At 33.6% G+C, this 144,179-nt stretch overlaps 10 protein-coding genes across 11 annotated transcripts; 3 read left to right on the top strand and 7 right to left on the bottom strand.

Annotated features, from left to right (window-relative positions):
- The first annotated feature begins 50,537 nt into the window (after positions 1–50,537).
- Positions 50,538–55,653, top strand: LOC129944777 (uncharacterized). Its single transcript, XM_056054441.1, has 3 exons — positions 50,538–50,884; positions 50,946–51,471; positions 55,609–55,653. Exons 1-3 carry the CDS (start codon positions 50,538–50,540, stop codon positions 55,651–55,653), a joined length of 918 nt encoding a protein of 305 aa, XP_055910416.1.
- Positions 55,654–63,180: 7,527 nt separating this feature from the next.
- Positions 63,181–68,625, bottom strand: LOC129944776 (uncharacterized; the record flags this gene model as incomplete). The annotated part of the gene is made up of 4 exons (XM_056054440.1): positions 67,299–68,625; positions 64,348–65,222; positions 63,735–64,285; positions 63,181–63,679 (listed from the first exon to the last, which is right to left on the bottom strand). Coding segments are annotated over exons 1-4 (3,252 nt in total), but the record flags the coding sequence as incomplete, so codon positions are not given.
- Positions 68,626–74,667: 6,042 nt separating this feature from the next.
- Positions 74,668–76,754, bottom strand: LOC129944775 (uncharacterized). Its single transcript, XM_056054438.1, has 3 exons — positions 76,417–76,754; positions 75,832–76,348; positions 74,668–75,672 (listed from the first exon to the last, which is right to left on the bottom strand). The coding sequence occupies exons 1-3, from the start codon at positions 76,752–76,754 to the stop codon at positions 74,668–74,670; spliced, it is 1,860 nt and encodes a 619-aa protein (XP_055910413.1).
- A 2,166-nt stretch (positions 76,755–78,920) lies between these two features.
- LOC129944774 (uncharacterized) lies at positions 78,921–80,889 on the top strand. Its single transcript, XM_056054437.1, has 2 exons — positions 78,921–79,760; positions 79,819–80,889. The coding sequence occupies exons 1-2, from the start codon at positions 78,921–78,923 to the stop codon at positions 80,866–80,868; spliced, it is 1,890 nt and encodes a 629-aa protein (XP_055910412.1). The 3' UTR covers positions 80,869–80,889.
- A 5,052-nt stretch (positions 80,890–85,941) lies between these two features.
- LOC129944773 (uncharacterized) lies at positions 85,942–87,569 on the bottom strand. The gene is made up of 2 exons (XM_056054436.1): positions 87,339–87,569; positions 85,942–86,952 (listed from the first exon to the last, which is right to left on the bottom strand). Exons 1-2 carry the CDS (start codon positions 87,567–87,569, stop codon positions 85,942–85,944), a joined length of 1,242 nt encoding a protein of 413 aa, XP_055910411.1.
- A 4,942-nt stretch (positions 87,570–92,511) lies between these two features.
- Positions 92,512–94,314, bottom strand: LOC129944771 (uncharacterized). The gene is made up of 3 exons (XM_056054435.1): positions 94,193–94,314; positions 93,588–94,113; positions 92,512–93,516 (listed from the first exon to the last, which is right to left on the bottom strand). Exons 1-3 carry the CDS (start codon positions 94,312–94,314, stop codon positions 92,512–92,514), a joined length of 1,653 nt encoding a protein of 550 aa, XP_055910410.1.
- Positions 94,315–96,871: 2,557 nt separating this feature from the next.
- On the bottom strand, positions 96,872–98,865 carry LOC129944770 (uncharacterized). The gene is made up of 3 exons (XM_056054434.1): positions 98,536–98,865; positions 97,909–98,434; positions 96,872–97,846 (listed from the first exon to the last, which is right to left on the bottom strand). Exons 1-3 carry the CDS (start codon positions 98,853–98,855, stop codon positions 96,872–96,874), a joined length of 1,821 nt encoding a protein of 606 aa, XP_055910409.1. The 5' UTR covers positions 98,856–98,865.
- Positions 98,866–102,620: 3,755 nt separating this feature from the next.
- Positions 102,621–104,726, bottom strand: LOC129947194 (uncharacterized). Its single transcript, XM_056057646.1, has 3 exons — positions 104,395–104,726; positions 103,711–104,236; positions 102,621–103,642 (listed from the first exon to the last, which is right to left on the bottom strand). Exons 1-3 carry the CDS (start codon positions 104,724–104,726, stop codon positions 102,632–102,634), a joined length of 1,869 nt encoding a protein of 622 aa, XP_055913621.1. The 3' UTR covers positions 102,621–102,631.
- A 17,514-nt stretch (positions 104,727–122,240) lies between these two features.
- On the bottom strand, positions 122,241–125,510 carry LOC129947469 (uncharacterized). The gene is made up of 5 exons (XM_056058032.1): positions 125,163–125,510; positions 124,265–124,894; positions 123,365–123,549; positions 123,053–123,218; positions 122,241–122,773 (listed from the first exon to the last, which is right to left on the bottom strand). Exons 1-5 carry the CDS (start codon positions 125,491–125,493, stop codon positions 122,298–122,300), a joined length of 1,788 nt encoding a protein of 595 aa, XP_055914007.1. The 5' UTR covers positions 125,494–125,510; the 3' UTR covers positions 122,241–122,297.
- Positions 125,511–138,772: 13,262 nt separating this feature from the next.
- Positions 138,773–140,517, top strand: LOC129945486 (transcription factor 15). Of its 2 annotated transcripts, none has more exons than XM_056055270.1 (3): positions 138,773–140,003; positions 140,078–140,220; positions 140,303–140,517. In XM_056055270.1, exons 1-3 carry the CDS (start codon positions 139,849–139,851, stop codon positions 140,428–140,430), a joined length of 426 nt encoding a protein of 141 aa, XP_055911245.1. In that variant the 5' UTR covers positions 138,773–139,848; the 3' UTR covers positions 140,431–140,517. The 2 variants fall into 2 exon arrangements, with proteins under 2 accessions (XP_055911245.1, XP_055911246.1); XM_056055271.1 differs by having other exon boundaries at positions 138,783–140,003; positions 140,090–140,220.
- The last annotated feature ends 3,662 nt before the right edge of the window (positions 140,518–144,179 follow it).

The following is a 144,179-nucleotide window of genomic DNA, read 5'->3' as shown; positions in this document are numbered from 1 at the left end:
ACGGAGAGAATGGTTCTTGTCGCGGTAATTTTTACCGTGACAAAATCACCCTTTATAAAGATGAAATCTGAGTACACACGAAAGTCAGATCGCAGTATACTTTTTAAATCTTTTAGAAAACATACTTAATGCCAAGATATTAAAAATGTCATATCACACAAAAATAGCTATATTGCTCAATAACTTGTTTAGAACAAACAAAGAGTCCCCAAAGTCCAAAATCAATGTCGTACTACCCAAATCAATTTTAAAAGATCATAACGCCCAAATTTCCACATGACATATGGCACAAAATTTAGGCCTTCTGAAAAAAATGTGTCTTATTTTGGGCACTACAACATTTTGAGTTTCAAATTTGAAAGGCCAAATGCAAAAATTAAAATAAAAAAATCATATCGCCCAAAACTTGGAACGTCAAAAAAGCCTAAGAAACATGTTTAGATTTTTTCCCATTTTAGGAATCACCATTATGACGTAGAAACAAAATATGAAAAAACAACTCCGCACCTACTCCAAATCCTATAATGAGCCCCCCCCATACATTCCGTACTATTTATACACGTCTTAGCCAAGCATCTAAAATCTCTTAAACGTTCTGACACATCTAAATTTTGGTGTTTCGATATTGAAATTTTGTTTGGTTGATATAAAATTTTGAGCTTTGTGAAAATTACTCAGTGATGTTTTCTACGACGTTTCTCTTCTTGGTCTTCATGCCATTGTAGGACATAAAAAACGATAGAAATCATAATTGTAGTAATGCCCAAAATAAATGTAACAAAGCCTTTCCTTTATGACATAAAATCCAAATTCAAAAAATAAGAACTAACAATTTGGGCGTTCTTTTATTTATCTTTGGGTTTTTTCGGCGATATTTCTTGTCTTTTTGGATCTTGTGAACTTTAGAATATGGTTGTTATGGTTTCGGTCGAAAAACCTACCTCGTTTCGAACCATATGAATACAATAATTCGTAGGACTGACAGGGAAGGCTACTATACTTTTTCAACTCCGGTAGCAACTTATAAGATTATTGCTGAGGGTACCTATTTTTCCTTAGTGCCTTTTTAACTAAATTTGTAATTCGATATACTTTATCTTTCATGGAATTTTTGTTCCTGAGTCCAAAATGATGGCTCGGAAAATTATCTTTTTTCTTCTCTTAGAACTACCTGCCTGCAATTTTTCGATAACTTTTTCCATAACTGGTATCAGTGATATTTGTCTAATGGCTGCTTTTCATTATTAGTGGTAAGACTTTTCACGAATCATAACTTTTTTTTTTAGTTCGCTGTTAAGAAAGTGAAAAATTTTGTGTGTTCCGAATTGATATTTTTAAGTTTTGATGTCTGGATTTCAATGCAGTTTTCGGTGTTCAATATTCGAATGTGATGATTATTCTAATTCAATGTTCCAATTTCGATATTCTAAATTTTTAAGTGGCAAGTATGAAATATTCAGTATCGAATATAAAGTGTGAAATTTAAGTGTGAAGTATAAAGTGCCAAGTAAAATCATTCTAACAATAGTAAATTATTTTTAAATGTTCAACAACTGTTTAAACCATTTTTTAGAATTGCCTTCTTTATGTCTGCAAAATCTTTAGTGAAAAATTATATTTTTTAATAAACTATTTGAGTTAGTTTTTCTTTCTTTCTATTTTGGTGAAACATAAAAAATATCGATTAAATTTTCCTTACATTTCATTTATTGAAGAAGGTTTTCACTGTACATGTCCTTGCCATCAGACACATCCGTGTATGAGTGTCAACAGTATCCTTGCTAGCTGTCAATAAAAACCGTCTGCGAAATAGTTCATTCGAAATTCATGGACATTTAACACCAGATGTCTGTTGGCAGTTTTTATTTTATTTTATTTTTTACCTTTTAAGTTGAATACTCAATCCATATGAGTGTAGGACAACGTGAGCGTGAAAAAAAATCCTCCCAACTGTATAATACGTAGGTATATCAGAAAATAAAGAGAAGGTTTTATATAAGGCATATTTAATTTATATGCATTGGTAGATAGACACAGATACAGAACCTTAATCAATTAAGAATCAAAAATTCAAATCCCATTTCATCATCGATTATAATTTAATAGAGTGGTGATTTTGATAAGTGGGGCATTTCAAAATTAAATGGATCTTGCCTGCTTCTAATGTTAATTAGGCAATGACTGGTTGCGAAGTCTGTAAGTGGCATCAAGTATTAACTAAGGATTAATAGAAATCACAACATAATTATACCACATCTTCTTCGACATGAGATTAATTAAAATGTGGAGGAGTTCGAATGTTTTAATGAAGCTTTTAAAAACCATCACCGTTATCAATTATTCGATTTTTAAATGCCTGTTTTAGAACCTATACATTTAATAAACGTCAGCGTCAGGCTTTAGAATTTGTACGCATCTCTAATCTTTTTTCCTGAATTCATTAATATTAACTTCAAAAATAAAAAGAACTTAAAACATTGAAAACTCATTTCACGAACGATTATATCCTTAAAAATTTCAAAATAAAAAAACGTGCATATAGAAAAAAAGGAACAGGAAGAAAAAGTCATTACCGATGAAGAAATACCGGATCGAAGTTTCGTTTCTCCAAAACACAAGATAACCCAGAGTCCAGGAAGGAAAGATTGTGAGTTCAAGTTTGGTTATACTGATGGAGTTATACTATGTTGTTGTGTTGGTTTTGGCTCTAGAACTTGACTTTGGTGCGATGGTATAGGGAGCAGCGAGTGCTTTGAGTCTGTTTCCGAAAATGATTTATTTACCATGTTTATATCCATGGAAAAGCCAGTGAAAGAGAGGCGAAATCATAAATCTCCTTTGTCAGAAATATTACTTTCGTTCCTTCTTCGTTCAGTCGTTCGTTTTCTAGTGTACCATAGAAGTTCTTCTTTTGAACAGTTCTTCTATAGCAGTTTTCGTATTCATCAATTTTCAAAAATTACTACACATAAACATACAAAACACGATAAAGAAAACAAAAGGAAAAGCTTTAGTATCCTTGTACGTATACCATTCCACAATAAACAACAACAACAACTATAAACTCTTCTGGAGTTGAAACCGAAAACGGATCATTAAAAACGCATTACAATAGAAAATTCTCTCAACAAGTTATGTGGGGTGTTGGGAATAGGGTTGGCCTTTCGGTACTGGGAAATACGTAACAAGGATGACTTGTAAATACATTGAACAAAGTACCTACTTGATTGCCACCCTGGTTGCTTTTAAGCCAATAAATGGAAGTCGTAGTACAAAGTTTATTTTTCTAATCATTCGACTTATATCAGAAATTATTTTTTCTTTTTGTATTATTTGCATATCACAGTTGCTGTCAGGGTTACGCACATTATTAAGGAGTCTTAAAATGCAACTATTCAGCCTTGGGTTAGCCACACACGGCACACACAAAATACATATGTCAAGAGGTATCAAGATCCAAGATCCCAAAGGCATTCCACAAAATAATGGTAGCATGATGAAAAATGCATGTGATAAACACCGAAAGTACATATTGAGAAAATGCCTAAAATTTGTGCAGAAATTAATGAAAACATAATACGTTGCATAATTTACCCACAATTATGAGGTATTTCAGCAAAATGCTAAAATAGAAGGATTTCCAATAAAGAGATTCATTTTTATATTGAGATTTTATTTTTGAAGATATATCGAAACATCCAATAAAGAGTTTTATTCTGATATTAAAAAAAGAGGCTGGGTTTTGACTTGCCCATTTATACCGACGGCGAATATCAAGTGGTGTTAGACCAAGCAGTTTACATCTGGTTTCATAAGGAGGCATTTCAATGTTCCAATTTAGTCGGTGAACTACCATTTGCGAAAACTTTTTCTGAATCCTTTCAATTCTTAAACAGTGTGTTTTATAAAAAGGATTCCAAATTACTGAGCAATATTCTAGGAAAGATCTCACATAAGCATAAAATAATGACCGAAAGGTAAATGGATCTTTAAATTCTTTTGAGTTGCGAACCACAAACCCTAGCATAGTATTTGCCTTAGCAACAACAAATCAATATGGGAGTTGAAGTTTAGTTTGTAATCAAATATTACACCTAGGTCTTTCTTTTCTTTAAGCTTAGTACCTAAGTTTTGTTTTATTTATTTCGTATTCAAAATAAATTGGACTAAGACTACGAAAGAAAGATAAAGATTGGCATTTAAAAACATTCAAGAAAAGCTGGTTAGCAGTGCACCATACAGATAAGCTCTCAAGGTCACTTTGAAATAAAAGACAATTGTCTAAGGATTTGATGCAGCGGAAAATTTTGATATCATCCGCAAACATTAGGCAGAGAGAATTGTTGATAACCGTTGGTATATCATTGATTAATATCAGGAATAGGAGGGGTCCCAAGTGACTTATTTGAGGAACACCAGAAGTTACATGAATCACTTCAGAAAGTAAATCATTAACGCGGACAAATTGTGTTCTACCTATGAGATAGGACGCAAACCATTTTCAACTATTAGAATGGAATCCGATAGATTCCATCTTTTTTAATAGTATAAAATGGTTGACCCTATCGAAAGCCTTCGAAAAGTCCGTAAAGACTACATCAGTTTGAAAACCATTTTCGAGATTTCTAGTAATTTGGTTACAAAAAATAGATAGGTTTGCTGTAGTGGATCTTCCGGCTATAAATCCATGCTGAGATAGCGCAATCGTTTCTTTGAGGATAAAGGTTAGTTCATCATACAATTTTGCAAATCGTAGACATTTTACTTATGGGACGCTAATTAGAAACATCCTGTTTAGAGCCAGATTTATGGATAGGAATAATATAGGAAATTTTCAATCGTCAAGAAAAAGGCCCCTTTTGAGAGAAACATTGAACAGTAGAGTTAATGGCCCTGAAAGAGCAATAGCACAGTTTTTCAATACAATTGGTCCATCAGGTCCCGGTTGACTATCATCATTGAGATCCCTTAGAGCTGACTCAACATCTTTGCGGCTTAAGTTTAAGCTGCCTATATTGATGGAATTATCACTTATAACTGATGAATAATTTTGAGGAACATATTGAGGGGAGTAAACCGATTGAAAAAAATTTGCAAAGAGGTTGCATATGGTGTCTCCCGGAAATTACGCCAGATTTTTTTTTGGAAAAAACGCCAGAAAATGTTTTCTGCTTCAAATTGGAAAAAGAAGCAGAATTTTTTGTGAACATTGGAAATTATGCCAGACAGAAATGGAAAAAACCAGAAACCAAAATGGAAATTAGGCCAGAAAACCAATTGATATATTATTCTGGCCTAATTTTCTTATATCAATTTGGAAAAAAAGCCAGAAAATGTTTTTCATTTTAAAATTCGCTACTTGGTCAATGTTGTAGACATTTTATCACAACAGGAAAAAATAGCCCCTGACATGCACCCTCGGGGGGGAGCAGCCGCGGGCGCGGGCCCGGCGCGCGTGGCCATGGCGTTGCGTACACGGCGCAAAAAATTACTAAAGTTTTCAATAATTTTTTTTATTTGTAACAATTTATTTAAAAAAATAGAAAAGAACAAAATATTTTTACTAAATGTTAACTTGCAAAGTATCTGCTACGATTTCCCGGCAACATGGACATTTGTAATTTTCGTTTTTAATTTGTAAAAACACCAGAAAATTTTTAGGAAAAAATGCCTGAAATTCCGAAATTTTGCCAGAAAAAGTCAGAATTTTGTATGAAGAATTTTCTGGCATTTTTTCCAAAAAAAATTCTGGCGTAATTTCCGGGAGCCCATATGGTATTTATGTTAGTTGATGTAGTCCCTAAATACTGCATGCAATTTGGCATCCCGTTAGAGCATTTTTCTTATTTATGTACGACCAAAAATGTTTACTATTTTGTTTCAAGCAAGATTCAGTACGACACAGATAATCCTTGTACAAAAATGTATGTAAAAAATCAATTTTTTTTTTTGAAGACGTAGATAGTTACTCCGGAGTGCAATATCATTGACGGAATTTCGATATAATTTATACGATTTATTTGTTTGGTTATTTAAGTTTAATACACGTTTATTCCACCAATGCGGCTTTGAATTATTAAAGACAACGACTTTAGGTACAAACAAGTTTATTGCTTCTTTAATTGTCCCCAGCAATAAATTATATGCATCCACGAGCTCATAATAATGAACGATATAGTTCCAAGAAATCGAATTTAAATGATTTAGCTGTTATTTGAAGTGTTTCGGTATTTCAAAAAATGTTGTCGATTTGATTATTCAAAATAAAAACCTAATTTGAAAGCAATATTTATATTTAATATTTTTAATATTTTCTCGAGATATTCTAGTAGAAATTCATTTTTAACAATTTTTTAAAAAAAAGTGTAAGTTCAACTTTTTTAAGCATTTGCCAAATGTCAACAACATTTGAGGTGGCAAATATCATCTTACAGTTTTTTTTTTATTTATAAACAATTGGGTTTGCCTCAAAGTTTAAAATAATTCGGTTGCATATCTTTTTTTTTTCTAAAGTTTATTTAATTTATTTTTCCACTGTTTCTTAAGATAGTGCCAACAAAAATTATCTACTAACCTACGTACAAAAAGACAGACATATTTAAAATAACTCTTGATCTAAAATCTAAGGTATATGAAACTTCAAGAAATATTAATATAAATATTAAAAATATTAATTCGACAAATTAGATAGATTGCAACAACTTAATATTGAAAGTCAAAACATCCTAAGGACTTCAAGAAAAAAATATTTTTCAAGATATATCGAAACACTCAAGTCAATTGGTTGACCATTTTTAGAGCTATTAGTCCGGCCGAATATAAAAATGGTTTTGAGATAAGTGCATTAAGAGTTTTGAGTATTAGGAAAACATAAATAATGTTGCAAAACGTTCGAGTACATAAATATTTTTAGTGGCTATAATTTTTTTTGACATCCCGTGTGTCAATTTGTCTTACTTAAAAGTTTTTAGGTCTTCCTGTTAGGTTAGAAAAGTTGTCAGTTTATTTTTTTTTTCAAAATTTTAAAATTATCAACAATAATTTTCATATAAAGAAATGTTTAGTTTGAAAATATAGTTTTGTTAAATAAATACTTAGTCGAAAACTAATTGTTACCAATTTTAGTAGCATTTCTACGAATTTTTACCAAATATCTCGTAGATTTTATTTTTTTATGAAAAACAAACTATTGGATTTTTATTTCAAAAAACGACTGAATATCGTAAACAATATTTTCTGTGATATAGAAAAATCAAAAAAAATGTTTTTAATTTTTGAAAAGCTATTTGCATCGAAAGTAAATGTTTAGCAAGATTTAATATTGTTTTTTTTGAGGTTTTTATTTTTTGTGAAAAAAACTGTCAATTCTATTTTTCTCAATCGTAGCGTGATGGTTAGTGCGTTAGACTGTCATTGATTTACACCACACTCTTCAAACTGAATAATACATATTATCTAATGCAGACCGCTGTGGTTCATCTTCTCCCGAAAAAGGGAAAAGACAACTCTAACCCGTCATATCTTCGGTCGATAAATCTTCTTCCGAGCATTAGCAAAGTTTTCGAAAAAATCATCAATAGGCCTCTGACTAAGTGGGCTGCGGACAACAACATAATTCCTGATTAACAGTTCGGGTTCAAGGCGGGTCATTCTGCGTCTAAACTGGTTTCTAATATCCAATGGCATAAATGAAAACAACAATGCACAGGTGCTGTTCTGGTTGATTTGGAAAAGGCCTTTGACACCGTATGGTTAGAGGGTCCTTACCTAAAACTGAACTGGCTTGGCATAATCAAGCCATTGTTGTATATACTTTATGATATGCTTAACGGTAGAAAGTTTGTTGTCAAAAGTGGCAATGTAACTTCTACCACAACATTCCTAATCAAAAATGGTCTTCAACAGGGAGCGGTGAATTCGCCGATTCTCTTCAGCATTTACACCAGCAATCTGATAGGTAGTCTTACAAAGGCAATTGCGTACGCCGACGATATAATTACGTACGGATCGGCCCGAAAGGTTGAAGTTATTAGAGTTATCTTGCAGCGTGATTTCGACAAGATTCAGCAATATTGCGACGACTGGAAACTGAATATAAATGTCCAGAAGTCGGAGACAATTCTGTCCCGGACTCTGTTGACTAGGGTCACGAGGGTTACGAGCAAGAATTGACGCAAGATAGTCATCGCTGATCTTCACGGGCAGCCATAAGCGAGCAAAAGTGTAGGGAAGTACCTCGGTATCTGGTAAGATCAGTATATTTATATTTCGACAAACATATAAATGCTACTCTGACCAGGGCCAGAAGAGCGTTCGCTCTGACGAAACGGCTGTTTTTTAGCAGTCTATTTGACCCCAAAGTGAAGGTAATTTGCTACATGGCCCTTATACGGCCGAAGATCGTTTATGGTTTTCCTGTGTGGTTCAACGTTGCCCCTTCCCAGATGGAGAAATTTCGGGTGTTCGAGCAGCAGTGTTTACGACGCTGTACCGGCTTATATCGAACAGCCGCATATTCTTTCGTGCAGTACTATTCCAACGAGTTCCAACGAGGTAATATACAACGATGCTCGAATCAACAAAATTGACAATTTCGTGATAAAACTCGTTCGAGGTCACATTGCAAGAGCTATGTCTTCGACCAACAATTTAATTTTCGGGGCGTTCTATCCGAACGACGAGTACTTTGAAAGTGCACTCTTGAGCGGCCTTATTCCACCAGAGGCATTGCTCTTTTTAGATAAATGCGGTCTGATACAGAATATGTGGGCAGTTCTGCTTATCTACCACTTCAGACGAAGAACCGTGGATAGGCGGCTCCTGTACAATCGGGACGCCATGGCACAAGGCGGAGCAGAGCTCCTTCGGTTTAGTAGGGCTATGTCCAAACGGGACCGAACTGATAGGGTGAAGCAGGAGAACCAGTTTTGGTGGCTTCAATTGGCTCTTGACAGTGGGTAGTCGGGATGGGGTTTAAGCCTTGGCCTGCTTACATACTTGTTTTATAGTTTAAGGGTTTATTTTTAAGTAGAATCGACATGGTGGCACAAAAAACATACAAACAAAAAAAATTAAAAGAAACATTTAATAGAAGAAAAAATAAATAAATAAAAAAAAAAAAAAACAAAAAAAGACAACAAAATATGAAAAACCAAAAAATTTAAAAAGTTTTATTTGCTGCTGTGGTTGTTTTAGTTTTAAGTAGTTTATAGGTAGAATAGGTAGTTTAAGTTTTTTATTAAGGACCTTATTTTAAGTAGTTTTTAAGTAAAATAAAAAAGGATATTAATATTAGTTTTTTTTTCAAATTTTCTAATAAACACATAAAATAAATAAAATTTAAATTGAAGTAAAATAGATCTTACTACCGAAAGCATTAGTATTAAGTGTTATAGTTTGACTTAGAGTGTCCATATGGGACCAGTAAGTTATGGTTATACTAAGGCTAATTTTATGAATTTTTGTCTAGCTTTAAGACAGGTTTTATTAACTTTTGTTAAATTTTGTTTATGTTTTAAGTTTTTTTTTTTTTTTTTAAACTGTCAATCCGATTTTTCTCAAAATTTTACCAAATGTTGACAACAAAATGTTTGTATGAAAGTAGTTTATGATGAAAGTAGTTTAGAGCTAATATCTCAAAGTTTTGAAAAGCTATTTGAGTCGAAAATAAATTTTTACCAACTTTTATTAATTATCTTGTTTTGGTTTTTATTTGTTGTAAACCGTTAATCCGATTTATCTCAAAAAATGTTCGAATGTTAAAAACAATATTTCTTATAAGTTAAAATAAGTTAGAAGCTATAATCTCAAATTTTCGAAAAGATATTTGTGTCGAAAATTTATGCCAACTTTTGTTAATTTTTTTCTGTTTAGGTTTTAATTTTGTATAAAAAAACAGTCAATTTGGTTTTTTTTCAAAATGTTACCAAACTGTTTTGGAGATGAAATCATTTCATATTCGTAAAATTTTCAAAATGGCAAATTTTTTTCTTCAGTTTTTCTGATTTATACAAAAACCGTTAATCGGATTTTTTCCAAGAATATGCTGGTTTGATATCACATTTAATTCAAGTCTCTAGCGACATTGATTCATGAGATATTTAGGGTTAACCAAAATGTTAACCTTTTTTAAACTGAGCCCTTTCTTGAATCTTGGGAGCCCTTTCTGCATTATTATCTGTTAGGTTAGGTTAGATTAAAGTGGCTGTTGGTTGAGAAGTCCAACACACTTAGACCAAAGCATTGTCCGTTGTGATACCACATGGATCAGTTGATCAGCTTAACTCGTCGAACTAATTGGAGCTCCGAATAAAGCGTAGGAGTCAAAGAATGTCAGAATTTTTTAGATCGCTGGTATCGTTGAAGTTGTAGTCTCCAAGGTGGATTCTACGTCTATGTGATAAGGCAGGGCATGTGCACAGAAGATGAAAGATTGTTTCATCCTCCTCCTCGTCCATGCAACTCCTATAAAAATCATTTGCAGGGGCTCCAAGTCGAATAGCATGCCTTCCTATTAAGCCTTCCTGTTTTGAGCGCCTGGCGCTAAGATTAGGCCAAATTAGTTTTGTCGCTAAACAGGTGGTGGTGTTATTCCACCTGAAGTTTGTTTTTTCTATGGTATCTTGCTTTAGCCTGAGTTTACATGTAGCTAGGAGGATACCTATGCTAGTATTGTGAGTCAGCAGAGGTAAAGTTGTTCCGCTTTTTGCAAGTTCGTCAGCTTTGCAATTTCCTGGAATATCTCTATGGCCCGGCACCCAGAAGAGGTGAATGTTGAACTGTGTAGCCATCTTCGTAAGAGATGATCGACAATTTAGGGCTGTTAGTGAGTTAGTGGAGACAGAGTCTAGGGTCTTTCACGCAGCTTGGCTATCCTAGAAGATGCGTACATCATTAGTTGATATAACGTTTTCTCTAAGCCAGGATAGGACTTCTTTTATAGCCAGGATTTCAGCTGGGAACACGCTAGAATGATCGTTTAGACGAAAGGGGAGAATTAAGTTTAGTTTATCTGATTATACGCCTCCACCAACCTCATCCTCCGTTTTTGATCCGTCTGTATAAAAGTTTATAGGATGATCGTTCAAAAATGATGTATTCTCCCAAGAAGACCTAGGAGGTATAGTCACTTTGAAGCTATAGTTATTAAAATGAGGATGGGGTATGGTGTAGTTAATATTACTATTTATTGTTCTGAACGAGTTCAAAATAGTGGTGTGGCCAATTCCATAATTGATCTTCAGAGAGGAGGCTTGAAGCGGTATTAGATGGAACAGAACATCAAATCAGGCGGAAGGGGTAGAGTCCGCATAAGCAAGCACTCTGTATATGCCTCTCTTTCTAGAGTAATTAGTAATTCATTTATTACTCAGTTTCAGAGGAGAGGGGATAGGACACCATCTTGTGGCGTAAATCTACTGACACCCTTTTGTGCAGTAAAATCGCCCAGTTTTGAATTGATAATCCAGCTAAGGGTATGGACTACGAAAAAAACTTCAAGAACGTACTGACGTACGAACGTACGTACACACGCACGCACATACTTCTTTCTAAAAATCTTTTATTTCAACTCTATTGACCTGGAAACGTCGAGAAATGTCAAAATTTTAAATTCGACAAATCGGACCCATTACAATAACTTCTTATGAGAAGTTACGAATACATATATATGGAAATATTTTGTTTATGAAATGCCTTATTTAAAAAACTCAACGAGGAGTAGGTTAACATGGTTTTTTGTCGATACGATGTATTTATTTTTTTCAGGATTCAACTCATTACTTAATTTTCCCAACAGCCGAAATTTTACGCTTATTTCAGTTTTGCCCATAGAGAAGGTCCTTCATAAGATAACCCATAAGCACTTTAGTTTTAAAAACTGTGACTGAAAAATGTTCATTATATTTATAACATAATCTTAATAATTTGAATTTGTTGTTAACCGTGTACCGTTCCAGTTTTAAGAATGAGATAATTTTAACTTGTCAAATGTAAAATGATAACAGTTTCAAAAGTCACACCTGTGCAAATAGCGAGCTATTCAAGATGAAACTTAAAAAAAAACCCTTTAATTTTAAAAAATTCCTTTAAGTCGGGTGTTCTGTGCAAGCAATGTATTTATCGCTGCCTTAGTTTTCTTAAAGCTACCATCAGACGCACTATCTGCATAATTCTAAAGATTTCCCTTTTAGCATGCAAATCAGTCGCACTTTTAATGTCTTTAAACTTAGATTATACCAATATTGTAAATGTTGATACCAACCAAGTTGCATCTCTAAGAAAATTTTAAATTAATTCCACTATCGCATCGCATAACATCGCAGCGTGCAACTTTCACTGAAGTTTCACTGTAGAAAAGACCGAACGTGTATTGCCCTAATAAGATAATTTTATATCTTTTATGATTATAATTAAACTTGCTTTAAAAGAAGAACACACGTCCTTTGTATACCTTTCCTATATGGAAATTGTAAAGGCATAAATATAAATTTTCAAAACCTTACCTATGTATTTTCATATTTTTATTTAACAGGATAATCACCTGAAAGACGAGCTATAAAGCAAGAAGTTCGTTGCATTAATTAAGTTTAAAATGTGATGCATATTATATGCTCGTGCTAAAGTGTTTTCCATGAGACTTATACAGGTCCTCGTAAATAACATATTCCTTGTATGCGGCACTGTCGGAAAAGGTACAAAATACTCGCGTCTGCCTTAAGTTATCTATTCTGCGAAAAGCTATGTAATAAATTTCAATTTTGTCGTTCCTGGCAAGTGTTGCATGCCATCCAAGGAAGTCAAGAAAGTGACAGTGATGTACACCTTTTTAGTATTTTCTGCCATATTTGTCGTTTTATTGTGAAAAGAAAAAATGGAAGGGATTTTTTTATAGTGTTACATATTTTGATGATAAATTTATTTATAGTTGAACTTTTGGTTTTGAATTAAACGAGTCAACAGTTTAACAACAAGAATTACAAATGCTTAAATAATCAAAGAATTTTTTAAATTTTTCTCGTACGTATATATTATACGAGCTATTATTATTATTAACTTCCCAAAGTAAACAAATTCAACACCTTAAATATATTATTTAAGGTGTTGAATTTGTTTACTTTGGGAAGTTAATAATTATAGAATATCAAAGATTTTAGAAGGTCTACGAAAATTTTCAAGTCTATGTCGTCAGCCAGTTCAAAAGTATCTTTTCACTGCAGCCCTAATCAAATCTTTTGAAATAATGCAATACCAAAAAGAGTTTTCATCTGTTATCTTTTAATATTTGACAATTAAAAACTATACAAACAAATAAAATTGAAAATTGAAAGCTATAAAAAGTTAGCAGTTTTTCAAGAAAAGTTTTGGAACCGTTTTGTAACCGTTATTTTTTTATAGAAGAGGCGTAACCACCGTAATCTTGCAAATTAACGCCTTTACGTTTTGTTTGCGGTCACGTGTAAGAAAGTTGTATGCCCATGATCAACAATCGACCTTAAAGGTGGAATTCGAGAAATTATCACGTTATTTATAATTATAAAAAGAGGCTAGACCCACACTTAAGTTTGTAGGTTTTCGTGTTGGGTTAAAAAAGTTGTCAGTTGAATTAAACTTAAAAATTTCAAAATTCCCATCAATATTTTTCATATAATTAAGAAATATTTTAGTTTGAAAATCTAATTTTGTTTAATAGATTTTTGAGAGATATCAATAACCGAACATCAATTTTTAACAAATGTGTGTACTATTTTTTGTAGATTTTATTTTTGAAAAAACGGATTCTTGAATTTTTATAAAAAAACTACTGAATATCGAAAACAATATTTTATGTGAAATAAAAAAGTGAGTTTAAAGACAAAATTTTTAATTTTTGAAAAGCTATTTTCTTTTAAGTTTTTATTTTTTGTGTAAGAAAACTGTCAATTCCATTTTTCTCAAAATTGTATTGAATGTTGACAACAATATTTTTTAAATGACAATAGTAGTTTAACGACAATATCTCAGAAATTTCAAAAGATATTTGAGTCGAAAATCAATTTTTAAAAACTTTTATTAATTTTTTTGTTTATGTTTTTATTTTGTGTAAGAAAAACTGTCAATTTGATTTTTCTCCAAATTTTTCCAAATGTTGAACACAATATTTCATATAAGTGAAAATTCGTTGGAAGCCATAATCTCAAATTTTTGAAAAGATGTTTGAGTCGAAAATCAATTTTTACCAACTTTGAGTAATTTTTTTAGGTCTTTGGTTTTTTGTACAAAAAACTGTCAATCCGATTTTTCTCAAAATTCTACTGAATGTTAACAATAATATTTTTTAAAAGATAAAAGTATTTTAAAGCCATTATCTCAAAGTTTTGAAAAGATATTTGAGTCCAAAATAAATTATTCATTCTTTGTTTTGGTTTTTATTTTTTGTAAAAATAAACTGTCAATTCGATTTTTCTCAAAATTTTTCCGAATGCTGAAAACAATATTTCTTTTAAGTTAAAATAAGTTTAAGGCCATAATCTCAAGTTTTTGATAAGATATTTGAGTCAAAATTCAAGTTTTACCAACTTTTGTTAAATCTTTTCTAAAGTTTTATTTTTTCTAAAAAGAACTGTCAATTCTATTTTTCTTAAAAAAAACTGTCAATTCGATTTTTCTTAAAACTTTACCAGATGTTCAACACGTTTTTTTACGTTGCACAAAATTGTTTCTGAGATGAAATAATTTTTTTTGTAAAATTTTCGAGGTGTCAAATTTTTTTTAAATTTATTTATTTATAAAAAAAAACCGTCAATTGGTTTTTTTTCCAAAAATATACTGGTTTGGTATCACGATGCAATATAGAATTACAATTTAATTCAAGTCGACGTATACGAACCTAACTCAGATAAGCTAATACCTGTTCTGCTCATTTCGTTATTCAAGTTGATAAGTTGCGGCCCGTTAGCACCGCCCAGCTGCAAGAGACATTTTGTATATATTTAGCCATAGACTTCTGGCAACACTGAAAGTCTTAAGTGCCACCCTCCTGTTGTTTGCGGTTTAAAAGAATCTTTGTTGATTTAGTCCATTAACTTGATCAACAGGCTTATAGATCATATCAACTCGATTGAAGCATTAATCCATTTTTGGCCAATTAGTCTGCTTTAGCCGCATCAGAGATTGCGAGTACTTCTTTTTGATAGATAGATAGACCGGTGATTTTTGTATTATAGCCTAAAAGCTGGTGACTTAAAAGTCCAGTCATTTGCAAACTTTATTAAGGCATAGCAAAATAAAAATCTTGAGGTGTTAACAAATCAAACCTAGTCCACCCATTTTATTCAAAAGTTTAAGGTCAGGGAATACATTTCTTTTTAACTGAACATAGGAAGTTATTGTAATGGGTCCGATTTGTCAAATTGAAAATTTTGACATTTCTCGACGTTTCAAGGTCCCTAGAGTCGAAATAAAAGATTTTTAGAAAGATGTTTGTGCGTGCGTGTGTACGTACGTTTGTACGTCCGTACGTTCGCGACGTTTTTTTCCAGAAGAGATATCGATTTAAAAAAAATTTTGTTATACAGATAATAAGGCAGAAAGATGCAGAAAGGGCTCTCAAGAAAATTGCGTGGGTGGGTTTTTTACCATAGCAGTTTGAAAAAAAGGTGAACATTTTGGTTAACCCTAAATATCTTACGAACTAAAAACGCTAGAGACTTGAATTAAATTTTATATAATAAATTGTAACGTGATACCAAACACGTATATTTTTTGAAAAAAATCAATATAACGGTTTTTTTTATAAATCAATAAAACTGAAAAAAAAAATTGTCACCTCCAAAATTTTACGACTGAAATATGATTTCATCTCTAAAACAATTTTGTACAACGAAGAATAATGTTTTTGACATCTAATAAAATTTTTAAAAAAAATTCTGAATGAAAATAAAAATCTAAAAAAAACATCCCTCAAAGTTGGTAAAAATTGACTATCGATTCAAATATCTTTTCAAAAACTTGAAATTTAGGCTTCAAGCTTATTTTATCTTATAAGAAATATTGTTTTCAATATTTTAAATAATGTTGAGAAAAATCGAATTAACAGTTTTTGTACAAAAAATTAAAAACCTAAAAACAAATTAACAAAAGTTCGTCAAAAATGATTTTCGGCTCAAATATCTTTTAAAATCTTTGAGATAATAGGTTCTAGCTTATTTTTTCTTATAAGAAATATTGTTTGAAGCACAAGGACAAATTTTGAGAAAAATCGAATTGACAGTTTTTGTACAAAAAATAAAAACCAAAAAAAAATTGTATAAAAGTTTGTTAAAAGTTGATTTTCGACTCAAATATCTCTTCAAAAATTTTAAATATTGGCTTCAAACTAATTTTATCTTATAAGAAATATTGTTTTCAACATTTGGTAACATATTTAAAAAAATCGAATTGAAAGTTTTTTTACAAAAATAAAACTCTAAAAAAAAACAATACTAAAACTTTTCTTTCGGCTCAAATAGCTTTTCAAAAATTAAAAATATTAGTTTCAAACTTATTTTATTTCACAGAAAATATTGTTTTCAATTTTCAGTAATTTTTATATAAAAATCCAACAGTCCGTTTTTTCATAAAAAATAAAATCTACAAAAAATAGTGCGCAAATTTATTAAAAATTTATACGAGTACATATAGACAAACTTTTAAGCAAGACAAATCGACAGACGGGATGGGAAGTTATCAGTGTGGGTCGCATCCCAGCCTCTTTTTCTTTTTGGATTAAGACACGTGAAAGGTTCATAAAACAATGGCGGTAGTCTAAATGTATTGAAAATGACTTGACTTTTATCATTTTCTTCACATATTTTAACGGTTCTATTACCACTTCACTACTTTGGTATAGTCCAAAACGTCCGTACGTTTGAATTTTGCTTTAAGCTTACTAAGATCGATCCACTTTAAAAGTAAGAAATGTCTGAACTAAGGTTTGCAAATGACTAGACTTTTGTTTCGTCACCTTTCAGTCAATTACAAAAATTTCTACTTTAAATCCAACGCAATTTCCATATTTATATTTTCATATTAAAAGGCTTAGTTTAAATTTTAAAACATGACCAAAATATATGCAGTACTTAATCCATCCTTGTACTTCAATATGTATATCTACATTTCTTTCTTCTTGTCTCTTTTAATTTTACATTTTTATACAGCTAATGATTACTTGCATCAACCAGGCGTAAATAAATATTTTAGTAATGCCTTCAGATGCAAGGTAAACTTTAACCTATATTTTTATTTCAAATAACAACTAAAAATATAATTGTTCTCTATTCTTAGGTACCTATAGAACTTCCTTGTGATGATGATGATGATATTCATTTCATTACAGGACAATAAATCGGCCGTCCTCCATATCTTAAATTGAGATAACAAAACATTTAGAACATGACAATTGACAAGATGACATAGAAATTCAACACAACATATAACTAAAAATGTAAAGAAGAAATTTCAATGAATGAAACCATAGTCCTTGGTCGGTTGTTCGTCGTTGTCATCCGAACATTGAATGCAATTTAATGTCCAACGAACAGTCAACCAAAAGGACAATTGTCCTTTCGGTCATGTGAAAAAAAAGTTTATAGTTTAACAGAGTTTCTGTCAATGGTCTTTTATACTGAATTTCTGATTCCGATACAACTACACAAATATACATTCCTTCCTATAAAGATATACACATTTCTTCAGTGCAGTCTATCTCTACTCTACAAAGTCAATAAAAGGTACATGCAATCAAACTAAAACTGACCTGATTTTCTTTTATAATTTCAGCTACATGATAGTAATTATCGAAGGATTTTAGAAAGAAGAAATTTTAGAAAAAAGCCACAACTGGTTTAAAGGAGAATCCTTATAATCAAATTTTGAGTAAAATCGAGACAAGCACTTTTTTAGAAAGTTAGACATCAGACGAGTTGTACCTGGTAACTAGGAGTTCAAGGGGTTCTAAAAAAAACCTTTTCAATAAAGACATAGTGGGAGCATTAGGAAAGGGAGAGAGCTATAAAAATAGGTGTCATTGCATAGAACTTCTTAATTCCTAAAAATTGCAATGAGTGGAAAAGACAGAGTGTGTTAGATCATAAAGCATTCGCGTAGCACTGCTAGAAAAACAATCTCTGTACTTGACAATATGACTGAAGATGGGCTTGAGGAGCATTCCTGGGGGCACTAGTATTTCATTTGGAATGTTTGAGGGGAGGAACGTTGATAAGGTAAGCAAAAAAACTGCACGGCGGTTTTCAAGCGACTTAAATTAATCAACCGTAGAATATTCCACGTTTAAAACTGTCCAAGAGGCAACACTAAGTTTGACAGACTACCAATTCAGTGATCTTGCAGCATTTTTGGCTTCATCACGAATGTAATCATTCCACAAAAGTGGTTGATAGTTTTCATATATACCGAAATTTGCATTTTCCGAATTTGAAATTCTCATGGGTAAAGTCAAGAATAGGTAGTAAAAGACTCTTTAACAACACTAGACAGCATTGAGTTTTGGGAGCATTCAATTCTACTCTATGTTTTATTACAGATTTAACAATCCAGACAGGTTCAGAATTTAATGAACATAGCATACATTTTCCTTGAATATCCACAATCGAAGAATAAAAAACTGACGATAAAGTCGTCACCAAAGCAGGTAATGGCTGAAACACAAATACGCTTCAGCTTTGGCTTCGCCTGACGTTTACGAGTTCAGCCATAGGAATTCAATGAAAGCTATCACAGTGGAGCTTCGACCTCACGTTTCATTTGACAATCGTAAGGAAAAGAACGTAATGTAACGTAATGTGACTCCAAACGGAAGCTCTAGTTCAATTATCTGAACATTTGCTTTGTCTGACAGCTCATCAGCTGTAAAAAAATGTCAAGAAACAAAATATTTGCTCCTTGGAGGGATGAAATAATAGAAATGTTATTCAAAGCAACCTCGAAGCAGGCCTAACGTAACGCAGACGAAGCCGAAGCTGAAGCGCGTATGTGTTTCAGCCATAAGTGGATTGTAACTTTCAGAAAGGAATCAGTAATGCAAAAGAGAAAGAGTGTGGGAGCCATGACAGAACCCTGAGGCATACTTGTATTTATTTTGAATGTTAAAACTTGAAATTATCTAAAACGAATTGTACTTGAGCAGCCCAAAAGCTAATTTGTAATCCTACAAAGAAATGTTTCCTCATACTCCATCTCTAACACCGACTTTTCAAAATAGGCCAGTGATCTTAAAAAGTCTAGAAGTATTAATCACTTAATTCTATGCATTTCAAGGCCAATATTGCTCGTTTTGTTTATATTAATTTAAACTTTACTATTTTGTACAAATACAAATTCCCCGTGAAATAGCTATAACTCCAGCCTATGAACTTGGTGGTAGCATACACAAGTTGTTGTTGTTTTCATTCTAAATTTTCAATCACAAATTTAAGTTATTGTGTCAGAACTTGCTATCTTTTTATAATGATAATAAATAATTGTTTAGGTATAAACCATTCAATTTAAAATGTTGTACATTTTTTTAGAATTTCTAATTTTGAGGTATTTTATTTAAATCCTGAAGCAACGAAAACTGATATATTTTTCTTATAATTTACACGCACTCAATGGGTTATTGCTATACTGAGGACCTTAGTCGAACTAAGAATTTTCGAATAATCGACGACTTTTTAAATGGTCGCCAAAGACCTGAAAAGTGATGTCTCAAAACATTATTTTCAACTTCCCATATTAAGTTATTGTAATAGGTGGGATTCGTTGACTTAAAAATGTTGTCATTTCTCGACGTTTCAAGGTCCCTAGAGTCGAAATAAAAGATTTTTAGAAACATTTCTGTGTGTACTTGTCTCCGTACGTTCGTACGTTCACGACGTTTTTTTTTTGTCGTCCATAGATCAAGAACCAGAGGAGATATCGACTTCAAATAAATTTTGTTATAAAGATGCAGAAAGGGCTCCAAAAAACAATTGCGTGGGTGTTTTTTATCCAAAGCAGTTTAAAAAATTTGAAAATGTTAGTTAAACCTAAATATATCACGAACCAATGACGCTTGGGACTTGAATTAAATTTGATATTATACATGATACCAAACAAGTATATTTATCGAAAAAAGATCCAATTAACGGTTTTCTATAATTAAAAAAAAAACAACGAAAAATAACGCTTCTGGTAAAATTTTGTACACAAAATAAAAATCTAAGAAAAAACATTACTCAAAATTAGTAAAATGTTCAGATGGTAGACATGTGCATTCAAGAGGACACAAGCGTCCACAGGTTTTTCTCAAAACCCACCACTGTCTATCAAATCCTACTCTCACCTCCCCGTGGTGAACATCGGGTGTCTAGTACATCAACTGGAGATTGGGTTCCAACCACAGTGGAAAGTTGTTGGGGCAGCAAACGAGAGAGGGGGGAGAGGTGTTTCCACTAAGGCACCTCTCTTTGTCCAGACGGCAGCGGAGGGATTCCCGAGATGGAATCAAAGGTGGCGTCTACAGTTCCAGTAAGGTTGAACTACTTAATGAATACCTTATAGGGCTTCTTCGACTTAGGATCGGCCCTCCAGGTTGGGGGTTGTGCCGTCGGGGTGACTTCCTGGCCACGTGAAAGCCTAATAGTTGCGAAGCACCAACAAGACTCGGATACGGACGGATTTACTGTTGACAACCTACGCAAACGAATAAAGGACAACGAACTTCGGAAAAGCAAGTTAGGTCCCTTAACAGACTTCGTGCTGCCGAAGAATTATAAAGCAGACATCACTGCCACCCAGGAAATACAATGGGATGGGCCTGGAAAAAAGTTCATAAAAACAGCGATATTTACAATGGTGACTGCTACCACGAAAACCAAACGCGCTTATTTGGATGCTGCTTCGTCATTGGAGCCAGACTTAGTCAAGAAGTTTTGAGCTATAGGTGCATTAATGAGCGCCTCATGACCATACGCATCAAGGCTAAATTCGGCAACATTAGCCTGATATGCGCGCACGCCCGCCCCCACAGAAGAGAAAGACGACAACACCAAAGATATGTTCTTCGAGCTCTTAGACAAAACAAATGAGCAGTGTCCTAGCTACGATATTAAAATAGTCCTGCGGCGATTTTAATGCCAAGCTAGGAAGGGAAGACATCTTTGGTGGAATAATCAGGAAGAACATCCTGCACGACAACACTTCCACAACGGATTCAGGACCATAGATTTTGCTGCGGGGCGAAACGTCATGGTAGCAAGTACGCGTTTTCCACACCTCAACATCCACAAAGGAACTTGGACTTCTCCAGATCAATCTACCGTCAACCAAATTGACCATATTGCGATCGACGCCAGACACGCTTTCAGCATCCTAGATGTACGAACTTTCCGAGGAGCTAACATCGACTCGAACCACTACCTCATTGTAGCCTCTGATGTGCTGGGTTTCAAATAGCCACCAACAAGGAACATCTGGTTTAATGAGGAATGTCGGCAGGCAAATGCAGCCCAACAACAGGCACACACAGCGGCGCTGGATAAAAGAACGAGAGCTGCTCATGAGCTCTATAAGCAGAAGAGGAGAGAGGAACAAAAACTTCTCAGAAGGAAAAAGAGAGGGCATGAGAAGCGTGCGGTAAAAGATATTGAGAGGTTTAAAACCAGGAATGAAGTTCGAAAGCTTTATGAACAGGTGGAACGAAATTCACAGGTTCATAAACATAGAACTGAAGGCTCCAAAAACGAAAGTGGAAACATCATAGTGGAACCGCAGTCAATGCTGAGGATATGGAAGGACCACTTCTGCAGACTGTATAACGGTGACGACGAACTGAATTCCGTTGTAAGGCAGGATGATCCATTCAACATAGACGACTAAAACCAACAATCCCGTCCTCCCGACTTAGACGAAGTAAAGGTTGCCATATCTAATCTGAAGTCTAATAAAGCCGCTGGAGCGGATGGCTTGAATGCCGAGCTCTTTAGAGCCGCTGGAAATAAGTTGGTTAGGAGCATGCACCAACTTATCTGTAAGATATGGTTGGAAGAAAGCATGCCCGATGAATGGAACCTCAGTATTGTTTGCCCGATCCTGAAAAAAGGAGACCCTCTTAACTGCACCAACTATAGAGGAATCAGTCTGCTCAACATCGCCTACAAAATCTTCTCTGCCGTAATATGTGACCGTCTAAATCCCATCGTCAACAACCTGATAGGTCCTTATCAGTGTGGTTTTAGACAAGAAAAGTCCACAGTTGACATTACAGCAGATCCTGGAAAAAAACCAAGAACACCAAATCGACACCAACCATCTTTTCATCGATTTCAAGGCCGCATATGACAGCATCTACAGGGACGAGCTGTAAAGAGCCATGTCTAGTTTTGGCATCCCTGCCAAACTCGTCCATTTATGCAAGATGACCTAACCATGGAGAATTCACGCTGCTCCATGAAGGTTGCAAACAACTTAACAGAACCTTTCCATGTCAAAGGTGATGCGCTGCCATGTGATTGTTTTAACATCGTGCTTGAAAGAATAGTGCAGAGCTCGCACGTCAACACTAGAGGCACTATCTTTCAAAAGTCTATCCGATTACTGGCATTGCTGATGACATTGACATAATCGGAAGAACTCAGCGTGATGTCAATGGGGCTTTTGTGAGTATTGAGGCAGAGGCGGCAAAAATGGGTTTAACGGTTAATGAGGGCAAAACTAAGTACATCCTGTCGTCAAGAAAGGACATACAACACCGACGTCTTGGTCAAAACGTCACCATCGACAGACGTAACTTTGAAGTAGCCAAGGACTTCGTCTATCTAGGCTCCACTGTAAATGCAGAAAAAAACACCAGCGCTGAGATCAAACGCAGAATAACTCTTGCTAATCGCTGTTTCTTTGGACTAAGAAAGCAATTGAGTGGTAAAGTCCTCTCTCGAGGGACCAAAGTGTTTCTACATAAGAACCTTATCATCCCCGTCCTGCTATAGGGTGCAGAAGCATGGACTTTGACAAAAACGGATGAAAGCACCTTGGGTCGGTTCGAAAAACTTTGTTATATTGGCTTTAAACTACTTTATTATTAAACCCAAAAAAAGGCAATACTAACACCTGGTTAACATTTCTTTCGACTCGAATAGCTTTTCAAAAATTAAAAATACTATTTTCAAATTTTTTATTTCACAGAAAATATTGTTTTCGATATTCAGTACTTTTTTATAAAAATCTCACAGTCCATTTTTTCATAAAAATTAAAATTTACAAGAAATAGTACGCTTATTTAGTAAAAATTGATGTTCAGTTCTTGATACGTATCTCTCAAATTAATTTCATTCATCTAATTTGTAAAAATTTAGAAATGCTACTAAAATTGGTAAAAATTAGTTTTCGACTAAAAATCTAGATTTTCAAACTAAACTTTTTCTTCATTTGAAAAATATTGTTAGTAATTTTAAAATTGTTAAGAATAATTTAACTGACAACTTTTTAAACCACATAAACCTACAAACTTTTAAGGAAGACAATCCAAAGGCGGAATGGTCAGTGTGGGTCACATCCTAGCCTCGTTTTATTTATAATATTACGACCGGGAAAAACCCTTAAGTACTTGGTTTCCAAATTTCTATTTTAAATATTATTCATTATTTTTCTACTATTCAAAACTCTAAATGCATTTACCTATCTCAATACTGCATTTTTTCAGTTTCAGGGACTTTCCGACTGTCTTCAACAGATTGACTTGAAATTTTGAATAGACTTTGGAAAATGCATTAGTTTTGAAAAGACGTAATATCATTTGTGAATTTCATAGTTCATTTAATATTAACAAATATCCCACCGTCAACTTTTAAAAAAGGAGTAATCACAGATATTCGTAATGAAATCTGGCTTTTGCAATCTGAATTTATTTTGGCAGTCATTTCTAAGAAAAGAATCCATACAAAATTGTGTTTTTTTTGTCTATAGGGTGGTCTATAGCCTTAATATGAAAGTTTTAACAGAAGACACCAGTTCACATTGGTCTTAAAGTTTTGAATATCAAAATGAGATAAATAATGCAGTTGGGAAAGGCATTCTACATTCTTGACATTCGATTAAAAATTGGTATAATTTTCTAGGATGAACGTCATTTTCAAAACTGTCCTTTTAAAATAATGAACTGCACTTTAAATTAGTTGATCCATACCATAAACAATTTATACAAATTACACCTGCATTTCCAACGTACCTACATACACAGGAAGATTATACCTATAGGATACCTTACTCCATACATTTCTATCTCTTTTTCCAAAAGCCCAACATACATATTTGCTGGTACTCGAAAAGTACATGAACTGCAACATCTCGAATATATGCAACACCTAATGAATTGAACACAAGTGCACGTCACTATTATAGCAATAAATTATTTTTGACTTACCCTGTTCAACATTAAGTGACTCTCAAGTTGCAATATTTTACCATAACCAACTGACATTTACATCGATAAGACCTCTCATTCATCAGCTTGCCTGAGTGGCTTCCCCCCAATAGCATATATGCATGCATCATATAATCAAACCAAAGCTTGCTTCCCATTCCCATGATTATATGTAGGTATAGGTACCCTATAAAGCCAAATGGATAGGTATGCAACTATGCCTTAAAATTGCATAGACCTTTTTCAGGATTCTAGCTTCTTCCTGATGCACTATACCTAGGTATTGGGACAGGGACACATATGCGGAACACAAGACAGCATATAGTTTTTTTGAATTCCAAGCATAAAATTCTGTACATAGAAGCCTCTTAAAAAACAAGAAAAGGGAAAGAAGATGCATTTGTTAAAGCAAAGCCGTATTTCTTTGTAATGGATTATGAATAATGATGAGACTTTCGAAACGAGTAGTAGTTCTTGGCTGTGCCAAATTTTTTCCTTTTTATTTTTTCAACTTGAATTTCACTTCATTCCATTGGCACCCCATGAACCAAGGAGCAACTCTACGACGACGATGCCGATGCCGACAACGACGATGATGGTCCTGAAAAAAAAAAGAAAACCTCTTAAAAAACGATTGAGAATTCAATTGGACGACTATATACGTAGGCGACAACGATGATGACAACAACAACATCCAGAATCCAGTATCCAGCATTGAGCATCCAACAACGAACTATAGACTATACACAAACACAAACACAAACACAAACGAGGAGCGAGACCCAGAGAGAGAACGCGCAATGAATTGAAAAACCATTGAAACCTAATGACACGAAAGAGAATAATGACAAGGATAACATCCATATCCTCTGCTACACCGCCTTCACAATCAAGCTTGCTGCTATGATAAAATGCCGAGCTTGTTCAGCAATCACTCCTGCATGGCTGCACTCGATGATGATGTTGTCTCCCTTGTTCGAACTTCGAAGACCCAATGCTCTATGCCATGCGACTACAAGGATACTTTTCCCAAGTCCTACCAACTACGGCCCACCATTTTCTTTTAAGGCAAGGCGGTCGATGTAGTTTGTCAAAAAAAAATTCCTTAGTGATTATTAATAACGCATAGTCGATACCTCTACAAAAACACATAGTTTTTAAGGACCTATAAGCTCTTTATAATTCCTTCGATTGGTTTGTCAACAATGCGGAAAGGAACACCGTCAGCGGTAATTTTCAAGACCCTTCAGTTTCTTTAATTTTTTTTTTTTGAGATTGACTCATATTAAAATTCATTTAGAGACTTCTGATTTTAATTTTTGTTTAATATAAAATCCTGCAAAGCTAATTAAAGATGCATAAGCTTTCGTATAATTCTGTGTGAGTGTTTGTGTGTATTCCTTTGTATATAGTGGTGAGGTGATAGAGAAAATGAACGTATTTTCATTTTTCTTCTTCCGTTTTGGTTTAATATCTTTTTAGGTTTTTTTGTTGTTGTCAGCAACATTTATGAAATGTCTAGACATTCTCAACTATGAATTAAGGTATGATCCTTGCGAAGAAGTCAAAAGCGGGTTAAAATTTCAGTTATTTTTCTTAAATACCTCGTAGAAAAAATTTGGGAATTTTACCATGACAAGACATTAGAATTTTAATTGAAAAGTTAAAATGACAGCTAATCTGACATTTATAAACGTCAAACTGTTTCTCTTTTGTGCATCGAATGCACCTTCAAACAATTAAGCTGTCTATTAGATGATCTGTTTCTTGAGTCATTCATATTAAAAAATATACTAATTGATCTGTTCAAACGACTCGTTTTGAAGACACATTTTGAAGTCTATATAAAATTCTGAGAGTTCAAAATGCATCCACTTAAATGAGAGCTGAACACAACAAAATCTGAACCACGGCCCAGAACTCGGAATCTCCCAACTTTAACTGTATCAAATCGATAGATCGGATTTGTTTCTTTTTTTTTAACTGCTAAAGTTTTTGGAAAATTTTTGAAAAATACAATAAATGTCTGTTTATTTTTTTTGAGAACTTTTAAAAAACTGTTTTTTTTTTTTATAGAGTTCCTTTTTGATATTCAAGTACCGTAGTCAAAAAACAGGTTTTTAATAACTCGATTGTTTTTCAAATGATAATAAGTCGTAACTGGGCATTATAATCAGAAGACTTCTTGTTGTAACTTTTAAAAAAATAAATTGAACTACCTATACATACATAAGAATTGTATTTCAAAAACATCACGGCCTTAGAGAAAAATTCGAAGAACAATCCTAGGCGCCAAAAAATTAGGGTTCATGATGATTTCTTCTTTCTTTCAGAGTTCAGCTCCTGTAATTTTGTACACATAATCAGCAAGCGATTTTTTAGGATTACAAACAAATAACTGCTCAAGACGACTTTGGTTTTTGCAATTCAATCTTTTTTGCAAAATGGCGGACTTTTAAGATGGAAACTGAAAAAGGAGAATGCATTTTCCTAGATAAATTCCAAATTTCAAGTAAATCTGTTGCATGAGTTATGAGACTAACTTTAGAAATGCAGTATTAAAATAATCGCTTTTGAAATTTTAGGTATACTATAACTGCGAATGATTTTAAAGTACCTTTAATACTTCAATTTGAAAACCAAGTACTAAAAGGTGTTATCCTATCATAATATTTTGGGACAACATTTTTTAAGGGTGCAGGGGGACTTTGTACAATTTTAAAACAAAAACACTTTTTTTCGAAAATTCTAGGGTGACTTAACCCCTTAATTAATATATATAAAGGGCTTTTCAATTTGAGCGGGTAGATTTTGGCACCAAGGGGCCATTTTGCTTTGGCGACATCTGTCAAATCTTTTGTTTATTATTCTGTTGTGAATGGCAAATCATCATGTCAAGTAAAACGATTGAACAGCACGTTCAAATGGTAAACATTTATTATCAAAATGAGTGTTCCTTAACGCAAACTTTGAGCGCTTTGTGCCCATTTTACGGTAGACGTGGTGGCCCTTCACAATCTTTAACGTTAATTGGTTCAAATTTGAGACGCCCGGTTCAGTAAACAATCAGAAAAAACCCATACTTTCAAGGAACGTAAGATCGACCGAGAACATCGTTGCGGCCCGTGAAAGTGTATAGCAGAACCTGATGCAGTCCATCTCTCAAAGTGCACTCAGCCTTTCGCAGACTTCAACTTAGCGAATTTTGACTAAGACCTACGCCCGCCTGCACGACACTACCTCCGACAACGGATTCAGGCTGGTCGATTTCGCTGCGGGGCGAGACGTTCTGGTAGCTAGTACGCAGTTCACGCATCTTAATATCCACAAGGAGACATGGAAATCTCCTGACCAATCAACCGTCAACCAGATTGACCACATTGCGATCGACGCACGACACTTCTCCAGTATCCAGGATATCCAAACATTCAGAGAGGCCAACATTGACTCGGACCACTACCTCGTTGTAGCCAAGGTACGGCTTCGGATATCCCGATCCAAGCCAAAACAAGGAAGTACTGTGAGAAGATTCGACGTTAGACGGCTACAATCGCAAGAGACTGCCAAGTCCTTTTCCGATCGAGTTCCTAATAACCTCTTTAGGAGTTTTATGCTGCCTGCATTAGCATTGAAAACCAGTGGCAACATTGCCTTGCAGCGAAACAAGAGGCTTACAAAACTGCGCTGCACAAAAGGACTAAAGCTGCTCGCGAGCTCTACGAGCAGAAGAGGAGAGAGGAACACCGGCTTCTTAGATGGAAAAAAGAGAGCATGAGAAGCGCGCGATCGAGAAGATAGAGGGATGTTACAACAGGAATGAGGTTCGTAAATTTTACCAAAAGGTAAAAAAAACCTTAAAAGAGTACCAGCCACGAACCGAAGCCTGTAAAGACGATCAGGGGAACATCGTAGTAGAACCGCAATCGATGCTGAGAATATGGAAAGATCACTTCTCTAAATTATATAACGGCTATGACGAACCGAATTCCGCTGCAAGGGAGATAGAACCACTCACTGCCGACAAAATCGAAGAAGATGGGTTTAGTGGTCAATGAGAGCAAGACCAAGTATATACTGTCATCAAAAAAGGACACTGAACGACGACGTCTTGGACAAAACGTCACCATGAACAGCTATAACTTTGAGGTAGTTAAGGACTTTGTCTACCTAGGCACCGGTTCTCATTTAGTGCGCTAAGGCCTGGACCCTGTGAAAGAAAGATGAGAGCGTCTTACGATACTTCGAGAGAAAAATTCTTCGGGTGATTTTTGGTCCCGTACGCATAGATGGAGAATGAAGGAGAAAATATAATGACGAACTGTACGGGCTGTACAGCAACACTGACCTAGTTAGCAGAATTAAAGTCCAACGGCTTAGATGGCTAGGTCATGTAGAGCGGATGGACATCAACGCTTCAGCCCGGAAGGTCTTCGAATCCAATCCCGAGGGACGGTGCAGTAGAGGAAGACCGCGACTCAGGTTGCGCACCCAGGTGGCAGCGGACCTCAACCAACTTGGCGTGCGAAACTGGAGACAGCTAGCTAGGGACCGAGCTGGCTGGAGACGCATGCAAAATTTCTTCTTTTCACTTAATCGTAGTTTTTATTTAATTTAAGTTAAGCTTAACATTTTAGGGACCCAGTAATAATAAATGTTTGTGCCAAAAGGTTTAAGTAAAATTGTAGATCAAAATAAGTTTAAACAAAACTCTCGTAAAACGGGTTTGAAATTTCACTAAACAGAGATTTTAGGCTAAATATTTATCTTTATAAAAAGGGGCTTGACAACTTTGAACTGAATTTGTGAACTTACCCTTTCACTAATCATAAAACTGTCACTGTCAATTTATTCAGTAAAATTAATACATTAATCATGGTAAAATATATGAACCGACAAAGTCTGCTAAAACATTTCACCAAAATTAAGAGTCGGCGACCGCATCTTTAGCGTGTTAAATCAAAATTTCGGTCTTAATGTATCCGTGTCAGTCGGACAGCGGTTTTGTCGAAATGTTTAAAACATCGCTACAGTTTAGGTGTCTGTAGTCAATAATCCAAATTAGTCAATTAGACGGAGGTTTAAGAAAATTTGACATAGCTCAAACAGCATTACGATGTATTTTGAGTTATCATTTTGGCTATCGCCTATCAAAGAACAAGCTGACTTAAGAATTGAAGCAGATAGGACGCCTGCTTATTGGAGATCTCGTTATTTACCTGGGCATAAACACAAGTTCAAAGTCATTTTCATGATAGAAATGTGGTAAATACAAATCTAATTTTCTCTTAAACGATTATGAGCTTAATTTCTACCGAAATGGCATTTAGACAAATGTTCGAAAGCCTTTCTATTTACCCAAGTGGGCAAATATCTACATTTTAAATGTAAAATTAAGATCTACAAAAAAAAAACCTTAAACTTTTTTTCGGCTACATATATTTTGAAAATTCTGTCTGGTGACTTGACTGGAAAGAGTAGCAAAAACAAGGAGTAAATTTCCATTAATCCGCCTTGAGAATGAATTGCAATAAGTCTTCCTTAGTAGGAATTAAGACGACCTACGATTTTTTCAGACATAGAAGAGGCATTTTTGCATTATTTTTATAGGTACAATTATGAAAGGTCGATTATCTGCGAAACGGAAAGGTGTAGATAAAGACGAGTTGCAAACAAAGTTCTGTTTTATAAAATACTAAGTTGAAATAAAAATGCTATTTTTAACTAACAAAGAAACAAATTTGGAGAAATTTCCCATAATACCACTCATATTATAGCTAGATAAGTATACCCTATACCATCAACTTAAATGGAGAGAAAGGAAGAAGAAACCCTGTAAGCTAAATGAGCTGCGAAAGCTGTACCCTCGCCTTGATGATAGTATAGCGAGGTCTTTTCCCAAAGTATAGAAGCTAAACGAGCTCGGTCCGACCATCCAGTCAGCCAAACCAACCGAAATGCATTTCCTTTTCTTTTTATTTCTTCTCTTTTCTTTCCTTTCCACATCTCCCGCATGTAGCAAAGCTATAATAATTTACATTTTTCGCTTCGTGTCATGTCGTAACATTTTCATGATGTCCTTAATTACGAAAAGGACACTTTTTGCTTTCTTTCATTTTGTAAAAGAGTATATTCAAAAATGGTAAAAGCGCGCGACATTTCCGTTTTACAAACCTCCCACACTGCATTGCACACAGTGCTTAGCACTTCTTGGCTCTTTTAAGTTGCAAAAATATATAGTAAATGTGCAATGTGCAAAAAAGTGTCCATATAGCGCAAAAAAGATGCTCAAACCTATGCTTTATACTCGTGCATAGGGACATAGTTATATAGGTCTTACATCAGAAGACCATTGCAATGCAGGCAGGACCTTGCCTGGAATTGGGTAGGGTTTTCGTTTTTGTGTAGCAAAGAGTCTATACCGTTAAGTGGTGTATTATAGGAGGGATAATGTTGTTATGGAGAGAAGAAGAAGAATAGAGCTATAGCACTAGGAACTAATCATTAAACACTGTAATGGGATTTCGGGATCTCTACTCGTACTATGAGAGTCCTTTACTAATGTCGGGGTGCAGCATGGAATTTATTGCTGAAAGATGGTCATTAGATGATGGTATGGCAGTGGCAGTGGCATTGGCATTATTTAGTCGAGGAGTTAACTGAGGGAAATGTTTAGCAGAAAATTATTTCTAAAAGGGTAAATCAAGTGGTTTGTGGTGAATTATTTAGATACGTTACCGGAGGTGGACATTTTTGATGAATTCAAGTTGTTAAAATTCAGATAAAGCAAATCTATGTTACAATATGGTCAAAATATAATAACATACTCAAGCCCTCAAAAGAACTTAATCTAACCTCTAGAAAAACAACATATTATTTCTTTTATAATCCATCCCTTGAGCACCATTTTGCCCCCCAAAGCCAATCATCTTTACAATATTTTCAAGTTGAACCCTTTTTTTCTGTAAATCGCCTAAAGTCGAAATTTACTCATCCTTCTAACATAACACATTATTTAAACACTTTATCAATCTGAAAAAAGAGTCAAATCTAAGCTGTTTTTTACGACCTTTGCAGTTTTGTTTGTATTCTTTTGGTTTAGTGAAACAATTGACGAATATACACCTCTCTGACATCAACAAAAACAGGACGAAAATAAACACACAAAAAGAAAACTTTTTTTATTGACGTAATTTATAATGGTTACTCCAGGACATATACTTTAACCTATCCCTTTACTTATACCATCCTTCCCTTATAATGTCCTGTTCATATCTACTCCTTTCTGATGGTACGGCCAACAACAACAGCAACTCAACAACAAGAACGATAACAAAACAGTAAACAAATCAACAATATAATTCCCAGGATGTATGTTTGTAGAGATGGTGTGAGGATGTCAAAAGCAATTTACTCAGAATTCAGAGGATATAAAAGTTCCATTTATTGTTCGTGATTTATTTTATTTGATTTCTGAATTAAGAGATATACCTAGAGGGCAGTAATAGAGGTGGCGTGATGGCGGTGGTGGCGGCTCTAGTGTCTGATGTTAAAGGTTTTGTCTCAGGAGGTATAGGTGTAGGTTTATCTCATACTCAAAAATATGCTGGTAGGTATAAACTTTATTATACACGTTTTCCATATTTAACAGCGGAACAGGAAATCCAAAGTTAATCGCGTTGAAATTCGTTTTTTGGATTTTCAATTAGGCTGCGATTCATTTTAAATTTGCTGATGGATACGAGAACATGAACGTAGTTTATTGGAAGGTTGTGAGAAGTTCAATTTGAAGGTATGGATATCCATATTTGTATCTGCTTCCATTACTTTTTATATGCTCAATTAAAAAATAAGAGATCTTCACTAACGACTAATGTATCAAGAAGAACGTCAAAAAAATGCGATAAAAAGTAGAGGACTATATATGCTTCCTTGTGGCACCCGAGGGTTTCCTGGGATTTTGCTCATAGTAGCACAGTTATATCCATTTACGAAATGGGATATATTCAAAACGAATCTAAATGGGAAGAAACTTAAAAAGAAAGGTGCTGGGACAAACAATGATAACTTCCCATCTCGTCTGTCGATTTGCCTTGCTTAAAAGTTTAAAAGTTTAAAGGTTTTCGTGTTTGGTATAAAAAGTTGTCAGTTGAATTATTCTTAAAATCTTAAAATTACCAAGAATATTTTTTTCAAGTAAAGATATAGTTTAGTTTGAAAATCTAGTTTTGTTAAATAGATTTTTAGTCGAAAAACAATTTTTACCAATGCAACATTTCTTAAATTTTTACAAAATGGAAACTGGAAGACATAATATCAAATATTTGGAAAGAGATCAATTTTTACCAACTTTTGTAAAATTTTTGTTTGGTTTTTCTGTTAAAAAAAAACTGTCAATTCGATATTTCTAAAAATTTTTCCGAATCTTGAGACAATATTTCTCATAAGTTTAAATTACTTGGAAGCCATAGTCTCAAATTTTTGAAAAGATATTTGAGTAGTAAATCAATTTTACCAACTTTTGTTAGCTAAAGGAATCAAGCGAAATCGCATTAGTATCGAAGGTATTATTCTATAACTAAGTGAATCGGAAGTACTAGAAAAAAGTAATCCAAAGCTTGTAAATAAGAAAACAAACTGGAGTGATTTTAGAGAAAGGCTTTTAAGTTTTATAAATTTAAGATCTCCCATGGATACAATCGACCAAATTAACCATGAAGTGGAACAATTTATTGCTGATGTGCAATAGGCCGCTGAAGAAAGTACTCCAACATTTTCTAATAGAAGAAAAAATGAAATAAAATATCCTTTAGAGATAAGAGAGTTGATTATTGGAAAAAGAAGAGCTCGAAGAAAATGGAAAAATACTAGATTTTCAGATGATAAAACAACGTTTAACAGTATAAGCAAGGACCTTAAAAAACAAATTTACAAATTCAAAAATTCAAAAATGATTCACTCAGTACATTCCTAAGGATGCTTCAACCGATTTTTCGCTATTAAAAGCAGCCAAGCGCCTGAAAAGACCGCAGTTAAAAACTCGCCCTTGAAATCTCAAGATGGGAAATGGATCGGTAACCCGAAAGAAAAAGCCAGCCTTTTCGCTGAACATCTTACGAATGTTTTTCAGCCATACTCATCAAACGGGGCTGAAAATAGCTTACAATTTGTTTATAACATAGATGAAAGTGAAATACCAATTGTAAGACTTAAAGAAATAAAAGGTATGTGTTTACATCAAATATAAAATAAAAAGTCACCAGGTTACGATCTAATTACTGCTCAGGTTATGAAAGAAATGCCATTGAAAGACTTCTGAAAACTCCAATATATAATAAATGCATGCCTTAAGCACCGGTATGTCCCACACGATTGGAAAATTGCTTAAGTAATTGTCATACCAAAGCAAGGTAAACCACCTTCAGAAGTGACGGCTTACAGACCGATATCGCTTATACCAATTATCGTAAAAGTTTTTGAAAAACTGCTTCTGAAGAGACTTAGCAAAATCATAGAAGAAGGAAGGTTAATCAGTTTGGCTTTAGAAATAAACATTCCACGATAGACCAAGTTCATAGAGTATCGGATGTAATAGAAAAAGCATTAGACGAAAAACAAGTAAATTCAGGTTTTGACAAGCTTTGGCATGAGGGACTTGAGTACAAACTGCAAAGGGATCTTCCCAGGCAGAACTTTGAAATATTAAAATCGTACATCTCAGACCGATTGTTAAGAGTAAGGTACGATCAAGAATACTCGGAATTGAAGGGAAACAAGGGATATTCCAGTTGGCAATCACACCATAATGGCTTCTTTTGCAGATGATACCGCAATTTTGGTACCCGCCAAATGTGTCTCCAAGTCAGCAGTAAAACGACAAAATGCTGTCAAAACAGTGAGACCGAAAAATGGCGTACCAAACTCAATGAAACAAAATCTTTACATATAAACTTAACAAATAAAAATATAAACCTTACGCCAATACGGCCAAATACCTTGGAATGACTTTGGATGCAAATCTAAAGTGGAAAGAGCACATCAACAAGAAAAGAGAAGAACGAAACTTGAAATATAGAAAAATGTACTGGTTACTTGGTAACAACTCTAATTTATCAATCCAAAACATAATAATGCTGTATAATCAAGTACTAAGCCTGTTTGGACCTATGGATTCCAATTATGGGGCTGTACAAAGAAAACAAATACCGAAATCATCCAAAAATTCCAAAACAAAGTCATTCGTGGAATAGTTAATGCACCTTGGAACATAAGAAATACCGATCTTCATCGTGACTTACAAATAGAAATGGTTACAGAAGTTGTTAAAAAATACGCTGCATCGCACAACCAGAGACTGCAAAGTTATACTAATTCTGAAATGGAGTCCGTCTTGAATATGAGAAACCATGTTCGGGGATTAATAAGAACCTGGACTCATGAGCTTATGGTCTAAAAAAACATCTGAAAGTATGAAAAGTTTAAACTTTCCCAAAAGTGATTGTACAAACTTAAAAAAGAAAAATCAGTAGTCGATCCTTCAAAATTGGTCCTGATTAAGATGTGGTTATAGTGGTTAAGAGTCCCACACTACTTGGTATCAAATACTGCCAAGTGTCTTTTGAAGATTTCCTCCTGTCAAAAAAAAAAACGTTTGTTATATTTACTTTTAAGTTTTTATTTTTTGTAAAAAACTGTCAATTCGATTTTTGTCAAAATTTTTCCGAATCTTGTATACAATATTTCTTATAAGTTAAAATTACTTGAAAGCCATAATCTCAAATCTTTGAAAAGATATTTGAGTAGTAAATCAATTTTACCAACTTTTGTGATGTTTATTTTTAATTTTTTATTTTTTGTAAAAACAAATAAAAACAATTTAATTTTCTCTAGCGTCATTGATTCAATTCTCTAGCGTCATTGGTTCGTGAGATATTCAGGGTTACCCAGAATGTTCACCTTTTTTTAAAATGCTATCATTAGAAAACCTCCTACACAATATTTTTGAGAGGCCTTTCTGCATCTTTCTGCATTATTATCTGTATAAGAAGATTTATTTTATGTCGATATATCTACTGGTTCTTGAGCTATGGACGAAGAAAAAACGTAGCGAACGCACAGACATCTTGCTAAAAATCTTTTATTTCGACTCTAGGGGCCTTGAAAAGTCGAGAAATGTCAAAATTTTCAATTTGACAAATCGGACCCATTACAATAACTTCCTAATTTAAGTTAAAATTATCGTTCTTATTCTTAACTACGGGCCTGTACTGCAAGTCAGATCAAACCAATGCTGTCCATGTCCAGTTCATCTTTTATTTCCATCTAACTGTACTGATTTTGTATTTTTATTTTGGTATAACGGTACTTATGTCTACCTATAAGCACTGTCGGAAATTGCTGCAACCACCCTAAATGGTTGTAATCTAATCACAGCGGAAACGAAAATAGTAACTAAAACCTAATCCATGTGGTAATGGCCATATTGGTCAATAGTAATTTTTGCGTGTGAGCAATACCACTATACATTGCTCGTATTGGTACTGCTGATGCTTCTAGAACCCGGTAGTAATACTCTAAGGATAGGGTTACCAGAGACAAGCACCCGGATGTTATAGGTTAGCGTATCAGTTTGGAAAATGTTAAATAATTCGTTTATACTATATGTGTATTTTGTTTTCTATATTTCGAATCAGAGAATGTTTCGCATCAGAAATATGCACGTAAGGAGGGTAGGGGAAACATCCTTTCAACCCAACTGCCAAATACACCAGAACTATACGAATATAGTCTGTTTTCAGTTATATTCAACCTACCTGCTGAAATATTTGAAATGTTCATCAGATGATGGCTGTCGGTGGATCAGCAATAAAGTGGTCTATGATGTGGTTCTGGGTTCTATCCATTTCCATAATATATAAAGGTTGGTATCTGGTACTACAAAAAGGATATACGTTGTGTTCCTGCTGTGCACTGTATATACACTGATGAGTCCAGTTCAAAGATTTATTTTCAAAATTCCAATAAAACTATTTTTGTAAACACAAAAACAATTTAATTTAGAAGTTTGCGTGAAATGCACTTCCATAGAATTTAAATGTTAATTAAGTAAAAGTTAGGTACATAAAGTTTACATTTTAAAATTGTTTTGGCATCACTGTTAAAGCGATTTAATTATTTATAATACATAGTCCAAATATAGTTGGAATGCGAATTCTGATGAATGCTTAAGTAATAGACAAGTTTTTAGTTTTTTAAATATCCGTAAGCTTTTATAAATGATGTTAGTTCAAATTGAACATTTTCTAATTTAGGAATCGGAATTAGCAGGTACTTTTTTAGAAGAATTTTGTGTTTCTTTAATTCGTGTCCTGGAGGTCTTTTCAATATTTTATCTATTGATTGGTTAAAAGATTTCAAATCTTTCTAGTTCCCAAGAAATTTTAGTCTTTGATCATTGTGGTATTTTTCTGACTTACGAGTAAATATTTGTATTAGAATCTGTTTTTGAAACAGAAATGCAGAAACAATTAGTAATATTCGATGTGGTTGGCTTATTCTGTTTCAACTTAATGCCATGAAGGAGTTGTTGATGCTGAGATATCAAGGATCAACTGGGCTTCCCTTTGACCATTATAGCCAATAAGCTTAAGTCATCAACCGGTTTTAATAACCCGGTAGCATATTTGCTACCTCCAAGAACTTTTGTTGGCTTTTGTTTTGATATAGCTTTGGATAACTTTAGTCGATTTTAATTGGAGGAAATGTTGGTTGGAAATTTGTTGGGAACAATGGTATGACAAATTGAGTTGGATTTATAGTTCATGCATGAAAAATTAAGGTTTTAAGCACATTTGTGTAAATCGGTTTGAGACTAAAATTAAGTAGTGTTTTATAAAAAAGCTAAAATAAGATTTTTCTCGCAAACAGATACAATTAATTTTTTGATTTCATACTCTTTCGAATTCTTTAAATACAAAATTTTACTTCAATACAGTAATGTTCTTAGAGGACGCCAGATTTGAAGCTATTAGTATGATCCGCATTCATGTGCTTTGGAGTTCAGGACATGATAGTTTTATTATTTGACATTGTTTATATCGTTAAGACACAAAAAGATCACAAAAAGAGATGTGGTGGTCGTCTAAGCAGACCTTTTTCAGAATATTTAGATATGTATGAAAAAAGAATGCAAGACTGTCGTCTGACAACTTCAATAATATATACAATACATTATCTTTCAAGGATTTTTAGCAAACAGTAAATGTTTTTTGTTTTATCTTTGTGCACTTTGAATTTTATTGTTTTCATTTGCGATGGGTGATCTTAATTTGCGCACCATGATTAATATTTTGAGTGGACATCAAACTGGCCTTAGAGTATCTCACATCAATGCACAAAGTTTTGCTATGTAAAATTGACGAGTTTGGCTTTACATTTGAAGGTTCTAAGGTTGACGTGGTTTGTGTATCTGAAACTTGGCTTTCTGAATCTCAAAACAACAACATATGCTCTCTCACAGGTTATAAGGTACGCCAATACGGCCAAATACCTTGGAATGACTTTGGATGCAAATCTAAAGTGGAAAGAGCACATCAACAAGAAAAGAGAAGAACGAAACTTGAAATATAGAAAAATGTACTGGTTACTTGGTAACAACTCTAATTTATCAATCCAAAACATAATAATGCTGTATAATCAAGTACTAAGCCTGTTTGGACCTATGGATTCCAATTATGGGGCTGTACAAAGAAAACAAATACCGAAATCATCCAAAAATTCCAAAACAAAGTCATTCGTGGAATAGTTAATGCACCTTGGAACATAAGAAATACCGATCTTCATCGTGACTTACAAATAGAAATGGTTACAGAAGTTGTTAAAAAATACGCTGCATCGCACAACCAGAGACTGCAAAGTTATACTAATTCTGAAATGGAGTCCGTCTTGAATATGAGAAACCATGTTCGGGGATTAATAAGAACCTGGACTCATGAGCTTATGGTCTAAAAAAACATCTGAAAGTATGAAAAGTTTAAACTTTCCCAAAAGTGATTGTACAAACTTAAAAAAGAAAAATCAGTAGTCGATCCTTCAAAATTGGTCCTGATTAAGATGTGGTTATAGTGGTTAAGAGTCCCACACTACTTGGTATCAAATACTGCCAAGTGTCTTTTGAAGATTTCCTCCTGTCAAAAAAAAAAACGTTTGTTATATTTACTTTTAAGTTTTTATTTTTTGTAAAAAACTGTCAATTCGATTTTTGTCAAAATTTTTCCGAATCTTGTATACAATATTTCTTATAAGTTAAAATTACTTGAAAGCCATAATCTCAAATCTTTGAAAAGATATTTGAGTAGTAAATCAATTTTACCAACTTTTGTGATGTTTATTTTTAATTTTTTATTTTTTGTAAAAACAAATAAAAACAATTTAATTTTCTCTAGCGTCATTGATTCAATTCTCTAGCGTCATTGGTTCGTGAGATATTCAGGGTTACCCAGAATGTTCACCTTTTTTTAAAATGCTATCATTAGAAAACCTCCTACACAATATTTTTGAGAGGCCTTTCTGCATCTTTCTGCATTATTATCTGTATAAGAAGATTTATTTTATGTCGATATATCTACTGGTTCTTGAGCTATGGACGAAGAAAAAACGTAGCGAACGCACAGACATCTTGCTAAAAATCTTTTATTTCGACTCTAGGGGCCTTGAAAAGTCGAGAAATGTCAAAATTTTCAATTTGACAAATCGGACCCATTACAATAACTTCCTAATTTAAGTTAAAATTATCGTTCTTATTCTTAACTACGGGCCTGTACTGCAAGTCAGATCAAACCAATGCTGTCCATGTCCAGTTCATCTTTTATTTCCATCTAACTGTACTGATTTTGTATTTTTATTTTGGTATAACGGTACTTATGTCTACCTATAAGCACTGTCGGAAATTGCTGCAACCACCCTAAATGGTTGTAATCTAATCACAGCGGAAACGAAAATAGTAACTAAAACCTAATCCATGTGGTAATGGCCATATTGGTCAATAGTAATTTTTGCGTGTGAGCAATACCACTATACATTGCTCGTATTGGTACTGCTGATGCTTCTAGAACCCGGTAGTAATACTCTAAGGATAGGGTTACCAGAGACAAGCACCCGGATGTTATAGGTTAGCGTATCAGTTTGGAAAATGTTAAATAATTCGTTTATACTATATGTGTATTTTGTTTTCTATATTTCGAATCAGAGAATGTTTCGCATCAGAAATATGCACGTAAGGAGGGTAGGGGAAACATCCTTTCAACCCAACTGCCAAATACACCAGAACTATACGAATATAGTCTGTTTTCAGTTATATTCAACCTACCTGCTGAAATATTTGAAATGTTCATCAGATGATGGCTGTCGGTGGATCAGCAATAAAGTGGTCTATGATGTGGTTCTGGGTTCTATCCATTTCCATAATATATAAAGGTTGGTATCTGGTACTACAAAAAGGATATACGTTGTGTTCCTGCTGTGCACTGTATATACACTGATGAGTCCAGTTCAAAGATTTATTTTCAAAATTCCAATAAAACTATTTTTGTAAACACAAAAACAATTTAATTTAGAAGTTTGCGTGAAATGCACTTCCATAGAATTTAAATGTTAATTAAGTAAAAGTTAGGTACATAAAGTTTACATTTTAAAATTGTTTTGGCATCACTGTTAAAGCGATTTAATTATTTATAATACATAGTCCAAATATAGTTGGAATGCGAATTCTGATGAATGCTTAAGTAATAGACAAGTTTTTAGTTTTTTAAATATCCGTAAGCTTTTATAAATGATGTTAGTTCAAATTGAACATTTTCTAATTTAGGAATCGGAATTAGCAGGTACTTTTTTAGAAGAATTTTGTGTTTCTTTAATTCGTGTCCTGGAGGTCTTTTCAATATTTTATCTATTGATTGGTTAAAAGATTTCAAATCTTTCTAGTTCCCAAGAAATTTTAGTCTTTGATCATTGTGGTATTTTTCTGACTTACGAGTAAATATTTGTATTAGAATCTGTTTTTGAAACAGAAATGCAGAAACAATTAGTAATATTCGATGTGGTTGGCTTATTCTGTTTCAACTTAATGCCATGAAGGAGTTGTTGATGCTGAGATATCAAGGATCAACTGGGCTTCCCTTTGACCATTATAGCCAATAAGCTTAAGTCATCAACCGGTTTTAATAACCCGGTAGCATATTTGCTACCTCCAAGAACTTTTGTTGGCTTTTGTTTTGATATAGCTTTGGATAACTTTAGTCGATTTTAATTGGAGGAAATGTTGGTTGGAAATTTGTTGGGAACAATGGTATGACAAATTGAGTTGGATTTATAGTTCATGCATGAAAAATTAAGGTTTTAAGCACATTTGTGTAAATCGGTTTGAGACTAAAATTAAGTAGTGTTTTATAAAAAAGCTAAAATAAGATTTTTCTCGCAAACAGATACAATTAATTTTTTGATTTCATACTCTTTCGAATTCTTTAAATACAAAATTTTACTTCAATACAGTAATGTTCTTAGAGGACGCCAGATTTGAAGCTATTAGTATGATCCGCATTCATGTGCTTTGGAGTTCAGGACATGATAGTTTTATTATTTGACATTGTTTATATCGTTAAGACACAAAAAGATCACAAAAAGAGATGTGGTGGTCGTCTAAGCAGACCTTTTTCAGAATATTTAGATATGTATGAAAAAAGAATGCAAGACTGTCGTCTGACAACTTCAATAATATATACAATACATTATCTTTCAAGGATTTTTAGCAAACAGTAAATGTTTTTTGTTTTATCTTTGTGCACTTTGAATTTTATTGTTTTCATTTGCGATGGGTGATCTTAATTTGCGCACCATGATTAATATTTTGAGTGGACATCAAACTGGCCTTAGAGTATCTCACATCAATGCACAAAGTTTTGCTATGTAAAATTGACGAGTTTCGCTTTACATTTGAAGGTTCTAAGGTTGACGTGGTTTGTGTATCTGAAACTTGGATTTCTGAATCTCAAAACAACAAACTAATGCTCTCTCACAGGTTATAAGGTATATCGTTCAAACAGAGCACGCTGCAGAGGTCGGGGAGTTGCCATGTATGTCAAAGAAACATTAAAATCAAGACAGATAGCTGTCTCTTGTAACGAAAGTGAAATGGAATTCGCTTTCGTAGAAATTTCAAATGGTCAAGAAAAAATTTTAGTGGGAACAGTATATCGACCCAACAGAAACATTTGTATTTCTCCTCTTATCTCTACTTTAGAAGAGGTTTCAATTTCGTACTCTAACATAATCCTAAGTGGTGATTTCAATTGCAATATCTTAGAGGAAAATAACGTGTATGACCAATTTCTGACGCTTAACTATTTTCTGTAAACACATCTGAGCCTACACATTTCCCTAATAATGGTAATCCTTCATTGTTGGATCTATTTTTAGTATGTGATCGAAATAAAGTTATTCACTACGATCAACTATCTGATCCAGGTTTTTCAAAACACGACCACGTTGAAAGACATAGGCAAAACCATACCATCGAATACAGGGATTTCCTTAATTTGAACTACTCCGCCTTGGAACAAAATTTTAACACTTCGCACTCTATGCAGGTAGAATTTTTTACTGAAAAAATTAATGAACTTTATTATAATAGTGTTCCCTTAGAAATAAAACTCTCAGTCCAAATAGCAAACCGTGGATAACGAGAAGTATTCTCCCTCTCATTAAAAAAAGAGATTTATTCTTCAAACAGATAGCAGATTGTTGACAACAAAAATAGCAGATTGTTGACAACAAAAATTTTACTGTTTTGTACTAACAGGGCCGGATTTGATTCTTGTCACTACTAAGGCATAACACTGGTAGTGGCGTGTATCGAATAGCATTCTGTGGTTCAACGCAGTAATATTTTTTCTTATAGTCTTCGTCTGTTTTGGTTTTTGTTATTCTTTTATTTGCAATGGCTGGAAATTTCAGGGTAGATTATTGTAATATTCGTGGGCTTAGAGCGAATTTTCTTTCTGTGTACTCCCATACTGCTTTAAACAGGCCAGCTGTTTTGGCACTAAGCGAAACCCAAGTGGGTGAGGATTCCGATCCCACTGAATTCTTTATTCAAGGGTATAACTTGGTGCCATTATTCTTTTCTCACCATGGTCTCGCCATATACATTAGGAATGATGTTGCTTATCAGTTTTTGCCACAATATGATCTCTGCACCAATTCTTTTTTTCAATTTTATGTGGTTTAAATTTTCCGTGAACAAGCAAATCATTCACTATTGCTTCCTTTATCGAAGCCCAAATCTAGACAGAGTGTCAACTTCTCGTGAATTTGATGCTTTGTCTGATTCCATCCAAAGAATTGTTTCGTCCTATCCTCGCACTGAAATCGTTGTTACGGGCGATTTCAATGTACACAATTCTTCATGGCTTCAACATTCGGGCCAGTCAACACCAGAAGGAGTGTGTGCTGAGATCTTCGCTGAGTTAAACCACCTAACTCAGCTGGTCAACGAGCCCACTCGAATATCGGACGTCGTAGGTCGAGCAGAAAACACTCTTGACTTGTTTCTTACCTCTGACCCTGGTAAGTACACTATTAGTGTTCTATCTCCTCTAGGCACATCTGACCATTGTGTCATATCAGCAAATTTCTCGTGTAAAAACTCTCCAGTTAAAGAAAGAGCTCCTATGAGAACCGGCAATACGAGAAAGCCAACTGGGACGGTCTCAACAATTACTTCAGGATCTTTAACTGGTCACTATGCTTCCTCGATAGTGACGTTAACGCCAGCGCTGATATGATCACAAGTTTGATCCTCCTGAGAATGAGAACTTTTATCCCGAATAGGGTTAAAAGCATCAGACCCAAGGAAAACGCATGGTTCGATGCGAGCTGTAAAGAGGTTATTAGGGTTAAGAAGGTAAGTCCCAAAGGCAGTAAAAACTTTTGTTCATTTGTAAAAAATATGAGGAATTCTTCCTCTTCCTCGGTTCCTACGCTCGCTGTGAATGACACTCCATTTGTTAGCTCTTTAGAGAAAGCAAATCTCTTTGCTAGGCAGTTCGCCGCCAATTCAACTCTGCCAGTGAGTGTTATGACTCCGCCAGTACTTGAGCGAGTTAATGATTCTATGGGGCAAATCTTTTTTCGCACTCGTACCGTAGCGAGGGTCCTAAAAGATCTTAACATACACAAATCTGCTGGTCCGGATGGTATCCCCGCTATTGTTCTGAAGAGGTGTTCTTCATCGCTGGCAAAACCACTGCGTAAGCTTTTTCATCTGTCCTACTCCTCAGGTCTCGTTCCGAGCAGATGGAAAACCGCATTTGTCCAGCCTATTCCCAAAAAAGGTGAATCTTCCTCACCGTCTAATTATCGACCGATTGCACTTACGTCCCTTATTTCCAAGGACATGGAAACGCTGATTAATTATCAGCTCAAGAAATATCTTGAAGAACGGAAGCTTCTTAATGACCGACAGTATGGCTTTCGTTGCAATAGGTCCACTGGTGATCTCATGGTTCATCTCACCGAACAGTGGAACAAATCTTTACATAGCTTTGGAGAAAGTAAGATTATTGCACTAGATATTTCAAAAGCATTTGATAGGGTTTGGCATCAGGCTCTCTTATCGAAAATGCGTGCTTTCGGTTTGCATGAATCCCTCCTTCATTGGATTAGTAATTACCTTTCGAATCGTTCAATACAAGTTGTATTGGATGGATTCAAGTCTGAAAACCACAAAATAAATGCTGGTGTGCCCCAGGGCTCTGTTCTATCTCCAACACTCTTTCTCATTTTTATTAATGATCTCCTGTCTGCAACATCTAATCCAATACATTGTTTCGCTGACGATAGTACTCTTAGCTTTTCATATTCGTTTTCAGATTCACACCCCTCTTCTTCGGATGTGGAACTGCAACGGCAAAATATGATAAGCTCATTAAATTCCGACCTAAACAGCATTGTACAATTTGGAATAAGAAACCGCGTGGAATTTAATGCTTCGAAAACGCAATGCTGTCTTGTATCGGTTAAGCGAAATATACCCCCCCTGCCATTATCCATAAATGGCACTTGCATCGAAGAAACTGAACATCTGGATATTCTTGGTATGTGTATCACCAACCACCTCTTGTGGAACGATCACATACGCGATGTCGCCAAAAATGCCGCAAGATGTTTGGGTTTTCTAAGGCGATGCAAGAAGTTTTTATCCCCCTCTGATCTGGCTGTTATTTACAAGACTTATAAACGTCCAAAGCTGGAGTATAACTCCCATATCTGGGCCGGTGCTCCTACAACTTACTTAAGCCTCTTGGATAGTATTGAACGTAGAGCATTTAGATTGATTGGTGATATTACCATCATAAGATCATTAACGTCACTTGAACATCGTCGAAATGTTTCTTGTCTCACCCTGTTTTACCGTTATTTTAATGGTTTATGCTCTAGAGAAATAGCCAGTTGCATTCCTCCCCTTAAACAGTTCAACCGTAATACTCGCGCTTCTAGGAATGCTCATCAATATACCCTCGAGCCCATCTTCGGTCGTACTGTCAAGTACAGAGATTCGTTTTTTAGCCGTACTATGCGAATGTGTAATGCCTTGCCACACTCTGTCTTTCCCAGCTATTGCAATATTCAGGAATTCAAAACCAATGTGCACCGACATCTCCTTTCAACCCCTCTCTCCCTTTCCTAGTGCTCACACTGTGTCTACATAATAAGGGTAATATATCCCCTTGAGTGTGCGCTTATTATAAAAAAAAAAAAAAAAAAAAACCCTGGAAATTATTTCGCATTGACAGTTTTTATGTAAATTATTCCAAACTGCGAAACAAAATTATTCGGGAGATACGCAAGGCCAAAGCTCAGACATATTCAACGCGTTTCAATGCCGCATTGGGAAGCAAAGAGATTTGGAAGAATCTGAAAAACATAGGAATTGGTAAATTCGATAACAAATCTACAGATTTGCTTGACATAAATGCCCTAAACTTTCCTTTCGTCTCAAGCACGACAGGCACCTCGCATTTTCCAGACCGGGTTAATTCTTCGGAGAGTAATTTATCAAATGCTAGGCCTAATACACCCCTTTTCGACTTCTCTCCCATTACCCGGAGGATGTAGTTGAGGATCTTCTATCGATAAAATCTAACGCTGTAGGACTCGATATGAGGCACCCTAAGTTCTTAAAAATTGTTCTCCCTACCTTGCTACCATTCATCACACTCATTTTTAACTCCATTTTAAGAACACGTGAATTTCCTTCTCAATGGTAAAAAGCAAAGGTTATTTCTATACCAAAAAATTCCAAAGGAGATGAGTTTAGACCTCTATCTATATTGCCTTTCTTGTCGAAAATTTTTGAGAGAATACTTCAAAAGCAAATAAACGAGTTTCTAACACGGTTTGACTTATTGACCTCAAGACAATCCGGCTTTCGAAAGAAAAATAGCTGCTTTACTGCCTTGTTAAGTGTTTCTGAGGATATTAGAAAAGCAGTTGATATGGACAACGTTACTTTTCTAATTCTTCTCGATTTCTCTAAGGCCTTCGATATGGTAAATCACAATATTTTTTGCCTTAAGCTCTCAAATTATTTCAATTTGTTCTCCTCTGCAGTCGATCTATTGTTTTCTTATTTAACAGAACGTGAACAGACGGTTGAACATAATCAACAAAAATCGATCTTCTTGCCTGTAGCGAATGGTGTTCCACAAGGGTCAATACTAGGTCCCTTGTTCTTTTCAATGTACATATGTGAACGAGTTGCCTAGTATAGTAAAAAAATAATCCATTCGCATGTATGCTGACGACACTCAGCTGTACCTAAGTTGTCCCTTAGGGATGATTGAACACTACGTTGCATGTATTAATGAAGATTAAAAAAGAATCGATCAATGGTCAATAGAAAATTGCTTGCTGCTTAACCCGATAAAATAGAAATGCATTGTCATCACTAGGAATAATATGGATGTGTCATGTTTTCCTCAAGTTGCTCTCAAAGAAAATGCCTTCATGTATGTCGACAAAGCTGTAAACCTCGGTGTTTTGTTCAATATGACCCTGACATGGGAGGACCATATGAATAGAACTGTGGGTAAGTGTTATAGTGTCCTTCGTATGCTTTGGCCATCTCAATATTTAATTCCAATAAAAATCAGAGTTCTTTTAATAAAAACGTTGTTTCTGCCTTTAATCACTTACGGTTGCGAAATTTTCTGCAAACTTGACTTCGAAAGCAAAAGAAAACTTAGTGTCGTTTTTAACTGTGCTGTTCGTTATGTTTATGGACTTAGACGTTTTGATCGAATATCCAATAACATGATTCAATTTCTCGGAATGACATTTACAAATTTTCTCAAATATCGAACTTTAACTTTTTTTTCTGATATTCTTCAAACCCGACAACCTGAATACCTTTATAATGAGATAAGATTCCTAAACTCAATTCGTTCCAACACCAGTTTTTTGTAAACTCCTCACGAATGTGGAATTCGTTACCACGTGAAATAAGAAGTTTAAATTGCGCAAAGAAATTAAAAAATGAATTAAAACCTTAGCAATTAATTACCATTAAAACAACTAATAATACATTTTTTAAATTCATCTTTTTATAAAATTGTATAAGTACATATTCTTATTAATATTTTTGTTATTATTATTCTCTTTCTTTCTTTTTGTAATTTGATGTTTTAACATTTAAACTTATATTTATTGTGATATAAAATGCCGTAGCTGCTGTACACTTTAAAGCTATATTATAAATAAGAATTTATGTTCTTACAATATTAGCTAACCATGATTAATAATATACTAAAAATACATATCAAATACACTACAAACGACTTTCAAAATCGATTTCTCATTATTCATGCCAGCTAAATATGTATTGGCAAAGGCGAAAAGTTATCATATAATAAAGAAGGTAAGAATTTCAGATAACTATTTTATTTATCTTTAAATTAAACCTTGAAACTGGAAAGGATGCATTTCATTTTTGTCATTGTCCGTCACTTCCAAACTATTAACTACTTCATTTTTAAAAAATCGATTTTTTGCACAAGGGACAATATTTCGAAAGAATTCCTCTGACTCCATTTCACCCCTTTATTTCCTTCAGTTGGTTCAAGTATGAATCCATATGTACCAACACAAAATGGCTATCAATGAAAAACAGGAACTCATCATAAGATCAACCATATTTTAGTAACAAGAGTGTTTTCTACTGGAAAATGATTGAGGGATGCCAAAGCCTGCTAGATTGATATTCGTAAATTCGCACTGCACTTCGAAGTACATAGATACGCCATCATGTTAACTCTGCGTGCGTTATAGTGCCATAGTGTGTTAGACCTAACCTCAAATCCGTAAATGGCGTCATCGCAATGCAACATGAATTTTCAATTAAACAGATACGCAACGCACATCATCAGGTAGGCAGGTATACCTTTCTCCAAAGTCCGACTATGCTCGAACATAGATACTTATGTATAAACCTGATGGTAATCTGTTTGGCATCACACAGGTATTTCGTTAAAACAAACTTATACTCAAACTCTATATTTGTTTCTCTCATACTCATACTACCTACAAAAGTCTAGGTATCTATTTTGGACTTGAAGTCTGGACAGTATTAATCCCCAAGTTCGTCTACCACTCTATATACTTCAATAATGGTTCAACTTCAAATCTGTAGTTCTCTACCTATGCTAAGTATTCACTGTTGGTACTGTAAACATCAAGTAAATGGAGATTTTTTAACCGCAAATGTCTGCTGTGCTGCAATGAGATCGCAAAAAGGATACCGGATACGGATACGTTATGTACGTCAGACGAGGCGCCTTGTTTCATATACATAGCTAGGTATATGGCAGAGCATAAGTAGAATAACCTCAACAGACCATCAGAAAGGCAGTTGCATTTTCCTTTACCAAACTTTACATTCTACGTGCATGTATCTTTTTCTATATGCGTATAAGCTTGTTTACAATATATGAATCTATATAAAATTTTAACTGTATGAATAGGGATGTGTTCATCCGTAAAACTGCACAAGAACATATCTATTATCTTATGAGGTATATCAATCAAAATGATTCGGATAAGTAAATTCCACAGAAAATTTAGTTCATAAGCCTGAGTTTTAGTTAAATTGGAAAGGTAATTATTTTTCTACAAAATGAAAGCATTTAAATTGGCAAACTGTTGGGAAGGAAAAGGTTCAATTGGATTTGTGATTTTTACTCAAAAACGTACTTTACGTGCCTAAACATTAAATTCATGCAATTTTTAAGGCACGCAACCGTATTTTTATTTTACAATCAATAATTTTAGATAGCATTTTGCAGTTCAAGATCTTGAAAGAAGATTTTCTTCACCGTGTTATTTCTAAAATATGTTATCAAAATAGCACACAAAAATCTTGTGATTTACCTTAACCTTAACCTTAACCTTTACCTTTACCTTTACCTTTACCTTTACCTTTACCTTTACCTTTACCTTTACCTTTACCTTTACCTTTACCTTTACCTTTACCTTTACCTTTACCTTTACCTTTACCTTTACCTTTACCTTTACCTTTACCTTTACCTTTACCTTTACCTTTACCTTTACCTTTACCTTTACCTTTACCTTTACCTTTACCTTTACCTTTACCTTTACCTTTACCTTTACCTTTACCTTTACCTTTACCTTTACCTTTACCTTTACCTTTACCTTTACCTTTACCTTTACCTTTACCTTTACCTTTACCTTTACCTTTACCTTTACCTTTACCTTTACCTTTACCTTTACCTTTACCTTTACCTTTACCTTTACCTTTACCTTTACCTTTACCTTTACCTTTACCTTTACCTTTACCTTTACCTTTACCTTTACCTTTACCTTTACCTTTACCTTTACCTTTACCTTTACCTTTACCTTTACCTTTACCTTTACCTTTACCTTTACCTTTACCTTTACCTTTACCTTTACCTTTACCTTTACCTTTACCTTTACCTTTACCTTTACCTTTACCTTTACCTTTACCTTTACCTTTACCTTTACCTTTACCTTTACCTTTACCTTTACCTTTACCTTTACCTTTACCTTTACCTTTACCTTTACCTTTACCTTTACCTTTACCTTTACCTTTACCTTTACCTTTACCTTTACCTTTACCTTTACCTTTACCTTTACCTTTACCTTTACCTTTACCTTTACCTTTACCTTTACCTTTACCTTTACCTTTACCTTTACCTTTACCTTTACCTTTACCTTTACCTTTACCTTTACCTTTACCTTTACCTTTACCTTTACCTTTACCTTTACCTTTACCTTTACCTTTACCTTTACCTTTACCTTTACCTTTAACTTTAACTTTACCTTTACCTTTACCTTTACCTTTACCTTTACCTTTACCTTTACCTTTACCTTTACCTTTACCTTTACCTTTACCTTTACCTTTACCTTTACCTTTACCTTTACCTTTACCTTTACCTTTACCTTTACCTTTACCTTTACCTTTACCTTTACCTTTACCTTTACCTTAACGTGACTGAAATGCATGCTGTTTCTTATGCTAGTATGGTGAATAAAATTCGCCTCGAAATTTTTCGCAACTTTGAAAGAAACTTGAATGGTGTCAAAAAAATTTCACGACATATTTTTATTCTAGAGAAAATTCAAGGCCGTCAATTAGAAAATCACACAACAACTTAAAAAAGTATTTGTGTTTCCAAATTTCGTCGAAGAAAAAAATACAGAGGGAAATTTTGCTGACTATCTCGCCAAACTTGATGTAGACTCGGACTGAAAAAGACAGCCATTCTCCTATATATGATATACTTTTGTCATTCTCCAAATAAGTCGTTAAATATCAATAATTATAATTTCCAGTCAAAACATTTCTTTAGAAATTACGGTGTATTTCGTTTAAATCCTTTTCGGTGTCTTACACCCTTTTTTCCAATTAATCTCCATTGAATTTTATTTGAATGATTAATTATAATGTTTAAGTGCTTTTGTTTGAAATTTTTTGATTTCTTATAAATAACCTTAATCAAAGTAAGTGCCCTTCAGTCTATTAAACTCATCTAGCATGAACGTTCAAACCTTGTTGACATTTTATTTAATCAACTCCCAGGCACCATTCAAGGATCGAAATATCAATGAAGAAATTGCGAATTCATTAATTTATGTTATTGAAAAGTACTACGAACCACGTGATTCCGCTTTTATAATTTGTTTGTCATATGAACGAGAAAATACTCGAGATTTCTATCAAGACCTGAGTGAAATATTATTTCGGTCATATGACAATATTAAGACACAGATTGTGGTAAAAGAAACTCAGGGTTTAGAATTGAAACCAATTCCAACTGTCAAAGGGAAATTGACAAATTTCATTTTTCATATGTTAGTGGTGGACTCAGTGAAATCATTTCTGTAAGTGAAAAAATCAAATCATTTCCCACTCGTGAATTTTTATTAGAGGTTTTTCTTTCAGAAATATTGACCTAGCCAGTAAGGTTAAAAACTATGATACCAATGAGTTCTATCACATTTTCCTGCACAACAAAGACCGCTTTTTGGACAATGACATAAGGAATATTCTCGAGTACTGCTGGAGTAATTACATGATCAATGTAAATGTTGTGATACAAACTGCAGCTGGAGACATTATTGTCTACACATATTTTCCTTTTAATGAATCACACTGCAACGAAGTTATTCCCGTTGAAATAAATCGATTCCAGAATGGAGTCATGGTGAATCCTGATTTATTTCCCGAAAAACTTCAGAATATGCACAAGTGTCCTGTTCGTGTGACACCTTTTCATACTCCTCCTTTTTTTTCTCTGAATGATAGAAGAAATGGTACCACTGACGACGAAGCAATCAATGGTTTCGAGGGTCTTTTGTTGAGAGAATTGAGTTTGCTGATGAATTTTACCATTGAAATTATTTTACCTCCAAAGAAGGATGAAAGAGGACATATTTTCAATAATTTCAGCACAGGAGCTATTGACATGGTAAGTATATTGTTTCTCACCACACCGAGTGTCAAGAATTACTGAAAGATTTAAAGTTTGATTAAACTCCGTCAACTGAGAAGGGAATAATTGAACGACTTCGGGAAATTGGACCAAAAGGTCAAAACAGAAGAAATATCTCGGAAATTTCACTAACATTTCGATAAATTCCAAATTGAATTATTGCAAATATTGTTTAACAACAAATCCTTAAATTCTAACTGTCAAATAAATTTTTCATAAAGGCTTGCAACGCAAAGTTGATAAACTAATTTTGTATAGGGTTGTCAAATATTGAAAATTTTAATATTTTGGACACTTTTTTACTCAAGAAAGTTCTGTTGAAAGAATTTAAAATATACAATTTTCCTTTCAGCTTGTAAGCAGAAAAGCCGACATGGGTCTTGGATGTTTTTGGTTCACCACGGACCGTAGTCAGATACTTACAGCTTCTTACTCGTATTTCCAAACTTCAAACGTAGCTGTTTTGTTAAAGAATTCCTTGAACTACAAATCTCCGTACATTCTTTGGTTTCCTTACAAAATTGCAGCGTCTATTGCTATAATAACTTCAATTGTCATCATGCTTAGCCTGTTGTATATTTTAGAGAAGCTTTCATCACTTAACCCGGTACCTATTATTATCAAACCACCGCGGCACTGTAGGTGCTTGAATTTCTTTGCCTGGACTCTAGGCATACCATCGCAAGCCTTACCAATTCAGACTTCTAAACGAATTTTCATCATGACTTGGATTCTTTTCGGATTGATCATTCGCGCTCAGTACGCTGGAGTGATTTTCCACCTTCTCCGACATAACCTCTTTCGACGAAGCCCATCGACTATCCGGGAAGTTCAGAGCCTTAATTACACCATGATACTTAACAAACAAATCTACGATGCTTTGAAGGGAACAAGTATTTTTTCCGACACTGGACTTAGTCACAAGATCATAGATCATGATGTTTATGATAAATCATTATTTACCTATCTAGAGGAAAATCCTCGGGAACAATTTCTTGTTATAACACCTTTTGGATTTTTATTGTATTATTTGGATAGAAAGCGTAAAGCTGGTGTTTTAACAATTCTCAAGGAAACATTTATGATGCAAAATATTTGTATTTACTTTTCGAAACATTCATTTTTGGTAAATCAAGTTAATTTACTAATTCAACGAATAGAGACGTCAGGAATTATAAAATTTTTTATTCGTCAACAAATTGATTGGTCATATATAAGAAAATCATCAGACCAACCCAAGGAGATTGTCATTGGGCAGAGTGAACTTGAAGGAATTTATTATATTTGGCTGATAATGATGAGTGCTGCTGTGTTTGTGTTTTTTCTGGAAAAGCTGTCGGTAAAGTGCAGACCGTTGAAAAGAATTTTCGAAAGACTTTAGAAAAACTGTCAGAATTATCATCAATTATTACCGAAAAAATGCCCCAAAAATGTATGGAAAAAATATTTAAATTTAAATAAAATTGTGTGTTTTTTAATTATTGTTCATTGCTGGTCAAAAAACTCTTAATGCTAATTATTACAAGAACTTAATAAAAATTAAGAATTTTACAAAAGCAAATTTTTGAATTTACAACAATCTTTTTTTTCTGAACACGTTAGTTTTCAAAATTCTAACATCTTTGACAAAAATTAAAACATTTTTGTTTCTAATAACGTTTTTGACATCCGTAACGTCGTCCGTCCGTACGTCAGTACGTTCGTGACGTTTTTTTCGTCTTCCATAGCTCAAGAACCAGAAGAGATATCGACTTCAAATAAATTTTGTTATACAGATAATAAGGCAGAAAGAAGCAGAAAATTCAAGAAAATTGCGTGTGTGGTTTTTTTACCAAAGCAGTTTGAAAAAAAGGTGAAAATTTTGGTTAACCCTTAATATCTTACGAACCAAAAACGCTAGAGACTTGAATTATATAATATATTGTAACGTGATATCAAAGAAATTTGTCACCTCCAAAATTTTTAAGACTGAAATATGATTTCATCTCCAAAACAATTTTGTGTTACAAGGAAAAATATTTTTAACATCTGATAAAATTTTGAGAAAAATCGAATTGACAGTTTTTTTTTATAAAAAATAAAAATCTGAAAAAAAACATTACTCAAAATTGGTAAAAATTGAATATGGATTCAAATATCTTTTTAACAAAAAATAAAAACCTAAAAATAAATGTATAAAAGTTGGTAAAAATTGATTTTCGACTAAAAATAACTTTTCGAAAATTGTAGATATTGGCTGTAAACTACTTTCATCTTTCAAAAAATATTGTTGTTAACATTTAGTAAAATTTTGAAAAAATCTAATTGATAGTTTTTGTACAAAAAATTAAAAACCTAAAAAAAAAATTAACAAAAGTTGGTAAAAATGATTTTCCACTCAAATATCTTTTCAAAAATTTGAAATATTGGCTTCAAACTAATTTCATCTTATAAGAAATATTGTTTTCAACATTCTATAGAATTTTGAAAAAAATGGAATTGACAGTTTTTTTACAAAAAATAAAACTCTAAAAAAAAACAATGCTAAAACTTAGTAAAAATTTACTTTCGACTCAAATAGCTTTTCAAAAATTAAAAGTATTGGCTTCAAACTTATTGTATTTTACAGAAAATATTGTTTTTGATATTCAGTGATTTTTATACAAGAATCCAACAGTCCGTTTTTTCATAAAAAAAAAATCTACAAAAAATAGTACGCAAATTTGGTAAAATTGATAGTAGTACATATAGACAAACTTTTAAGCAAGACAAATCGACAGACGGGATTTGAAGTTATCAATGTGGGTCGCATCCCAGCCTCTTTTTTATTTATTTATTTATTTTATTAATTAGAAGGTTAGTATACATACAATAGGTAGGATATTAAATTTAAGTGCAAAAGCAAGTGCTTATTCAGCTTCAATATTAATTAAATAGGTTTACAGAAGGATATAATTTTTAACATGTGTATTTGGGAAAGCTTAAGTTTATGTAAAACCCCATTAACATTTTTTTTGTAAATTAAATAAACTAAAAATTAGATAAAATACAATACTTACAAACTAGTCAGGCAAAAGCTCATCTATGATAGGATTATCAGAAACTCAACATCTATCAAAAAACTTGTTTGCTAGGGAGTTAAATTTATCTAAGACAAAATAAACGTTTGACATGTTGTGTAAGTCAGAGGTGGAGAAATGCCACGGTAGGTCAAGAATCATTTTCAAGATTTTATTTTGCATAATTTGTAATTTTTTAATATGAGTACGGTACGTGCGTATTTATACCAAACCGGGGCATCATAGACAATAAGGGCCTGAAATATTACTTTATACATTATGAGCTTATTTTCCAAGCTTAGTATAGGCCTCCGGCTTATAAACGGGTATAAGATTTCAACACATTACCTATGTGGTTGTTATAAGTGAGGGTTTTATCTAAGATGATGCCAAGGTACTTAAAATTATCTGCCCAAGGGATACTGCAACCGTTAAGATGAAGTGGATTGTTAGGCAGAAATCTAGGATGTCTACGTGCAAAGAACATAGATTGAGTTTTTGATTCGTTTATTTTAATTTTTCATTTATGGAAATATGAATTAAGAGTGTGTAGGCCCTCTTAGATTCGAACAAATATCAAGAGGAAGTTCATTCGAGCTGTATGTAGCGGTATCATCAGCAAAAATTGACGAACAACAGTTGTGCAAATTAGGAAAGTCTGCCAACAGAATTTACATAAACCTTGAAACTGCGATCCCTCAAAAAGCTTCGAATTAATACCGTTAAGGCCATGGGAAAATTAAAGTTTATCATTTTGTGAATTAAAGCTTCATGCCAGACAGAATCAAAAACAGATTCGATGTCAAGTAACACAAGGCCAGTAAATTTTTTTCGATTTTATATGTCTAGTGATTCTTAAGATGGAATGACAGGTATTATGCCCAAATCTATTGGGATTGATTTTGCAACTTTCTAAGCTTGGGGAAAGTATTGCAACTTAAGGCAGGAGTTGATTATTTGACTAGATAATTAAGACCTGCTAGGGGAAGGTTGGTTATACATAAGTTTGAAATGCCATCAGGTCCAGGAGCCTTTCGGACACGAGATAATTATATTATGCTTTTAATTTCCTTAGCTTGAACAAACCAATCAGAAGGAAAATCAACAACAGGCCAATTAAGAAGATTTACTGAAGCTTCAACTAAATTAGATGTGACTGGGTTACTAAGGTTTGAAGAAATTCTAAAATTGGAAGCAAATTGACTAGAAAAAACTTCTGGGTTTTGACTACATGTTATCTATTTAACATAATTTTGTTTGATAACCGGAATAGGTGTTCGCTTATTTTTAACTACCCTCGTGACATTCCAAAATGGTTTAGAACATTTGTCCATACCTTGAAGCAGTTTGCTCCATTTTGAGTCCCTATGTTTTTCAATGAAGAAATCTATAAGCTTGTTAAGATACCTTAGTTCAAGTTTGTAGATTGGCAATCTATAGCGCAACCTGTTTCTACGGGCTTTGTTCCGCTTCGAAATAGTATCATGAATATGTGTTGGTAGTTTGGATTTAACTGTGAAAGAGGGAAGACGGGGTACAGCGACTTCAACGCTTTCTTTGATGACATTTGTAAAAAAAGAGATCATAGAATCAATATCAGAAGTAAGTTGTATTTCTGAAAGTATTGGATCAGTTAAAGTATTTAATTTTATTTTGACAGTGTTTTTAAAAGTTGATTTATTCATAGCTTCATAGTTGTATACAATATATTCTTTTAAAATTGCATTAGTAAGAAGATCAATGGTTAGTGGCAGATGATCAGACGACAAATCATTTATAACTTGAGGTTGGGATATAAACTTGGAAGAGTTTGTTAGAAAGAAATCAAGAACAGAAGGATTAGTCCTTTCCTTTTTAGAGACATAAGTAGGATCAGAAGGATACTACAATGAAAAGGGATAGTTTGAATGTAATTCATGTAAAACATTTCCCCATACATTTGCTCGGAGGCAACCCCAAGACTGGTGACGACAATTAAAGTCGCCACCCACAATGAATCGACCAGATAGACGAGTTAATTTTATAAAATCATTTCTTAGACGATATTTTGTCCAATTACCAGTGACACGACCTTGAAAATAAGCACATACAATCTTAAATGGTTGATTATTACCGGTGATAACTTCAACCCCTAACGATTCAATAACTTTTGTTTCCATTGAAGGTAAAAACTTCAATTAAATTTCTTTTCTTACAACAATTGCTACTCCGCCACCTCTGTCACTTTGCCTACCTAAAACACAACGGTGGAAAATCTGCAACACTTCTGACAAAATCTTGATGGGTTGTTTTCCTCAAAGTGGTTTTAGTTGTCCTTTTTTGTCGAAACTCCACATAGCTTCGTAAACTAGGGCACAGTGGGTCCGTTGATTTCCTTAGAAGTGCACATTAAAGTCTGATGCTCACCAGAGCAGAATGACCAACAAGTTTTAACGTGGCAGTGTTTAGCCCCATGCCCGCACATCTGGCAACTATAACACTGGGTTACTTTTCTCGGAAGCCTTCTCTGAAAGCTCCAGGGCACAATTGTTTTGTTAAAGACTCCGAATCGATCACGAAGCTCTTTCATGGTAATGCTACCTTTCTCAAGATATACTATGAAAGCAGTATGTTCAATTTGATTTAATTGGCGACTCACAACTTTGATAACAATGCACTTGACACCAGAAGTTAAAAGATGAGTTTTAATGACATTTTGATCAGTTTTGTGGAGTCCATCAGTCAACACGACTTTGAATGGAAATTCAGATTTTAGGCTGTGCGTATAAAACTCACATTTCTCAGCTGTCAGAAGTGTACATATTTTTTTATAAGTATCGATGTTCGGTGACAAGATTTTAATCCCAATTGACATGCGTTTAATTACGTAATCTTCAATGGATTTTGCACTAAAAATAGTTAGAACATTTATAGGTGGTGACTTAGGGTTTGATGTTTTTTTAGTAGCATCCTCAGCATGCTCAATCATGCCATCAGCTTGACTTTTTTCATCGGCATCAATAAGATCTTGAAGGGTTAAGTAGGGATTTTCTCTACAAAGTTTACTGTTGTCAGCGCAGTTGCTGGTAGATGAAGACTGTTTTTTAGACTTTGACATGGATGTAAATTTATTTGCTCGAGAATTTATCATTTTATGAGGTTTTTTGCTCCCAAATAAATTACTGTCTGACTCATCAGAGTCAACATCGTTAGGAAAAAGATCGCGATTACGCTTTATTTTAAGTCGATTTAACACAATTAAAGTAGAAAAATAATTATTAATCTTCTACGGAAAAACACGTGTGTATGCTACAAGGCTCGCGACTGTTTGAAGTGGCTCTGTTCAGTTTCAAAAAGTATGTATGAATATAATCCCCGATTTTAAAACAAAACGATTTACTTCCTTTTTATCAATTATCACTCAAATTTCCATTTTTGTAATCTGAATCGTTTTACATTCCACACCATTTATTAAATCAGAATTTTAAGTTGTTGTTTTTATACGATCCTTGCATGCTATTAGCTTATTTAATTTCAAAAGTGTTATTCAATTCCTGGTTAAATATTTTACGTCTTGAAAATATCCGCCTGACTTTTCCTGGGGGATGTTTAACTTCATGATTAATGCGGCTTAAATTGAAAAGTCTCACATGCTTCCGTTAAAAAATGAGTTATGCCTGTAAATGTTGTTCATATAAAAACAGAATTGTTTTGTTGATATAAGAAAATGTCTAAAATTTTAAACAGAGTTAAACCGGATGATTCCGAAATTAACCTCTAATAAAAGAAGAATTTGAAAATGTATTTAACGTTCTGTTATTATCGCTTCCTAAAATTCTATCAAAAATTCGCCAATAAAACGTATTTCATTAAACATTTTCGAATAAATAATAACGAAGTAAAATAATTTCATCTTGCATACTTATGTATGTACATGAGTTTGCTACTTCATCCAATAACTAGGTCTATCCAGCTCCTTGCATATTTTCTTATAATTTGTTTAAAAAAAAAACATATGAACAAGTTAATTAAAAACTTATTATTTTTATCATTTTCTCTATACCCGCGCGATTTACCAAAATTAAGAATTAAAAACGATAAGAAAAAAAGAAAAAAAAAAAACAAACAAATTAACAAAAATTATTATCAAAAGTCAGAACCCATAAATACACATAGATGTATTCATAAGGGTGTATCAATTTTGTATTGGAGAATTTTCCTTATAAAATGTTAGTGCGTTGGACTGCCAAACTAGAGATGTTGGGTTCGATCCCTGCCTGTGCCATCTTAAGTTTTTTTTCACGGATATTGCCTCTTGCTAGGTCTTGCCATGAAAAGTGCTTTCTCAAATTAGGCATTTGGATTCGACTCAAAAACTGTAGGTCTCCTACATTCCTGACAACATTACTGGCACACAAGAATAGTTAAGAGTTGTAAGCCATTAGGCCCTATTTCTCAAGGAACTGCGTTTTAACCTCAGAAGTATTTTGCGTTTGAAAAATTTAAAAATGATTGCGCTTAGTGCCACTAAAGAACAACAATTGAACTTCTAAACGTTTCCTGGAGTTGCTATTTCTCGAAAAAGTCGTCACAATTCAAAATTTTCAGACTTCTACCTTTGGGCCATGTGAAAAGTAAGATCCATCTGTTTCTTTGTTGCTTAAACAAATAAAAGAAAATAAGTTTAGATTTTTTTAATTTTTTGCATCTACCTTATATTTTAAGTCATTTATAAAAGAATAAAAGAATAGAAAAATACTAAACATTTATTGTTTTAATATTATCGAGAAAAATTAACCAAGTTTTTTTTACATTAATGTCGTTCGTTGTGCCAATTTTTACCTGCGACAAGTAGAAACTATATGTCAAGTTTTCCATTCGTAAAAAAATTTCGAACTCGATATTTTAATCGAACATAACATAACGATGGTAAAGACATAAAAAAAAAGTCGGTCCCCCGATTCTTCCTCTCTGTCTGTTTGTCCTCGTACCTTCAGCCCAAACTATTGGGTCGAATTATTTCAAACTTGCAAATAAAGGTTTAAGGCCGATTTGCGTTCGGTGTTTTTTATTTTTTCGGTGTTTTTTATATTGTGCAATGTTTTCTTAAGTATAAAATAGGTAATTCCAACGTTATATCCTTGAGAATTGTCCGTACTAACGATTTAAAAAAAGATTTCATGCATTTTTCTGAATTGTTAAAAAATATACGCTTTGTATTTGAATTTGGTTTAAAATGTTGACCACTTTTTGAGATATCAAATCAAACAGAAAAAATAATTATTTTCAGTGATTCTTTAGTTCCAGAGAAAATACAAAAAAAAGGCTGGGATAACACTGATAACTTCCCATCCCGTCTGTCGGTTTGTCTTGCATAAGAGTTTGTCTATATGTACTCGTATCAATTTTTACCAAATTTGCGTTCTATTTTTTGTAGATTTTATTTTTTATGAAAAAACGGACTGTTGGATTTTTATATAAAAATTACTGAATATCGAAAACAATATTTTCTGTGAAATAAAATAAATTTGAAGCCAATATTTTTCATTTTTGAAAAGCTATTTGAGTCGAAAGTAAATTTTTACCAAGTTTTTCTATTGTTTTTTTTTAGAGTTTTATTTTTTGTAAAAAACACTATCAATTCAATTTTTTTTCAAAATTTTATCGAATGTTGAAAACAATATTTATTATAAGATAAAATTAGTTTGAAGCCAATATTTAAAATTTTTGGAAAGATATTTGAGTCGAAAATCATTTCTTACCAACTTTTGTTAATTTTGTTTCGATTTTTAATTTTTTGTACAAAAACTATCAATTCGATTTTTTTTTAAATTTTACCGAATGTTAAAAACAATATTTCTTATAAGATAAAATAAGTTTGAAGCCTAAATTTCAAGGTTTTGAAAAGATATTTAATGTTTACCAACTTTGAGTCATGTTGTTTTTAGATTTTTATTTTTTATAAAAAAACTGTCAATTCGATTTTTCTTAAAAATTTTATCAGATGTCAAAAACATTATTCTTCGTTGAACAAAATTGTTTTGGAGATGAAATCATATTTTAGTCGTACAATTTTGGAGGTGACAAGTTTTTTTTTCAGTTTTTTTGATTTATAAAAAAACCTTTAAATGGATTTTTTTTGCAAAAAATATACTTCTTTGATATCACGGTACAATATTTTATATAAAATTTAATTCAAGTCACGGTACAATATTTTATATAAAATTTAATTCAAGTCTCTAGCGTTTTTGGTTTAGGGTTAACCAAAATTTTTACCTTTTTTTCAAACTGCTATGGTAAAAAACCACCCACACAATTTTCTTGAGAGCCCTTTCTGCATCTTTCTGCCTTATTATCTGTATAACAACATTTATTTGAAATCGATATCTCTTCTGGTTCTAGAGCTATGGACGACGAAAAAACGTCGCGAACATACAAACGAACGAACGTACGTACACACGCACGCACAGACATCTTTCTAAAAATCTTTTATTTTGACTCTAGAGACCTTGAAATTTCGAGAAAAGTCAACATTTTCAATTTGACAAATGGGACCCATTACAATAACTTCCTATGGGAAGTTAATAACGGTGGAGTGCCCTTCTAGAACAATTCAAACAAAATTCCAGGTAAGAGTATTGGACTTGACACTTCAAAAGCATTTGATAGGATTTGACATCACTCTCTCTTATCGAAAATGCGTACCTTCGGTTTTCATGAATCCCTGCTTCATTGGATTAGTAATTACCTTTCAGATCGTTCAATACTAGTAGCATTAGAAGGGTTCAAATTGAAACTCATAAAATAAATGCTGGTGTACCGCAGGGTTTTGTTCTATCTCCAACACTCTTTCTCATTTTTATTAATGAAATAAATTTCACCCCTTCTGATCTGGCTGTTATCTACCTCCAAAGCTTGAGTATATAATTTCCATCTGTGAGCTGGTGCTGCTGCAACTTACTTAAGCCTCTTGGACAGTATTGAACGTAGAGCATTTAAATTGATAGGTATTAATATTATATAAGTACTTTTACTTCGCTTGAACATCGTCGTAAGATTTCTTGTCTGACCCTTTCTTACAGTTATTTTAATGGTTTATGCTCTAGTGAAATAGCTAGCTGCATTCCTCTTCTTAAACAGTTCAACCGTAATACTCGCAATTCTAGGAATGCTCATCAGTATACCCTTCGGCCGTACTGTCAATTACAGAGATTCGTTCTTTTCACGCACTATGCGAATGTGGAATGCCTTACCACACTCTGTCTTTCCTATTCATTGCAATATTCAGGAATACAAAACCAATGTGCACCGACATCTCCTTTCAAACCCTCTCTCCTCTTCCTAGTGCTCACACTTTGTCACTACATTTATAAGGGTAGTAATATCCCTTGAGTGTGTGCTTATTATTAAAAATGATAAGTTAAACAAAAAACCTTAATTGAGAACATTTATTTCTGGCGGACCAGTTTTGAAAAAAATTTAACTTTCAATTATTGGACTATTCAAAATTTTTTGACATTACAAAAGCCTGACGACAACCTGATCAAAATCCTAGTTTCTAAATTATGATTTAATCGACCCTATGGTTAAGGCTGTAGGGTCAAGAAAAGACTAACAGATGGACCTTTTTGTCTCCTCTACTATTGACATGTCAGGTATGTATAATTAAAACTTGATTTCAAAGTAAAACGTTGACACAAATTTCGAATATCTGGAGAAAACTTACAGTTTTTATGATTCACCCTCATGTACATACAAGTCTGTTTTTATATAAATGTTTAATCAGATTAAGCACATACGCTTATTGTTTCATTGTTTTAATGGGTTTTATTGCAAATGAATGGATTTTGCTCAATCAGCAACAACGCCAGCGTTAACGAACGCCACAACCGACAGCGACGAAACTCACGGACAGCCCAGCCGGCCAGAAGTTCCTTTATTTTGATTTCGTCCTTTTTGAGTTCATGATTTATTTTACATTTAATATTTAATATTTATTTCGTGATTTTTTGTATATTTTATTATTGTTTGTTTATATATTTCTCTTCTTATGTACGCATTAAGTAATTATATTAATTTTAAACAGCCACAGGACCAACCAACCATCAGACCGGGTTTGGTCCTTGTTGTTGTTGATTTTTGTATGATGAGTTTTGATGGGAAAAAAACAAGGAAATTTGATGAACAATCAGTGTAGTGTAAATGTAAATTCATAAAAGCTCTACACTGTTCAAGTGCATGTACTACTACAAGAGAGTCTTTTATAGACAAATATTAAAGCCTTTTTCCACCGGAAATTAAACTGCACGCATTTCCATCCGGTTAAGAAGCAATCACGTATCAATTTAAATATTCGTGCTTATTATGAATGAAAGGTCCTTCGATTCTCGTTTGATGCTGGGGATGATTATAATAACCATCATTTATGCGAAAAGGTGTGAAGTCAGCAGCATAAAGCTATTTTTGGAATGTGTGATTATTAATTATTAGGTGTTTGAAGGGTCACATTCTAAAATAAACGTTTTCTATTTTTAGACATCGGTTTTTGATGGTCAAGGATATTACGTATCCCTCGATGCATTAAAAATTCACATCATAATTCAAATTTTATTTCCTTTATACAATTCTAATTGTTTGCTTTATTTTGTTTACTTTTAAGAGTCCTTTTTTGATTTTTAACAATTTTCTTCTTCTTCTTCTCAACTGAATGTGATCGAAAAAAGAATTTCTTAATTGATTTATTTTTTGTTGACCAAATTTCAAAAATAAAAACAACAATTGAACAACCTAACAAAATGTTACATATTGCTAAACAACTGGTAAAATCTTTTAAATATAACGGTTTCGTTTCGGAACTAATTTGTGCTGATTTCATATGAGTGACATTTAGAATTGATAAAATCCAATGGGTCATAAAACCATTTTCTTTGTAAGTAGTAAGGACTTTGTTAAATGGTTCAACTAAATATGAATCCTTTCGGTAGTAAAAATACATTGGAAATAGAAATAATCGTTGTGGTAAGAAACCTAAGATTCCAGATTTCTTATAGTTCAAAGTATTGTAGTATTCCAATTGAATTCTGGTATCAATGACCAAACGATTGGAATTGGGTAATTGGAGCATATCGTAATGAGTGTGTAAACTGTATTCTTGAAGGAAAAATTGTCTAGAAAGAAGAAAAGTGGGATAAGTCTTTGTTGAGAGAAGCTTTCAATACTTACTTTCTTCCACCCAATAGTCCTTCCTTAACATTCGGCATCAATGGAAATGGCACATCAGCAACAAAACCCAAATCCAACATTCCCTCAATTGTCATGGGAAATTTCTTTAGAAATCCAGTTTTCAACATACCAAACAAAATTGCCTTATAGCAACTACTTAAAATCGTTGAAGCAATTAACCATTGAAGAATTACATTTCGTGCTAGAGCACCTTTCGGAAAACGCACCACTGCTCCACCCAAATAGACAATTATCATCTCGAATACTGGATCTTTTACTGTATCACCAAAAAACAGATCTCGTAAACGTTTACTCCACATCTCCAATGTTATCGAAGCAAATAGTGTTACACCAAATGTTAATCCAATAGCAAGCCAAATATCAATATCAAAAGGCAATAAAAGTTTCTCGAGAGCTGAATATTCACGAGGTGGTGGAATTGCAAATACCATGGAGGAATGATAATATGGAAGACTTGGCGAAAACTGTAACATTGCCTTAGAAGTTGACCCAAAACCACCAAGGGTAATATTTGCTTCTGCTCTCTTGAGCTAAAATTAAGATTTGTTAACATTTCGCACCAAAATTAAGTAATGACATTTCATATATTCACCACTGCCAAGGCTCCTGTCAAAGATCCATTTGCCAATAGAATACCTCGAACTTCAGCATCGGTAGGTTTGATAGAGAAATTAAGTTTTTCAGCAACTCCGCTTAGTACCAAAATATCAAAACCACTCACTTTCACCTCACCATTTTCATGCCATAAAAAGACGTGTGGTGGAAAATGAAAAGCTGTCACCACTAGAGGACATCCGTAGAAATTGTTGAATTTCGGGGGAAATAACTTCAAATCGTGCAAAGTCGCATTTCCGTTGAAGGTGTTATGCAAAACTGGAATGATTTTGAAACAATAACTTGACGTTACCGGATAGAAAGTGTAAAAGTCCGTAAAACCCGTAGTTATATTCTGCACTATAAGCTCAACATTAGCTAAATGCATAGAAAAGAACTTATCAAATACACTTTGAATTAAGGCCTCTGTTTCGTTTCGAGGAAGAGTTTCACTTAGCAGAACCAAGTGTTTTCCATTTGTGTGATATTGTCGAGATTTTAAAATCATATCTAGCGTTTGGAAACTCTCCAAAGAATCAATCAACAGCAAGGTGAATTTCCTCCTCTCAGTGGGCACATATTCCGAACTACCAATATCATCCAAACGCACCACATGATCTCGATCCGATTTTAATAAAAATCCGTTTATTATCGAGGTTTGCTGATAGGCACTTTGGTTGCTTTTGGAAGAAAATCCAATATGAAAAGTTGAAGATTGTTGTAATTTGATGTGTTTTACAGCAAATACTAATGTGTCAACCACGATATTATTCTCTTCTGGTACTTCAAAACTACTTGTCAATTTGACAGCAATTGACAGCAAGTAGAAAAGTCTTAAATCAACTATTTTCATGTTGGTCTTATAGGGCTTTTCTTGATCAAAATAAGAAACAAAACGTATTAACTTCAACAAAACTTCTTTATTACTAATGAAAAATATTATTTTGATTACATGAAAACAGTGAAAAATAAATAAGATTTAATTTGATTATTCTGAGCAAAGTAGTTATTAAGTACAGTGATATTTCATATCGTCATAGATGAAGCCTCTTACAGTTCGGCCATCCTGACTATAAATCGTCCTCGATTAACAATTAAATGCAACAATATTTACATCAACATAACATTTGCCTTTTAAATTACTATTTTTTTTTTTTAATTCTCTTACATCTAAGGACTTAAACAAAATTGAGTACATCATACATAAATACAATTAAAGTTATGAAATGTCAGTTTTGTTTTTACTGTTCAATTTGAAAAAAAAAATAAAAAAAAACATAATGACAAAGTTTTAACATTAAAAAAAACTTTTACATAAAATTGATGAAATAAAAAAAAAATCCGATTAAATTGATTGATGCAAAATTAGAGATTATGTTTGAACATAAGGCTTCATGTTCTCAGGGCAACATACCCCTTTATACGGCACGCGAGATATTTGGATATTTTCTATATCTTCTATAATATAACGGTCATTAGGCAAGACTTTTTTAACCTCATAGGGACCTTTATATTTAGCTATCAATTTTTTGTTTATTCCTGGAGTATTTACAACGTTTTTAATTAGGACATAATCACCGATTTTGTATTTCAAAGGTGGCTTATGATTTTTATCAAAATTAATTTTGTTTTTGTTTTGGCTTTTGACAGTTTTTTCGTTTGCAAATTTTCGGAGCTCATCTAAATTTCTAGTTTCTTTCTGTAATATATTTTCTTCTAGATATTCTTTTAAGTTGTCCATAACTTCGCCCTTTTGACAAACACCAAAAAGGAGTACACTAGGGCAAGCACCTGTGCTCTTGTTTTGTGTGTTATTGAGAGCAAACTCAACCTTTTTGAGATGTAACATCCAACTACCTGCATCCATTTCACTTTCTTTCGACAGCATAGGGGTAAGGCACCTGTTTATTCGTTCAACCTGGCCGTTGGACTGAGGTGAGCTAGTGGCCACCTTAATATGTTGAATGTTATACTTTTTACAGAAATCTAAAAAATCGCCTGAGGTGAAGCAACTACCCCTATCTGAAATGATACGTGTTGGCTTACTATAGTATGCAAAATAAGATTCAAGGCATTGAATAACTTCTTTAGTCGTTGTAGTTTTAACAGCGTAAAGCTTCGTATATTTTGTAAATCCGTCGACTACGACAAGTATATGTTTTTTGTTATTTGAAGTTGAGGGAGGTAATGGACCGTAATGGTCGATGTGAACTGTATCAAATGGCTTGTCTCCTTTAGGAATATTGTGCAACACTGCTTCAGTTTTTCCAGAATGTGAAGCGAAATGCAGACATTTTAAGCAACTACTTATATATTCCTTTATTTTGTTTTTCATTTGGGGAAACCAGTATGTTTTCTTTAAAAAATTAAAACATTTCTCAACCCCGAGGTGACACAAATTTTCATGGTGAGTCTGTATGACATTCCTTTCCATCGAAGCTGGAACATAAAACAATATTTCTTTGTTAATTTTTCGATAGACTAACCCATTTATAAGTTCGTAGCTAGAACTCTTCCTTTTTTCAAGCAACTCGACTAATCTTTGTATAGTTGTATCTTTTTGCTGCGATGCAGCAAGCGCATGCTCAAACGTTTCAGGTTCAACAATTTCGTCGCGGGCATTGCATAAATCAATTTTTGAAATAATTTCGTCACAATCAGGATTTTCCATTTTTTCAACATAATTTTTATCATCAGGCTTAAAACTAATATTCAAATCCTTTACACATTCTAAATTTTTAACATTTTCAAATTGTTCTTGTTCTTTAACATCAGCTCTTTCGTTTTCAACTATTTTAGTATCTAAATCACCAATCGCTAACTTAACATTTGTTTTATGTAAGAAATCTCGACCTAATATGATTGGGTCGTTCATAGTTTTGTTACTCACAACATATAGACAAAAATTAATATAGTTATCATAAAATTTAACACTACATGATAAATTACCTAAAATTACCAATTGGGAACTGTTAATTCCAACGAAATTGCAAGGTGATGGTTCAAGTGACGTCATCAAAATTGGTGGTACGTACCGTTGTTGAATGAAACTTATAGGACTGCCAGTATCTATAACGGTCATGATGTTCATCCAAACTCCAAAACTTTCAGCTTCCCGATTCGCAGATTTAATTTCATACTCCAGCACTCCATGAAAATCGGTCATCAATGTTGAAACTGGAGATTTCATTGTACATTTTCCTCTCTTGACGGCGAGAACTGAAGACTTTTGTGGACAATTGGTGATAATATGTCCCTTTTGTCCGCATCGGAAACACGAACCTTTTTCTCGGCAAGCTTTGGGACAGTTACGTGATATGTGACCCTCTTCGTCACAGTTAAAGCACCTGACCTTAGCATCAACACCTGGCACACTTCTCGAAGGTTGTACAGATCTGTTGTAACCAGAACTCGTAGGTTGCAACTCGGATTTCATTTTTTCATACTTGCGCAGAATGTTCTTGAGATCAGCGATGGTATTTGCAGTAAGCATGATTTGCTTATTAAATATTGAATCAGGAATCCCCTTGATTATATAGGCAATCACATCCTGTTCATCAATCTCTGCGGAAGAAGCTATCTCCTGCATGGATAAAACGTATTGCTGGTAATTTTCATCTCTACGTTTTTTTCGATTTCGCAATGTGTTATGGACGTCTGTTGCGGTTGTATGGTAGTGAAACTCAGACATCAGAGCGGCTCTCAGATCTTTCCATGATCGAAACGTTCTTGACCGCAAAAATAACTTGGCCGTACCTTTAAGAAGTCTTTTGAAATAAATGAACGCCTCTGAATCGCTCAGATGGTTAGTGACCATAGCATCCTCGACGTTTTCAATCCACTTACTAATAGAGTAATTATCGTCGCCACTAAATAATGGTAAGGACTCCTCGATATCACGTGACGAATGTGCACTAACGTGCTGGAACTCACGAATAGGGCTGTTAGTGCTGAGTTCAACCAAACGTTTTTCCAACGCAGCGATTTCTTCCTTTTTCTTGACTAATTCACGTAGTTTTTCAAGACGTTGTGACACAGCGCCATCCTCGTCCTCATGTGCGTCATCACAACTTGCCTCACTTTCCTGGTCAACAACAGGGAACAGATTTTCAATCTGCTCAGGTTCAAGCGAATCAATGGCTTCATTTAAACGGGCCTTAAGTGAAGTCTTGGTACCATGTGTGCTTAAATTCATCTGGACAAGCTTCTCTTTAAGGATTTGCACAGGAGCGTTTTCTAAAAAACTCAAAACACGAGCCATTGCGTTTGCATCCATGTTTGGAAAAATTTTAGGATCAAATTTTAGGACAAACAATTTTTTTTTTAGTAAATTTTCTTTAATTTATCGTAAGAAATGCAACCACTATTCAATTAAATGAGGAACTTTATCCCACTTCTGATTTATTATAGGGCTTTTCTTGATCAAAATAAGAAACAAAACGTATTAACTTCAACAAAACTTCTTTATTACTAATGAAAAATATTATTTTGATTACATGAAAACAGTGAAAAATAAATAAGATTTAATTTGATTATTCTGAGCAAAGTAGTTATTAAGTACAGTGATATTTCATATCGTCATAGATGAAGCCTCTTACAGTCTTTACCAAGCAGATCAAATTCCGAAATAACTCTGATTTTGACACTGACATCCCCGTCGGTTTTATAACGAACTATTTAACACTTCTTATACCAAACCATAATACATTTATCGTCTAAACCCTATTATTTCTCCACGTGCAATAATTTGAAGTTTATCTTTATATTTCTATATTATCCTCTAAGCCATATCAAATTTGTTGTTATGATATTTAAATAAGGTTACACCCTATAGAGTGTATAAAATAATAACCTGTCACAATGGGACAATTTTGCTAAAAGCTTTCCAAATCACACCATGCGACACCATTCAGTTTTGCTGCAGCTTAAGTTTCACACATTTTGTATGAAGTCTTATAAAAGAAAAACTCGCCCGAGGATATCATCAATCTTAAAAAATAAAATAAAACAAAAAATCCTCACCAACCAAAGCAGAACAATGATGAACGATCTATTTACATAAATAAATTTACCACGAGTCTCTGGTTTAAGTGAATTGGATACAAAAAAAAATAATACTCTAATCAGATTTCAAAGCCCAAGAACATTTTCTTAATTGAATTTTTGGTCCTTAAGGTCGAGTAGTGATTTGTTAAAAATTTTGAAAAAATATTCTTATGAAATCAACTTTGACTTATACCAATTCCATTGCTGTCAATTTTATTACCAAGTTCTGTCAATTTAATTTGTTTTTATATGAACTTGACAGGACGCAAGAGCACTCCAAAAAAATCCAAAGTTAATGAACAGACCTAATAAACACATGGTGTTTCTATTATTAATAAAACTTAATTGACAGCTGCCAAATTGCTTTCGGAGTTTGAAATAATTGTGTGTGTCTTCGTGTTCGAACACACTATTTCAAATACTAGCTTTTTCAACAACAACAAGCTTATACGACTTGAAGGAACTTTTAAATGTTGACTATGACTGATTTTCAAACATGAGTGTTGAAAGCGGTAATAAATCGTTTAGTTGAACGTGAACAAGTTAATTTCAGGGTAAGAACTGAAAACGGTTCTGAAAGCAGTTATTTTGTTTTTAGGTATCATAAAGGTGTTTTGTAATTTGGTATTATAACACACTATCATTTATTTCAAGTATTTAATATAATTGAATACAGGAGTAGTTAGGTCTTGATGTCTAGTCTAAGTATGGAAAAGTTTTCCCATGTGTCAGTTTTCAGTTTATTGTTTTAAAATTCAATTGATTTTATTTTGAACACTTTAAATCTTATAAAATATTCATAATACAAATGACATTTACCAGCATGATTTTTCTGTCTTCGTGACTGTGAGCATATATATTTTTTCACATTGAACAGGGACTTTTTATAAACTGACATATAATTTTTGATTGTATCTGCTCTTCGCAAAACTGCCAGAGCAAAAAGTTTTGTTCAGAATTACAGTACAGTTCCGACTTTGATAGTTGATAGCGGCCATATTTTTTCATCTGTCAAACCAACTGTCAAATTTGATTCCACGAGTTCAATGAGAAATTTAGGTAACCCAGAATGACGTTTCTTCTCTGAATGTACTCTGGCTGAACTGGAGCAGTTGGAAACAGACTCTAGTTTAAATCGATGGAACTTCTTCAGTAATAAGGTCGTCTTTTGAATGAAAGAGTAAATCAGCAATTACAAAAGTACAAAGGTCCAATGAATCCGATTGGTTTAAGTTTTGGGCTATTGGCGTTATTTAGTTGGAACACAATCTGGAGTTGAGTATGGATGAGAAGGAAGATGATGACGCTTGTGAGAAGGAGGCTGCTTTTACTACAGTGTATATTGACCTGAGATTACCGAAATTAGAACTTCCCAGATTTTCTGGGAAATATTGCGATTGGATGTATTTTAAGAATGAATTCGAATCCATGATAATAAATGATACGAGTTTGAATGATAGTGATCGTTTCAGATTCTTAAAATCTGCATTGAGTGATGGGCCTAAGTGCATTATTAGTAACATGGAAGTAACAGCATCTAACTTTTCAAAGGCATGGCAAGCTTTAAAGGACCGCTTTGACCACGAGGCCCTCATATTTGGGTCCCATATAAATGAAATTATTTCCATGCAAGGGGTATGGGGCGGTGGTCCTCAAGCCTATAGAAACCTCATCGACAAGGTTCAGGCACTCTATAGGTCACTGCTATCGTTGGGGTCCGCTGAAGTTGTGGCGGAGAATTTAATAATTAGTCTTATTCTCGGAAAGATTGATATCAAGGCTCAATCCAAGTGGGAAGAACATAAAAACGAGAACATCGCAACGTGGACAAGTTTTACCAGTTTCTTTGAGAAATATGCAGCAGCACAAGAGCGTATGGATCAGACCAGAAACAAAGTGGCAAATCACAGGTTGTGGATGAACGCCCGCAATATGGTAAGAAGAGCCATACTACTTTGGTTGCTAGTTTTCATGATAGTAAATATTTTAAATGTCAATCAAATATGCATGTTTTAAAAGATTGCCCTACATTCCTTGCGCTTACACCCAAAGAACGTTCAGAAGAAGTAAGAAAGATGAGTGCCTGTTTTGCATGTCCTCAATCAGGGCATTCGTATAGGTTTTGTAAGGGGCGGTGTGAAAAATGCTCAAGGAAGTACCACGCTTTATTGCATTTTGAAAGCACGCAACCTGTTGTTGAGTTAGCAAGTAGTACGTCACTAAGATCAGCAGGTTCTATTAGCGTCAGTTATTGTGAATGTATTTGATGGAAATAGCTGCGCTACCTCTTGTCACGCCTTGCTAGATTGTGGAGCTACAGATCATTACATATCAGAGAGTTTTGCCAAAATAATAAATGCTAAGCGAATAAAGTGTGATACTCTTATAGGCGGCATTGGAAGCATTGGTTTTTCATCGAAAGGACTCTGTAAATTAACTTTCGGCTCCGTAATAAACGACTCTGAGCGTACCCCCCACTTGCCTTCAGTATTTCGGAATGAAAAATTCCATATCGCGTTAAATTAGCAGATCCGAACTTTAACAGGCCTAAGCACGTTGATCTTTTGATAGGCGGAGGTTTATTTTGGAAATTATTAACTGGTGAGCAATATCCATTAGGACTCGATCTCCCTTATCTTTGTAATACGAAGCTTGGATATATTGTCGTTGGATCTATCGCTATATCCCCAACTCTTCTTCGTAGAGCACTTTACTCATCTAGAGCTTCAATCGGCAATCTAGAATCATTGGGGCAGCTAGTAGAACAAGCATTTGAAATTGAGTCTTGCACAAAGTATAAAGCTGGCTCGTTTCTTAGTCCCAAAGACAAGGCTGTTGAGGACCATTATGAACTTACGACTCGTCGAGGCAACTTTGGACGATACAAAGTACGCCTCCCTTTCTGTGGTAATCCAATCTTACTTGGTGATTCATTGGACATTGCAACTCGTCGCTTCCAAGCTCTCGAACGCAAACTTGAAAAACATCCTCTTCTGAAACAAATGTATTCAGAATTTATTGATGAATATGAGCGCCTTGGTCACTTAGAAGTGGTTCCTAATTTCGATGCTTCTACGACGCATTTCTTTATGCCCCAACACCCGGTGTTTAAAATGTCAAGCTCAAGTACGAAAATAAGAGTGGTGTTGGAAGCCTCATGTAAGACATCAAATGGAGTCTCCTTGAACGATTTATTATACACTGGGCCAAAGCTACTGGATGATTTGATGGTATTACTCTTGAGGTTTCGCTTATTCTCGTCCGTAATAACTGCTGATATACAACAGATGTATAGACAGGTTCTTGTTAATCAAGCTGATACTAATTTTCAATTAATTTTATGGCGTAAAGAAAAGAAATTATCATTGAAAGTTCTTCGACTGCTCACAGTTACTTACGGTTCCGATCCTGGAGCTTATTTAGCTATCAAGACTTTACATAAACTAGGAATGGATGAAGCTGAGCACTTTCCTGTGGGTGCCAAATTATTGAAAGAAAATTTGTATGTAGATGATGCGATGCTTGGGGCAAATAACATTGAAGAACTCATTGAAGGTCGACGTAAGCTCGTTGAAATTTTAGAGAGAGGTGGATTTAAACTGACTAAACATTCCTTTGGAATCTCGAGAATGTTTGTCCTGAATGGGGCCACAATACTATAAAGACTCTTGGTTTAACCTGGTGCAGATATATTTCGGTGTACCTACAATGAAATTGAAGCGACATCTATTATTACGAAACGTGTTGTGTTGTCATAGGTTGCTAGACTGTTTGACCCTGTTGGATTTATTTGTCCCGTGGTCACCTTAGCCAAGATATTTTTTCAAGACTTATGGCGCAGAAAGTTTGATTGGGATACCCCACTAACTGATGATCTCGCTACAAAGTGGAATGGCTTTCGTGGTGATCTAACAACATTGAATAATATTTCATTACCACGATATGTCCTTGGTAACAATAATTACGACTTGCTACATTTACAAGGGTTTTGCGACGCTAGTCAGAAACTCTATGGTGCCTGTGTATAAACATGGTGTCTTAATTCTACTGGAAAAATCACGGTTCCTCTTTTGGTTGCCAAATCCCGGCTCGTAACTACTAAAACCCTTACAATAGCAAGACTTGAATTATGTGCTGCGAGACTTTTAGTAGACATGATAGAAAGGTTAAGAATTGAAGTCTTTCGAGACATCACAATCAGCGATTTAAAGTACTGGACTGATTCAACTATTCTTCTTAGCTGATTACATGAAGAACCCTATAAATGGAACACTTTTGTGAATTACGTCCATCAAAATATGTTTTAGCAGCTTTTATTAAAGTGGATGTTACTGACTCTATGCTTTATTCTCGTAATTTTCGAGGAACTCGTCGAGCTTTGCGTATCCAATGCGTTTTATTGAGAAATGTCACAAGCGCAATCGAATTCCTGGCATAAAGCAGTGGCAAATCTTATCAAGACCAAATTAAAGAAATTTTATTAAACATCTGTCATTAGAAGAAAAAGTCCATGCAGAGAAAGTATTAAAGCTATTCAGCAATCGCTACTCGAAAAAGAACAGTCAGTTAATAAAGGCAGTGCACTAGAAGCTTTGGCCCCATTTATAGATGAAAAAGGCCTGATTAGAGTAGGTGGACGAATTAAGAAAGCTGAGATATCCTTTGATGCAAAGCACCAGATTCTATTACCGAAGACTCATCGCTTTACGTCCTCAGTCATCACATAATTTCATCATAATAGAGTTTGTCACGCAGGACCACAAATGGTTTTGGCAGCTGTTCGAAATCGTTATTTGCCTATTGGTGGATTACAACTGACAAGAACCATCGTCAGCAAATGAATTTGGTGTTTTCGCATGAATCCTAAACTCATCTCTCAATTTATGGGCAGCTAACCCGTAGATCGTGTATTACCACTGCAACATAAAGCGTTTATGGTAACCGGAGTTGATTTTGCCGGCCCAATAAGTGTTCGTCATCATATTCGCTGCAAGCAAATTTGATTCCACGAGTTCAGTAAATGAGAAATTTAGGTAACCCAGAATGACGTTTCTTCTCTGAGTTTACTCTAGACTGGAGCGGTGGAAACAGACCCTAGTTTAAATCGATGGAACTTCTTCAGTTATGAATCCGATTGGTTTAAGTTTTGGGCTATTGGCGTTGATTAGTTGGTTCATACAAAAAATAAAGCTAATTCTTCGTTTTCTATTTTAAAATATTTTTTATTTAAAAATATAAATTAATGAAAAATCAAATTTATTTCATGAAATTTTCAAATATTGAAAAAATTCATAACACTCCTACATATCGGTGACTGTTTTGACCACAATTCCAATAAGAAAACCAAAAACGCAAACCCCAAAAATAACAAATAAGCACTAAAAATTCCCATTAGCAATTCAACTGACAACACAGCCGGTTCTCTATTCTTCGAATCCTGCTTATATCTAAAAAGATAAAATCTATCCCAGGCTTCCATTAAACCCGATGCTACAAAAGCCATCAATTGACGATCAATGACTTCTAGTAAATAAGAATGCCTTTGAAAGTACATTGTCAGCGGAGCACTTAATAGCTTTGTGGGCAATGTTTCAACCCGGGGTATTCGATGGAAAATCCTATTGTAAATTGTCAAAAGAGGTTCCAAAATAACTACTCCAAATTTTGCCTGATTATCATGAAGCTGAGCCAAGTAACGAAAAGGTTGCCCTTGGATAACTTTCAAACGTTTAGTTTTGGTTGATTTTCGAATAACTTCAATTGTATTGTCAGCACACCAGATTGTAAAGTTCTTTTCGACCAGTTCTTCAGCAGTTTGAAGGTTCCTTATTGATGAGGAGTCTTGAAGCATGATATATAGTTCACCACTGTAGGCATTCCGAAGAACCATTGTATACATCAACCAAACAAGAAGAATATAGCGGGCGAAATTTCTTCGCGGAAGCACTGTTAACGGACCACCTAGAAAGACATTCAGCAAATTGGTGAAGGGTGTCGAATTCAGCGGCCCAAATACAAAATCCTGAACTGTCCTTTTTCGCAGACACTGTATTACGAAAATTATCACTATCCCTGCTATCACGCTGGAACTGAGACATGACCAAATGATGTATTTGAATGGCCGCGTCAGCCTTTGGATAGAACTCAACGAATCACCTTGGGGAACTGCCACGATTATGGCGTAACTGGCGTAAGTGTACGATGCTAACATCGCCTTTAAATTGAACTCAGAATAAACAAAGCTGTTGATGGTTATGTTCGCTTGTCCGTCAATAATCTGCGGAAAAAAGAATAATTTGACAATCAGTTGTCAAATATTCGTGATCTGTTTGTTTACATTCCAAAACCCACAAATTTTAATGCAATTTTTTTAACGATAATGAAAAACTTGTAGTTTAAGGAATATAATAAACAGAGTTCTGCAAAGTTTTCTTACTAGTTTGACAGCTCCATCAACTGCTGTCAAATTAGGAAATACCCTTCCTCTTTTAGTTGTTAGTAGGAAATTCATCTTAAAGTTCATCTTATTCGAAAGCATTTTAATGAGTTCTCCTTCAATTCCATAGATCTTAATATCTTCGTTGTGGCGTCTTTTAAAAAATATAAATGGCGGACCACTCCATGAAGCAACTGTCAATGAACATCCAAAAAAGTTGTCAACTTTCTTGGGAAAGAAACGTTTGGGAAATATAAAACCATCCTCTGCCATAAACCTGTTCAGTAACATAGGAACTGACCCTCGACAGTGAAATCGTGTATAAGGGTAATATGTGTACACAAGAGTTTGATTAAGTACTTCCACGTAAATATTGACATTAACAATAAAAGCTCTGAATATTTCCTTAAATATTCGAGAAATAATATTAAAATAACGTTGCTTGTTTCCGGTGAAGATTATTGTGTAATATCCTCTCACAAGATAATTTTCCTTTTTTAATTCTTTTTTGAATCGCCTGTCAAGTACAAATGCAACATTTCAAAAAATGTGAATCGATGTAACATGTGCTTAAATGTGACTTACATGAAAGACTCAAAACTATCGATCATCAGAATAATGTCTCTGTGTACCAGACATTCACTCATGCTACCGTCCTGTAAATTTTGCTGACATTTCACATTTTCACCAATCTCAATGACAGATGTCAATTTCGATTCACTGATAGATGTCATTATATCACCAAGCAGCTGCTTCTGATAACTGTCATCTTCTGCTGTACTTGACCATAAGGAAAACACCAAAGCACTTGAATCGCCAATGTAAGCGTTATTTATAGTCCAAACGATGGCCATGAGGAGAGTTGAATTTACTGGATGGTTTTGAAAAATTTCTGATTGCAATTGTAAGCGTGAGGTTGTCATCCTTTGAACTGTAATCTAAATGCTGCCTTACAAGAACTTAAACTCAATTTGAGCATACAAAAATGTCTCGCTCTCATGACTTTTGAGAGCGTGTTTTTGTAAAAAAATTATAATGTTGAACTGTCATGCAATGTCATAATTTGATGTTTTTTTTTATTATATTTATTTAATGGATGCACTTTGCAGTTTTCATTTCGTTATGTTAAATGATTCCTTATTAATGACCTAAGTCAAAATAGAAAAACGTCTACAACCAAGCTTGATTTAGTATTAACTAGAAACAGAAACTTTAAACAATAAGTTTGATTCATTATAAATACTAATGGGTTTGTCAAAAAGGTCTGATAACAAAGATATATTATGTGAAGAAGTATTTCAAAAATAAAATGAAGATCCAAATATGTAACAAAAATATCCTGATAATCAAATAATTTTGGTATCAGAATAAGTATAGTATATAATGAAATAAATAATCGTACAATCCGGATAAGCATTAGATATTTGAAATTGAATGTGTCAGTTGAATTCATTTGATTTTTTTTAGAACGAAGCAATTTTTCGCTTTTTCTAACTTAAAAAAATCCGAATTAAGAGATTTGTAATGATCCGAAACAGATGTTGATCAAGGATATCCGGATAGTTAATTAAGACATTTGAGATCTGGTAGCATCCAGAAAGTTTCTAAAATCCGAATTATACCCAGTTTAAGCATTTTGCGTACTGTAAGAATAATTAGGAGACATAAAATACAAATATCCGGAATAGATCCGGACAAAGTCTGGTTATTTGGGAAATTTGACTTCTAACAACACATGGAAAGTTTTTAACATCCGAATTATACCCAGTTTGAGCATTTTTCGTATTGTAATAATAATTAGGAGACATAAAATACAAATATCCGGAATAGATCTGGACAAAGGCCGGTTATTTGTGAAATTTGACTTCTAACAACACATGGAAAGTTTCGAACATCCGAATTATACCCAGTTTGAGCATTTTGCGTATTGTAAGAATAATTAGGAGACATAAAATACAAATATTCGGAATAGATCCGGACAAAGTCCGGTTATTTGTGAAATTTGACTTCTAACAACATATCGAAAGTTTCTAACATCCGAATTATACCCAATTTGAGCATTTTGCGTATTGTAAGAATAATTAGGAGACATAAAATACAAATATCCGGAATAGACTCAGACAAAGTCCGGTTATTTCTGAAATTTGACTTCTAACAACACATGGAAAGTTTCTAACATCCGAATTATACCCAGTTTGAACATTTTGCGTATTTTAAGAATAATTAGGAGATATAAAATACGAATATCCGAATTTGTTTGAATATCAAATCCCTAATCAGGGTCTTATGTATTAAAATTATTCGGATATTTATTTTTGACGCGCAACCGTTAAAGAAAAATGTTCACCGTGAACAATTTTGACCTTTAGTTGGTATTAATTATACAAAATTTGGTGGTAAATACATAAAGGAAAAGTGTAAGGGGGGAAAGGGGAAGATCAAAGCAAATCTTTCTACTTTACCTAGACTTTGCTGCTTTTATCGGTTGAAACTTCTTTTTCCTAAGGACTTTATTCAAAAATGTCTTTTATCTTCGAAATTGTTTGTTTTGAAACTACCTGACTTTAAGCAAAATAGGGTTCCAACTAAATGCTTTACAAAGTTTATATTTTTGATAAACCCATCTTTTTACACCACATATTTCAAAAAGTGTACTCTTCCCATTATTGGAGCAAATGTTTTACTAGGCATCGAATTCATTTACGAAAAGTGTTAATCTGAATCGATTTAGGGAACAGCAACATTATCTGACCTTAATTCCTTTCATATTTTGAAAGATACATTCTTGTCACCATCAACGGACTCATGTTAAGTTTCATACAATTAAAAACAATAAATTTTAAAAAATTAAATTAAATGAAGCTCCCATCAATCACGCCCTCAACTAGCAACCTGGCAATTAACCTTCACTTAGCGCTTTCCGTTTTAGACCCGCCTCTTACAATGGATCTAGTTATCGTGCAGCAATTTCAATACCATTTGCTTCTTCCATTAGTCAATTATGAGTGCATTACATCACATGCAATATAAATGTTTCGAGAAAACAAACAAATAACGTCCAGATGGACTCATATCCTGCACCAGTCAATATGACTCCAAAAACCATAGTTTTAGTTTGCGTCGGAACTTGGATTTTCGTTGCCGAAATATCCTCGCAAGGGGGAATTTCAACACTGCCCCAAGCCATAGCAGATTTAGTTGAAAAGTCTTATGTTCAGCACACGACGGGATTCAATTTCTTTGTCCATTGTAAAGAGAACAATTTGCAAAGAATTCAGTATTTCTATGACCTTCTGGATTTTACTCTACGAAAAATCGGAGAAATTATTTCGGTTAGAATTGGTGTTTTCGAAGAATTGTACACGGACAGTCAGCGTCATTATATTGTTATAGCGGTGGATTCGTTTTCGGCAATGGATAAACTCTTTCGAGAAATCAATGTGATGCACTTCAATATCGACGGACACCTTGTGATTGTTCTGAAAACTTTCGAAGGCCATTATCACAGCGATATGGTTAAAATATTTGATCTGTGCTGGGAGATTGGAATCGTAAATGCTAATGTTGTTGTGGAAGTTATTCCGGGCGCTGTGATGATGTTCACTTATTTTCCATTCACTAAGACTTCATGTGCCATAGTCGCACCAGTGCTCTTTAATAGATTCACGAATTCAGAGTGGGAAAATGATGATTTGTTTCCGTCGAAGATTCGAAACTTGCAGGGTTGTCCCTTGAATTGTGGCACTTGGGAGGATGAACCATATTTGAAAGTTCTGCATAATGAACAAGAAAATCAGGAGTATAATGGTATCGAAGGGAAACTGCTTGAATTCATAGCATCCCAGATGAATTTTACCATTAATTTTTACTTTTTGAATGAAACCCAGATTGAAAGGACTCTAGACGATAAAGGAGATGTGTTTGATGAGGTAAGAGGATATGATAAATATCTTGGATTTTTTCTGATGTTGCTTTAAAATTCTGTAGCTATTTTGGGCAGGGATGGATTTTGTGATTGGAGCACTGCACTATAAGCCCACATTTTATGAGGACTACTTTAATCCCACAAATGGATACTACTTAAGCGATTACTGCATCATTCTCAGTTCGAAACGTGAAAAACTCCCACCAATTACTAAACTTCTTTTTCCCTTCACCTTCTCGGTGTGGCTTTATGTAATGATCTACTTCGGAGCTGGAGCATTAGTAGCTTTAGGGGCAAAGTGGTTAGCAGACCACGTAAGGGACTTCATTCTTGGTTCGATGAATCGGATTGCACTGTACAATATGTTCTACACAGCTATTGGGGGAGGGGTACATAGAATCCCAGGAACAAATTTCGCTCGTTTTCTGCTCTGCACATGGATGCTTCTTTGGTTGGTCCTTCGATCTGGATATCAATCAGCATTGTTTAACTTCATAAGAATGGACATTTCCCTGCCACCACCTGATAATATCGATGATGTTCTAAAAGACAACTATAGAATTCTTCTAACTCCTGCTGTATATAAGGTCTTGGACAAACTTCCTTTGATACAGGCCGCTTCGGAATTACTCAACGGCACAGAAGTGGAAAACTTTCCAATGCTTCTGGATGAATCAAATAGTAAAGTTGCTATTCTTGTGCCATATGAGTATTTTGGTTACTATAAGAAAATTAATTTGGAAAAAATCAGTGAATTTCATGTTGTCAAAGAACATCTCTTCACCCAACAGCTAAGTATGTATTTGAGGAAGGACTCGTTTTTAGTGTCGCCGTTTAATAAATTGATCTTGGAGTATTATAGCAATGGCTTGACACTGAAATGGGAGAGAGCGTTTATTGTTATGAAAAATAGACATGAAAAGGATAAATCAGCACCGTTTAAGGTAATGACACTGTTAGAAGTCTACGGAGCAGTTGATGTGTTCTTTTTTGGAATTGCAATTGGAGCAGTTGTTTTTGTGGGGGAGATTATTGTTTTTAGAATTATGAAGAGTCATCGGAAGTTTTTCAAAAGATTTTTCAAGACAAGGCGAAAGGTTGGGTACTACTAACGGATTTAAATAAAATGCTAGTAAAAGCTTAGTTCAAAACCTTCAAATTGGTGATAGTTTTTTTTGGAGAGTATTTTAATGGGTAAGTAAATGGGTAAAATTGATCTATACAAATTTTGAATATATTGCAATTTTGTATCAGTGACTTATGTGCCTCAATCTGCAATGTTCAACCCGCGTTGTTTGCGATCATTTACCGAGAAGGGGGATTTGAAACCTTATTTTATCATGCAGAAATCGGTTTGATAATTTGCCCAAAAAGAATTTTATTTTAATGTGCGTTCTGCCATCGTGGACGTAGTCTGTCCACTTTATTCCGATAAATGCCAAATTTATGTGATCAATAAAGAAGCCATCTTTTAATAGAAATTGATAGTAATAGCCAATGACAAGGAAGCTTTCTTTAACAAGAATGTGACAGTTAGTGACAAGGTAGCCATCTTTTATAGAAAAGTGAAAGTTAGCAGCCATATTTTAATAGAAGTTGACAGTTAATAGCTATGACAATAAATTGTATCTGTCCTAAAAATAGACAACGGGCAGGTTCAGGCGACATAAGGGACTTGAAAGATCGGCAAAGCCGCAACTAAGGCAACTTTATTGGAAAGTTGACTGGAAAATTAGTCAAGAAAAATCTCTCTATATATAAATACAAGTCAACTTATGTCAAAATACCAATCGGTTTTTTTTTGTCAATCAACTGAAAGCTGAACTTTATTACTCTATGAAATGATTAACTGTTGGAAAACTTGTTAAGTTTATACTTGCGATCAAAATCTATAAGTAATCAAGTTTTGACTATTATGTATAAAGAATATATTTTTCAATAAAATATTTATTCTGTCATTTACTATCGTTATAATCAAGTCGTTTTAATATAACTCTGTTAAAAGGTTATGGGCCCAGGACAATAGCAAGATTCAAGGAATGTATACATATACTGGAGAAAAATGTCAGTACAACAGAATTTGGGAATCCATCAAATGGAGAAGCTAACTGGTTCTGAAAATTGGTCAACATGGAGTTTTGCCATGAAAACCCAACTAGAACTTGAAGATTCATGGAAATGTATCGAGAATGTTCCTGGCGTTGAGTTGGATCTGCTTTGCAAAATCTTTTTCAAGACTCTGGTCTGGACAGGCGCATAGGTTTACTTCAAAAACTATGCTCAATGGTCCTGGTAGAATGTTCCACTATAGAAGATTACGTAAGCCAAATCGTTTCGACCGCACAGAAGTTGAATGAAATAGGATCTGCAGTAAATGATGAATGGGTTGGTAGCTTATTATTGAAAGGTCTTCCTGATGAATATAGGCCGATGATCATGAGCATTGGTTGCAGTGGAAAAGTAATTTCAGCAGATTCCATCAAAATGAAATTGCTGCAAGACGTTAAATATGATTCCAAATCATCCAATAGTGCTCTTTTGTCAAAGAGAGGAAGTTTTCCCAATTCACACAAGAAATGGAAGCCTAAGTATGACAAGAAAGGAAAATATCGTTGCTTTAACTGTGGTGGGGTCGGACACTACGGTTCATATTGTCTATCGAAGTTTAAAGGACAAGATTTGAAGTCAGAAAAAGGTGGCTCAATGTTTGTAGCGTTTCATGCAGAGTCCAAACATCATGAATTGTGTTTTGATAGTGGTGCCACCGATCACATGACATCTGATCCTGATTTTTTCAAGCAACTCAAGCCATTTCAAGGTCACATTAAAACAGCAAATAACATGTTAATGAATGCTGCTGGTAAGGGCGACATTTCGTTGACTGTTTTAACTCCTAAAGGAAGACGTGATGTTGTTGTTCATGATGCTCTTTATGTCCCGGAATTAAAAGTCAACTTACTATCCATAAAGAAGATTGTGGATCATGACAATGTTGTCATCTTCGACAAAGATGGATGTTGTGTCATCAATTCTTCAAATGAAGTCATTGCAAATGGTAAATCTGAAAACGGTCTTTACAAGTTGGATACTGCTCCATATAAGAATGCTAATTTTGCAAGAAGTAACCTGGACAATGTTTGGCATCGAAGGTTTGGTCACTTGGGACAGGAAAATTTGAAATTACTTGCTCGAGGCTTAGTTAAGGATATTGCTTTGAATCAAGATTCTCAGTCGACATGTTTGTCATGTGCAGAAGGCAAGCAGCATCGGACAAGTTTTCCATCAGAAGGGTCAAGGTCATCAAAAGTACTAAAGGCGAAATCTATAAAGGGAAGTATATATTTTGTTACTTTCATAGATGATTTGTTTACTTTATGAAGACGAAAGATGCTGTGTTTAATTGTTTTCGTGAATTCAAAGCCGAAGTCGAAAACCAACAAGAATCCAGAATTAAAATTTTACGAACGGACAATGGTACAGAATTTATAAACAAAGCTATGCAACTAGAGTTGAAGAAGTCTGGGATTGTTCATCAAACAACCGTTCCCTATGCTCCAGAACAGAACGGTTTGGCAGAAAGGATGAATAGAACTCTTATAGAGAAGGCTCGAGCTATGTATGTTGTGTGATGCTAAAATGCCTAAATTTTTTTGGGCTGAAGCAGTTAACTATGCAAGTTATATTGTCAACCGTTCACCGCGTAGAAAGCTTAAAAAAAACTCTAGAAGAGTTATGGAGCAATCGCAAACCGGATGTTAGTTCTATTCGAATTTTTGGTTGCACAGCGATGTCTCACATTCCCAAACAAAAACGACGAAAGCTGGATTCAAAATCCGAAAAATGCATTTTTGTGGGATATTCGAATACTTCCAAAGGTTTCCGTCTGTACAGCCTACAAAAGAATGATGTTTTCATCAGCCGTGATGTTGTATTTCACGAGGATAACTTTCACTACAAAATTAAAAATGAAAACGCCAATGAAGTTCCAAAGTATACAGCTGTAGTGGGGGTACATCGAATAGAGAAACAAGAAAATCTTGTCATAGAAAACGACTACGAGTCATGTTCATCAAATCCAGAATTTGAAGAGGGGGATAACTAAGAAGATCCATCATTGGCAACGTCGTCATCAGAAACTCACGATCTTGTTTCAACGTTGAGCGTGCAATTTGATGTTGGTAGTCAGCAGATAGATGAAGATAATCCAAACCGATACAAGGCTCGATTGGTGGTAAAAGGTTTTACACAGAAGAAAGGTATTGACTATGAAGAAACCTATTCACCTGTTGTGAGATACTCTTCTACCCGGTATTTAATAGCATTGTCAGTAAAGTATGATTTGCAAATTGAACAGATGGAAGCTATTACTGCTTTTTTCCAAGGTGAGTTAACTGAAGATATCTATGTTGAGAAACCGAAGGGGTTTTTGATGGGAAGAGAAGGTCAAGTGATGAAACTGAACAAGGCTGTTTATGGACTTAAGCCATCAAGTTTAGTTTGGAACACCAAATTGGATCGAGTCCTACAAAAACTTGAATTGAAGCGTTCGCAAGTTGACCCTTGCGTATGCTTCCATAGAAAGGATAAGGCCATGACGTTTCTAGCAATCTATGTTGATGATATCCTAATCTTCACTAACGAAACAGTATTTTATGAAAATCTGAAACTAAATTTGATGAAAGAGTTCAAAATAAAGTTTTTGGGACACGCGAAGAATTATTTAGGAATTCAGATTTCACTTGACAAATCCTGTAGCAACATCTATGGATATCAACATAAAACTGTTAAAAGAGATGTCACCTAAATCTTCAGAAGAAGAAAAAGAAATGGCTAAGATTCCTTATCAGCAAGCAATTGGAAGCTTTTTATTCGCAGCACAGTGCACTCGACCGGATATTAGCTTTACAGTCAACAAATCAAATTCAATTAATCAAATTCAACAACTGTCCTGGCAAAGAACATTGGACTGCTGTCAAGAGACTCTTTAGATATCTGAAAGGGACAAAATCGGCCAAACTGAAATTTTCAAGAAATGGAAATCCTGAATTTCAAATATATTCTGATTCAGATTGGGCAAGCGAATGTGACGAAAGAAGATCTGTCACAGGATACGTATGTATCTTACAGGGAGGTGCCGTGTCTTGGGCGACAAAACATCAGCCAACTGTTGCATTATCCACAACAGAAGCCGAATATATGGCACTTTCGGCCTCAACTCAAGAAGCAATGTGGATTCGTGGCCTCGAGTCTGAACTGAACCATAATTTTAACAACTCGGCCATGAATATATATTGCGACAACAAAAGTGTTGTTCATCTAGCGTCGACAAGCAAGTACTTATCAAGATCCAAACACATTGATGTTAGACATCATTTTATTCGTGAGAAGAAGAACATGAACATTAACATTCATTGGAATTGGAACTGAATCAATTGCTGCAGATTATTTTACTAAGCCAGTTTCTACCGAAAAACATAATTTCTGTTCTAATAACATGGGTTTACGTTTGAGGTAAATTTTGTTCGAGTGGAGGTGTTGAAAAACTTGTTAAGTTTATACTTACGATCAAAATCTCTAAGTAATCAAGTTTTGACTATTATGTATAAAGAAAATATTTTTCAATAAAATATTTATTCTGTCATTTACTATCGTTATAATCAAGTCGTTTTAATATACATAACTCTGTTAAAATTAACATATATGTACATATATTTTCTGCAGAAGGGTGCCTTATCAAATTGAAGAAGACACAAATAATATTTCTTTGCAATTAAAATGCGAATCGTGAGGAGTATTTTGAAGACAATATCATTTTTGATAGTTTTTATACGATGGACTAAAGTTAGAGGTTAGTAAAGTTCCAACTTTAAAATTTCTGACACTTATTACCAGGTCAAAGTATACATTCAAAGAATGCAAATGAAGTCCGTTATGTTGTTTGGACCTGCCCAACATTATAACTATTTACTTCAATAAATTGTACTTCTTTCTTCTTTTTTACCTGAGTTATGAAGTGAATAAAAACTGTCAATAACCATTTCTTTTTGGCGTTTCTCCCATGTAAACGTAGCATTAGACCTGTTTGTTTCAATTTAGAACAACATTTAAAATTGATTAAATCTTCTTTAATTGTAAAATCAGTTTAATATTCATTTTAAAAATGTTTGATTCTCTAAATTAAATGTTTACACAAGCCATTGACTAAGAAATTGATATTTGAGAGACATAATTTCCACAATAAACACCACAATTGCGCCAAATAAACACACGAAAAGCAACAAAAACACACCATCAAGTTGATGCATTGTCAAAGTTATCTCTTCACTAGGCTCCTCAAATTGACGTTCTATCATGTCATCAGCAAGATTTCTAGATGCCCAATACTTGATCAAGCCAAAACTTTGCAAGCTTTTCAAAACCTCATTAAATCGGGTTGTTAGGAAAGAATGTTTTGTAAAGTACACACAGATTTGATGAGTGAATATGACTTCATTTAAAACATGAAAAACTCCATATTTTCTTGTCTGTCGTACGTAATAGCTCAAAAAATCTTGTGGCAGTGAAGATGCAATTCTGGTATTAGTATTCTCCAAAATCGGAAAATTTTCCTTCTCGCTAATATTCTCCACCTTCAGACGTAAATATCCATTTCGAACGATCGGAAGTTGTGAGAGGGTATCATTGCTGGAATAGCTGACTATTACAAGATAGTTTTGTTTTGCTAATTGCGATGCTTTGTCTGGTGGAATTTTTGCAAGATCCGAACTCAAGAAATTATAAAGCAATCCTTGGTAAGCATTTCTTAGTATCAAAGTTGTAAATATCCAAAGTATCAAAACGAATCTGGCAAAATTGCGCTTCGGTTCAGGAATCACTGGACAACCCAACCAAGCTGAAATTATATTTAAAAAATTCCCTGAATCCGAACCAAACACAAACATCAAAATGTTGGGTTGATAAGTTTTCAAGAAAATACTGAACAAAATAGCGGTGGTAATGATTGCTAGCATTATGGTCCAAATGTAAAAGTCAAACGGATACGTCATAATCTCGAATGTTGTCCAGAGTTCCGTTCGAGCTTTTACGAAGAAGACTTGATTTGTCTGATAGTAACTGTATGAAGGACTAAGTGCAGTTGATCTCTCAAGGGTACATCTGAAGCAGCCAAGGCTTAAATGAACTTCCTTGTCCTGTAACTTTTAGAAAGAAAAAAGCAAATTCATTCTTAGACCCGAAGTAAGACAGGAACAACATTCACAGATAAAAAGTGGTTATTAATTTGTCTTTTAATAACGGGTGGCTGCTTTAATAATTTGATAATAACTTTAATAGGAGGTACCTAATGAGAAATATTGTACGAAAAATTATTAAACTATTTGTGTTTCAATTTTTTCAATCACCTTCAGGGGTGGAACATTCCTAAGTTGATTTATTACTTAGCAAGGAATCAAAAAAACTGAACGACTTAAAAAGGAATTGAAACAAACTTTTTTACTCAAAAAATTATTCTTTAAACCACTTTTTGATTCCTGTGAACTATTGTTTCGCTACCTTGACAATTTGCTTTCAATTTATTCCTTACCATCTTAATAGCTCCTGTACGAGTTCCATTTGTAAAAATGAATCCACGTCGCTCATCATTTGGTGGAATTCTAACTTTAAGAGTAAAGTTCATGTTTTTAGCCAGAGCCCTGATCATTCGTCCTTCTGTGCCACCAAAATGTTCAATACTTGGAGGTGTTCTATTCCAGTTGATATAAGGCGGATTCACCCATAAAGCTGCGATAAGTTCACACTTATGTAAGTTCAGCATTTTTCGTGGAAAAATTTTCTTAAACTCAAATTCCGAGCTTGTTATTTCAACAACAGAAGTTGAAAAACATTTTCTCTCGTTGAATGGAAAATAAGTGAAAATCCTCACAGCTCCCATTGAGTCTTCTATCAGAACACTAACATTGACTATGTAAAAGCTCCAACAATAGGCAAATATTCCCTCGAGCTCTTTCAAGTGATTTTTATTTTCCGCAGGATGATAAATCACCAAATAAAACTCACTAAAGTCTTGATGTTTAGTTTTTTCACCAGGTTTTATTCTTCTAAAAAAAAGCCAATACTTAAAACGAAGACTTTGACCTTGAAACATATCTTACCTGAATGAACTTTCTGAATCCACATAAATAATATTGATGAAATCCCAAAGTCTAGAATCATAGTGACCAAATGTGTCAATTTGAACCTTGAGAAGTTCATTGGACTTTAACAAATGACCTAAAAAGTCATTGAAGATATATCAAGCTTGTGTAGTCTCAACCTCTGCCGAAATGGTTATAGAAGTAACCCTCTTAGCAAAGTACGTACGACAAATAAAATCAGTTTTATTAGATAACTCTTTATGGTTCTGATGGTGATGATGCAGATCGAGTTCAAATTTATATGTAAATCCAAGTTGAAAACCACAAAGGTATAAAATTATTACAACTACTGTTTTAGACAACATAGCTTTCATGTCTGAAGCACGGTTGTTGACATATTACCTTTTAAGTCTAGATATATTCGTATAAGGTATAATTTTAAAGGTCTCAGGTGAATTAGTCAGTAATAGACTAACTGTCGTCTGGCGAGGAATAATGGAAGAATCATGTTAACTACTTATAGACCTACCCTACATATGCTTCCAGCCTTTAAAAATCGTTGATGTAAATAGGTTGTAAAAGGGTTGTAAATAAGGATGGTGTAAATTTTATTATTTGAGCCCCATGAATAATGCCAGCCTTTTAATATTATGTCAATATTATGTGTTTTCCAACTATGTATAACAAGGGAATAGATAAATTAGAAATAATTTTTTGGTTTGAAATAAGGGTGATACATGCTATTTATGGATTTGTAGTGCGTGGACGACTATTAACGACTTTCAGTGTTACTCATTCAAGTTGCTCTAAGGGCACGAGTACTTTCTATGAGGCCTTATGTTACTTCCAAAAATGTGTATATTTTAATTTAACTAAAGGATTGAAATTTGTATGAGTATAATGTGTTTTTAACTATGTCAGACAAACACCAAATTGTTTAACAGAACTTTAAAATATACTCAAATTAGTAAGAATTTTTGACATGATATCAACTCAATAAAAGGTTCTGGGATCTTACCCATCGCGTCTGTCGATTTGTCTCGCTTAAAAGTTTGAAGGTTTTTGTGTTTTTTGTCAAAAAAGTTGTCAGTTGAATTATTCTAAAAAGTTCAAACTTTTTTGTGTGTAATTTTTTTGTAAATTAGATTTTTAGTGAAAACCAATTTATACCAATTTTAGTTGCATTTCTTAAAAAAAATTATTTTTATTATAAAAAAATACAAATTGGATGATAAAATTAATTTTAAGTCAATATCTGCTATTATTTACGAGATATGGAGAATCGAACATCAACTTTTTCCAAATGTGCGTACTATTTTTTGTAGATTTTATTTTTGTATAAAAAAAGGACTGTTGTATTTTTATACAAAATTTACTGAATGTCGAAAACAACATTTACTTACTTAAGGTGGCGGTACAGTCCTGTGTGAACTAGGGCCTCACCCAACAAACTTATCCATCTAGCTCGGTACCTAGCTAGATGTCTCCAGCTTCGCGCTCCAAGTTGGGTGAGATCACCTTCCACTTGTGCCCGCCACCTGATCCGAGGTCTTCCTCTACTGCGCTATCCTGCGCTCTACGTGACCCAGCCTTCTTAGTCGTTGGACGTTTACCCTTCTGGCTAAGTCTACATCGCTGTACAGCCCGTACAGCTCGTCGTTTCATCTTCTTCTCCACTCCCCTTCAATGCATACGGAACCGTAGATCACACAAAGAACTTTTCGCTCGTGCCTCGAGAGAGGACTTTACCACTCAATTTCTTTCTTAGCCCAAAGAAACAGCGGTTAGCAAGTGTTATTCTACGTTTGATCTCAGCGCTGGCGTTGTTTTCTGCGTTTACAGCGGACCCTAGGTAGACGAAGTCTTTGACTATCTCAAAGTAACGTCTGTCAATGGTGACGAAGACTTCGATGTTGTATGTCATATCTTGACGAAAGCATGTACTTTGTTTTGCCCTCATTAACCGTTGAACCCATTTTTGCCGCCTCTGCCTCAATACTCACAAAAGCCCCATTGACATCACGCTGAGTTCTTCCGATTATGTCAATGCCATCAGCATATGCCAGTAATTGGACAGACTTTTGAAAGATACCTTGTCTAAAACCTTTTTTGACATCTGTTAAGTTGTTTCCAACCTTTATGGAGCAGCGTGAATTCTCCATAGTCATCATTCACAAACGGACGAGTTTTGCAGGGATGCCAAAACTAGACTGGGCTCTATACAACTCTTCCCTGTAGATGCTATCATATGCGGCTTTGAAATCGATGAAAAGATGGTGGGTGTCGATATGGTGTTTTTGGGTTTTTTCCAGGATCCGCCGTAATGTGAATATTTGATCAACTGTGGACTTTCCTGCTTTAAAACCACACTGATAAGGACCTATCAGCTTATTGACGATGGGCTTTAGACGTTCACATATTACGGCAGAGAAGATTTTATAGTTGATGTTAAGTAGACTTATTCCTCTATAGTTGGTGCAGTTTAGAGGGTCTCCTTTTTACAGGATCGGGCAAACAACAAAGAGCTCGGCATTCAAGCCATCCGCTCCAGCGGCTTTATTAGACTTCAGCTTAGACAAGGCAATCTTTACTTCGTTTAAGTCGGGAGGACGGGATTGTTGGCTTTCGTCGTCTATATTGAATGGATCATCCTGCCTGACAGCGGAATTCAGTTCTTCGTCGACGTCTGCAGCAGTGGTCCTTCCATATCCTCAGCATTGACTGCGGTTCTACTATGATGTTTCCACTTTCGTCTTTGCAGCCGTCGGTCTTAGGTTTATGTACCTGTGAATTTCATTTCACCTGTTCATAAAACTTTCGAACTTCATTCCTGCTTTTAAACCTCTCAACATTTTCGACCGCGCGCTTCTCATCCACTCTCTTTCTCCTTCTGAGGAGTCGGTGTTCCTCTCGCCTCTTTTGCACATAGAGCTCATCAGCAGCTCTCGCCTTCCTGTTCTGCATTTGCCTGCCGACATTCCCCATCAAACCAGGGATTCCTTGTTGGTGGCTGTTTGAAACCCAGCACATCAGAGGCGGCTTCTCTGATTGCATCTTGGCACTGTTGCCACTGGTTTTCGATACATTGTGTTGTCGGCAGAGAACTTCGAGAGAGGTTACTTGTAATTCGTTCGACGTTGTACCTTCTCCCAGCACCTCCCTGTTTTGACTTGGGTCTGGAAATCTGAAGTTCTACCTTAATGTGAGGTAGTGGTCCGAGTCGATGTTAGCTCCTCGAAAAGTTCGTACATCCATGATTCTGGAAGCGTTTCTGGCGTTGATCGCAGTATGGTCAATCTGGTTGACGGTAGATTGATCTGGAGAAGTCCAAGTTCCTTTGTGGATGTTGAGGTGTGGAAAACGCGTACTGGCCTGAATCCGTTGTCGGAAGTGTTGTCGTGCAGGCTGTTCTTCCCGATTATTCCACCAAAGATGTCTTTCCTTCCTAGCTTGGCATTAAAATCGGCCAGGACTATTTTAATATCGTAGCTAGGACACTGCTAATATGTTTTGTATAAGATCTCGAAGAACATATCTTTGGTGTCGTAGTCATTCTCTTCAGGCTAATGTTGCCGAATTTAGATTTGATGCGTATGGTCATGAGGCGCTCATTAATGCACCTATAGCTCAAGACTTCTTGCCTAAGTTTGGCTCCAATGACGAAGCCGTATCCAAATAAGCGCTGTTGGGTTTCGTAGTAGCAGTCACCATAGTAAATATCGCAGTTTTTCATCCTCCTTTTTCTCGGCCCATTCCATTGTATTTCCTGGATGGTGGTGATGTCTGCTTTATAGCGGTCTAGGGCCTCCGCTAGTTCTTCCGCTGCACGTGGTCTGTTAATGGACCTAACATTCCACGTGCTTATCCGAAGTTCGTTGTAGTTAAATCGTTTGCGTTGGTTGTCAACAGCAAATCCGTCCGTATCCGAGGCTTGTTGGTGCTTCGCAACTATGAAAGCTTTTACGTGGCCAGAAAGTCACCCCGACGGCATGCCGCGGCACAACCCCCAACCTAAGTATAACTCCAAGGATGGGAAGCCTGATAAAACCCGTCCCTATAGGCCTGGGCTCTGAATAAGTCGTAGAAGCCCTATAAGGTGTTCACTAAGTAGTTCAACCTTACTGGAACTATAGACTCCACCGTTGATTCCATCTCGGGAATTCCTCCGCTGCCGTCGGGATAAGGAGAGGTGCCTTAGGGGAAACACCTCTCCCCCCTCTCTCGTTTGCTGCCCCCAACAACTTTCCACAGGGGTTGGAACCCAATCTCCAGTTGAGGTACTAGGTACCCAATGATTGTGAGAGTAGGAGTTGATAGACAGAGGTTGGTTTTGAGAAAAACCTGTGGACGCTTAAGTCCTCTTGAATGTTTATACGAAGAAAATATGGCAGCTACTTCCATCAATAGTTTACTGATTCACAAGGTAATTATCTCGTAAATTCGATAGAGATATGCGATTTGATTTTATCATCCGATGTTTTCCCTGTTTTTTTTGGATTTCGTTGAAAAAGAGTTGAAACATTAACAGACATGGAAACAAAGGTGTGTTACTTTAAGAAGTTCAAATACTCACCTAAACCAACTATCGAAAAAGATTCAAAACAATTTAGAATCTTCTTTTTATTAACATAAACATTCTAAAACCCTCCTTATCAGTTTAATTCTTTTCGAGAGCAACTCTAGTAAAAATATTATAAAAGCCACTATTAAAAACATCAAATATACATCAAATGTCCCTCTAAGTTGTTTAAATTTCAAGGCTTCCTTGTCATTCTTTCCTTTTACAAAAAAAGATGAATCCATATGTTGTGATGCCCACAAATTAATGAGTCCTGAACTTCGTAAATTCATTAGTATCCCATTAAATCGTTCAATCAAATAGGAATGTTTTGAAAAATATAACGTATTATGTTGAGCGATGATTTTCTCATTCAAAACATGAAAAACGCCCCGTTTCGATTGTATCATTGCATAATATGTCAAATAATCCATTGGTGATATTCCAGCGAATTTTCCAGAAGCATTTTCGATAAAATCGAAAGTACACATATTTGAAGAATTCTGAGTGATAATGTATCGAAATTTTCCGTTCTCATTTTTCAACATACTATTAATAGTATCAATCGTGCCTTGGTTCATAACGAAAGTATAATTAAGATCGATGAGTTCTTCATAGGTTTCTGGTGGTTTCTTATTCAAATTAGATTGAAGGAGTTTGAAAAGCAAACTCTGATACGCACATCGAATCACAAAAGCACAAATGATCCACAGCATTAACATGTATCGAATGAAGTTTCCGTTGGGCAATTTGGATATTGACGCTCCGAGAAAGCTGGCAACTATTTGATTTGCTGTGATTCCGAGGAGCAGTGGCCCAAGAACTCTATGGTAGGAGATGGCTAAATTTCTGAAGGAAATTAAGATTGTAACAAAAGCTAACAAACTTAACCAAGTAAGAGGGGTAAATGGACAAAATAGAATTTGTATTGGTGTATACTGAAAAGAGGCCTTTGGAACTGTAAAAATCTGCCAAGTTTGATAATATGGCAAAGCAGCTGTCATAACGTCTGCTCTATCTACGGTGTATCTGAACGATCCAAGAGTTAAATCAGCCTTTCGTTCTTTGATCTGTTACAAAAAAATAAGACTTTTATATTTAATTTGATTTTTTGTTTTTGAAAAATTAGTATATTACTCACCAATTTCATTGCTCCAGTGATAGTGCCATTTGGAAATCTTTTTCCACGCTCCTCGTCATTAGGTGGAATTACGTAGTCCAAGGAAAATTCCAAGTTCTTAGCCAACACTCTTAACAAAACACCCTCAAAACCAACGAACTTTTCCAGTCCAGTTCGATTAGGTAAGATTCTCAGATATGGAGGAACATTCCATAAAGCAGCAGTCAGTGGGCAACCTTGAAGACTTTTCAACTTTTTAGGAAAAATATCATCAATTTTATTCCCATTTGCTGGAGCACCCATTTTAAATTGGTTAATTACAATTGGATCAGTGTTTTGGCATTTCAGTTTGGAAAATGGAAAGTAAGTATAAAGATCAAGAACTTCAGGTGATTGTTCAACGATTATGCTGACATTGATGATGTAGTGTTTCCAACAGTAGACTAAAATTTTAAGAAGGTCTTCTTTTGTGTTGTCGACTTTAAGGAAAATTAAGTAATACTCATTGAAGTCATAGTTCATTGTTTTGTTTGCTGGATTGATGCGTCTTTAAAAGAATAAATATAAGAAACAAAAGTTAGACAAGGTCTTTGGCTACAAACCTCCACTTTTTGATAAACACTTACTCAAATGCCTTGAAACTATCCACAAATATGATATTAAATTCTCTTCGTCCTATCATGTCAGAATTATGCTGGTCAATTTGAACTTTTGCGAAATCGATGCGTTTTAAAACACCATCCATCATTTCGCCGAAATTCAACAGGACAGTTCGGTTTTCAGCATTTGCCGAAAAAGTAAAAGTTCTTTTTTGTTGTAATGCAAAAGTTCGTATAATATATTCCATTGTTAAGATTACATTTGAATGTTCAAATTCATAAATACTCAAGATTGATGCACAATTTATTTGAAAAATAAATACCGTTGAAGAAAGTATAGTAAATATTGACATATTGACTTGATTGTTTCACTGAATATGAAAATAAAATCCTAAACCTAAGCAATTTATATTATGCATAAAAAGATTGTTTTTTTTTCAAATGAGCATGTTTTATCAGCAGATGGGAATCATCAAGTTAATATTCTAAACATTAAATTTAATTGGTCTTGTCAGTTTTGAGTTATTGTAAACTACAGAAACCTTCCAAGATTATGCAATTTAATAAAATATGTAAGTTGCCCTACACTTCTCAAATTGTATTGTTCAAATGGAATATTGGAGCATTTTAGGAAGAACAGTTTTCGATAGACCTGGTTGCAATTCAAATTTCGTTCCTAATTTCAAGTTTGCGGTGGTTTTGTTAGTAAATTTGATTCGTGAAGCCTAAAAGTAAAATCTGATAAGACACATAACATCATGAAGGAGAAAATAATAATAAATGTGCAAGTCGGAGAAAGCTGACCACTGATTGATTTGATGTAATTTCCACAATCAATAGCCCAAGAACTCTGCGGTCTAATTGTCCGAAGGTTACTTTTGATTCATGAAAACCTAACAAACTTTACCAAGTTGATAGGGTGGAAAGAAATGAGAAAATTCATTGTGTAAAAAAGAATTAGACTAATGCCAAATTTTTGGGAACACTTTGCTCAGCAATTTCTTAGTTGCCATGATGGTGGTTTGATTTGCAAATCTTTTTTCACATTTTTTCATTATAAAATGGATCTTTATGGCTGATACATATACACGCTTCAGCTTCGGCTTCGCCTGACGTTTACAAGTTCAAACATAGGAATTCAATGCATGCTATCACAATGGAGCTTCGACCTCACGTTTCGTTTGACAATCGTAAGGAAAAGAACGTAATGTGACTCCAAACGAAAGCTCTAGTTCAATTATCTGAACATTTGCTTTGTCTGACAGCTCAACAGCTATAAAAAAATGTCAACAAACAAAGATTTGCTCTTTGGAGGGATGAAATAATAGAAATGTCATTCAAAGCAACCTCAAAGCAGGCCTACCGTAACGCACACGAAGCCAAAGCTGAAGAGTGTTTGTGATTCAGCCATTATATTTAGAGAAAATCTGCAAATTAAAAAAAAATGTATTTGTTGATTTCAGTGTCGAAAATCAGAACTTCAAATTCAAACGTTATCTAATTGGTCACCATTCGTGTCTCAAGAAAAAATTGTGTTTGCCCTTAAAGGTTATTAAATACTTCGCACAACGAATAGATTGTAACACTTATTCAAAGGACTCAAAGCTATCCACAAGTATAATATTGAACTCTCTGAGTTCAGCTATTTCACAATTATCTCGATAAATTGAACTTTTCCGAAATCGATGCGTTTACGGACACTATTAAGCCTTTCACCAAAAGCCGATAAAACAATTTCAATGCCGAAAAAGTTGAAAGTTCGTTTTTGTTAAATCACAAAAGTTGGTGTAATATTTTTGATTGTTGAAATTACATTAAGATGTTCAGGATCGTAACTATTATTCGATATGAAAGCAAGAACCAATTGAAAAAGTAAGTTTAAGGAAAGTATTAGAAATACTGTCTCCTGTGTGTTAATCTGATGAGCTACCTTCTGTGAATATGAAATAAAAATACTTAACGTTGGAACTTTAAACTTTAGATGCACAAAATTCTATAAAATAAAAATTTTAATAATAATAATAAACTCAACTCATGGACTGCCTAAGTGATAAAAGCTTATGCTAATAAGCTATTTAATTGGTGCACGAAAAGAGTTTATTTTAAATTTACGTGACGTTAGAAAAATTTTCTATGCATTTCATTAAAATGGCTTTATAGGTTATTAAGTAATTTTTCTCCAGCGAGACATAGGACATCAACTGCTTTCACTGAATGGTTTCCGATGAAGGGTTGAAGCTCCATGCAGCTCTTATCAGCTCAATATCGTTTATGTCTGCTCCACATTTTTCCTTGCACGTACTTCTAGAAATCTGCTAACTTCTTGCGGATTCGAGTCATTAACTTTGATACTTCCACTTCCGTCTTGTGCTTGTAGATAGGGTCAAGAGTATCATGACTTGATTTAATATTATGTAGTTCTTATTTAAGTAGTTTCTAAGAAACCCTTTATTGAAGGTTTGCAGTTTCCTAATGAGAATGTTATTCTTCTAAATCTCGAACGCAACTTTTGTTTTCCAAATACGTTTTACGCTGGCTTCTTCGGTTCCGCACTTCGGCAGAGACCGTACTCCCATGATAATGGAAAAGTTTTACTTTCTCAATCTATTAGTGGGAAATGTGAATGACTGAGGAATATGTTGCTTATAAGTGTTTCGATGAGTAACATAACTTATTATAAAAAAGACACAATTTAAGGAATTATTTTTATTTAAACAATTTTTTCAACCACATAACTCTTTTTGAAAGTAACTCTACCAAAAATACCACAAAAGCCACTAACAACAACACCAAATAAACATCAAAAGCCCCTTTTAGGTTATTCAATTTCAAGGCTTCCTTATCGTACTTTACTGCATCGAAATAAGATGTATGCATATTTTGTGAATACCACACATTAATTAGACCCGAACTCCCCACATATTTTAGAATTCCACGAAATCGGTCAATCAAATAGGAGTGTTTTGAAAAATACATTGTATTGTAAAGAGCAACAACCTTATCACTCAAAATATGAAATGTTTCCCTTTTCGAATATGTCATTACAAAATATCTTACAAAATCTTGTGGCATTATTGCAGCAAATTTCCCAGAATTATGTTCGATAAATGTTAATGGGCTTTCGGGGAAAATATATTGGGCTTGTTCAATTTCTAGCATATCTTTAACGAAATAAAATGTGGATTTGTTTAAAACAAAGGTATAATCAAGATCAACAAGTTCTTTGAGGGTTTTCGGTGGCTTTTTGTACAAACTATGTTGAAGAAGTGTGAATAGTAAGCTTTGATAGGCAGATCGAATAATAAAGGCAAAAATTACCCATAACATCAACATGCATCGAATAAAATTTCCTTTGGGTAAGTTAGCCATTGGCCCTCCGAGAAAGTTGGAAACTAGCTGACTTACTGTGATTTTCACAAGCAATGGCCCAAGAACTTTGTGGTAATAGATAGCTAAGAGCCTGAAGGATATTATAACTCCAAAAAAAGCTAACAAGCTTATCCAAGTTGATGAGGTAAAAGGGAATACTAGTATTTCTATCGGTGTATATTTGAAAGGGCTTTTGAGGACTACGGAAACCACCCAAGTTTGATAATAAGGAGAAGCAGCAGACATTACTTTGGCTCTTGCCATTGAGTATCTGAAACAGCCAAAACTCAAATCAGCCTTCCTTTCTTCGATCTATAAAAAAAAATAAGACTGTTGAGTTCGGCTTTTTTTCAAAAACAAAAAAACTAACTCACCAATTTTGTAGCCCCACTTGTGGTACCATTTGGAAATATTATTCCACGCTCCTCATCATTAGGCGGAGTTATGTAGCCTAAGGAAAAGTTCAGCGTTTTGGCAATAGCTTTTAACATATTACCCTCAATTCCAACAAACTGATCTAATCCGGTTCGATTAGGTACGATTCTCAAATATGGCGGAACATTCCATAAGGCAGCTATCAATAAGCAGCCCTGAAGATTTTCTAACTTATTTGGAAAAATATGATTTGTTCCATAAACATTTGTTGGGACACCATTTTTGAATTGATTAATTAAAACAGGTTCAGTATTTCTGCACTTCAGTTTAGAAAATGGAAAGTAGGTATAAAAGTTGAGGACCTCGGATGATTGTTCGACAATTACGATGACATTGATGATGTAGTGTTTCCAACAGTAGTCTAAAATTTTAAGTAGTTCCTGTTTTGAGTTTTCGGCCTTCAGAAAAATAAGGTAATACTCATTGAAGTCGTAGCTCTTAGTTTTGTTCGCTGGATCGATATGTCTTAAAAAAGAAGAAAAAAAAGAAGATGTGTAATTTCGTCAAATTCTAAAATTTTAATGACTTTTTTAAAAAGTATATTCACTTCGAAACAAAATACTTACTCAAATGCTTTAAAACTATCCACAAGCAGAATATTGAATTCTCTGAGTCCAATCATTTCACAATTGTTCTGATCGATTTGTACTTTTGCGAAATCGATGCGTTTCAAAACCCTATCAACCATATCACCGAAAATCGATAGGGCAGTTTTATTTTCGGCATTTGCCGAAAAAGTTAAAGTTCTTTGTCGTTGGTGTGTAAAAGTTCGTGTAATATATTCGATTGTTGAAATTACATTAAGATGTTCATGATCATAATTCGTTATAAAAGGAATGACCAATTGAAAAAGTACCATTAGAGAAATTATGCAAAATATTGACATATTGACTGATGAGTTATTTACGGAATATGAAATGAAAATATTGAACTTTAAACACTAAAACCATAAGGTCTATAAAAAAGCAGTATACCTTTGGACTACTTTCTACCTTTATTTTTAGAATATAATGGCGAAACTAAGGCTATTCAATTTGTGCACGAAAAGAGTATATTTTAAGTGAAAGTGTGTTGTGAATTTTATCAATAAATGTGCATCTTTGAGCTAATCATCAGTATTTAAAGTTATATTATTATGGAAATTTCATTCTAATTTATAAATATTAATTTAATTTTATAAGTTGTTCTAGACTGGGTTGGTAACTTTACTTATATTGACACAAAAACGTCAAATTCGTTGGAAAATGAAAAATCAAAATGTTTTTATTCTCACATTTTTTGTGCATTCAAGAGGACACAAGCGTCCACAAGTTTTTCTCAAAACCAACCTCTGTCTATCAACTCCTACTCTCACCTCCCCGTGGTGAACATCGGGTGCCTAGTACCTCAACTGGAGATTGGGTTTCAACCCCAGAGGAAAGTTGTTTTTGATGGCAGCAAACGAGAGAGGTGGGGATGAGGCACCTCTCCTTACATAGACGGCAGCGGAGGAATTCCCGAGATGGAATAAACGCTGGCGTCTACAGTTCCAGTAAGGTGGAACTACTTAGTGAACACCTTATAGTGCTTCTTTGACTTATTCGGAGCCCAGGCCTATAAGGAGCGGTTTTATCCGGCTCCCCATCCTTGGAGTTATACTTAGGATCTGGCCTTCCAGGTTGGGGGTTGTGCCGTCGGGGTGACTTCCTGGCCACGTAAAAGCTTTCATAGTTGCGAAGCACCAACAAGCCTCGGATACGGACGGATTTACTGTTGACAACCAACGCAAACGAATAAAGGACAACGAACTTTGGATATGCACGTGGAATGTTACGTCCCTAAACAGACCACGTGCGGCCGAAGAATTAGCGGAGGCCCTAGACCGCTATAAAGCAGATATCAAAAAGAGGATGAAAACTGCGATATTTACTATGGTGACTGCTACCACGAAAACCAACATAGCTTATTTGGATGCGGCTTCGTCATTGGAGCCAGACTTAGGCAAGAAGTCTTGAGCATCAAGGCTAAATTCGGCAACATTAGCCTGATATGCGCGCACGCCCCCACAGAAGAGAAAGACGACAACACCAAAGATATGTTCTTCGAGCTCCTAGACAAAACATATGAGCAGTGCCCTAGCTACGATATTAAAATAGTTCTGGGCGATTTTAATGCCAAGCTAGGAAGGGAAGACATCTTTGGTGGAATAATCGGGAAGAACAGCCTGCACGACAACACTTCCGACAATGGATTCAGGCTCATAGATTTTGCTGCGGGGCAAAACGTCACGGTAGCCAGTACGCGTTTTCCACACCTCAACATCCACAAAGGAACTTGGACTTCTCCAGATCAATCTACCGTCAACCAGATTGACCATATTGCGGTCGACGCCAGACACGCTTCCAGCATTACGGATGTACGAACTTTCCGAGGAGCTAACATCGACTCGGACCACTACCATGTTGTAGCCAAGGTAGCATTTCGGATTTCCAGACCCAAGGCAAATCAGGGAGGTGCTGGGAGAACGTACAACGTAGAACGGCTACAATCGCCAGAGATCGCCAAATCCTTTTCGGACCGAGTTACAAGTAACCGCCCTCGAAGTTCTCTGCCGCCGATACAATGTATCGAAAATCAGTGGCAACATTGCCAAGATGCAATCAGTGAAGCCGCCTCTGATCTCCTGGGTTTCAAACAGCCACCAACAAGGAACCCCTGGTTTGATGAGAAATGTCGGCAAGCAAATGCAGCCAAACACAGGCACGCACAGCGGCGCTGCATAAAAGGACGGGAGCTGCTCATGAGCTCTATGAGCAGAAGAGGCGAGAGGAACACCGACTTCTCTGATTGAAAAAGAGAGGGCATGAGAAGCGTGCGGTCGAAGATGTTGAGAGATATAAAAGCAGGAATGAGGTTCGAAAGTTTTATGAACAGGTGAAACGAAATTCACAGGTACATAAACCTAGAACCGAAGGCTGCAAAGACGAAAGTGGAAACACGGCGACGAAGAACTGAATTCCGCTATCAGGCAGGGTGATCCATTCAACATAGAAGACGAAAGCCAACTATTCTCCCGACTTAGACGAAATAAAGCTTGCCATATCTACGCTGAAGTCTAATAAAGTCGCTGGAGCGGATGGCTTGAATGCCGAGCTCTTTGTTGTTTGCCTGATCCTGAAAAAAGGAGACACTCTAAACTGCACCAACTATAGAGGTATCAGTCTACTTAACTCGCCTATAAAATCTTCTCTGCCGTAATATGTTCACATCTAAAGCCCATTGTCAACAACCTGATAGGTCTTTATCAGTGTATCTTAAACCAGGAAAGTCCACAGTTGATTAAATATTCACATTACGACAGATCCTGGAAAAAACACAAAAACACCAAATCGACACCCACCATCTTTTCATCGATTTCAAGGCCGCATATGACCGCATCTACAGGGAAGAGCTGTATAGAGCCATGTCTAGTTTTGGCATCCCTGCAAAACTCGTCCGTTTGTGCAGGGTGACCTAGAGATTCACGCTGCTCCATAAAGGTTGGAAACAACTTAACAGAATCTTTCGATGTCAAAAAAGGTTTTAGACAAGGTGATGCGCTGCCATGTGATTTTTTTAACATCGTGCTTGAAAGAATAGTGCAGAGCTCACACGTCAACACTAGAGGCACTATCTTTCAAAAGTCTGTCCAATTACTGGCATATGCTGATGACATTGACATAATCGGAAGAACTCAGCGTGATGTCAATGGGGCTTTTGTGAGTATTGAGGCAGAGGCGGTAAAAATGGGTTTAACGGTTAATGAGGGCAAAACAAAGTACATGCTGTCGTCAAGAAAGGACATACAATACCGACGTCTTGGTCAAAACGTCAAGGACTTCGTCTACCTAGGCTCCGCTGTAAACGCCGAAAACAACACTAGCGCTGATATCAAACGCAGAATAACTCTTGCTAACCGCTGTTTCGTTGGACTAAGAAAGCAATTGAGTGGTAAAGTCTTCTCTCGAGGAACCAAAGTGTTGCTATATAAGACCCTTATCATCCCCGTCCTGCTATACGGTGCAGTAGCATGGACCATGACAGGAGCGGATGAAAGCACCTTGGGTCGCTTCAAGAGAAAAGTTCTTCGTATGATCTACGTCCCGTATGCATCAAAGGGTTGTGGAGGAGAAAATGGAACTACGAGCTATACGGGCTGTACAGCGACGTAGCCTTAGCCAGAAGGGTAAAAGTCCAACGACTAAGATGGCTGGGTCACGTAAAGCTCATGAAAACCAATGCACCGACCCGGAAAGTCTTCGAATCCGCACCCACAGGACAGCGCAGTAGAGGAAGACCGCGGATCAGGTGGCGCGCACATGTGGAAGGTGACCTCACCCAACTTGGAGCACGAAACTGGAAACATCTAACTAGGGACCGAGATAGATGGAGAAGTTTGTTGGGTGAGGCCCTAGTTCACACAGGACTGTAGCGCCACCTTAAGTAAGTAAGTATTTGACTCACAGAGACCAAAGTGATTAACATTTATTGTTAAAGCAAATCATCTTAGCTTCCAATTCCATAATCCCACAGATCGGATCTAAATCAATACTAGGCGTAAAGTTAGAAGCTCAATTATTGAAATTGTAACTGTAAGGTTTACGCAGAATTGAGAAATGTAAACAAAATACGATTAAAAGCCATTTAGAAACTTCTTTTTATTAACATTCGAATTTTGTACACCTTAACTCTTTTAGAAGCCAACTCTAGTAAAAATACTATAGAAGCTACAAACACTAAAACTAAGTAAACATCAAAAGTTCCCCGAAGTTGATGCAATTTCAAGGCTTCCTTAACATAACCATCGCATCGTTTTTTTCCATGAAAATAAGACGAATCCACACTTTGCGTAGCCCATAAATCAACCAAACCAGAACTTCGTAAATTCATTAGAATTCCATTAAATTTTTGAATCAAATAGGAGTGTTTTGAAAAATATAACGTATTATGATGCGGAGAGACTTTTTCGTATAAAATATGAAATAAACCCCTTTTGGAATTTGTCATAATATAATAAGCCAAAACATCTATTAACACTATTCCCGCAAATTTTCCATCAGAATTATCTTCTATAAATTCCAATGAATTTTCCTTGATGACATATGGAATTTGATCGCTCTGAATCTTTAGCATGTCATTAACTGCTTCAAACGTAACTTGGTTCAAGACAAAAGTATAATCACTACCGATGAGTTCCTGAAAGGTTTCCGGAGGTTTTTTATGCAAACTGGATTGAAGGAGTTTGAAAAGCAAACTCTGATAGGCACATCGAATCACAAAGGCAAAAATTACCCACATTATTAACATGTATCGAATGAAGTTTCCGTTGGGCAAGTTAGACATTGAAGCTCCGAGAAAGCTGGCCACTAGTTGATTCGCTGTGATTCCTAAGAGCAATGGCCCAAGGACTCTGTGGTACGATATGGCTAATAGTCCAAAAGATATTATGATACCAACAAAAGCCAATAAACTTAACCAAGTTGATGGTGTAAACGGGAAAACTAGTATTTCTATCGGTGTATATTCGAAAGAGGTCTTCAGGATTGTAACTATCTCCCAAGTTTGATAATAAGGGGAGGCAGCAGTCATTACGCTAGCTCTTTCCATAGAGTATCTGAAACATCCAATAGTCAAATCAGCCATATGTTCTTCGATCTACAAAAAATAAATACGTTTTTTTTCAATTCGGTTTTTTTTTCAAGATAAAGAAGCTTTTTTCTTACCAATTTGATAGCCCCACTTGTGCTTCCATTTGGAAATATTTTTCCACGTTTTTCATTATTAGGTGGAATTGTGTAATCTAATGAAAATTTCAACTTTTTAGCAATAACTCTTAACATATGTCCTTCGAAACCAACAAACTTATATAATCCTGTTTGATTGGGTAAGATTAAAATATACGGAGGAACATTGTACAAAGCAGCAGTCAGTGGACAACCTTGAAAATTTTCTAGTTTATCCGGAAAAATATCATCTGTTTCATTTCCGTTTGCTGGGACACCATTTTTGAATTGATTTATTAAAATAGCATCAGTATTTCTGCATCTTAGCTTGGAAAATGGAAAATAGGTGAAAATATTGAGGACTTCGAATGATTCGTCTATAATTATGCTGATATTTATGATGTAGTGTTTCCAACAGTACTCAAGAATTTTTAAAATGTCTTGTTTTGAGTTTTCAACTTTTAGGAAAACAAGATAGAACTCATTGAAGTCGTAGCTCCTGGTTTTATTTGCTGGATTGATGCGTCTTGAATAAAAGAAAATACAAACCAAATTGTCATGTAAAAAGTATTGTTGATACTGTAGGTTAAAGCTTAAAGAGTTAAAATGTCAAAAAATCATAGATATTGTTTCGATTACTGATAAAATGTTGAATTAAAGTTGACAAAGATTACTCCTGCTTACTCAAATGCTTTAAAACTATCCACAAAAAAAATATTAAATTCTCTAAGTCCAATCATTTCACAATTATCCTGATCAATTTGCACTGTTGCGAAATCGATGCGTTTTAGAATACCGTCAATCATATCACCGAAATCTGATAGAACAATTTTACTTTCAGCATTTGCTGAAAAAGTTAAAGTTCTTTTTTGTTCTTGCGCAAAAGTTCGTGTAATATATTCAATTGTTGAAATTAAATTTACATGTTCACCGTCATAATATTCATTCGATATTGATGCAAAAATTAAATGAAGAATAAAAACGTTTGAAGCGAGAATGAGGAGAAATATTGACATTTTGGCTTGTTTGGTTTGCTATTGGATTTCTCACTGAAATATGAATTGAAAATACTGAACGTTTAAACTTACAACACTGTGAAAGAGAGGCTAAATAATAGAATACGTACTATACTCCTTGAATAGCTACATATATTATTAGAACTAATGGAAAGACTTAAGCTATTTGAATGATGCACGATAAGTGTTCTTTTTTTTTGAACGTTTAAGGTAGTTATGTACTTTATCAGTAAATGTCAATCTTTGAGCCAAGCTAATGTTTCATGCACCAATTAATGAGACTGTCAGCTTTTATTTATTATTTTGTTAAAAAGCTATTCTTGTACACATTATTGAAGTTTAATAAATTTTCTTTGACTTTTTTGATACAATAAACATAACCATGTTTTCAGAACACCGTCAGTACAAAATTGTAATTACAAGTAATACTACAGTTACATAAGTATTTACTCAACAACTTTTTGATTAATGTCCTCCTATCTTGACACTTTGTATGTATTTCTTTACAATGGCGCTAGTGTCGTCGTAGCTGTCAAATGTTGGTTCAAAACGTATTTCCCATTGACCCATTTGACAGTTGTTTGTTTATTTTTTATTTGTGTTTATTTATATTTTTAATCTGTGAATAAAATATAAATCCGCAACACTATAATTTTTCGAATAAACATTGAATATTGTAGGAATTTGTGAAGAATTTGGAAGAATCTAAATAAATTTTGAGTGAAAAAAAGAAAAATAGTGCTGCTAACTTCATGCTAAACAGTAACCAAACTATCCAAAGATCAAACGAGAGTTCAATACAGACAAAATAATTATGATAATTTCACGCTACGCTAAATACGTCACGTGTAACTTTGCAATGTAAAATTCACATCTCTAAGGGCTAAAATTGAGGTTGTGTTTTACAAACAAAATTACCCCAACAGTTTCCCATACAATTTCTGTATGTTTGTTTTGAAATACGATATTTCAAAATGTTGGAATTTAGTGAACATACAATGTACACATAAATATGTTCATATATAATTAAGAATGCTTCAGTTTTAATTACGACAAAATACATCAACAACACGTACATCTGTCAAAAGTTCATTACGAACCGACGGTTTTCTAAAGCCACTGGTGCTATTGCTTTGCTAAACTAGTTATTTGTATGTACAGCTATGGCCAAAATAATAGGTACATTTGTTAGAGTTTTATTGATATATGTATGTGTATATTTAATTGACGTATAGTTTATATACATTTACAATTAACAAGGTCAAATAAAAAGAACACTTTAGGCTATAGTCAGTCTTTGATTAATTTCGAACTCATTGTAAGTTTTCTTTAGAAAATACACAATAGGAACATATTCTGAAGTGAGGTTGCAAAAGTAAACTAGATGTGAAACTGTTTTTTCTTTTGAAATGACTTAAACATAGCAAATTTAATAGGAAAACCCTAAATGTATCAGAAACAAATAGGCAAAATTATTTTGACACGAAAGTTAGCTCTAGAACAGTTCTCCGTATTCCGTATGTTCAAGGGCGCTAACCTTAAAGCACAATCACTATAAAATGTTGAATGACAGAAATTAGCCAAGACTCTTCAAGATGTCAGTACCAAGTTGTTTATATTCAAATGAATTAAAAAAAGATGCTTGGATGCGACCCACACTGATAACTTCCCATCCCGTCTGTCGATTTGTCTTGCTTAAAAGATTGTAGGTTCTTGTGTTGGTTTAAAAAAGTTGTCAGTTGAATTATTCTTAAAAAAATTAAAATTACTAACATTATTTTTTATATAAAGAAATAGTTTAGCTTGAAAGTCTAGTTTTGTTGAATAGATTTTTATTCGGAAACAATTTTTTTACCAATGAATAGATGAATGAAATTAATTCGAGAAATGTCAAGTAACGAACATGATTTTTTACCAAATTTGCGTACTATTTTTGTAGATTTCAACGGGCTGTTTAATTTTTATAAAAAAAAAACTACTGAATTACGAAAACAATATTTTCTGTAAAATAAAAGAAAAGTTTGAAAACAATATTTTTAATTGTTGAAAAACTATTTGAGTCAGAAGTAAAATTTTACTAAGTTTTAGTATTGTTTTTTGTTTGGTTTTTATTTTTTGTAAAAAAAATGGTCAATTCGATTTTTCTCAGAATTTTAGTGAATATTGACAACAATATTTTTTAAAAGATAAAATTAGCTTAAAGCCAATATCTCAAAGTTTTGAAAAGATATTTAAGTCGAAAATCAATTTTTACCAACTTTTATTAATTTTTTAGTTCAGGTTTTAATTTTTTGTAAAAAAAAAACTGTCAATTCGATTTTTCTAAAAATTGTTCTGAATGTTTAAAACAATATTTTTAAAAGATAAAATTAGCTTAAAGCCAATATCTCAAAGCTCTAATTTGATATTTGAGCCGACAATCAATTTTTACTAACTTTTGTTAAATTTTTTGTTCAGGTTTTTATTTTTTGTAAGAAAAACTGTCAATTCGATTTTTCTCAAAATTTTACCAAATGTTAAAAACGTTTTTTTTTCGTTGCACAAGACTGTTTTGGAGATAAAATCATTTTTTATTCGTAAAATTTTCGAAGTGACAAATTTCTTTTTTAACTTCCCATAGGAAGTTATTGTAATGGGTCCGATTTGTCAAATTGAAAATATTTACATTTCTCGACGTTTCAAGGTCCCTAGAGTCGAAATAAAAGATTTTAAGGGGGATGTCTGTGCGTGCGCGTTTACGTACGTTCGCGACGTTTTTTTCGCCGTCCATAGCTCAAGAACCAGAAGATACATATATCGACTTCAAATAAATTTTGTTATACAGATAATAAAGCAGAAAGATGCAGAAAACCTCTCAAGACAATTGCGTGGGTAGTTTTTCTACCATAGCAGTTTGAAAAAAGGTTAAAATTTTGGTTAACCCTAAATATCTTATGAATCAAAAACGCTAGAGACCTGAATTAAATTTTATATAATAAATTGAAACGTGATATCAAAGATATTTTTTGAAAAAAACCCATTTAACGGTTTTTTTTATAAATCAAAACAACTGAAAAAAATGTTGTCACTTCCAAAATTTTACTTCTAAAATATGATTTCATCTCCAAAACAATTTTGTGCAACAAAGAATATTGTTTTTGACATTTGATAAAATTTTGAGAAAAATCAAATTGACAGTTTTTTTTTATAAAAAAACAAAAATTTAAAAAACATTACTCAAAGTTTTTAAAAACTGAATATCGATTCAAATATCTCTTCAAAAACTTGAAATTTAGGCTTCAAACTTATTTTATCTTATAAGAAATAATGTTTTCAACATTCTGAAAAATGTTGGGAAAAATTGAATTGACAGTTTTCTTACAAAAAAATAAAAACCTAAAAAAAAATGAATAAAAGTTGGTAAAAATTTATTTTCGACTCAAATATCTTTTCAAAAATTTGAGATAATAGCTTTTAATTAATTTTTACTTATAAGAAATATTGTTTTCAACATTAGGATTAATTTTGAGAAAAATCTAATTGACAGTTTTTTATAAAAAATAAAACCTAAAAAATGTATAAAAGTTGGTAAAAATTGATTTTTGACTCAAATATCTTTTCAAAAATTTCAAACTAATTTTATCTTATAAGAAATATTGTTTTCAACATTCGATAAAATTTTGAAAAATCGAATTGACAGTTTTTTTACCAAAAATAAAACTCTAAAAAAAACAATACTAAACTTAGTAAAAATTTAATTTCGACTCAAATAGCTTTTCAAAAATTAAAAATATTGGCTTCAAAATTATTTTATTTCACAGAAAATATTGTTTTCGATATTCAGTAATTTTTATATAAAAATGCAACAGTCCGTTTTTTCATAAAAAATAAAATCTACAAAACATAGTACGCAAATTTTTATTAAAAATCGATACGAGTACATATAGACAAACTTTTAAGCAAGACAAATCGACAGACGGGATGGGAAGTTGTCAGTGTGGGTCGCATCCCAGCCTCTTTTTTTTTTTTGATTTATAAAAAAAACCGTTAATTAGATTTTTTTCCAAAAATGTACTTGTTTGGTATCACGTTACAATATATAATAAAAAATGTAATTCAAGTCTCTAGCGTCATTGGCTCGTAAGATATTAAGGGTTAACCAAAATGTTCCCCTTTTTTTATACTGCTATGGTAAAAAAAACCACCAGCGCAATTCTCTTGAGAGCTCTTTCTGCATCTTTCTGCTTATTACCTGTATAACAAAATTTGTTTGAAGTTGATATCTCATCTGGTTGTTGAGCTAAGGATGACGAAAAAACGTCGCGAACGTACGGACGTACGTACACACGCACCCACAGACATCTCTCTAAAAATCTTTTATTTCGACTCTAGGGCCCTTGAAACGTCGAGAAATGTCAAAATTTTCAATTTGACAAATGGGGCCCATTATAACATCCTATGGGAAGTTAATAATGAATTAAGTTCAAATAAAGTGATCTTATTATTTTGGTCATAGCTGTATAAGTAGTTTGTATGAAACAAAAGTTGTAATTCTATCGGTTTCAGTGTCCACTACATACCGCCCTTGGCCTGCCCTAAATTAGTAGTAATAATTAAATACACAATATGATGGTGACTATAGTTGCTCATAAAAAGACAAGGTTGTATTTTTCTTTGGCTATTGAACTATGAGTTAAGGCCCAGTTCAAAATCAAAGTGGAATATAAATGAATGAGGGAATGTTAAAACTCTTAAACTCCTAAAATCCATTTATTTTGAACATTTTTTGTATTTATGACAAAAGGATTAATAGAAAAAGTTTAAACCTTGGTTGTGTACTTTAAAGTTTTGTTTTAATCCTGACAATTAAGTAGCTATTGCATACATTGTGTTTGGGGGTACTTTGACCCCCTACTTTAAAATTTATTACAATAGCTCTAATCGATTAAGATTATAAATCGTTTCTTATAGAAAAATAAGCAAATGAACTCCATAAGTGTCATTTATAGCACAAAAGTATTAAAATTTTATTATTTTGAAAGGGGGTTACTTCAAAAAGCTTTTAGAAATCTTTAAAAGAAAATTTCACAATTCTTAAAGATGACCCGATATACAAATTATTTTGTTTCTAAAAGAACCTATTAAACTGAGGTATTCTAAATATGGTTGTTGGGGGTTCTCTGTCCCCCTTGTAAATTAATTCACCTAAAATTTGTCTAATAGAACCAAAAGAGGAAGTTAAATAAAAAATAATAAAGGAAAGTTAGCAAGGATCAGCCCAATTTCAGTATTATTTCATTTAAATTTTAAATAATCTCTTAGAGCCTTATTCATAGTTCTCGTAGTTAAATCGCTCCTGTGATGACGAATTGAAGAGAGCCTAAATGTTGAAGGACATTTCATGTGAAATTTTAATGTACAAAGACCAGAGGTACATCTAAACTGAACACTGCTGTTCAAGTGTACTGTGTACACTATAACAGTATACAATTTTTAGTTATAACATTTTGTAGGTGTGTAGGTTCTTATATGTATATCATTTCAGAGCCAATTAATAGCCTTATGCAAATAGGTACCTATACCACAAGAGGTTTTGTCTTTGGGTGAGAAGAAACGGAAATTTCATTAAAATATTTTGCTTTTTGAGTTCAAACTGGTCCAGAGCCAGACTCCAGAGACAGACCATGACTGTTGCTTATGATGTGAGTCATAACGATACAATAATTCGTTTTAACTTATCTTTTTTTTTTCAAAGAAAGAAATATGAAGACCAAAGAGTATCCTTGAATATCTATACCTACACATGGAATGCATGGTCGATGCGGTGGGCACGACATGGTTGAACATATTATTTAAAGGAAGACGAATCCTGATGGCAGGAACATTGTATGTATAGTAGTAATTATGATTAATGCAAGGACATCAAGTTGGCTGGAGTCTAGGCAAGGTATGACTTTGGCATAATTGTTTACTGTCATGACTTGTGAGTGTTCGTGTGGGGGTTTTAACATGTGCACTAAAACTTGCTGTTGGTTTTGATGTAGAACATTTTTTTTTAGACATGGAGGTGTGACCTAATAGTTCCATTTATGACATAATTGTTTGACCTAGTATCACATGTCTTGTGTGCTTGATCAATTTGTTTTAAATGAAAGCAAAAAAAAAACACATAATAGAAAATTGTGTCATTATCATACTGAACTTACACGTAAGGTGTATTTAAAAAAAAAAAAAAAACATTTTTAAGTTTTCAGGGAGAATTAAGAGAGACATATGGATAATGGACAGATACACAAATTAGGGATGTTTCATATATCGCAAGGCTTATCACTGATTATGAGATTTATTAATCATATTTGAAATGTCATTACTAATCAAGATTAATACATTTTCCTAAAATACAATGCATAAAAACGTCAAAAAAAACTCATTTGACACCTGCCAAAGTATACTTCGAATAAGAGAATATGACGTTTAAAGGTATCAATTTACATTGCACACTTTTCAGGTGACTCATTTTGACGTCCTTTGATTCTATCTCACTCTCACTTGACATATCAACGACAGATAAAATTTCAAATCTCTCCAGCTTTAAATGTTCTTCCAAAATAACTATTAAATTCAAAATTGCAGGCATTTTTTATTAAATGTTAATGACAACCCAAAAAATAAATATACATAGAAAAATGTAACGTTAAAGGGTATTCACATTGGAAACTTTAATAACGTATCATTTTGATGTCTTTTAATTCAATCTCGCTTCCACTTGACATATAAACGTCAGATGAAATGTCAAAATGAGTTTTGTCTCAAACGAAAACAATATAAACACCAACTTTCATTGTTGAATATTGTTCGTAGCAAAAATGTCAAATTTGACTTTGCACTGTCTTCACAGCCTTCTCATCGGATTCTGTAATCGGTATAAAGCCTAGAAATTTCCCATACAAAAATGATATGACGAAATCATATACGAAAAATGTCGCTGTGCTTTTCGTTTTTCAGTGCGCTGCTGAACGACGAAATGTGTCATTTAAGTGGATAGCTGTACTAGATTTCTTAGTACAATTCTCCACTTTTTTCTTTCTCAATTAAATTGCCCGGCATATTAATTACTCGAAAATTTTGACGTTTAATTTATGTATTTATTAAAAATTGAAAAAAATTGTTTGTTTGGATTTATCTTTGATTTAAAATTTAATAAAATGGATATTTTTATTACGTATTACGTGCGTTTTGTTCGCATTTTATATATAGTAAAGTGAGAAATTCCCAACAAAACGATCCGCAGTGGCCAGATTTTTGTATTTAAAAATTGGTACAACTGAAAGAAGATCTGTCAAAATAATAATAAAAAACTTCAAAAAGGGGGTTTGTTCGTAGACTACTACATTAACATGTGGTGTTGAAGCGAGCTTAAAGCTTGCCTCAATTCTTTATATACCTGAATCGAGTTGAGATTCATCTAATTCTAAACTGAGATAAACCTTTTTTGGAAACATAGCAAAACATAAATCTCTTTTCTATTGTTTTTTTTTTGTTTCATTTCATTCCATTTTCACTAAAAAAACAAAATAATAACAACAGTAATAGATTCGTTTTTTCCGCAATGGGAAACACACATGATTCCAAATGCAGAACTACTCAACGAACACACCATCGAGATACAAATGCAATATCAATCATACCAACATTTGAGAACGAAATCACATAAGATCCGTTCGAGGCTCGTATAAATGTCAAAAACCTATCCATAGTGAAATTCTACTCTAACTTTTATCGGTGTTATTCTCATTATGGATATTGTTTTTGTTATTCGTGTAAAATCCTACTTTGCTATGGATAGATTTCCCAACAAAACACGGGTAATGTGTTCCAACATTTCATTTCTGAATCGGAAACTCAGGATGTTATTAGTGATGTGCAAGAAGTGATGAAGAGAAACAGTGAACTTCAACAACAAAAAAAAAGCCGAAGAAAAAAAGATTGAATTTTCTTCGGAGGAAAAAAAGAAACTGCCCTCTTTGGTCGAAGCCAGTGAAGCTATTTGGAAGTTGGAGCATAGGTTTCACAAAATAATACAGCCGTAGCGAGCCTCTGGAGTAATATTGCTGCAGTAATGAAAAACCCAGTTACTAACTGCTCTATAAAATGTTAATAAATAGAATTCCGTATGTAAGCCTTTTTTATTCCAGTTGAAGATTGCATTGCAATGTGGCAGGAACAAAAGAAAGTCGGGTAGTGAGGCCGATTTTGGCGTTTCAGATCAAGGCGAGACATTACAGGAAGAATCCCAGGAGATAGGCTGGGAATTCAATTGTTTTTGACAGCTGACAGAACTCGTCACAAATATTTTTCCGCTGATGTGGTTTTCGTTTTTATTTTGCTCTGCATTCGAGACCGCCGAAAAAAATTCATTTCATTTCAGCTGCGTACTAGGCTTAGTATTAAATAACTAAATCACACATTTCTATTAAGCAAAACTCCATTTTTATTAACCCTAAACTATAAGAAGTATTTTTATACTTGCGACATATAGGAACTACAGTATTGTTCGTAAACTAAGCAAAAGATTTTTGAATTGCATTCAAGTTCTTATTACGCCTTTGTATATGATTTTATGTGGAATGGCCCATATTTTTGTAATTACTTGATGAGCCACCTATAAGCCAACAATAACAAAATTATGCTCTAGTCTAAAAATAAAATATTACAAATAGTCAAACGAATATACGAATATTCCTAGACCCTGTAACGAATTTTAAACTTTGCCGTAATTTTAGGCTTGAGTTTGTAACACAACATCTCAATTGGACACCCGAAAATGGAATTCAGTATTATTTAGCGATGAGTTTAAACTTAACTTGTTTAATTCCGATGGCATATGTCACGTCCGAAGACCCAGAGGAAAGCGGTTACATCCCCGTTACTGTCGTGGTACAGTAAAGCATGGCGAAGGTAATGTCATGGTGTGGACTTGTTTTTCTGGAACAGCAGTAAAAAAAAAAATTTAGAAAGCCATATGCTCCCATACGCCGAATGGGAAATGCCACTGCGTTGGGAGTTTCAGCACGACAACGACCCTAAACACACCTTAAAGCTTGTAAAAGAGTGGTTTACAACAAAGGGGGTCTAAGTCATGAAGTGGCCGGCCCAATCGCCAGATTTAAACCCTGTTGAGAATTTATTGGCTTTAATTTACTTTTATCTTTCAAAAAACATTATTGCCAACATTTAGTAAAATTTTGAAAAAATCTAATTAACAGTTTTTTTTACAAAAAATTAAAAACCGAAAAAAAATTAGTAGTTGGTGAAAAATTATTTGCGATTCAAATATCTTTTCAAAAATATGAAATATTAGCTTCAAACTAATTTATCTTCAAACTTATTTTATTTCACAGAGAATATGGTTTTAGATATTCAGTAATTTTTATATAAAAATCCAACAGTCCGTTTTTCATAAACAATAAAATCTATAAAAAATAGTTCGCAAATTTGGTAAAAATTGATACGAGTATATATAGACAAACTTTTAAGCAAGACAAATCGACAGACGGGATGGGAAGTTATCAGTGTGGGTCGCATCCCAGCATCTTTTTTCTTTTAAAATTTAACGAAAAAAATAAACTGAACGTAATAACTTCATGTTTGCTGCTCTGAAAACTTGTAGCAAAGAAGCAATGTGATTGGATTGTAGTAAGTATCTTTTACCTACTGATAACATTCCTTCATTATCATCATAAACATGGCTGAGCACTCCAATTAATTATTCTTTATTCGTTTTAGACACCTGCCCTGCCTAACTACACAATCAATAGGCGATCGCTTTACAACTTAAACATACATGTTCTTCCTCTTTCTTGTCTTCAGATAATTTACTTTCCATCCTTTTTCTTCTAATGTTAAAGCTTTTCAAAGGAAAAAGCAATTGTTTTCGTTAAGTATGCTCACAAGTATTTTTCATTCACGGGATGATTTGTCCTAGTATGAGTTGTGTCTTGAGATGAATCGCGCGGTTTTTTCGACAAGTCAATTGGCATTTATATCTTTGAAGACAAACTTATTTAACAGGTATATTTTTAAATCTTATATAGGTACTTTTAACAGAATCTATGCATACAGGCGCAAGTTCGTGCGACCCAGTCGTGCATTTTATTTTATTAAGTGTCGTCACATGTTTAAATCTTGCTTTCATTTTAGGACACCCTTTAAACTAAAATATTCTTCTAATGTTAAAAAAAACCTCAAAATAATCAAAATTGATTGTTCCTTTGTATAAATATTCAAGTATAGTGAATTACTTAAACAGATTTAGTTACAATCCAACAACAAAAATGTAGACAATACAATTTCTCAAGTGTGCCAGTCGCAAACCACACAAAGACAAACCACACATGAACTAAAAATACTTGTTGAAATTTATTTTCGTTTTGTTTGATTTCAATCCGGAAGTGACTGAAGTGGCAAGAATATGTCACAACAATAATAAACATTTCAATTTCACTCAATTATGGTTTGTCCCAAGAAAAATAAGAAAACGACGAAGTTCCGTAATTTGATTGTTTGATTTGCATGTGGGATAAGAAAAATAAACAATTTTTCAATTGGAAGTCGATTGGAGGTATGTAGATAGAAAGAAGGAAGGTAACTTAGTAGTTACGAAAATCCTAGTATTTCTGTCTATTTTTATTGCGGCAGCATAAACTGCTATTTTCACGAATTAGACCATAAGTTTCCTTGATGTAATTCTTCAAAATCTGTTACTGTAAAATTCTTACCATTTTTAAATAATATATAAAGCGATGACGTATAAAAACTCTAGTTCTCCATTGTTCGCTCCATTCGCTAGGTTTCAGAACGTAACCTTAAGAACGTAAAAGAAGTCTGACCGAAATGTCTTATGGCATAGGTAATATAACAAAGAGGTTAGAAGTACGAAGGTTATGTCTTAAACAAGGAAAAATAACTATTATATAGCCATATTCTAACAAGATTAAAGTGTAGTGGTACAACTGCAAGTCATTTTGGTTTGTCAGAAGTCAAAATCTGTCTGACATTTTCAGATAACGTTAAAAATACTGTCAAATGTCGTTGTTTAAGGCATCTTACAATTGACATAAATAAAAATTTCGTAATTAGATCTGACAATCATGTGTCAGTAGATAGTTTTAAATTAACTGTGTTGTGTTAGGCTTATTTGGATAGGTGGATTTTTAGATACCTAATTGAACGCTATAGTTAAATTCAATGATTAGAACATCAAAGGATAATTCCTACGATCGCAATTCAAACTCGTTTATAGAGTTTTTAGAAGATAAAGAAGTGAAACTTTCTCCGACCATATGCCCCTCATTATAAATCTAAACGTACAATCATCATCGACGTAGAACGATAACTTGAAACTTCTACCAAGGCATTTCACACACGATTAGTGATATAGACGAAAGATTAAAGAATGTATATACAACGCAAACGGGGAAATTAATTGTCCGAGTACGAACTTCACGCCAAAGAAACCGTGGTTTGATACTGCTTGCTTTTATACCAGGAGAAATGTCATGAATAGCCTAAAGATGTACAGAAAATACAATATTGACGTTTACAGAACACTTTACCGTGATGAGTACAAGAAATTTAGGGCCCTATGCACAGCAAAACAGCTTAATTATTATCAATATATCTCAAGTCAACTAGCATCAATTAAGACAGCAAGTGACTGGTGGAAACTGGCAAAGAAAATACGTAACAATACAAAAGAAAGCAACATGACGGCAAATATAAACACATTAGAGTTTAGAACATACTTTCAAAACCTTCTCTATCAAACATTGTCCACAGAAACATCTTTCGAATATGCTTGAAATACATACAGAGAAAACTACTTAACCACGGACCAAATCTTCAATCTCTCCTACCTTATAAGCCTTCAGCTTAGCCGGAAAAATAAACTGTATGCATTTTTCATAGATTTGAAAGCTGCGTTCGACAATATTAACAGAAACGCATTGTGCTACAAACTGGCACAGCTAGGTTTATCTACAAAAATGGTATTGATTCTTAAAGCACTCTATACCAACGGAACGGCACTCATATCAGTGACTTCTTTCCTATTAATCAAAGTGTGAAACAAGGTTGTGTTCTAAGCGCTCTGCTATTTATCTTGTTCTTAAACGACCTTGATTCTGATTTGCCGTGTGGAGTTACTATGGAAGGAGTGTCGGTACTTTACGCAGACGATATAGTGCTACTCTCAGATAATCCTGCTTCCTTATAGATTATGATAAACAGCTTTGCAAATTATTGTTCCAAATGGCAACTGCATGTGAACATAACAAAATCAGAAATAGTTATTTTTCGAAAAGGTTGACGTCGAGCAGCTGAAGAAAAATGGAAGTACAACGACACCGAGATCAAAATATCTAACAATTACAAGTACCTAGGAGTAAATCTCACATGAAAAAGCTAGTAATGTCTAAGAATTCAACTAATGCTACTTGGTCAAACTTTATCCGAAATAAGAAAAATTTAAAATATACGAAGCTGCTTCAAATTCTATCATGAATTACTGTGCTCAAGTTTCGAGATATTCGGAGAGTGACGAAGTTGAAAAGTTCCTAATAACACGCCAAACTATGTTCTCAATATTGAAACTGGTCTAAGAAAAGCTTATATTACGACACCAAAACTCCACTTTAAATACATCCAAAGGGTAAGCACGCTCCCTGAAAACATCATCGTGAGAAAAAAGATCTACTGGACCGACAAATGGTCAGAACTCTTTAATGATCTGAACATTCAGTGACTGCAACTCTAAGTCTGAATGGAAGGCACTGCACGCAGAAACTTGCGAAAAACTTGTAGAAAGGCATTGGTCGGAACACGCAAATAGAGCTCTACAATCACGATTCCATGATGAATATTGCAACTTGAACTGTGCTGAGGTACCAAACTATTTCAATGATAGTAACTCGCGTGAAATGATAAGTATGGTATTAAAGTCTAGGTGTGGATTGCTTAACCTCAATGCACGAGCATTTAAAAATAATACGGATGGAATTTGTACTATCTGCAACCTTGACCTTACTGAAAATACGTATCATTTTGTAGGAGTGTGTCCATGTTTCCGAAATAACAGGAAAAGATTCCTTGGAAGCGAAAAACTTAACCGTGATCAGTTCCTAGAAATCCTGAATGGCCAAAACTATTGACAACTTTACAATTATTTAAAAAAACGCTCTAAGGTATAGAAAACTAATAATTAATGAATATTCTTAAAAAATACACCAATCTAACGCTGAACTTACTTAAGTAAACAATTTAACCTGACAGGCAACATATAATATGTTATTGTCATTCATTTAATTCATATTATTACGAAAACCATGAAATAGTTAATATTCAGAAAATAAAATTTTGTATCTATCTATCTACGTACATATGTATATATCTATCTGTGTATCTATCTAGTTAAATTGAGAAATGTGGAAAAATAAATTAAATAACTTTCAGATGTTCACAAAAAGCAGACAAACATTTAGATTTGTATATTTATTGTAAAATACAATTTTTTTAAGGATAATTTTAATTGTTTACCGGATTTTTACCAAAAAACACACAAATTTAAACCCAATTTTCACATTCCTTGAAATTGAACCATAAATATGTTGAATAAGTTGTTATATCAGATAGCCACATATAGCAAGCATTCAGCAATTTCAATCCAAGTTTCTAATATCTGATTGGCCAGCTGCCAAAAAATGATCTTCAAAGGCAACTTCATTGGAAATTGACTAGATAATAAGTCAAGACAAATCTCAAGACTACTTACATGTAATACATATGTCAAAATGACAGTTTAACATGTTTGTTTCACTCAACTGAAAGCTGAATTTTATTACTCAAGAATTTTTTGATGTTTTGTGTAAAAGGGTTCCTTGTCAAATTGGAAAATAACTAAGTAATATTTCTTTCCAATACAAAATACAAATCATAATGAACTTGAAGCTTGTGTTTTGTAGACAATAATGTTTTGGTTGTTTTTTTTTTTCAATCAACTGAAACTAGAGTAAGTAACGTACTGAGTTTGAAATTTAGAACTCACCGAGATGTATTGTTCAAAATTTACGTTCAAAGAATGCAGTTGACTGCAAATGGAGTCTCTTATGTTTTCTGAAGCTCAGCATTATTGAATATCTTTCGATTTCTTTTTTGATAGCCTAGTTGTTTTGTATCAGCTGTCTTTTACACGTAAAACACTAACACTTTGTATCAGATATGAACCGCAACCATTAAAAGGCATTTGTAGCAATTGGCGTATACTACTGTCACATAGGACTAAAATCGCAAGATTTGGAATTTGCCTGGAAATGGCTTTAGAGAAGTTTGATTTATTTGAACGGTTTGTTCTAACCAAGTTGATAAGAGATCTTATTTACTACAATAGTTGTGAGTTAACTTTGACAATGTCTAGTTTGACTGTTTTCGCATTTATTTGGGTCAGTGAAAAAAAGTATAAACATAATTTTATACAATTTAAAAAACTAGTATTATCATCATAATATTTTTAAACATTGGCAGAGGAAGCAAGCGAAAAAAAGGGTTACCTATACAAAGTTGAGGAAAGAAAGCAAAACTTATATGCCAAAACCCTGGCTGTAAAGCTTCTATGATTGGGAATGCCTTGAAGTAGGCAACACACGCACGCACAGGCATCTTTCTAAAAATCTTTTATTTCGACTCTAGGTACCTTGAAAAGTCGAGAAATGTCAAAATTTTCAATTTAACACATTTGACCCATTACAATAACTTCCTATGGGAAGTTACTAAAGTTGTATTTATTTACTGGTCGTAAAAAAATCCTAAAAATTCCTTAAAATACAGGCTGTCACATGGGATGACCCCCTTAAGTTTTCAATATTTCTCAAAGTTTTTCAGCATAAAGTGACTCATTTTTCTGTTGATCTCGAGCGGAAAAAACTGTCAGTGTCAAAGTAACCTATGATTAAGAAAATGACTTAAAGCCCACCCTGTAAATCAAGAACTATCAGTTTAATTAAATTTCTGTGTGCCTACCTACCTATTTTACTCATTGTTGTTTATTTAGTACTATATTTAAAATATTTACATAAAACATAATCTCTCCCCGAGTTCATATTTTGAATATTTTCCACTCAAATCCCTTCTACCCACGTTTACATTTCGAAAAGAAAAAAAAATGTGTGGAAATAATCAAGTGTTGTTTGATTTATCAAAACCTTTTTACTATGCGGTTCCATCCTGCTTCCTCTCTATTTTTAGATTAAAAAATTAAATTTCTTTTGATAAACAATTTTTTTGTTGTTGTTTCCACTTAACATTAATTGCAGCTGCACCAGAAAAGTCGTTCCATACAATTTGAATTTGGAATACTATTCAACGTGACGTCATCAACAGCCACCGCCTCCACACCGCCACAGTACCGCAATTAAACCAACCACACCACAATAATAACAAACAACACTGAACCAAAAATGTACATAATATAAATGAAATATGGCAGAATCCGTATGAAAAAAATCATGTGTTTCGCGCCATTGTAACGTTTCATACGGATTATGAAATCTCATTCATCAATGGATGATTCAAATCATACTTGGATGAAAAATCATCAAATTGATGAAAGTTTCATAAAGTGAGAGAATTGTATTTCCCCTTCGAGTTATGCAGCTTTCATATTATTTATGCCTCGTTGCATACTAATGATAAAGATTATTCATACACATGCCAAGCCTTCTGAAGAAATTTGTACATCTATTTGATGTAATCTGATCAATGATCATCCTCCTTTTTAAATAAAATGTATGAATTTGTCATCCAATTGATGATTCTGTCATCAAATTGATGACGCTGATCATCTTTTTTATGTAAGCCTTCATACAAATGATGTAATTATTTCATCAAGTGATGTAACCTTGCATAAAATTGATGACGGCGGTCATCCGATTGATGATTTTTTTCATAGAATTTATGTTCCTGATAATCTTCTTTATGTAAGCCTTCATACAAATGATGTAATTATTTCATCAAGTGATGTAACCTTGCATAAAATTGATGACGGCGGTCATCCGATTGATGATTTCTTTCATAGAATTTATGTTCCTGATCATCTTCTTTATGTAAGCCTTCATACAAATGATGTAATTATTTCATCAAGTGATGTAACCTTGCATAAAACTGATGACGGCGGTCATCCGATTGATGATTTCTTTCATAGAATTTATGTTCCTGATCATCTTCTTTATGTAAGCCTTCATACAAATGATGTAATTATTTCATCAACTGATGTAACCTTGCATAAAATTGATGACGGCGGTCATCCGATTGATGATTTCTTTCATAGAATTTATGTTCCTGATCATCTTCTTTATGTAAGCCTTCATACAAATGATGTAATTATTTCATCAAGTGATGTAACCTTGCATAAAACTGATGACGGCGGTCATCCGATTGATGATTTCTTTCATAGAATTTATGTTCCTGATCATCTTCTTTATGTAAGCCTTCATACAAATGATGTAATTATTTCATCAACTGATGTAACCTTGCATAAAATTGATGACGGCGGTCATCCGATTGATGATTTCTTTCATAGAATTTACGTTCCTGATCATCTTCTTTATGTAAGCCTTCATACAATTGATGTAATTATTTCATCAAGTGATGTAACCTTGCATAAAATTGATGATTATCTTTTTTATGTAAAACTACATACAAATGATGTAATCTTTCATCCACTGATGTAATTTTCCATAAATTTTATGAATTTATTCATACCGATTATGAATATTTTCATGCGATTTATTTTTTCTTTCATGGAATTGATGCAATATTCATCTTTTTTTATGTAATTATTGTAATTATGTAAATTTTCATAAAAATGTATGTAAGCTTTCATAAAAAATGTATGAATACATTCACACTGATTATGAATGTTTTCATCCGATTCATGTTTTTTTTTCATAGAATTAATGCATAAATGTCATAAAATATATGAATAGTTTCATTAATTTTATGAGCTTTTATGCAAAAATTATATCAACAATATATGAATCGTATGAAAACATTCACATTCAGTATGAATGTATTCATACAAATTTTATGAAAGCTAGATAAAATTTTTATGAAAATTGATATCATTTTTATGTAGTTTTACCTACAAAATATGACTAATTGCATGAATTCTAAAAAGATACATAAATAGCATGAAAACATTAAAATACGATATAAATACATTCTTATATGGAAAATTAATATTACATAAAATGTATGTATAGTTCTTATCTTACCTATGTATTTTTTCTTGGAAATGAATGATTGTATCGTCTCTCTTTTATAAGTTTCATTTCTGTCCTTTTCTGGAGGTTGTTTTTTCGAAAATCTTAAATCCTTTATTAAAAACTAAAGACTTTTGTATGAGTTTTAAACTTGTTATTATTGTTATTTTATTCTCAGAACAAAATTAATACATTTATGGCTTTAAATTTAATGTAAGTGATATTAAAGTAAAATTAAATAATATTTAGGAAATGATATTAAAGTAAAATTAAATAACATTTAGGAAGAAGAGCCCCTTAACTCTTCTGAAAGAACAAACATTTTGGAAGATGTATTTTTTGAACTTTTCATGTCATAAAAATGATTCTCGATAAACGACCAAAATTGAGAGCAGGCTAGAGGATATTCCAAATTAAATAGGTGAAAAGCTTTGAAACAAATATCAACAGCCCTTAGGAAGCTATTGAAAATAAACTTAACGCCGTCTAAATATACATAGAAGTTTGAGATTGTATTAAAATTATTGTCACCTAGACCAAGAATAAACGGCTGAATATTTTCGCCTTTTGATTTTAAAAATTCAAGGTGATTGTCCATTTCTTGAACAGAAGGGGCTAGAAACAGGAACGCTTGCTGTGAGCTATGAACTGTAAATTTAACCACTCTCTTTTTTCCTGTGTTGTCCTTTTTTACAGCTTTTTGAGTTGGTATTAAAAAGAAGTGCAAGCACCACATCATTTTTGCTGCTGTTGTATCTGAAATTAAAATTGAAACAAATAATTAATAAAATAAAATGGTAAATAATAATAGGAAATAAATAAATAAATACATAGCTTGTTAATTATAAAGGTACTACTTAAAATCGAAATACCTAATATACATAATAAAAATGGCGGTTATTCATAGTTTATGAACTCAACTATTAATAATATACAGCTGTAACTAAACAAAAATTTCGATTTCTAAGATAAGTTCACCATAATAGCATAATATGCTGTACTAAATAAAAACAAAATGTGTAAAGAACAAATTACCTTTATTCATATCCGAATCCCCAATTTCTTGAAGCATTTCCCGTATTGGTTTATCCTTCAAGTGGTTTCCCCTCAAGAGAAAGTTTTTCAATGCAGTTGCTTGTTCCGGCCATCTTGAAAGGATTCCTGGACGACTTCCAAACACAATCGCAAAATCCTTATCAATCTGAAGAATTAATTGGTTTTGTAATATAAATTAACAATTAGTTATACTTTATTAAAATTGCTAAATGCTTTTTTAAATAAATACATAGATGAAACTTTCTTCATTTTCGTTATAATGCTAATAATATTTATTCAAATGAAACTTACTAAGCGATATCCAGTTGGGTATTTATACTCCGGCCATTTTGCAAATATGCTTTCCAGAGAACTGGCTTCCTGAATGTTTTTCATCCTATACTGACTACATGATTGCCAACAGCTGTCAAATTCCATAGCCGATAAATTGTCATATTTTAAGCTTCGGATAGATTCTTCTGCATCACCTTCAGGACCTGTGGAGTATAAAATATATTACATACCCAGGTTTACTAAAAAAAACTTATTGGTGGTCTCCTGCTGAGGAGATAAAATAGAAAAGTGATCTCTAGCTAATTTCATATAACGTTTCAAAAAGTCTAACTACAGCTTTGAGAAAAGCTGTGTCAAAAAAATAAAAAAATAAATAACAGTGCATATAGCTAGGACCTAACAGCCCTATTAATAAAAATACACCATCCGCTCGTAAATACACGTTTTACTCAACACATGGTACATGGACAGTGAACTTATCCGTTTGATAAAATAAAATATTAATAAACTTATTTTGTCTTCAATTTATCTGTTCACTGAATAACACAGAAAAGTAGGCAGCACTTCGCTCAATTGTACTAAATATTCAAGTACTTCTTTCATTTTAAAAATCGTTCTGTCATATCAGTCAGCTTTGAATTGAATTGTGAACGGTAAAGTTATCCGCTCGTTACAACACCAAAATTGGTGAGATAAGTTATCCGCTCATTGTCAAATGTCTTTTAAGGCTAAAACACGTTTATTTTTAAAAATTATAAGTTAAAACATGTGTTAGTGTTGTTTCATATCTATTTTGTGATTATTAATAGGGCTGTAAAAGTATATACTTTTGGAACTATTTGAAACCTTACAATAATTTTAAAAAAATGCGAAATACAACTCCATTTAAATATTGTTTAAATATAAGTAGATACTCACTGAATTGTATCTTACGTGGATTTGTTGATTCAACTTTAGGGGTATCAGGTCCATCCGGTTCCGGAGCTAATGTCCTTTTAAGGAGTGACCGAAAGCATCTTTTGTCGTTACAAGCCTTGGCATATATTTTTCCTCTTCTGCCCACACGGTAGTATTCCAGTTTTTCTCCGGAGAAACGTTTAAGTATTTCATTTTCTAACCTATAACTAGTTCCCAAGGACATGTGATAATAGTTTTCTTGGAAATAATTGCAAATCATGCTTATCAACATGGACCTATGCTCGTCTTGTAATTTGGAATACCGCTCATAGTAATCTGTTATAATTTTTGATTTCACATTCTCGTTCATTATGTCCGATAATGATATAAAGACATCACTCGGGTCTGGTGACTCAATTCCTTTTGAGGTAGTCGGTGAAGAGTTGCATGATGCGATTGAAAGAGGCTTTTGATTTCCTCTTTCATGAAGAGATTCGCTTTCCTCTTCGTCCACGAACAATGACAAACTTGAACGCCATTCTGCTAAACTCTGTTCGAATACCACCAAATCCCCAATTTTTTGGGTTTTAAAAAGCATATTAATGTGACGTCGTTTAATTATTTTCAAAATTTCGATGTTTATTTTTTCAGCTATAATAAACAGAAATTAACAAATGAAAAAGTGTGGCAAGATTTATACATTAAGATATTGTCTTTGAAAAAGTTAGTGAATTGCTTCATATTCTCTTTTGCTGGCCATTATGAATTGAATTAAAAGTAACAATGAAGTTGAAATTATTTTGAAAAAATTGTGTATTATAATATTAAATTTTGAGTTATTTATTTGTTGAAAATCTAAATAGGGTTGCGAGCATTATGGAAATATTTTCTTTACTTTTACAGTAGCTTAACCACTTACATGTTAAAAATTCTGTAAGATGTTCTAAATTCCAGGACTTAAGAAGTTGCTTGAATGTTTCTTCTGTTGCTTGTGAATGGTCTGTTTCAAAGTTTGAAGAAGTCAAATTATGGTACTCGTAGTTTTTATCTTCAGATTGTTGATAAGAATTTATTGTGGAATGATCTGCGAGTTTGAAAGGTCCTGAAATGTTCTGTAACCCTACAAGTGATATATTTTCAACAGACTGTAGTGTGGGTCTTCCATACGAGGGTGGAATTTCTATGTACGAAATGGATACAGATTGATTAGGGTTTTCCTCATCATCTGAAGTTGTTGTGCTACTTTCCATCGTTTTTCGTGCTTAGTTAACTTAGTGGAAACTAAAAGTATGCAAAGATGTTTTCAAATTTCTAAGTAAAAATGATAAAAATACAATATATAAAACATATTATGTATATATTAATATTATATATATAAAAAATATAAATATATATACATATACAATATATATGCCAATAAATATATAAACAAACATATACATTTTATATATTATTTATTATTCACCTCTAGGGTAAAAAGTATTCTTTAATGCATATCATTGTTTTTCCTTTCGCAGTTTTTATTACTGTTGATGGAGGACCTACTAAGTCCTCAAAGTGTAAAATAAAATATTCGCCCAGACAACAGGTATCAACTTCAAACGCCATGAAATGCGGATCATAATGAACTTCTTTTAATTTTTGGCAAAACAAAACAATGTCTTCTTCATTTTGCACAAAATTTATTACCACATAAATATTATAATCGTCGGTTAATGTTGACACATAATAGCCAATCTTATATGATATTCCGTTGTATTCTGCCTGGCGAAAAATATTTAATCGATCTTGCTGGACTTTCATCTTTTTGCTTATTAAAGAAACCAACCCGCTTTGCGTTTCATCTTTTTTCCAGACTACACATTTGGGAGTATTAAATCTATAATTTAAGATTCTGTTAACAAATTTTAGTTGAAATTTTTTAGCCAATGTAAGGCATATATTTTTCCGGGAAGTTATAGCGTGAGAATATAGTTTAAAACTTTTGTGCTTTGCTTCATATTTAAAACACCAGTATTTTCTTAATGGTCCTGATTTTTGTAGGATTGTTGGATAATGTGTCATAATATGGAACTTGGGTTTTAAATTATCTTGGAAAAGTTGAAGATATTGTTCATTATGTGTTTTAATTTTGCTTTTTAATGTTAAAATTGACTCATCTGTTATTTCAAAGCAAAGGACTAAATTAATTACTTCCAGAAGATTTAATAGAAAACTCCAAACGTCATCATTTAATGGCACCAAATCTCCTACCATAAGAGGTAAAAACTGAACAAAAGTAAGCATTTCTCTTGCTGACATTCGTAAATGGTGTTTTTGCAAATGAGTCAAATGAATTTCATTCGAAGCATTTCCTATTTCTATGGAACCATATTCAAATGTTTGTTTTCGTTTATTTAATATTTCTAATGAAAAATATTTTTTTATTTGTGTGAAATGGATTATTATGTGACAAAGATCATAGTGACATATTCCTTCGAAAATGTCATGCATAGCATCCACGCTAAAATTGTCTACAACATGGAATGAGGGTATATCATTGAAACAGCATTCACTTCTAATACCAGTTTCTTTAGGATTATTTTTCTGTACATCTAAGTTGTAATTACATGTGTTTCTCAATTTATCTGGTTCTTCAATGCAAACTTTACTACATTTGTCTTTTTGTAAACGACAAAATCGACAAAATGTTCCCGAAAACGATTTGTTGAAACCCAGAAGCGTGTTTAGGCCTAAATTATCACCAAGTATGAGGCCTAAAATAAAATGAACGTGCTTTACATCACCATTAGCTGCCTTTATATCAATACCTTCTTCTTCAAGGAATCTTAACTCTTTTATAAGAGGCATCAAGCAATTATCGTTCCCGCTCCTTTTAAAGTCTTTTGATTTAATTACTGCTGCTAAAAATACATTTTCCAATTTCGCTTCATTTAGTGGCATACAGGCGAATGAATAATAAAAGTTACAGATGGAGTGAACTGAAGAATGAGATCCAAGAGGATTGTTTATTTCAAATTCATCTGCATACAAGAAATATGGTATCAATATTTTGTTTGGATACAATTCAGATTTTGCTTTCCACAATTCTCCTTGTACAAAATTTATGAACCGATTATTTGATTCCAAAAATTTCATATAATTCAACATATCAAGAAGAAAGTTTTCAGTTTCAAATAATACTTTAAATTGTGAACGAAGCGGTAACACCACGCCTTTGTCAATAACTTCCTCCAGATGTAACTCCCCAGACCGATGGTTTGTTTTTATTTCCTTATTAATTACAAACTCATCTACAGCGTCCATGTATCCTGAGTTTCTAAGTTGTTGAGTTAAGAGATAATCTGAACTACACTTCTCAAAAGGGTCTTTACAAGCACTTATAATACTAGATATTTCGTTTAAAATCACTTGATTTTGGTGTAGTTTGCATTTTGAAAAACTATCAAAAATTTCAAGAAGTGGTTCGATTACGAAAGCTAAAGCACCTTTCTGAATTTGGTAAACATCTTTTCTTGAAAAATTATCATTTGAGTGTAATGATAAAGACCATTTTAATGCACTTTCAAAAAGCTTTTCTATTCCAATCTCAGCTTTGAACTCATTTATTTTACTCTGAATAACTTCTTGTGGACAACTTTGTGAAGAAGGTGGGTGAACTAACATGCTATTAACAGAACTCTCAATATGATTCAAGCCCATGCTTTCATTTAAGACTTCAACATTTGTAATAGATTTTTGTACTTCTTCAGATTTACAGATTTTTACATGAAAGCGTGTTATATGTCTCTTGTAACTCGAGGAATTCTTGAACAATAGAGAACAATGTTTGTCAAAACAACGAAAAGTACTGCAGGAGCGTAAATCATGTTTATTTTTAAGATGATACATAAGAATATCAATGTGCCCAAACACTTTTTTGCAAACAAAACACAACATTTTGTAATAAAAATCTGCAAAATAATTTAATAAAATTATTTATATTCCTACTAGATAAAAAATAAATTATAACATACATAGTTTGCTTATCGTTTTCTCGAAGTCATAAATTTAAACATAAAATTGTCGGTTTGTATACGTCTGAAATTCAGACAGTATTACACAATAATTCCAAAACTTACTCTGTCTTAAGAAAAAAGCCAAAACGATTATAAAGAAAAAAGAAATCTTCAAAGCATAGCAAAACAAATCGTGGATTTGAATGTTGAATTTTGAAATCTTGAATTCGTTAAAAAAAGATAAGCTAAAAAAATTGATCTCAACTGGAAAGAAAATCGATACTAATTTAACTGAAATACATTTTGTCTGAATGTTTCAGCCAAAACATGATACCATTTGCAATTTGAAATATTTGTAAGCAATTTTTAAACTCACCTTTACAACGAGTGCAGGACAAAATATTCAACGTTTTTCTTTGGATCTCTTAGTTGGTTTGGTCACGGGCAGGTCACTTTACGGCACGATCGCAACTGGCAGGTCACGTTTTGGAATGAAATAAATGGTAAGAAATACAAAATTGAGTAATAGCTAATAATAATCTTTGCATTAGCAAAAATAATAATGCATTTTGGATGTTCAAAAAAAAAATTGATTTGAACACCAACAACTTTTTTTTAAAGAAAATCGATAACTCTTTCTTTATGAAAGAAATTCGAAATTTAATACATTTTTTGATATAATGTTTAAACCAGAAAATATTCTGATATTTATCTTATATTGACAAATTCATTCATTATTATTTATTATGAAAAACAATTTAAAAATTGTAAAACACTTTTTTCTTTAGTAGGATTTTTTTAGTGTTTTAAATTGAAACTATACTTTTATATGTTACCCATTTATCAGGACATTAAAAAAAGCCCAAAATGAAGTAGGGTATTAACAGAAACGCAATAATGTCTAAATAGTGAATTTATGAATTATTATTTTATTAAAAACTATATTTTTTTCCATGCAAACCTTTACTTGCTCTTTTGATCAAGCAAAACCAGTATTTATGTAGTAATTAAATAAGGATATTTGAAAAGCATAAACAAAAACATCGAATTTCTTTACAAAAAATGGAAATCCAAATGATTATTAAAAAATAGAAAAATGGATAAAGATCGTTGAACGGTATGACAAAAAAAAACTGTTTTGTTCTTGTTCTATTGCACAGGAAAAATAAAACATATTAATTATACGTATTCAAATATAAGCCTAACCAATGAACCAATTAGTTTTAATGCTCTGTTTAGTTCTTGCTAAAAATAAAAATAATCCTGTCTGAAAAACAAACAAAAATTAATAAACTTACTGCTACTCAAATGAAAATCTTTCAGAGACAATCATTAAAAAAAAATATTTTTTCGATTTCTTGACTTAGAGGTTAACGTTGAGAAATAAAATAAATAACCATTCCAGGAAAAAATTGCTATAAATTATAAAATAACACCGAAGTGACTTTATCTTCAACAATTAAAAAACGACATTTGGGAACCAATCGCATTCTTCAGTAAGAAACTTTCATTTTCTCAAACTAAATATTCAGCATTCGATAGAGAATTACTTGCAATTTATTTAGCTATTCAACACTTTCAAAACTTTTTTGAAGGGCAAGATTTTTGTATCTACACAGATCACAAACCCCTTACAACAGCTCTTACAACAAAAGCTAAACGCAGCCCCCTGGACAAGAACGGCACCTTGATCTCATATCACAATTTACAAATGATATAAGATATGTCAAAGGTTCTTTGAATGTCGTTGCAGATTCCCTATCGCGACCGAACGCAGATTCGATTGAACAAACACCGATTGGCATAGAAAACATATCCAAGGAACAGATAAACGACGAAGAACTTACAACTCTTCGAAACAACATTCCTAACAAATCGAAAATTAAATTTCAATTCATAAAAATTTCAGCATGTAACTCTTCTCTGTGGTGTGAAACCTCCACCGAAAACTATCGTCCATATGTACCTAAGAGTCTTCGTAAAACAATTTTTTATAAAATTCATTCAATATCTCATCCAGGCATTATTGCTACGCGCAAAAAGATTGCAAAAATGTGCTTTTGGTCTGGAATGAACCATGACGTAAACCAATGGACAAGAAATTGTAATCAATGTCAAACAGAGAAGGTTCATAGACACACAAAATCACCATTTGAACGAATTACAATCCCTCCTCGCCAATTTCAACACATACATATGGACATAGTAGGTCCACTTCCTCCCTCAAACGACTACAAATACATACTAACGATCGTGGATAGATTCTCTAGGTGGCCGGAGACATTAATGCCGAAAAAATTGCTAGAACCTACGTCCATGAACATTTCTCTAGGTTCGGTGTTCGAGACACTATCACCGCTGATCAAGGTTCACAATTCGAATCAAAACTTTTCAAAGAACTGGTCAAATTCCTGGACACCACACGTATTCGACCGACGGCATATCACCCACAAGCAAATGGTATGGTGGAGAGATGCCATCGTCAACTTAAAACCTCCATTTGGGCATCTGGAGATAGAATAAATTGGACACAACAACTTCCGTTAATATTGCTTGGGATTCGTACTACAATCAAGGATAACATAAAGCACACACCATCTGAACTCCTTTACGGAGAAAACATTAAATTGCCTCTGGATTTTTCAAGAAAATCAACTGAAATAACAAATGAATCGAATTTGGTAGAACAATTAAAACTTTTCTTTGAAAATATACCAAACACGTCACTAGAAACACGAAAAATTCCAACACAATCTATCCATATCCCAAAGAGTCTTGAAACTTGCGACCACGTCCTGATTAGAAGAGGTAGAGTAAAAAGAAGTTTGGAATCTCCATATGAGGGTCCATTCAGAATAATTAAAAGATTAAGGAAATATTTTATTGTTTTAAAAAACGGAAAGAATCATTCTGTATCAATTGACAGATTAAAACCATTTTTTTCATAAAGTAAATAAAAAAGCACAAAACAAAACGTCAAAAAATTATTCGCTTCGCTGGAAAGTTTTAGTTTTAGATTTGACCAATAGATGGAAGCGATGCGGTAGGAAGTATGAATTTGAATTAAAAGTATGTTTTATTATATTATTAGTGTATACACGGCAGGGTGTGCGTCGAGCAAGAGTCTTAAGTTTCGTATTGAATTTATGTTAAATATTGTTATTAATTATTGTTAATAACATAAACTAATTAAATTATTGTTTCAATCTAAATACGAGCACGCCAAACAACAATAAGTGCACCTTTGAAATGATTAAGTCAAGAAATAAGCCATCAAAATAATTTTATAATTTTATTGTTGACCATTAAAAGTTTCTAAAATCCTAAAAAACGATATAAATTGTCAATCCAACCGTCAGACTGATGTGTGTTTAAATACATATGTATAATAAGTTTAAATACACACAAATGAATGTTTTTTGTATCTAAAACTTGTTTTTTCTTCTTAAAAAATTAAAATAATTAATATGTTGTTTCTGTAAAGATATAGTAAAAAGCTAAAAAGTTTTAACAGGGAAAGCATGAAACAAGCAAAATTCATCACTAATATCGGTTTAAATGCCTTGCTTTATAGTGAATTTCTTTCAAAAAGATAATCGATTTTAACTAAACCTTTTGGAAAAAATTGGATAAGTACTTTTTGATAAGAGAATTATTCTCTATCCAAAGTGAATTCGAGTTTAATAATTTGCTTTGTTTAAAAATGTTAAAAATGTATATAATTTATTTTAGTGAATAAAGGTACCTTCACAGCTAGACAGCCAGTATAACTTTTGTGTTGTATTTATAGCAGGTCACTTCACGGGTCTTGGCACGATCACTTCGGGGTCTAGTTTTCTTGGCTTTGGTTTTAAACGCCATATTTTCAAATGAAATAAAACATAAAATTAAATATTAATTTGGTATCTATTTATTTAAATTAATTAAAAACAAATTTTAACTGCACAACTAAATCAACGATTCGTTTTAATTAGTTCTTTTTATCAAGGATTTCTGCTGATAATGTCGTTTAGGCAACATTTTTTTTTATCGAAAACTTGATTTAAATTTTTTGTTAAACAAATATATTGTGGTTACTTTATCGACCTAGTAAAAAACTAAAATTTTTAAATATATGTATGTCATGTTACAAATGCTTGCATTAAGCAGCACTGATAGCGTGTTAACCTTGGAACAAAATTTGTTACCATTATTGGTTTAAATGATTTTGTTTTATGTCGAATTAGTTTCAATAAAAGAACAGATTTTGAACTAAATTTTTGTAAAAAAAATATATGTTTTCAAAGAAAACTTACATAATTAAACACTGGCAGGTCACTTCTGGGTCTGTTTTTTTTGGCTTGGGTATTCCAGGTCACGTTTTTAACTGAAATTTAAAAAAATTCAAATTTTAACTTAATATGTTCATATCTGTATTTTTTCAGTAATTTAAAGTATTCGCAAAATCAACAATAGAATAGCTTTTAATCGATTTCCATCTAAGTTTGTTTTTTGCCAAAAAATTGGTGGAAAATATTTAAAAAGCCAAATTTTCTTTTGTTTTCTGGAAGATCTTTATAAATAAAAAAAAAACTCAAAAGATCATCTCCAGACAGCGACATGAATGGTTCATGTCCAGTGGAGGCGCTTTTACCGAGAGCACACTGTTCTTTGTCATGCCGTCTGACTGTTATGCATTTGTACATACATAAATTGAATGATCCATTTTAAAAAGAAAGTATTTCAATTAAATTGATTAAATAAGAAACTAATAAGCACAAATGTACAGCCTTTAGACAGCATGATAAAAAGCTGTGTTCTCGGTAAAATAGCGCCTCCACTGGACATGAACTATTCATGTCGCTGTCTGGAGATGAGCTTTTGTGTGTTTTATTTTATTGTTTTATAGGTTTTACTAATTTTGTATGTAAATTGGTTTCACTTATCTGTAATACCGATATAAATGAAAAAAAAATGCTTTAATTTAGGTATGTCCAATTTCTTTCAAAACTATCAATTCTGTATGAAGTTTTGTAGTTCGGTACACACAAAATTGATAGGTTTTTTTCTTAAAAACTGAATCTTTTTTTCAAAGGAATTCGACATTAATTAATTGCTTATAAACTTACCTTCACTTTAACAGGAATCTTTATAATTTCTTTTTATTAAAAACACGCGCAGGGAGATATAACTAATTTTTCGGCACTTCCACTTTTTGCACGGGCACACTTTATTCTAGAAGGATACATTCACGAATGAAATAAAATTTAACGACGCGTCGAAATAACTGTTCAAGTTAAGTTGTTCATATGCGGAGTTGAAGTTCTCATGTAGCGTGGATTTACACTGGATGGCGTTCCCAAGTTTAGATAATGAAACAATATGCTTTAAAAAATCGCGCGATTTTCATTTTGTGTTTTCGAAATTTTTAGGTGGAGTTTGTAAATTCAGTCTTGAAAGTAGTAAATATCAGGCAAATTATAGTTCTTTTCAAGATTAGACTTGCAAAAGTGAACATAATGAATAAAAATCGCGCGATTTTCATTTTGTGTTTCGAGGTTTTTAGGTGGAGTTTGTAAATTCAGTCTTGAAAGTAGTGAATATCAGGTAAAATATAGTTCTTTTCAAGATTAGACTTGCAAAAGTGAACATAATGAATAAAAATCGAGCGATTTTCATTTTGTGTTTTCGAGATTTTTAGGTGGAGTTTGTAAATTCAGTCTTGATAGTAGTTAATATCAGGTAAATTATAGTTCTTTTCAAAATTAGACTTGTAAAATTGAACATAATGAATAAAAATCGCGCGATATTCATTTTGTGTTTTCGAGGTTTTTAGGTGGAGTTTGTAAATTGTGTTTTCGAAGTTTTTAGGTGGAGTTTGTAAATTCAGTCTTGAAAGTAGTAAATATCAGGCAAATTATAGTTCTTTTCAAGATTAGACTTGCAAAAGTGAACATAATGAATAAAAATCGCGCGATATTCATTTTGTGTTTTCGAGGTTTTTAGGTGGAGTTTGTAAATTCAGTCTTGAAAGTAGTAAATATCAGGCAAATTATAGTTCTTTTCAAGATTAGACTTGCAAAAGTGAACATAATGAATAAAAATCGCGCGATTTTCATTTTGTGTTTCGAGGTTTTTAGGTGGAGTTTGTAAATTCAGTCTTGAAAGTAGTGAATATCAGGTAAAATATAGTTCTTTTCAAGATTAGACTTGCAAAAGTGAACATAATGAATAAAAATCGAGCGATTTTCATTTTGTCTTTTCGAGATCTTTAGGTGGAGTTTGTAAATTCAGTCTTGATAGTAGTTAATATCAGGTAAATTATAGTTCTTTTCAAAATTAGACTTGTAAAAGTGAACATAATGAATAAAAATCGCGCGATTTTCATTTTGTGTTTTCGAGGTTTTTAGGTGGAGTTTGTAAATTCAGTCTTGAAAGTAGTAAATATGAGGCAAAATATAGTTCTTTTCAAGATTAGACTTGCAAAAGTGAACATAATGAATAAAAATCGCGCGATATTCATTTTGTGTTTTCGAGGTTTTTAGGTGGAGTTTGTAAATTGTGTTTTCGAAGTTTTTAGGTGGAGTTTGTAAATTCAGTCTTGAAAGTAGTAAATATCAGGCAAATTATAGTTCTTTTCAAGATTAGACTCGCAAAAGTGAACATAATGAATAAAAATCGAGCGATTTTCATTTTGTGTTTTCGAGGTTTTTAGGTGGAGTTTGTAAATTCAGTCTTGAAAGTAGTAAATATCAGGCAAATTATAGTTCTTTTCAAGATTAGACTTGCAAAAGTGAAAATAATGAATAAAAATCGCGCGATATTCATTTTGTGTTTTCGCGGTTTTAGGTGGAATATGTAAATTTAGTCTTGAAAGTAGTAAATATAAAGCAAAATATAGTTCTTTTCAAGATTAGACTTGCAAAAGTGAACATAATGAATAAAAATCGCGCGATATTCATTTTGTGTTTTCGAGGTTTTTAGGTGGAGTTTGTAAATTGTGTTTTCGAAGTTTTTAGGTGGAGTTTGTAAATTCAGTCTTGAAAGTAGTAAATATCAGGCAAATTATAGTTCTTTTCAAGATTAGACTCGCAAAAGTGAACATAATGAATAAAAATCGAGCGATTTTCATTTTGTGTTTTCGAGGTTTTTAGGTGGAGTTTGTAAATTCAGTCTTGAAAGTAGTAAATATCAGGCAAATTATAGTTCTTTTCAAGATTAGACTTGCAAAAGTGAAAATAATGAATAAAAATCGCGCGATATTCATTTTGTGTTTTCGCGGTTTTAGGTGGAATATGTAAATTTAGTCTTGAAAGTAGTAAATATAAAGCAAAATATAGTTCTTTTTAAGATAAGACTTGCAAAAGTGAACAATATTAATACAAATCGCGCGATTTCCATTTTGTGTTTTCGAGGTTTTTAGGTGGAATTTGTAAATTCAGTCTTGAAAGTAGTAAATATCTAGCAAAATTAGTTCTTTTTAAGATTAGACTTGCAAAAGTGAACTATATTAATAAAAATCGCTCAATTTTCATTTTGTGTTTTAAGGGGTTCTTAGATGGAATTTGTTGTTTTATTCTTGAAACAAGTAAATAACATGTGAAAAAATATTCTTTTCAAGATTAAACTAGCAAAAGTATACATAATTAATAAAAATCGCGAGATTTTCATTTTGTATTTTATGAGGTTTGCACCTGGAATTTATAAATTTCTTCTTTAAATAGTGAATCACTCAAAATATTTTATGAAATGAGCAAAACATTCAATTTCAAAACTGAGAATCATCGAAGCAAGGAAAATCGCGCGATTTTTCACGATAAGTCGTTAAGAGAAGAAAATTACAAGACATTATTACCCCGTTTACAAGAGCGAATTGAGGAATCGAATAGAATCCGAATTGAGATTTCGATGCAGGTATATGCCTATTCTGAATCGAAAGATTGAATTAAAATGGAATCGAAGCGACAGAGTGGCTTTAAATGTGTGCGTGCGGTGTTGTGGGTAAAATTTCACAAACAACAGCACAATTATTGCACACACAGTCACACACATCGGATCGACAAATCCTATTTCGATCCGATCCAGGTTTACACGGAGCTAAATCCTGATTCAATACCGATTCAATTCTCCATATAAACGGGGTATAATGAAACTACAGGTTTAGAATTCTCTTTTATGAAACTTTCATACCAATGATGAAAGTTACATACGGAATTATGAAAAAAATCATAAACGAACGTTCCGTATGAAAATATTCATCAAATAAAAACATCAATCTTACGATGTATGAACGAAATCATACTTTTTATGCATTTTGTCATAATTTTATGGCACTTCAACATGAAACGAGTCGAATCAAGATAGCGTCCTTTTTAATAGTAGCCAATCACATTGGACTTGCAAAGTGGGTGCATGGCGTTCCCATGTTTAGATAATGAAACAATAGATATGCATAAAATAATTGAAAAATCGTGAGATTTTAATTTTTCTCTTACGAGGTTTTAAGTTGAATTTTGTAAATTAGTCTTGAAAGTAGTAAATATCAGGCACAATATAGTTCTTTTCAAGTTTAAACTTATAAAACTGAACATAATTAATAAAAATCGATCAATTTTCATGTTGTCTTTTACGAGGCGAAAAATATTTTTTTTTTCAAAATTATTTTCCAAAACTAAAAATAATAAATTAAATATCTCATGATTTTTGATATTACTTTAATAGTGAACATCTGTTTTCTTAAAGTAATGTTTCATTAAATGTCACATTGTAATTTCATGAAACGTCACATTGAAATTTGTATGAAATGTAACATATTTCTGATGAAAAATGTTCATACGCTTTCGAACTTTGATTTTCCAACAACAATTTCAATGGAATCAATTTTATTCAATTAAATCTCTTACAAACTTTGAAAAGTTTCATACATTTGATGTAGTGGTTCATCAAACGCCACAATGAAATTTGTATGAAATGTTCATATTTCTGATGAAAAATGTTCATACGCTTTCGGACTTTGATTTTCCAACAACAATTTCAATGGAAACAATTTTATTCAATTAAATCTCCTACAAACATTGAAAAGTTTCATACATTTGATGTAGTGGTTCATCAAACGTCACATTGAAATTTGTATGAAATGTTCATATTTCTGATGAAAAATGTTCATACGCTTTCGGACTTTGATTTTCCAACAACAATTTCAATGGAAACAATTTTATTCAAATAAATCTCTTACAAACGTTGAAAAGTTTCATACATTTGATGTAGTGGTTCATCAAACGCCACAATGAAATTTGTATGAAATGTAACATATTTCTGATGAAAAATGTTCATACGCTTTCGGACTTTGATTTTCCAACAACAATTTCAATGGAAACAATTTTATTCAATTAAATCTCTTACAAACTTTGAAAAGTTTCATACATTTGATGTAGTGGTTCATCAAACGTCACATTGAAATTTGTATGAAATGTTCATATTTCTGATGAAAAATGTTCATACGCTTTCGGACTTTGATTTTCCAACAACAATTTCAATGGAAACAATTTTATTCAAATAAATCTCTTACAAACGTTGAAAAGTTTCATACATTTGATGTAGTGGTTCATCAAACGTCACATTGAAATTTGTATGAAATGTTCATATTTCTGATGAAAAATTTTCATACGCTTTCAAACTTGGATTTCCCAACAACAATTTCAATGGAAATAATTTTTGAACGATGAATATAGTTACAAACATTTGAAGTAATATGTCATCAAACGTTTAGGTAAATTTGTATGAATTGTTCTTATTTTTTATGACTCAGATCATACATTTTTGCATTCTGGATTTTCCCCTTAAGATTGTGAAGCAAACATTTTTATGGCTCCGGCTTCATACATCCGATGATTTTGTCATACTAAGTATGCAAGGTTTCATCATCATCATGAGACATTGCATAAAATGTGTATGAATTTTTCATATTTTATATGATCAGGATCATCAAGTCTTGTATTCTGGATTCTCCAACAACAATTGTAAAGAAAAAAATATTTTTATGAAAGTAGTTTCATACATGAGATGATATTTTTTCATGCAAGTGATGTAAAAAGCCCCTATGAAATGTTGATGATTTGTTCATACTCGTATAATAATTTTCATAATATTCTCGATTTTCGATTTTACAACAACAACTATTATGTAAATGTTTTGATGAAGGCGAATTCATACAGATTATGATTTGGTCATCAAACGCAGATTTATTTTGATGATTTCTTGCATTATATATATGATTTTTGCATAAAAATTGATGATTTTCGGTTGATGATCGCCGTTCATTAATATTATGTAACATAATTTTTTCAGTGAATAAGATCACTTGACTCATTTATTGGCATCTCTATCACTTTCACTCTGCCTCAGCTTCAGCCTTTGCCTTTGCCTTACATTTACATTACAGTAAATTCCAGAATCCAGAAATCCAAGTGCGGTCGCTGTGCTGAGCGGTTGAGGTACCGCTACATAATTGAAATTGTACTTAGTTGCGATAGCTGGCGCAGAAGAAGAAAGGCGACAACGACGAAGCGACGACGAAGAAGACGAAGGCAGAAGACAGAAGGCAAAAGGCAACCCTTGTGCGGGGTTTGGTGCACTTTACTCATTGCCCTTATCTCAGTGCCTTACTGACCGCCCATTGATTCAAATCTTTTGTCTGCCAAGGCAGTTTGTTTATTTTTCGTGTTCCGCATTTAAAAAATTATAAAAGAAATACGAAAAAACTACTCCATACAAATTAATAACCCAGCCGTAAGTTTAATTGACTTTTTTGCGGACATCATCATTGTGCCGTTAGTCGAGAGCTAGAGTCGCCCAAAGTTCCACATTGCGGTGGCAACTGGAAAAACGCAAAAGAATCTCTGAGAACTTTGAGGGTTTTATAGTTCGTTCTTGGTAGAACACAGCCACAGCTCGAGCTTAAGTGTGCGGGTGGTTTTGGTTTCGGATTGGACGGACGCGGTTACGCGGTGCGACCGTTTGTTCTACATTTAGCTTCTGTATCCACATCAACATCGACATTGAGAGGAGAGCCCGAGAAGGGGGTGTTTATGGGTTATTTGTCGTCGCTAATGACTTAATTCATTTCCCAGGCCCAAACTCTCGATACGAGCAAAAACGAAAAAATCCATTTTATGTGCCTCTGCGGTTTGAGGGTAGAATCGCGGGTTGAAGCTGGAGAACTCACACTCTGTGGTAACGTTGTCGATGACGAAGACAACAACTATACCTACACCTACGACGACGAACGGCCACAGACCACGGACCGAACAGCGCACAAAGTGTATTAATTAAGTCGCTAGAGAGCTGTTAATAATATTTATTAAAAAATTAGAAATAACTGTTAATTGTTTTGACCCCAACGTCTGGTATATAGTATAATACAGAGGCAGAAGCAAAATAACAACAAGTGAGAGTGGCCAGAGGTAGAGGAGGAGAGGAGAGAGGCTATACAGACGAGTACATAATATTGGGTTGTTTCGCAAAAGGCGTATTTTGCTTGTGGATCAGTTAATCTTTGAACTGCAGTTCGAGCAGTGCACATCTTACACGCATCATCGTAACCAGTCTGGACATCAACCCTACACCAAAATGGATTTCTATACAAATTATCAAAACTTCACCTACGACACCAACAGCAACAACAGCAATTTAAGTCGGGTCAGTCCAAGTGAATCGGATTCATCGAATAGCCCGCTGAAACCTCGACAGGAAGTCAATGCTCGCGAAAGATTTCGCACCCAAAGGTATGGATAAAATTATTTGTATATTTTTAATTCGAAAGAAAGAAAAAAGAAAACCCTTCAGTTATGTGAAAAAGTCGTGTTTCCAGTGTTAATACAGCATTCAACACTTTGAGAACATTAATTCCAACTGAACCATCGGACAGGAAGTTATCGAAAATTGAGATTCTTCGATTGGCCAAGAGCTATATAGCTCATTTGGATGCTATTGTTTTGACAGGTTTGTACAAAATAATCTTTTGGAATACCTAAATTATTTAAACAGGGGGTGTTTAACGTTTTATTTGTATTTTTGTTTATAGGAACTACAGAGAAACCATGTACTAGTCATAGTCTTCAAAGTCACAATTGTTCGGCTATCGAAGGCGATTCTGGATCAAGATCGAATATTTGTACTTTTTGTGCAAAGACAATCAACGCAAGAAGTTGATGCGATCAAAAATTCATCAAAGTGTACATAATATTATTATTTAAAAATTATTAAACTTATTTTTAATAAAACCAAACAATTGAAACTCTACCAAAAAACTCTTTTCTTGAGTAAAAGCATAGTTCCTCCATAATAGATTAACTTGTGAACATAATAATCCTGGAAATAATTTTAAGCTGTAAAATTTAGGAAAAGGAAACAATAAAACGGCAAACATCTATACAACTTGTTTCCTCGTTTAAAACAAAAACCTTATACCTGGAACGTATACAAATATCTTACCTCCTGTCATTTTTTGACATATAGATGTCATAAACTAAACAAGTTGTCAGATTCCGTACTGAAGTTATGGAAGCATTTAATTCAACGATCTTAATAAATAAATTTGAAACATGAAAACATTTGGACATTTTGCAAATTTACAGAATCTAAACAGTGCCCAAAATTGGATGCATCGAAATTCCCAATCAATTGCTTGGAAAATTACATTCGAAAACAATTTGAAAACCAAACACGCCTAAAACAGTAAATAAACGAGCCTTTTTCATCATTTTTCTTTTCCAACCAAAGATACATAATGCGAACGGTTCTTAAATGTTTGAATTCCATTGATTAGTAATCAAAATATGTCTCGTCTTAATTTCTAATAAATTTAAATTGTAGCCATAAGTTATTTTTATGTTTAAAAATTCAAATTAAAATGAATAAAATTGACTGAATGCACAAATTGCCGACAATACAGTTTTAACTGAACTGCCTTATCTTTATGGGCTAGGTAGTTCAAAAACAGTGCTGGCGACGGGCACAGTATTCTCTAAGTAGTGATTTTTTTTGAAAATATCCGTTTTAACAAATTATTTCGGTTTTTATTACTTGATGATATTTTTGTGGTACCCGTGGCATGATGGTTAGTGCGATAGTACTCGCACACAGGAATGGTTGAGAGTTGTAAGTCACTAGGCCCTGGTTCACAACGGACTGTTGCGCCACCCCATTTGATTTGATTTGATATTTTTATTTGGACTTTAAATTTTGTATCAGCTGTATTCCATGTCATAAGCTGATGCTTATAGGTTTCATCAAAGTAAATGATTGCTTTTTGTTTTTTCTTTTTTTATAATAAGCACACACTCAAGGGGATATTACTACCCTTAATATGCAGAGGCACAGTGTGAGCACTAGAAAGAGGAGAGAGGGTTTAAAAGGAGATTTCGGTGCACATTGGTTTTGAATTCCTGAATATTGCAATGACTAGGAAAGACAGAGTGAGTATTCCACATTCGCTTACTACGGCTAAAGAACGAATCTCTGAATTTGACATTACGGCCGAAGTTGGACTCGAGGGTATACTAATGAACATTCCTAGAAGCGCGAGTATAACGGTTGAACTGTTTAAGGGGATGAATGCAGCCGGGTATTACACTAGAGCATAAGCCGTTAAAATATCAATAAAAAAGGGTGAGACAAGAAACATTACGACGATGTTCAAGCGAAGTAAATGAACTTTTGATGATATAATCACCTACAATTTAAATGCTCTACGTTCAATACTATCCAATAGGCTTAAGTAAGTTGCAGGAGCACCAAAATTTAAACTCCGTAAATCTTTGTTTGCGGAAAGTAGAGTTAGAATGAAAAATTAAAACTAATTTTCAATAAAAGTCGAAAAAATGCTGTTTTTTGTGTGACGATTACGTTTCCATATCTAAGCGGGACAGTTCACCTCCGCCAGTTTACCTCTCCACATTTTACCACCGCCGGCCGGTTTACCTCCAGAGTAGGTAAGGTAGTTTATTTGTTTTAAAACTACCTTCTAATTGAAAACGTTTGACATTTAGTTTCGTTTTATTCTTTATTTTCGTTCTTTATGAAATGAATTATGACACTTCCACCATCCAATTTTACACAACAAAATATTCTATATGATATTTAAGTAAGTTTTATTTTAAGGACACACATATTTATAGAAAATGCAAAAAACTCACGGCCGAATGGCACTATAATATAAAACGCCAAAAACATTAGGATCGGCTTTTGCATTACTAAAGAAGCACCCTATAAGCAAAATAAGCCACATTTAAACTACCTTACTGGCTCTGGAGGTAAACCGTCCAAAAGTAAACCTGCTCTGGAGGTAAACCGTCCAGAGGTAAACCTGTTTTGGAGGTAAACCGTCCAGAGGTAAACCAGCGGTGTTAAACTGTCCAGAGGTAAAACGACGGAGGTAAATTGGCAGAGGTAAACCAGTGGTGGTAAACCGGCGGCAAGTAATAACTTTCGCCAGCTAACTCGATCTCTAGCTTGCTGCCTCCAGTTTCGAATACCAAGTTGACGTGCGTCGGCCTCAACTTGATCACTCCACCGAAGATGAGGCCTGCCTCTGCTTCTTGTTCCCTCAGGCTTGGCGTTGAATACCTTATGGGGTGGAGCTTTCAAGTACAATATTGAAGCAACTGCATGACAGCGCGTCGCTTTGTCGAAGTCCTCTGGTGGTTTCGACTTTCTAAGGTTTCAGTCGAGTCTTTTCCAATTTTAACGCAGTAACGAGCATTTTCTAGCGTCATCCTGATAAGTCGTATCAGTTTGGTGGGGATACCAAAACTCAACATGGCACGGTATAGTTCGTTCCTGTCTACACTGTCATAAGCTGCTTTAAAATCGATGAAAAGGTAGTGTGTTTCAATGTTATGTTCTTTGATCTTTTCCAGGATTCGTTGTAGAGTGAAAATTTGGTCGATGGTAGATTTTCCAGGCCTTAAACCACACTGATAAGGGCCAATTAGTTCTTCAGTAAATGGCTTCAGGCTTCAGGGCCGTACAAGTAATAAATCGCTAAACACACGTTTAGGCAACGTATTATTCTAACTAACCTTTTATTACACTATGTAATACATTCACAATCCAAAATACAGCATCGAAGTGAAGTAAGTCATATCTGTAAAAACTAACGCGAGAAAAATATTGATTTGAACAAAATTCAGATTCGAATGATTTAATTATTGAAGACATAGACAATCTTGGAATTGTATACAAACAAATACTGCCGCAACATTTTTCAGGCTGCACCTTTTTATTCCAGTTTGAAATCAATTATATTCACAAGTCTTCTAACTGGATCGACCATCATTGTAGTCCTCCAATTTCCCGATCTACTCCTCTTTAAATATTTTTTTTTAGCCATTTACAAATATTGGCATCAACTAACATGTGTTTCTGTTGTGTGCTGTCAAAATAACATAGTAAACCGTGGAGTTAAATTTAACAATGCATTTATTGTGGAGCTTTCCAAAAGGGCGTTAGCCCTTAACCTTAATATTAAAATTGTCATTGGTATGGTGAAATCTTTAAAGCACAGTTAAATATTTAAGGAAGCTTTAATTTTGATTTTTGGCAAGGCACAAGCTCTTAAGAAAAATTTGGTACATTTTTTTGTGTGAAAAGTTATTGAAAATCTTAAATAGCTCCACGTAAGTGACGAAGAAAATTATTTCAAAATCTTCATTATTTTAGCATTTTCTGATAATTGGATAATATTCCATTGACTAACAACTTTTTGCTAACTTTCTTAAATTAAATGACAAATCTTATACAAGAGATGTTATTTCTTGTTCCAATAATAAAGAGTTTTGCTGTTGTTTAAATTGAGTTCTAATGATAATGGTCCAACTTATTTTCTCATTGATTCTGTAATTGACGCAAATAACTCGTATAGGTTTAGTTGTGAAAATAGAATAATGTTGATCCTAGTA

This window comes from Eupeodes corollae, chromosome 2 (genome assembly GCF_945859685.1).
Source record: "Eupeodes corollae chromosome 2, idEupCoro1.1, whole genome shotgun sequence".
NCBI classification, from domain to species: Eukaryota; Metazoa; Arthropoda; class Insecta; order Diptera; family Syrphidae; genus Eupeodes; species Eupeodes corollae.
This window is presented reverse-complemented; position numbering and strand designations above follow the sequence as displayed.

Excerpts from the sequence above, each read along its gene's own strand:
- LOC129944777 (XM_056054441.1), top strand. The coding sequence starts at position 50,538 with ATGAACGTTCAAACCTTGTTGACATTTTATTTAATCAACTCCCAGGCA. Across the intron at positions 50,885-50,945 it reads GACTCAGTGAAATCATTTCT|AAATATTGACCTAGCCAGTA; the intron begins GTAAGTGAAAAA and ends TTTTTCTTTCAG. Across the intron at positions 51,472-55,608 it reads GCACAGGAGCTATTGACATG|CTTGAACAAACCAATCAGAA; the intron begins GTAAGTATATTG and ends TAATTTCCTTAG.
- LOC129944775 (XM_056054438.1), bottom strand. The coding sequence starts at position 76,754 with ATGACAACCTCACGCTTACAATTGCAATCAGAAATTTTTCAAAACCAT. Across the intron at positions 76,349-76,416 it reads GATAGTTTTGAGTCTTTCAT|GCGATTCAAAAAAGAATTAA; the intron begins GTAAGTCACATT and ends TGTACTTGACAG. Across the intron at positions 75,673-75,831 it reads TTGATGGAGCTGTCAAACTA|ATTATTGACGGACAAGCGAA; the intron begins GTAAGAAAACTT and ends TTTTTTCCGCAG.
- LOC129944774 (XM_056054437.1), top strand. The coding sequence starts at position 78,921 with ATGACTCCAAAAACCATAGTTTTAGTTTGCGTCGGAACTTGGATTTTC. Across the intron at positions 79,761-79,818 it reads AAGGAGATGTGTTTGATGAG|CTATTTTGGGCAGGGATGGA; the intron begins GTAAGAGGATAT and ends AAAATTCTGTAG.
- LOC129944773 (XM_056054436.1), bottom strand. The coding sequence starts at position 87,569 with ATGCTGAACTTACATAAGTGTGAACTTATCGCAGCTTTATGGGTGAAT. Across the intron at positions 86,953-87,338 it reads GTACAGGAGCTATTAAGATG|TTACAGGACAAGGAAGTTCA; the intron begins GTAAGGAATAAA and ends TCTTTCTAAAAG.
- LOC129944771 (XM_056054435.1), bottom strand. The coding sequence starts at position 94,314 with ATGATGGATGGTGTTTTAAAACGCATCGATTTCGCAAAAGTTCAAATT. Across the intron at positions 94,114-94,192 it reads GATAGTTTCAAGGCATTTGA|ACGCATCAATCCAGCAAACA; the intron begins GTAAGTGTTTAT and ends ATTCTTTTAAAG. Across the intron at positions 93,517-93,587 it reads TCACTGGAGCAATGAAATTG|ATCAAAGAACGAAAGGCTGA; the intron begins GTGAGTAATATA and ends TTTTTGTAACAG.
- LOC129944770 (XM_056054434.1), bottom strand. The coding sequence starts at position 98,855 with ATGTCAATATTTTGCATAATTTCTCTAATGGTACTTTTTCAATTGGTC. Across the intron at positions 98,435-98,535 it reads GATAGTTTTAAAGCATTTGA|ACATATCGATCCAGCGAACA; the intron begins GTAAGTATTTTG and ends TTCTTTTTTAAG. Across the intron at positions 97,847-97,908 it reads CAAGTGGGGCTACAAAATTG|ATCGAAGAAAGGAAGGCTGA; the intron begins GTGAGTTAGTTT and ends TTTTTTTTATAG.
- LOC129947194 (XM_056057646.1), bottom strand. The coding sequence starts at position 104,726 with ATGTCAATATTTCTCCTCATTCTCGCTTCAAACGTTTTTATTCTTCAT. Across the intron at positions 104,237-104,394 it reads GATAGTTTTAAAGCATTTGA|ACGCATCAATCCAGCAAATA; the intron begins GTAAGCAGGAGT and ends CTTTTATTCAAG. Across the intron at positions 103,643-103,710 it reads CAAGTGGGGCTATCAAATTG|ATCGAAGAACATATGGCTGA; the intron begins GTAAGAAAAAAG and ends TATTTTTTGTAG.
- LOC129947469 (XM_056058032.1), bottom strand. The coding sequence starts at position 125,493 with ATGGAAAGTAGCACAACAACTTCAGATGATGAGGAAAACCCTAATCAA. Across the intron at positions 124,895-125,162 it reads TCTTACAGAATTTTTAACAT|CTGAAAAAATAAACATCGAA; the intron begins GTAAGTGGTTAA and ends TGTTTATTATAG. Across the intron at positions 122,774-123,052 it reads GGATTCGGATATGAATAAAG|ATACAACAGCAGCAAAAATG; the intron begins GTAATTTGTTCT and ends TTTTAATTTCAG.
- LOC129945486 (XM_056055270.1), top strand. The coding sequence starts at position 139,849 with ATGGATTTCTATACAAATTATCAAAACTTCACCTACGACACCAACAGC. Across the intron at positions 140,004-140,077 it reads GAAAGATTTCGCACCCAAAG|TCGTGTTTCCAGTGTTAATA; the intron begins GTATGGATAAAA and ends TATGTGAAAAAG. Across the intron at positions 140,221-140,302 it reads GGATGCTATTGTTTTGACAG|GAACTACAGAGAAACCATGT; the intron begins GTTTGTACAAAA and ends TTTTGTTTATAG.